Below are 144,179 nucleotides of genomic sequence, written 5' to 3'. Positions count from 1 at the left end.
TGTGGGGGATGGGAGGGGTGGGCAAAACCACCTTAGTCAGAAACGTGGGTGGTGAAGTCAAAGGATTTGATCGAGTTATAATGGTCACTGTGTCCGAAACTTTAGACATTGAAAAAATACAAAACAAAATTGCAGACAACATAGACTTGAAATTTGAGAAGAAGACTGGAGAAGTCAAAGCAGCAGAGTTATGGAGTAGATTGAGTAATGGAAAGTTTCTCGTAATCCTCGATGATCTATGGAAGGAGTGGAATGATGATGGGGATTTGAGAAAGATAGGTATTCCATTGGTTAAAGATGAAAAGGGTTGCAAAATCATCTTGACAACACGCAACTATAATGTTTACCAACATATGGAATGTGAGAAGACAGTTCAAGTGAAGGTTTTGGAAGATGATGAAGCATGGACTCTGTTCGAAATGAATGCAGGTCTCAAGAAAGCTGATTCGCATGTTATTGGGGAGGCTAAGAAAATTGCAAAAGAATGCAAGGGCTTACCTTTAGCCATTGTAACACTAGCAAAGGCTTTAAAAGGTAAAGCTCTTGATAGGTGGAAAGATTCACGAAAAAAACTTGAAAGAAGTGCATTAATGGAGATTCCAAGCATTCAAACAGAGAGAGAGAAAAATGCCTACATTTCTCTTAAGATCAGTTATGAGCATTTGAAGAACAAGATGTCCCAAACATGTTTCTTACTGTGTGCATTATATCTTGAAGATGACTCAATTAATGTGGAAGACTTGGTGCGATATGCTTGGGGTTTGAACTTATATGATAAGACTAACTCTATTGAAGAAATGAGAATTCAAGTATTGGAAGTCATCAATTACCTCAAAGATTCTTGCTTACTAGAAGATGGAGATGTTGGAAGGTATGCTACCTTTTCAAACTATATATGCTTATCCCTTTTCATTAATTGGTATTTGGGTATACCAAGACTTAGAATCCTAAATAGAGTTTTCTTGCTAAGTAGGCAAGCCTAACCAAACTAAAAAAATTTTAAATTACTAATGTACTTTTTTATTACTAAATTGTGACGTGTGATTTTTTTAATATTTTATTATATTTCTATAACTTGTCAACCATTCAATCCTATATGTAAAATCTAAAAACTTCACTAGTTATATACTAAATATTTTTCTTTAAAATATTAACATGTTAAGAAATGGCTTAAAATTGGTAGTGGATTGTTGTTGTTGGTAGTGGGTTGTTGGTGGTAGTGGATTAGTGGATGGTTGTTGGTGTCCATTTTCAACCACAAATCTTTGCCAAAGTTTTGGACAATTATGTCCTTGAACTCTCTTATAAATAGAGAGGTTCATTAGCCATATTCATCATCCCAAACCAAGAGAGAGCAAAGCTTGTTCTTTGAAAGCTAGGATTTTAGCTTTCGGGTTTTCTATAGGGGTTGAGAGTTGTGAGGTTCTCGGGTTGTGTCTTGAGTGTAAAACACTTGTAATCTTCATCTTGTTATAGTGAAATTTCTTTTCGCCTCTGCCCGTGGACGTAGGCATTAAAGCCGAACCACGTAAATCCTTGTGTTCACTTTATTTTTCGTTCCGGTCAATTTACTTGTAGTCATATCGGAGTTCTCGAATCGATCCTTTGCGCAACAAATTGGTATCAGAGCGTAGTTGAAGGAGTGATAATATTTTCTGAATTGCCCTGTGACTGCAGCTTTGTCTGATCTTTCACATCAGGAAGAAAATATTATCATTCATTCAAAGGTTCCAAATTATGGCTACAAGTGTTTCATCGACTAAGTATGATGTCGAGAAATTTACCGGGAAAAATAGTTTCAGTTTATGGCGCATCAAGATGCGGGCAGTGCTGGTTCAACAAGGATTGCTAAAAGCATTGTCTGGTAAAGATAAATTACCAAGCACGCTTTCGGAAGAGCAAAAGGATGACATGCTAGAAAGAGCACATAGTGCTATTCTGCTATGTCTAGGAGATGAAGTGCTACGAGAAGTAGCGGATGAGAAAACCGCGTCCGGTTTGTGGCTCCGGTTAGAGAGCAAGTACATGACGAAGTCATTGACGAACCGGCTCTACCTCAAGCAAAGACTCTATGCCCTGAAGATGGAGGAAGGTACACCTGTTTCCCAGCACCTGGATAAATTCAATTCCATTATCATGGATTTGAATAATATCGATAACAAAATCGATGATGAGGACCAAGCAATAATTGTTTTGTGTTCTTTGCCTCCCTCGTATGAGAATTTTGTTGATACAATGATGTACGGTCGTGATGACCTGACTCTAGAGGAGGTGAAAAATGCCTTAAGTTCCAGTGAGTTGAGGAAGAAAATCACTGGTAAGATGGTCGAAAACAATGAAGGCGAAGGCTTGGTTGCTCGAGGAAGATCCAAGGCAAAGGGTGGAAGTTCAAGTAAAAGCCATCCTAGATCGCAGTCCAAGAAGAGAATACAGTGCTACTACTGTAAGAAGTACGGGCACATGAAGGTAGATTGTCCGAAAAGGAAGGAGAAATCAGAATCACAGGAGCAACAAAATGATCGTGCGAATGTAGCTGATGCAGATTCTTCAAGTGATGCCGAGATCGTTCTTGCAGTATCCGACTCTTACGCTGGTGGGAGATGGATTCTTGATACGGGAGCTACATTTCATATAAGTACTTCGAAAGATGCATTCTCAACATACGAGAAGCATTCTGGTTCAGTACTAATGGGAAATGACCACGCATGTCAAGTCATGGGGATTGGCACAGTTCGTATAAAGATGTTTGACGGTATTGTTAGAACTCTAACTGATGTTCGGCACATTCCAGAAATGAAGAAAAATTTGATCTCTTTGAGTACGTTGGACAAGAAAGGCTTTCGGTACTCTGCTGAAGGTGGAGTTCTCAAGGTATTCTCGGGTGCTTTGACTGTGATACGTGGTAATTTGGAGCGGGGCCTTTACTTCCTCGATGGTTCCTCGGTTACAGGTGTTGCGGGAGTGTCATCATCAGATGATCTAGATTCTGACACCACGAAGTTATGGCATATGCGGCTCGGGCATATGAGCGAGAGAGGCTTATCGGTGCTAAGCAAACGAGGATTATTGTCTGGGCAGTGTACAGGAAAGTTGAATTTCTGTGAGCACTGCGTCTTCGGTAAGCAGACTCGGGTAAAGTTCAGCACTGGGATTCACAAGACAAAAGGCACAGTGGATTACTTCCATTCTGACCTTTGGGGGCCTTCTCCGACAATTTCTAAAGGTGGTTACAGATATCTGCTTACCTTTATCGATGATTACTCGAGAAAGGTTTGGGTGTATTTTCTGAAGAGCAAGTATGAGGTTCTCATCAACTTCAAGCAATTTAAAGCTTTGATCGAAAATCAAACAGGAAAGAAGATCAAGCGATTCCGGACGGATAATGGCTTGGAGTTTTGCTCAGGTGAATTCAATGAGTTCTGCAAAAATGAAGGAATAGTGAGACACCGCACTGTTCGTCGAACACCACAACAAAATGGAGTTGCAGAACGCATGAATAGAACTCTCTTGGAGCGAGCTCGTTGCATGCGATCAAATGCTGGGCTCGGTGAAGAATTTTGGGCTGAAGCTGTTAATACTGCTTGTTATTTGGTTAACAGATCTCCATCAACAGCTATTGAGCTGAAGACTCCTGAGGAAGTATGGTCTGGTTCTCCTGCTGATTACTCTGGTTTAAGAGTGTTTGGCTGCCCTGCGTATGCTCATGTAAATGAGGGAAAACTCAAACCGAGGGCGAAGAAATGCATATTTCTTGGATACGGCCAAGGGGTGAAAGGATACAGGTTGTGGTGTCCTGATCCGGTTTCGTCCAAGTTCATCATCAGCAGAGATGTGACTTTTGATGAGTCATCCATGCTTCGATCCACCACAAATTCCCGGGAAAAGGAGGTGTCAGATAGAATGGGAGATCACGGTGTTGAGAAGCAGGTGGAGTGTCAGGTGGACGCTCCAATTCCTACGGAAGGTACTTCAGTCCAGGATGATCAAGTTGAGGTGCAAGATTCCGATGAAGATGAGTCACCTCAAGAAAAACCATATAGCATTGCCACTGGAAGAACGAAGAGACAAATCAAACCAAATCCGCGTTACGCTAATCTGGTGTCTTTCGCGCTCAGTGTGGCGGAGTCCATTGGTATAGAACCTTCCAGTTATAATGAGGCTGTCACGTGTGATGAGTCGGCACAGTGGGCAATTGCTATGAGTGAGGAGATAGAATCTCTTCACAAGAACCATACTTGGGAGTTGGTTAAGCCGCCAAGTAACCAGAAGATAGTTGGTTGCAAATGGGTCTTCAAGAAAAAGGAAGGCATCCTAGGGGTTGAAGCAACTAGATTCAAGGCACGATTGGTTGCTAAAGGCTTCACTCAGAAAGAGGGGATTGACTACAATGAAGTTTTCTCCCCAGTCGTAAAGCATTCTTCCATTCGTGTATTACTTGCCATGGTGGCCAAGTCTGATCTAGAACTTGAGCAGCTTGACGTAAAAACGGCGTTCTTGCATGGTGAGCTCGAGGAAACAATCTACATGCGTCAACCAGAGGGTTTTACAGTTCCTGGTAAAGAAGACCATGTCTGTCTATTAAAGAAGTCTTTATATGGATTGAAACAATCCCCAAGGCAGTGGTACAAGCGGTTTGATAGCTTCATGATTCAGCATGGTTACACAAGATGTGACTATGATGCTTGTGTCTATCATCGGAAGCTCTCAGATGGTTCGCACATTTATTTGTTGCTGTATGTTGATGACATGTTAATTGCTTCCAAAAACATGTCGGAAATCAACAAGTTAAAGTCGCAGTTGAGTGGTGAGTTCGAGATGAAGGATCTGGGTGCTGCCAAGAAAATTTTGGGCATGGATATTCACAGAGATCGCAAGGCGGGCAAGCTTCGTGTGTCGCAGAAGAACTACATTGAAAAGGTTCTTCAACGCTTCGGCATGGATAAAGCGAAAACTGTGAGTACTCCGTTGGCACCACATTTCAAACTCTCTGCAGAGATGTCACCACAATCTGATGAAGAAAAGCAGCAAATGTCTCACATTCCATACTCGAGTGCAGTTGGAAGCGTGATGTATGCAATGGTTTGCACTCGTCCAGACATTTCACATGCAGTTAGTGTGGTCAGCAGATACATGAGTTGTCCTGGCAAGGAACACTGGCAGGCCGTGAAATGGATTCTCAGGTACTTGAGAGGTTCTGCAGATTTATGCTTGGTATATGATCAGAGTGACTGCACTAGCAGTGTCACGGGCTATGTGGACTCTGATTATGCTGGAGATCTGGACAAAAGAAGATCTCTGACGGGTTATGTTTTCACTTATTCTGGAGGAGCCATTAGTTGGAAAGCTGTGTTACAGTCTACCGTAGCCTTATCTACGACTGAGGCGGAATATATGGCGTTAGCAGAAGCAGTGAAAGAAGCATTGTGGATGAAAGGTCTAGTAAGCAGTTTGGGTTTACAACAGGATTTCACTGTTGTATTTTGCGATAGCCAGAGTGCCATACATCTGACTAAAAATCAGATGTTTCATGAACGGACCAAACACATTGATGTCAGATATCATTCTGTTCGGGAACATGTTACGCAAGGTGACATTGTTATCAGCAAGGTTGCTACCGAGAAGAATCCTGCAGATATGTTAACTAAGGTGATCCCTGCATATAAGTTCAAGCATTGCTTGGACTTGATAGGTATTCGGGATTGATTAGCGCCAGAGAGGCGTTTGGAAGAGGTGATCCAGTTCGAGGAATTCACTATGATGTTCAGCTTGGTAAATTTCAAGCCAAGGTGGAGATTTGTTAAGAAATGGCTTAAAATTGGTAGTGGATTGTTGTTGTTGGTAGTGGGTTGTTGGTGGTAGTGGATTAGTGGATGGTTGTTGGTGTCCATTTTCAACCACAAATCTTTGCCAAAGTTTTGGACAATTATGTCCTTGAACTCTCTTATAAATAGAGAGGTTCATTAGCCATATTCATCATCCCAAACCAAGAGAGAGCAAAGCTTGTTCTTTGAAAGCTAGGATTTTAGCTTTCGGGTTTTCTATAGGGGTTGAGAGTTGTGAGGTTCTCGGGTTGTGTCTTGAGTGTAAAACACTTGTAATCTTCATCTTGTTATAGTGAAATTTCTTTTCGCCTCTGCCCGTGGACGTAGGCATTAAAGCCGAACCACGTAAATCCTTGTGTTCACTTTATTTTTCGTTCCGGTCAATTTACTTGTAGTCATATCGGAGTTCTCGAATCGATCCTTTGCGCAACATAACATATAAGAAGTTTAAATATTTTAATGATAAATAAAACATAAACCTATATGTCTTATTTAACTTTAGCCTTAGATTCAATAAATCTTACTCATAAAGACTAAAACTAAGAAATAGCCTTTGGTATCTTTTGATTAAGATATATATATATTAAAGCTAAATTTCATATTTTTGTTTTATTAGTTCTTTTTGTAGTTTCTTTATATTTTCATCTCCTAAAAATTGTATCATAATAATAAAATGCTATTTACTTTTATTTTGGCTTCATCAGGTTTGTTAAGCGAGATGGAAATTTTAGAAGGTATGATCCTTAAATTCCAAGGCAAAGCTATATATAAATATATGGTCTAAATTATCACTTTCTTGAGTTGGTATTTGCGTATATTAAAAGTTTGTTTTAGGGAAAATATTTTTTTTATACAACGTAAGATTATTTTTATAAAATTGTTTTTATAGAAATATTAAAAATACATATTTGTATTTAAATATTAAGATTTTTTTTTTAAAGAAAATAAGCTAATTTTTATAGAAAATATTTTTTATAAAAATATAAAATTATTAATCTCAAATATTATAATTTTTATTATTAAACATACATATTTATATTCAATCATATAATAAATTATTAATATAATTGATTTTTAGTAAAATTATTTAATATTAAATTTTATTTTTAATGATAAAAATTAACATTAATAATAATTTTAAAATTTAAGTAATGTTCTTAATATTTTATTGAAAATAATAATATTTTGATAATAAATATACTACAATCTATAAATATATAGTAATACATATTTTATATTATAAAATATGATTATTTTAATAAAATAAATATGAATGTTAATTTAAATCCTATTTCATTTCATTCCCCCTTCTCCCAATATATAACTTCAAAATAAGTTTTAATTAGATATTTGTTATTATTAAGTCTTTGTTATTAAAGATGTTTATAGTTTGAGTTAGGCTAAGTTCAAGTTTGGCTTATCTATGATATTAGTAACTTTATATTTGCTCAAGCCAGGCCAAGATTAGCCTAAAGTATAGGTCTAAAATTTTACTCAAATCTATCCATGTTTACAAATATCTAACTAATGCTCATTCTAGGTTACCGATTATTTTTAACATTTAATATTCTAGATTTTTTTATTAGTAAAATTTTAAACATAGACAACTTAACATATTTTAATATTTTCGTAGTATTATATTATTATATATTCTATTTTATGTGATTTACATTACATAATATATATAAACAAAATAAAATTATATTACAAAAGTATAAAATTAGATGGGATCGAGCCTTGAATGTTAAAGTTCAAGCCCAACCTATATTTTATGTAGGTCTATTTTTTGCTCAAGCCTATATATTGGGCGAGCTTTTAGGCTTGTGGATAAAATTGGACGGATATCTCGGCCCTTAAATAGAAAAATGATTACTATAATATATTATTTATTACAAAATATTATCTTATTAAAAATAATTTTTGATTTTAAAAAATGTGTTTCCATAATGTTTTGTATCAAATATTGGATTTATTTCGCTGAAAACAGATTTTAGAAAAAAAAAATTCAAATAAAGAAAACTATTTTACGCAAAATTATTTAAATACTAAAAAATATCAATTTTTTTAGAAAACCAATCCATTTTTCTCAAAGTTGTTTTAAGACAAACACAACTTAAAAGGGAATGATATATACATACTAGATAGAGTTCTCTTGCTAAGTTCACAAGCTTAGTCAAACTCGAGCAATTTTAGACTCTCCATTTCTTGAACTTGAAAAATATCATTTGTTTATAAATGATTGGGTTTGTCACTCCCGTAGGTGAATGAAAATATTTTATTTTAAAAATATATTATAAATTTATTTTAGTAAATAATTATTGGTGGAGGGATATGAGATTTTTATATAAATTTATTCGTCATGTTTGATTCCCAAATGATGTTATTTAGTTATTATACTTTCATTTTGAAGGGTATATAAAAATATAACAAGATAAAAAATATGTTTATGATAATATTAATTATCCATTAAAATATTAACATATAAAAATATTCGAAATATTTTAATGATAAATAAAACATAAATCCAGAAGTGTACTTTAACTTTAGTCTTACATTCAGTAAATGTTACTCATAAACATTGAAGCTAAAAAGTAGCTTTTTATATCTTTAAATCCCTTATATATTCCATGATTTAATAATTTATAGGCTTAATTTTGGTATTTGAACTTGACATTTTTTTTTTAATTTAGTACTTTTTTTTTGTCAAATTTGGTACCTGAACTTGACATTTTTCTCTTAATTTGGCACCTAGACTTAACATTTTTTCTTAATTTGGTACTTAATCTTTTTTGGGGGTCCAATTTGAACTTTACTCTTTTTCCTAATTTGGTACCTAATCTTTTTTTTGTTTGTTTCAGTACCTGAACTTATCAAATATTTTACAAATTACTTCGATATACTAATAATTTTTTTTATGAGGTAGCAAAAACAATCAAAGTATAGTCGACATGTGACAAATGATATCATATTTCTTTTTTATATTTTAAATGTTCAATTACTTTTAGTTTAACATATTTATTTTATTTTATTAATTTAAAATAATGAATTTCTTTGATTTTGGGTTTTTAAAACTATCGTTTTCTTATTCAATATTAATTTGTTAAGTATAGCTCAATACATAATTTTTAACACAAATTTCCTAATACCGACAATATTTTTGTAGTTTAAGGGTAATTTGTATATCATTTAACAAGTTAGGATGCTAAATTGAACCTAAAAAAAGCTTAGGTACTAAACTAAAAAAAGTGTCAAGTTCAAGTTCTAAATTGGATCAAAAAATGCCTAAGTACCAAATTAAGAAAAATTGTAAAGTTTAAATACCAAATTGGGCCAAAAATAAGGTTTAGGTACTAAATTAGGAAATTTTTTTGGAAAAAATGTCAAGGTTAAATACCAAATATTATATTAAGTCTAATTTATATAATGTAAAATTTGATTAAGATGTATACTATAGTTAAATTTGATAGTTTCCTCCACCTCTTTGTTTTATTAAATTTTTTTCTTCCTATTGTTCCTTTTTCTAGAATTTCTTTTATCTTTTATTCTTCTAAAAATTGTAAAATAATAAATATTATTCAATGTATCCTCTTTTATTTTGGCTTGGTTAGGTACGTTAAGTTACATGATATAGTTCGTGATGTTGCTCTATGGATTGCATCAGAAGAAGGAAGTAGTTTTATGATCAAATCTAGAATGGAGATACTAAATAAAAGCTCAGAATCTAGTAAAGCAATCTCATTGTTGGGCAGTGGAAGGAAAAAATTTCCTGATAGACTGATGCATTCGAAGCTTGAGATCCTGTTGCTCAATAACTGCGATATACAAGGTACATGTTTTCTAGGAATGAGAGAACTAAAAGTTTTAAATCTTACAGCTGTATATGGTACGGGGGTTATTTCCTTGTATGCTCTTACATTCCTACCAAAACTTCGTGCTCTGCATTTGGACAGTTTTGAGTACTTTTCGTTTCTTGGAAACCTAACAACACTTGAGATTTTGAGTTTAAGTGGTTGGGTGTTCAAGGGTTTTGCAGATGAATTAGAGATGTTAGAAAATCTAAAGATATTGGATCTAATCAATTGTGCGTTTCCTGGGGGATTTCAATCTAAAGTCATTCAAAGGTTGTCTCAGTTAGAGGAGTTGTATCCACCAAGATTGCATATAAATAACGATATCTTTCTCGAGATAAAATTTTTTACCAGATTAAGGAGACTATTTGTTGAGGTACCTTCTCTACATTGTCCACTAGACTTCAAGTTTCCTGAATTAGAAAAATACAAAATTGGCATAAACGGTTATAGTATACATTTTGGTTACAGAGAAATGTCCGGTTTTGGTTATACTTTTGACACAGCAAGATCCTTGAAAATTGAGGAAGTGTTTCCTTACAATGCATTTTCCCAATTAGTTGGGAATTTAGAGTCTCTTGAAGTGTCAAAAATCAAGGATTAGTATGTAGAATACTTGACTAATAAAACACAACAAAAGGTGTCGGTATCAATGATCTTACGAAATCTAAAACAAGTGAGAATTGATTACTGCAAGAATCTAAAAGTGGTATTTCAAATGGAGGAGATGGAGGAAAATAAAGCTCCACTCCTTTCAAATTTAAAGATTTTACGTCTTCAAAGGTTGCCAGATTTGAGTTGCATATGGGAATTGCCAACCCAACATGTAAGACTTGAAAGCTTAGTTGAATTGACCATACTACACTGCCCACGTTTGAAATCACTCTTTTCACTTTCTCTTGCTCAAAGTCTCATACTCTTGGAAAAACTTGAGATAATCCATTGTCCTGAATTGAAGCAAATAGTGACAGAATTAGAAGGTGACGAGGGAGAAATATCATCGACTAGCAATTCTCATACTTCTTTGTCCTTCCCAAAGTTAACAAAGCTCTACATATCTACTTGTGATGGTTGGGAGTATATTTTTCCGACCCAACATGTAAGACTTGAAAGTTTAGTTGTTTTGACTATAAAAAAGTGCCCACGTTTGAAATCACTCTTTTCACTTTCTCTTGCTCAAAGTCTAGTACAATTGAAACGTCTTGACATAAGTTACTGTGATGAAATGAAGCAAATAGTGACAGAATTGGAAGGCGACGAGGGAGAAATATCACCAACCATCAATTCTCATAATTCTTTGTGCTTCCCAGAGTTAGGAGATGTCAGCATATCTAATTGTTATGGTTTGGAGTATATTTTTCCAACGTCGATGTCACCACAAGGGCTTCAGGATTTGACTCTTAACGTAGAGGCTTGCTCTCAATTAAAACAAGTGTTCAGAGTTGCCAAAGACAAGGTGGGAAATAACAGTATGCTCCAACACCAGCAGTTCTTGGGATCGTTATCGTCCTTTTCAGTGAAAAGATGCCCTCTATTAACTGATTTGGTTGTTCATTTAGAAGCTAAGAAAGCTTCCATAAAGGTACATTCTTTTTCTCCCTTACAAATTACATTATTGAATTTTATTTATTTATAACTATTCATAACTCAGTTTTCGTATTGATTTTACAGCAAAATGTTTAAGATATTTTAGCCATGCTACAATTGGCACTGCTATGTGTATGGAAGTAAATAATATAAAAATAATATTTATTGGTGGTTCAAAAATATCATTACTTTTTTTTTTAACATAAAAACAATTAGGACATCAACAACTTTGATAATATATATTATTTTACAACTTTATTATAATTTTACTAAGTTTTTTCTTCATTATAAAATATCTTTCTTTTCTTTTTTCAATCTCATTCTTTTAACTTTTGCTAAAAGCAGAGTTAAAATATAAAACAGAATTAATCATATCCATATGCAGAGTGGAGCAGCCGAATTTTTTTTAGTAGAATTAAATTATATATTTTTATGATAATAAAAATAAAATTTTATCATTTTAATAGTTTATATTTTTATAATTTTTAAAGGGTTAAATCAAATTTTTATTATTTTTAGAGCCAAAGTATAATTTTACCATTAATAATTTAAAATTTTATAAATATAATGATTCTAAATTAAAATTTTACCATTTTAGGGGGTCATGGCACCGAATCTCTACTACACTATGCCATTGATTTGCAAAATTATAGGTTTATTTGTAATCAACAAATGCATTTTTTTATTACACAAATGAATTGTTTTCTAGTTTCTTACTTAATACAAATTAAAGAAACCAGCCATGTGGATGTAACATTTTCATTAACTGTCTTTTTTTTTTTCCAGCATTCCAAGTAATTAAAGTAGGTAATTTATGAGTTTGATTACTTTGAGTTGTTTGCCCTTTGTTTAATTCTGCATTAATGGTATCTACCGTAGATAACAATACGATTTAAAAGAAAATTTAACTATTTACGTTTGTATGTCAATTATTGATTGCTAATTGATATATAAAATGTGTTTTTAATGATGATGTGAATTACAATTAGGGTGTTCGACTATCAGCATTCAAGGAATCATTCAAAACTTCAAAACAACTTGAACTAAGAGAAATTCAGGATCTTGAATGCTTGGTTGATACAACAAAGAATGGGCCAACTTCAGCATTCACTCATTTGGAGACATCATTTATAGAAGATATGGATGGTGTTGCGCGGAAGCGTGTGAAAGAGTAAAATTATTGTACTGAAAAATCACACTAAGTTCAATTCCCAGGAAAGAGAGGTGGATCACGAGGATCGCTTACATACCAGATCTTTCCTAGCCAGAATATCCCTCTATCGTAATTTAATAGCACAATAAATCACTACAATGACACTTGCAAAATATGCAGAACAAAAATAAAGAACACTAGAATTTTAACGAGGTTCAGCAAATTTTGCCTACGTCCTCGGGCACTACCAAATATATTTCACTCCAAAAATACAAGTGAAAGTTTACAAATAGGGAGAGAGAACAATTGCCTTAAGTAGAGAATGGCAAGTGTGGGATGAAGAAAGTAAGAAATGGTTAGGCCTATTTATAGTTGAGGTTCAAGGATCAACTTGCAATGTCCCTATACAATTAGGGACCAAAATTGCAATTATCCCATGCCAACTTTTAACCCAACTTGCCAACCAATTTTACTTTCTACTTTCGGTGCCCACCCTTTTTGACTTTTCAAACAATGGGTGGGTTCCAATAATCTCCACCTTGAAGATTTGATTAGGATAATCTTATCTTCACACAATTCTTTCTGCCTTTGACAACAATACTTGATAGTGCCTTCTTCAACTGTTAAACTTGCAGGATATTAATCAAGTTCAAACAATGTTCGAACTTGGTTGCTGTTACCACCTTGGTCATCATATCTGCGGGATTATTTGCAGTCTTGATCTTCTGAAGACAAATTTTCCCCTCTTCAATAATTTCCCGCACAAAATGGAATCGTACGTCGATATGTTTTGTACGTGCATGATAGACTTGATTCTTTGCTAAATGAATAGCACTTTGACTATCACAATACACGTTAATATGCTCCTGAACCAACCCCAAGGTTTTAGCCATACCTTGTAACCAAATAGCCTCCTTTACAGCCTCTGTTACAGCCATGTACTCGGCTTCTGTGGTTGACAATGCAACTGTAGACTGTAGTGTAGACTTCCAACTTATTGGTCCTCCAGCAAGTGTAAACACATAACCGGTAGTTGATCTTCGCTTGTCCAAATCACCGGCATAGTCAGAATCAACGTACCCAATAACACCTTTACCAAGTGTATTATCCTGCTTGAACAGTAATCCAACATCCACGGTCTTCTGAATATACCGTAGAATCCATTTCACAGCTTGCCAATGTCCTTTTCCAGGATTATGCATATACCTGCTCACTATACTAACTGCCTGTGAAATGTCGGGTCTTGTACACACCATTGCATACATCAAGCTACCCACTGCATTAGAATACGGAACTTGCAACATGTATTCTCGTTCTGTATTCGTCGAAGGAGATAGTTGTGCAGAAAGCTTGAAATGAGAAGCCAACGGGGTACTTACAGGTTTGGTCTGCTCGTTCATGCCAAACTGCTGTAGTACTTTCTTCAAATACTGCTTCTGAGACAAGCTAACTCTGCCATGAGCTCTATCTCTACATATTTCCATGCCAAGAATCTTCTTAGCTTCACCTAGATCTTTCATCTCAAACTCGAGATTGAGTTGAGTCTTCAATCTCTCAATCTCAACTTTGCTCTTAGATGCTATTAGCATATCATCAACATATAAGAGCAAGTATATGAAAGTTCCTTCTTGTAGCTTCTGAAAATATACGCAATGATCAAATTTACTTCTTGTGTACCTTTGCCCTTTCATGAACTGATCAAATCGCTTGTACCACTGCCTCGGAGATTGTTTCAATCCATAAAGCGACTTTGTCAGTTTGCAAACCCAATTTTCTTTATCAGCAACATTGAATCCATCAGGCTGAGTCATATAGATTTCCTCTTCCAAATCACCGTGTAAAAATGCTGTCTTCACATCAAGCTGAACTAGTTCAAGATCATATTGCGCAACCAAGGCTAGCAAAATTCGAATAGACGAATGCTTCACAACTGGAGAAAACACTTCATTGTAGTCTATTCCTTCTTTCTGAGCGTAACCCTTTGCTACCAATCTAGCCTTGTATCGAATTTCATTTTTACCAGGAAATCCTTCCTTCTTTGCATATACCCATTTGCATCCAATTGCCTTCTTTCCCTTGGGCAGTCTCACCAACTCCCAAGTCCTATTTTTATGAAGAGACTGCATTTCTTCATTCATAGCTTGCTTCCACTTTACACCATCAGAGTTACTTATTGCTTCTGTGTAAGTGGAAGGAACATCATCATCTGCAATTGGAAGTGCATAGGCCACCATATCGTCAAAGCGAGCAGGCTTACGAATCTCTCTTCTTGGCCTCCTATATGCAATTGAATCTTGTTGCTGTAGAAGTTCTTGGGTCGAAACTTCTTCATCATTTGTTCTTTCAATATTAGTTGGATCATCATTAACCTTTTCAAACTCCACCTGCTGCAAAGTACTACTGGTTTTGTCATCCTTTTGTGAATCCTCGTTCTTCATCATGGTTGATTCATCAAAAGTTACATCTCTACTTAAAACAATCTTCCTTGTATCAGGACACCAGAGACGGTATCCTTTTACACCACTAGTTATACCCATGAATAATGCTTTCTTTGCTCTTGGGTCTAACTTAGATTCTTTTACATGATAATATGCAGTGGAACCAAAAACATGTAAAGAATCATAATCAGTAGCAGGTTTACCAGTCCACATCTCCATAGGAGTTTTTCCATTTATTGCAGCTGATGGCAATCGGTTAATTAGATGGCACGCATATGTAACTGCCTCAGCCCAAAATTCCTTGCCCAATCCAGCATTGGACAACATACATCGAACTTTCTCCAGTATAGTCCGATTCATGCGTTCTGCCACCCCATTCTGCTGTGGTGTATCTCGAACAGTGAAGTGTCGCACAATGCCCTCATCTTGACATACTTGTAGAAATGGATCATTTTTGTACTCAGTACCATTATCTGATCGAAGTCGTTTGACCTTTCGACCTGTCTGAGTCTCCACCATCTTCTTCCACTTCAGAAATGCATCCAAAACTTCATTTTTTCTTTTCATTAGATACACCCATACTTTTCTTGAATAATCATCAAGAAAAGTGACAAAATAGTGCATACCTCCCAAAGAAGCCACTTTGGTAGGTCCCCACACATCACTGTGAACATAGTCCAGAATTCCTTTCGTATTGTGAATTGCTGAACCAAATTTTACCCTCGTCTGCTTGCCCAGAACACAATGTTCACAGAATTCCAATTTGCAAGAATTTGCACCTTTCAACAAGCCTTGCTTCGCCAAAGTCTGCAAAGCTTTTTCACCAGCATGTCCCAATCGCCTATGCCATAACCTGGTAGCCTCTGAATCTGCATCTTTCGCAGAAGCTGTTGATGTTGATCCAATAACTGTACTTCCATTTAAGTAGTACAAGTTATTTCTTCTAGTGCCTTTCATCACCGTCAATACCCCAGCTACTACCTTTAGTAATCCATCTCTCAAAGTGATTGTGAGCCCTTTAGATTCTAGGGCCCCTAATGAGATGAGATTTTTCTTCAAGCTGGGTACATAGCGAACATCTGTCAGAACTTGGATTGAGCCGTCATGGTTCTTCAATTTGATTGTACCTACACCCATTGTCTTACAGGCACTATCATTGCCCATAAAAACAACTCCACCTTCTAGTTCTTCAAGACTAGAAAACCAGTCCTTATTAGGACACATATGGTAAGTACATCCCGAATCCAATATCCACTCATCCGTTTGACATGCCATTGCCATGCCAACCAAGCTAAAGTCTGACTCCTCATCATGCTCCGCTACACATGCATTAGAAATAGACTTGCCCTTTTGTAACTTAGGACAATTCTTTTTCCAATGCCCTTTCTCACGACAAAAGGCACATTCATCTTTGGCGGGTCTCCCTTTGGACTTACCCCTTCTACCAGGTTTGCTGCTGTGTGAACGACCTCTTACTGTTAAGACTTCTGCAGTTGTATCTCTGTGATCTCTTTTATCTTTCTTTCGAGTCTCAGATCTATACAACGCACTACAGACTGCATCAAATGTGATTGAATCTTTCCCATGAAGCAATGTGGTGGTAAGATGATCATATTCATCAGGAAGGGAATTCAACAACAATAATGCCTTGTCTTCATCTTCAAATTTCTCATCCAAATTTAGCAAGTCTGCTAAAATTTTATTGAATGAGTTCACATGGTCATTCATCGACATACCGGGTGCATACGTGAACCGAAAAAGTTTCTTTTTCATATAAAGCCTATTTTCAAGACTTTTCGTTAGAAACTTTTCTTCCAATGTATCCCACAGCTTCTTCGCTGATGTCTCCCTCATGACGGAGTACTTCTGCTCTTTGGCCAAACATAGGCGGATTGTACCACACGCTTGTCTATTGATCTTGGCCCACTCCTTGTCATCCATCTTGTCAGGTTTTTCTTCAATGGCTATATCCAGCTCTTGCTGACATAAGACATCCAGGATCTCACACTGCCACATACCAAAATTATTGGTACCGTCAAATTTCTCTACTTCAAATTTTGCATTTGTCACAGTAGTCCTTGCTGATGACGATGCTGCTGCCATTTTTCTCCTCAATCCCAACTACTGTATACGTGAACAGTACCGTATACGTGAATAGTGTCGTATACGTGAATAGTACTGTATATGTGAATAGTGCCGTATACGTGAATAGTACCGTAAACGGTCGTATTCCCCAAGTACGAACCTGGCTCTGATACCAATTGTTGCGCGGAAGCGTGTGAAAGAGTAAAATTATTGTACTGAAAAATCACACTAAGTTCAATTCCCAGGAAAGAGAGGTGGATCACGAGGATCGCTTACATACCAGATCTTTCCTAGCCAGAATATCCCTCTATCATAATTTAATAGCACAATAAATCACTACAATGACACTTGCAAAATATGCAGAACAAAAATAAAGAACACTAGAATTTTAACGAGGTTCAGCAAATTTTGCCTACGTCCTCGGGCACTACCAAATATATTTCACTCCAAAAATACAAGTGAAAGTTTACAAATAGGGAGAGAGAACAATTGCCTTAAGTAGAGAATGGCAAGTGTGGGATGAAGAAAGTAAGAAATGGTTAGGCCTATTTATAGTTGAGGTTCAAGGATCAACTTGCAATGTCCCTATACAATTAGGGACCAAAATTGCAATTATCCCATGCCAACTTTTAACCCAACTTGCCAACCAATTTTACTTTCTACTTTCGGTGCCCACCCTTTTTGACTTTTCAAACAATGGGTGGGTTCCAATAGATGGGTTGGAAGCCTTATGCAAGGGTCAGCCTCCACAAGGTTTCCTCAAAAACTTGAAACATCTGGAAGTTGGAGAATGTTGTAAGTTGCAAGTGGTGGGTGAGCTCCTTCATTACGGAGAAGAAAATCAAGAGCACCCACTTTCAAATTTACAATCTTTGACGCTCTACCAATTACCAGCATTGAGATGGATATTCAAAGGCTCACCCCATTCTTTCACCCTCCAAAGTCTTAAGGTTGTAGCCATAAATGGATGCGGAAAATTGAAATCCCTTTTTTCAACTTCCCTTATTCAAAGCCTAGTGCTTTTAGAACAACTCATGATACAACACTGCAACGAATTGGAAACTCTTTTCAATGATGGTGAAATAGAATCAAAGACCTCTTCCCTTCCTCTCCGCTTGCCCAAATTGAAGACTCTTTTCATCAGAGCGTGTGCAAAACTGGAATATGTTGTGCCGATCACCTTGGCTCAAGGTCTTCCTGCTCTTGCATCGCTTTCGGTTTCTTCTTGTGGTGCATTAAAGCAAGTATTCGGCATGCCATATGAACAAAATGGAGTTCAACACCATAGTAGCCTGCTCCTTCCAAGTCTACAAGATCTAGAACTTGATCGGTTACGAAACTTGACTAGTTTTGTCCCACAAAACTATATTGTCAAAGCACCATCTTTGAAAAGCGTAAAAGCTAATGTTTGTTCTAAAGTGATAAACTTTCCCATTCAACAAGCCAACAATCAGCTGGAGTTAACGTTAAAGGTACACTTTTCTTAACTCTTTTTTCTTTTCTGGATTTTTTTATTTGATTTTTCTAATTATTAAACTTTTTTATACCAAGCCCCTCCTAACCAGCCTAAAATAGAGCCTGGTGATACTTATAAATGGTATCGTGGTGATAGCATGTATTTTCTGTGTATAATTATCATATATCCTTGTGATAATTGTTATGCCAAATCTGTTATTATATATATTTTCTCTATGATACCAACACGTTAGTACATTAATCTAATACTTTTTTTTCTTGTGATTTTATTAATTAATGATTTGTTTTCACTTACGTGATGAATTACGACCAGGAGACTGGATTATCCGCATTCAAAGAATTGTGATGCAATACAAAAGATCTTATTCTCCACAATATTGGGGATCACAAAAATCTCGTCCGAACATCTAGACGGATTAACTTCCATCTCTATTAACAAATGGAGCAGTGGTGAATGCTTGGTTGATGCATCACAAATAATGATGGATTTCAAATGCAATGGCCAACCTCCCAAGTGTTTCTTGCAGAATCTCAAAATTTTGAGAGTTGTTGATTGTGAAAATATTTCAGAGATATTTCGAATCGATGATGGAATAGAATCAAATGCACGTTACTTGCCAAACTTGAAATTTGTGGAGATTAGAGAATGTCCAAGTTTGGAATATTTCTTCCCACATACTTCAATTGGAGGTTTTCCTCATCTAGAGGAGGTAAAACTTGTTGGATTGAGAACCTTGAGGAGTATTGTAGGAGGAGAAAACAACTTTTTGGAAGCACCAACTTTGAAAATTTTATACATCCGAGGATGTTCAGCGTTTACAAATTTTACCTTTCATGAAGTTAAAAAGTGTGTTTTCTTGAAGGTACGTTCCCTTTCACTTTTTTTTCTTAATTCCTTTGTTTTGTTTTTCAAAAAGAAGTTAACAAGTTTGTAAACTTGTATTTCTTATCCATTTGGATTTCTATTAAAATCCAATTTCCTTAGACAAGTGGAAAGTCTCTCATGCACACTTTTACATTAATTCATGATATTAAAAGTTAAAAAGAAAACCAAATATGAGAGTGCCATACTTACTTGGTTGATATTGAAAGAACTTAAAAGAATAACATTTCCCTTTACTTTTATGCAGGAGTTGTTCTTCTCTATGGAAGATATAGACAGTGAAAATGTCAATTTGTGTGATATGGCAAACACTCAGTTGAGACAAAAATCACCAGATTTATAACTTTGGAGAACTTTGAACAATTGTTTCAGCTTCAGGGTGGCAATATCAACTCAAGTCTAGAGAAAATGGAGCTTTTTAATGTGATTAGGTTGCGAGATATATGGAAGGGTCCCATCCAGGTTGCAACCAATCTTAGAGAAATAAGGGTTCACTGCTGCAATAACTTGACATACATCTTTCCAGAGACGCTCATTCCATATTTACCACAATTAAGCATTCTAAAGATAAAGTCATGTGTGAACTTGAAGAAAATAATTGGAAATGATGACATTTTAGCATCTTCATCATCATTACAAGGTCCTCAGTTGAAGATGAAAATGGTATTCCCTCAGTTAAAGAAAATAGAACTTGAAAATTTGTCAAAGCTCGAGAGCTTCAGCCCTGTGGGTTATCATCTGGAATTCCCATGTTTGCATTCACTTGACATTAAGAAATGTTCCAAGATGATCACAAGTTTCAGTGCAGATTATTTAACAATGACGGTGCATGCTAAAATTGATCAGGTATTTATCCTCCCAACACTCTTTTACTTTGAGTTTTTCCACTATTGTTTCTAATATATATGAAATTGAGTAATTTTCATTTTATTTTTATGTTATTCTCAACGAAATTTAATTTGTTATGAAATGAAGGCATCTCAGCTAAATGATACCAGTCCCTCACGGGAAGATATAATCTGGGAAAGGAGAAGATTTACCTTACTACCTCAGTATAAAGAAGAAGCTGAAGAAATTTCACCCTTTCAGTGAAAAATGTTGCAGAAATCATTCTTGAGCCTAAACCACGTCGATTGTACCAACAGTCTACACTAGTTAATTAACTAGGTAAATATGGCATGACCATTTACTTTTCTTCTAGCCCTAGTGTTTTTTTTTTCTTTTTATTTTTTTTAGTTCTAATTATTACTTATTTATTATAGACAATGTATACTTATATGTTAATTATGTTTTTCAATGCATATGGTGGGATTTGGACCCACACTAATTGAATTAATAAAATCTTATATGTAAGAGATGAGGGTAACACAGTTCGAACCCGTGTCAAACAGGTGCCTGACAAAAGGTTTAATCACCACTACATATTCATTATTTGTATATCTATACTATTATTTAAGCCTTTAATTGAGTTGGTGTCACAAGTCAACCGGGCACCAACTCGATTAGGGAAATGATGAAATTATCTTTTCGTAATTAAAATAAGTTATATTATTTGAGAGTACTTTCGTTTTTTTATTTTATTTTAAATAAAAAAAATTAGATGCATATGATAAGATTTGAACTCTCGCCAATTAAATTAATAAAAATATTAAAGTCACCACTTAACCAAAGCTTCATTTTGATGTTTTTTATATGTTCTTATTTTGATATGCACAATGTACTACCTTTAACAGCTGTATATATTAATATATTGTTAATTGAGTTAGTATCACAAGTTAACTCGATACTAACTCAAGATTGATGATAACACCGTCATAAATAATTTTACCCAATAATGTTGTTGATTAAGTTGGTGTCCCAATTTAAAAATTTAATCAAATGATGACATGTAATCCATGTGGCAATCTACATGTCATTTTAAGGTGATTTGATAAGAAAACTTGTAAATTTAAAAGTTAAATAAAACAAAAATAAATAAATTAACAATTAAAAATAATTTTTTTATAAAGTTGTAACTTCATAATAATCATTATGCCTAAATCTAACTATTCAACAGGAATTAGAAGAAAAAAGGATGAGGGTGTTCACCTCACCCCGTATTTTCAACGTAGCATTGAGAGGAGAGAGACATGAAGACATGAGAAATACAAAGATGGGATGGGATGAGATTGGTGTAGAATCTATTCAGCAAATGGGATGCCTTTCATACACTTTTTTCAATGTAGTTTATTATTGCAGATTCCATCATCTGAACATGCTTGGTCTGGGCTATGGGGACATGAATTTCCGGATATTGTTTCTTGACTTCAATCAATTTTCCACGTCAACATTGCCTCTATTTATCCTCCTAATTCATTTCTCATTTTCTTATCAATTTCTTTTTGTTTCACTTGAAATTTAGTCCCATTTTAACTTTTAAGTTATAATTATATATTAAAAAAGTTAAAATTTATTCTCGTATTCTTCATAAATTTAGAATTTAATTTTTTTTCAAGAATTCGGTCCATATAATTTTTAGAATTTAAATTTTAAATCCAACTGTTAATGCCGCCTTAAAATTCTTATGCCAAATTCATTGGTATGAGATATTAAAATTAAAAAATATTTACTTGGTGACCATGTAGTAAAAAAAACGTTGTTATAAATCTAAATTTAAAAGAATTTTTAATAATGTTAACAATTAGATTGACTTTTTTAAATTAAAAAAATTAAAACTAAACTCCATAAAATAAAAGTAGAAAAATTAAATTTCAGAAGTAAAAAAAGAATAAAAAAATTTAGAGCATATTTTAATCTATACAAAAATACGGAAGGCATAAAGGAGCAATGATTAAACCCTTGTTGTATCCAAAGACCAAGGTTTAAATTCAACTGCTATCATTCCCTCCCTAATTATAATATGTACCAAAAATGGTTTAAAATATTTTTTTAAAATTTCAAATATGTGAAATAAAAAAAAAGTTTTTTTCCCTATTCATCTCATGATTTTTTTTAATTTGTAAAAAGGAAAAAAATCTCTCCTTTTAAGATTTCACCTTAACTTCAGATCATGTGTCCCTTATATTAAAACCAGATCAAACAGGTTTGTTTTTTTCACTTCCTTCTTTCGGTCAGTTTCTCCCTTTTCCTTATTCAAAAGAATTGCGAAATAAACAAAAGAAAACTAAAAACAAAGGAATAGCTAGGTTTTGCCTACCATTATATGCATGCGCATGTATGCATTCAATAATTAGGGACGAGATAAGATTCTTGGGTTTCAACCCAATGCTATAATGTAATTCCACCATTACATTTCAACTTTTTTCCTATCAAATGGATTGTAAGTAAAAAAATAAAGGTATTAAAGGAAAACTTAGAGGTGCGTAGGGAGATTTCCTTGTAGAATAAAGTTACTTGCAATGAATGGAGGTACTAGCAATTTGGGGTAAACATAGAGGAGCACTTGCTATCATTTTGCTTCATTTTTCATCATCAACCCATTTTTTCCCTTCTTTTTGGGGTTGAAATGAATAACTTTTCTGTCCAAAGAATGATGAACTTTGTTGATAATTTACTTTCCTTTTCATCATCTCAAAATCAAGTTGTTGCCTTTTAGCTCTCTTTTGAGGGACAGAGAGGGGATTGGGGAGGGGTTTTCCTACAATTTGCTAGGGGTTAGGTCCCTTAAGTTGCCAATGTACATATTGCACCTCGCATTTTCACTAATGATCGTGGAGTGGAAAAATAAAAAGGAACCTTCAAAAAAAAATCATAAACCCATATAATTTTATTATTATCTTTTTAGTAAATAAATGAGATTATCATTATTGCCGAATATGATAGAGAAATAAAAAAGTGTAGGGGGCTATGTGATAAACTAAAAGTTTAATTATATTATAATCCCTCGAATTTTTTTAAAAAAATCAATTAAATTTTTTCGAAGTTTTTAGATTCAATTGAGCCATGAAATTAAAAAAAAAAAAACTAATCAAATAAACTCATGTGATGATGGGGCAGTTAGGTCTAACTTCTTTATTTTGTTTTTGCCACAGTGAGTGCCACGTGGCTTATTTTTTGTTGACGTCATCAATTTATTTTCTTTTCCTTTATTGAGGTGGAAATTGTCTTGTTATATATTATTAAATAAACTTAATTAAGTTATTACTTTTAAAAATATTCATTCGTTCATATGTCATCTCTTTTCCCTTCCATTTTCTTCCTTTCCACCGTTGTAGCAGATCTTAACTTCAAAAAATGACATGAAACGAAACCTCTCATATTAAAAGGGATTGCATGTATTTGCAAATCTTAGTCGTGTGTTTTTGGATATTGGTTTCAAGTTTTTTTTTTCTTTTTGTTGGATTCAATGTTAGATTTGAGGAATCTGAAACACACATCTGATGAACCCTTATAAAATATGTTCATTTTCTTTTCTTCTTCCCACCATTTTCTTTTTGCTAGAATATGTGTTTTTGTAGATATTTGTTATTTATTTGATTTTTTTTTAAAGTTTTATAGTAAATGATTTGTAATCAAAAAGCCTCGTTTGATGGACCCTTAAAAATTATAGGGTTCTTCCTTTCTCTCAAATATAAGCACACACCTACCAACTTGAAACGAACCACCATCGTGGAGGTTCAACCAAGCTTAGGTTAAGGTTCTTTGAGGGGAGTTTTTGCAAATCCAAATGGTGGAAAGTTGCCTCTAGCCGTGGGTACACCATACTTGGAGTTTTGGTTTCGATCTAACAGTGCAAAGTGGAAATCGAAGAAGGTTGGGCCAAAATTTTGAGAGTAGATCTAGAAAAATTAATGAGTATTTCATGAAAATAAACTCAAATTTGAAAAGAGGATGAAAAAAACGGTTTACAGTTATAGCATATCGTTTGTGATATTTACAGCAATAATTTTTTTTACCAAAAGTATTTATACTTTATGCGAGACGGATTCGAGTCAATTCTAGCTTTCAATCGAATGACCTTCTTCTCTATTCTCGTGCCCCTAAATTGCATCGAGTGTAGGCTCAAGTAAAATGAACTAAACACAACACAAGAAATGATATTATTACTTTAAGTAGGAAAATAATTCTCTCAATAAAAATTGATAAAGATTTTAATTTCTAGAAAAATAAAATTTATTCTAAGTAAATAAATTACCACTATTTTCTAGCAGAGTACCGATGAAGTGTGTTTTTTAGGTCAACTGGTGTCATCTATTTATATGAAAAGATAGAAGAATACTAGTTGAATAAGGTTTAATCAAATAATATTACCTTAATAAAAAACACTACCTTAATAAAAAAAACACACTGCTACTCTCAAAGTAGAGTAGGGGTGGGCGGCACACCCTAGTTAAAAATACTAGAATTGTAGTCCCTTTCATATAATACAAGTGGTTTTGTGTCTCTCATGTATCAAATCCAATTATATGTGCTTATTGTACTTTTGATTCAGTACTTTATAATTTAATTTAATTCAATCCAATATTTGTTTTCTATTTTTCAAAATAAATATTAATTAATTAAATTAACTAAATTAATTTCCCAATTGAAAAATTTTCTCAACCCAATTTTAATTGCGTTAAAGTTATGACAACTTTACCGTAAATGAATTTATGAGAAAATATATTTCATATTACCAACGGATTCACAATGACTAACTAATTTAATTTCACTTTTGAACTTCAATTATTTAATTATAGTTAATTAAATAATAATTTAAAAATATTAAATTAACTCTCAAGTCATTTCTATACTTGGTGAGAAAATACATTCATTTGTGAATGCAACTAATTTCTCTAATTTCATCATTTCCATTCATTTTTTTATTTGATTATACGTCCAATTTATTTCTAATTTCAACGAGTTAAGGGAGGGACCAATTGGACATATATAATTAGAACTTAAATAATTTATAGTTAAGTTGTAACTTTTTACCTATTAATTATAAATTTATTTAGTCACGAAGTCATTCCGCTATAATATTGTGACTAAGTTTTCTCTAACTACATACCATTACAAAAGCTACTTAATAAATGTTCGTCTAATTATCTTTTCATAAATGTGTTACCTTCATAGAATATCTTTAATCTCTTGAAGATAAATTTGTTCTCCCAATATGATCTTATTTTATCTCATGGTAATAATTATATTTTTCGTGAAAATTCAATTACTATTAAAAAGAAATAAAGTCATTTATCACAAAGACAAACAATTCTGTTCATGTTTGCTTTTTATCTATCATGTAATGTTGATGAAAGGATTACATTTACCCATTAGTTGGGTTATGAATTCTACTATTGTAAATGATACTACATATTGCAGAAGTTGTATACTCAACGTACCAACTTTCAGTTCCTTATCTATTCAAATTTAGGCTTACTTACATAAAAATATACGAGTCATGCATACATAGTCCATCATCCATTCAGAATTAAGGTATGTCACACTATAAGCATCACAGTGAATATATCTATAAATGGATATAAGATCTATTCTATTTGGGTCTTGTCAGATATATTGTCAGTCTAATCAATTGTATTTATGTTTTTATCTTTTGAGAGTCGTCTGTCTCGATACTCAAGATAAAACACCTCTCTAATTCAACTTAATAGATGACATATTAGCCTTTTAATCAGTTTGCTCATTTTTTTATTAGACTAAGGACATATTTAGGTTTATCTACAAGTATAAGTTGTCTTTTCATTTATGATACATTCATGCAATATCACTAAGTACTAGCTAGACGTTAGGCTCTTTTTTTTGTTTTATTTATCTTTTTCACATAATATTATATTATCTACGTAGAATTGGTAATTTGAAAAAAAAAATTCACGTGTTCAATTTCCATTTGTTGGTTTACCATTTACTAAAGGTCTCCGCTTCAGGTAGCATAATAATACACAGATTAATAGTTTAGGTACCACATTGAAAATTTTCAATAGGTACCACATTGGACATTTTATGAATGTACAGGTACCAAATAATACACAAATTGATCATTCATGAACTACATTGGACATTCTTAAAGTACAAGTACCATTTTAAATATTTTATAAAAATATAATTACCAAATAATACACAAATTAATAGCTCAGGTATCACATTAGATATTTTTAAAATACAAATACCACATTAAGCATTTTTTTAAATCACAAACACCAAATATCGCATTATCCCTTAATTTCATGATTCAATTTTAATCTAAACAATTACAAAAAAGAAAAAAGAGAAGGTTTCATTACCACTTATTTTAACCACATGTTATAAATGACATGGGTACTAACGAAAACATATCCTCCATTCACTCGATTTTCATGACTTTATGTTGATATGTTTAATCTATATATTCAAAAATGGCTGCTCAACTCTCCGATAATATGCTTCTCCTTCTTATCCATTTCTTGGATATGTTTAATCTATACACTATAATGAAGTCTTTCACTTATTATCTATAATGAGTTAAAGTAGTTGTGTGGTTCATGGTAATAGTTGTCATCGATGAGTGGTAGCCGACGGCTTGCGGTGCTTACCGACCCCAAAATTTGAGTTTGGCCCTTAGCCGGTGGCTGGTGGCCGGTGTGGCGGCAGTCGACCGAGCCCTTGGCCGGATGTGGGAGGGGTTTCAGAGAAAAGAAAAGTCTCTGAAATTTTTTTTCTTTTGCATGGACAAAATGGAAATTTCAAAAAAAAAAAAGCTTAAATAGCCCAGGCTAAACGGCGCCGTTTTGCTCAAAGTGCATTGACGTCAAAACGACGTCGTTTCATTGCCTTTGCCCGCACGCCCGCGACCCGACCCGCCTGGGGGGAGATCTGCGTGTTTTCTGAAAGTGGGAAAATATCCATTTCAATCCTTCCGCCTTTTCTGTTTTATTATTTTGGTTCCATTTTTTTTCTTCTTTTAAATTTGCCCCATGATTTTATTTGTGTGTCATTGTGGCCCTCCGATAAAATGCCACGCAAGTGGCCTGGGACATTTTCTCTTTCGCTCCCCGATATTTTCAACGCGTTGCGAATTAGTCCTTTATGCCTTTTTGCAATTTCTAATTATGCCCATTTAATTTCATTCTGATTTCAATCACGCCCTTGATCTTTTATCCCCATTTCATTCTGATTTTCTGTTATGTATTATTTTATTTTAAACTGTTTTAGATTTGTTATTATTTATTTCAAGTTTTTATATATGTTACTCATTTCGAATATATGTATACACCTACCTTACCCATTTTAAATTTATATGTACTATGTAATTTAAATTGTTTATATTGTTTATTTCTTTATATTGTTTATTTCAAAACTGTTTTATTTTTGTTTATTTTAAGTTTCTATACATTAAGTACTTTATATATTATTTTATCTTATGTTAAAATATATTATATATGCTAATTATTTTAAAATTGTTTTGGACTTTGTTTCAACTCTACTATTTTTTTTAAATGTTTTATTTATTATCCATTTTAAGATTTTTTTCATATATTCCTTATTTTACGCTTTTATATGTACATGTGCATTATTTATTTTGAAATTTTTCATATATATAATATTTTTAAATTGTTTTGTATATAGTTGATTTTAAATTTCGTTTTTACATTATTTATTTAAAACTCATTTATTATCATTTTAAATTTGTTCTACATTTTATTTATTTTAATTTGCTCTATACTACTCATCTTGAAATTTTTATATATGTTATTTAATTTATTCGTCTTTGATTATTAATGCTAGTCTTTAAATAATGTATGTTGTGTGCTTATTTCCATTATGTGTACTATGAATTGTTTATTCGTTTTTTTAATATTATTGTCATTCATCAACGTAACCATTTATTCATATATCAAATTTAACATTACATCAATTTTTACCCAAATTCGTAAAAAAGGAAAATTTTGAAAATAAAGGCAATACTCGATACTTGGGATCTTCAAGAGGATTGAGCCCAAACGTGTTGGGTTCCAATTTTCTTCGTTGAACCTAAATAATCGAGAATGCTCTTTAATAAAATAAAAATAAAAATAAAAAGCTCATTGTCGGGAATTTAATACGTTGTGTCCTAACGCATTGGATATGACACGTTGTTTTCTCGAGACGAGGAATTTTTCTAAAAAATAATAAAGACAATATTCAATGTTTCGAATTTTGATAAATTGTGCCCTAACGTATTGGGTTGCGATTTTTTTTCATCTGACTTAAACAATTGAATATCCTTTTCAATTTTATTTCACGAGTTTTTGGACAAACTCATTTTTGAAGAAGTGAAATAGCATGCCCCAACTTATTGGGTACGGCATTTTCTCTCTCCAAAATGAGAAGGTCTTATCGGCTAATTCGATTTATACAAGTTTTTTTAAGGATCGTATTTTTAAATCTCTTTAAAGTTTCTAATTTTCGACACTAAGACACTAAATAATCAACTAGGCACCAATTTTGGGCGTTACGATGGTGCTAATCCTTCCTCGTACTTAACCGACTCCCGAACCCATTCTAAATTTCGCAGACCAAAATTGTGGTTTTAATAAAGATCAAATCGTTTATTAAAAACAACCACTTTTTGAGGTGACCCGATCACACCTCATCAAAAAAGATTGGTGGCGACTCCCATATTCGTTTTTATTTTCAAAATTCAAGTCGACCCCGTTTTATCAAAAAAATGGTGTCAACAATAGGGATTAAATTGTTTCAATCTTTTTTATAACACCTCATATCTGGCCTAGATGTTATGGAATTTGAAGGGATTACATATGTTGTTTTTGAAACCCAAAATTTAAAGCTCGACAACATATCATAGAACAAAACTTGACTTTGACCTTTTTAAAACTTCGGAAAAATACATTATTAAGTATTTACATCTTATTTCGGAAAACACATATACAATCACTTAATTTTCTTGCAGTGGAAATCTTAAGTTAGCAGAGTTTTGAAAACAGTGATTTGATTTTGAAATCCAACACATTGTAGTTTGAAATAAAATATTCAAAGTATGATAAAACAGTTCCAAAATAAAGAATAAATCTGAAACCAATAACAGCCCCAAAAAGTCCAAATAAAACAGTCCACTTGAAAATAATTCTTAAACTTAACAGAATTTCAAAAAAACAAAAAACACAAAATTTAAAACTGAGCTCCTACTATGCCGATCCATCCTAAGGTTGCTGGGTTACCTGAGAGGGAAATATACAAAAAGTAAGCTTACAAGCTCGATGTGCAATATATCTCAAACAACAAATCAGACACATAAATGTTACGGAAAGAATTTCAGATGTGCAACGAAGGGCTTGGAAATGGCGGTTCTAATGGCAATTAAAGATGATGCAGAGATGGTTATAGAGTTGATTCGGAAGGAATAGATCCCTTTAATAATAGAATGCGATTCAATTACTATTTCGGATTGGTTGAAATATAATTGTTTTCGGCCGTGGTCGTTTAGGAATTTGTTCGCAAATATTGAAGGAAGTTTAAGGCGAATGGCTGAGGTTCGAATTGAAGTCACAAATCGAGGTAAGAATAGAATGGCGAAAGCCTTAGCTAAAGCAGGTTTGTCGAGGAATACATTGTTTAGAGCATATTGGTAATTTGTTTTTATTTTTCTGGTTGTTTGTACTCTGTTTTGGAATAATTTGGTTGGTTTTGATTCCTTGTTCGAACTGGTATGGGTTGGGTGATCCCAATGCCTTTTCCTATAATCAATTGACTGAGTAAAAAAAAAAGAATAGATGCAGAATCAAATTCATAATCATTTTCAAAGGTAGACAAATATTCATATGCATATACCTTTATCCGCTACACATCATCTCTATCCATCACTACACATCAATTAGGGTATCAAGTATCCATCCACCCCCACATACCAATAAGTGAGCGTATCTCACTTTTCAGAAATAGTGCAGTCAAGCTGCTAGATAATAATATACGATAAACTGCCAGAAACATATATACGTGGCTGAGCACCAGAACAGATATATGTGGTTTCAAACCACCAGATAAGACAACTAATTAAATTGTCAACACTTCCTCCATCATATCATATCCGAACCCAATGTACATGAACATACTAACAAATATTCATAATATAGATGTCACGCATGCTTTTCATAACAAATCATTCTTTTATAATTGCCAAAACATAGATCATATATATATACATATATTTCACATGTCTTTTATGTACCACATACAAAAGCATATAATCAAATATCATGTTTTCAGTTTTGAATTACATAGTGTGGTCCCTTTTGAAGGTTTAAATATGAACCACAGATCAAAATGACCCTAGGTGTATATTTTTAGAAAATGAGCCCACACGGTCCAAATGGCCAGACTGTATGGCCCACACACTCTATCTGTCTTGCCCGTGTGATTGCACACTAGCATGCGCGATCGCACGCCCTGCCTGATTTGCCCGTGTAATCGCATACACCCATGTGCTCCACACGGCTTGGCAAACGGCCTGCCAAGCTGTGTGACGAACAACAGTTTCAAAATTTGCTTGGTTTTTTCTAGATTTTTCGAGTTTAACTTAGTGGGTTCGGATTATAAACACACACCTGAATATTTTTTGATGTAGGTTCACGAACAAGTAATCTCGTACCTAAACCAACAACTCACATGAATTAATTAACACAATTTTTACTAAACCCAATTGACCAAATCGATACAACCATCATTAAACGAACCTAATTACAAAATAAAATAGCCCCTACAATGGTGAAATTACTTACCCTTGAATGAAACAACAACTTAAAAAGAGAACTTAGTTTGCTAGAGGATCAACCGTCTCATGATCTTCTCCTAATTGCATCAAAACACATAAACTAAACATTAAAACCACTTCCTTTGTAAAGAACTTAATAAGTACTGATTTGTTTAGCTATATATCTATTCTTGTTAAGTATGACTCCTATTTCCAGTCAAATTTGAAAAATTATCTTTTAGTTAACCTCTGTTTATTTATTTCAATCAAACACTGATTAGTTTAGATTATTTTTTTATTATTTGACATATGAATTTAGCCTATAAATAGGCTCTTTTACAACCTTAGATAAAACACCCATTAGAGATTAGAACTCATAACACATTTAGAGAATTTTGTGTTTACGTTTTGAGAGTTCTTTATTTTTGGGTTTTCAGGGTTTAGTTTTTATCTCCATCTTTTGTACTCTTCGTTCTTTTGCCATTATAATAAAATTATTTTTACCCGTGATTTTTTGTCCTCTTTGGAGGAGTTTTTTCACGTTAAATTTGTGTGTTCAATTTCTCAATTTATTCCGCTATTTTTGTTACTTGTTGCTTAATCGGGACGATCCTAACAAGTGGTATCAAGAGCTAGTTCAAAGATCAACCCATTCAGATATGGCAACAACAAGGTTTGAAATTGAGAAGTTCGATGGTGAGACAAATTTCAATCTGTGGCAAGTTCGGATGATGGCAATTCTAGTTTAATCTGGTTTGAAAAAGGTTGTTACCGAGAAAAAGCCTAAGAATCTAAATAAAACTGAATGGGAAGAGCTTGATGAAAAGGCCTTGTCTGCTATCCAGTTGTGCCTCGCGAATACGATATTGTAGGAGGTATTGATGGAGAAGACCTCATCTGCCTTGTGGAAAAGGTTAGAAACTCTTTATGCGACTAAGTCTCTGGCTAATCGTTTAGTGTTGAAACAACGCCTATTTACGTTTCGTATGAACAAAGATCACATCAGCCAATTCATTACTCTTTTAAATGATTTAAAGAAAGTTGAGGTTCATATTGATGATAAAGATCAAGATATGTTATTATTGTGCTCTTTACCCCCTTCATACAAGTCTTTTAGGGAGACCCTGATTTATGGCAGAGACAAAATCACGTTCGAAGATGTGAAGGGTCATTTGTTGAGTAGAGACAAACTCGACAATGAGCTTCATTTGGATAGCAAGGCAGATAGGCAAGCTTCCGTTTTGGTAGCATCAAAGAAACGAGACAAAATGTGTCGCTATTGTAACAAGTTAGGTCACGTCAAAGCATATTGTTATAAACTACAAAATAAAAAAGCTGCTGAAAGTAACGAGGAAGATGTAGCTGGTGCTAATTTGGCCGATGAAAGCGGTGATGATTTCTTGTTAGTGTCAACGAGCGATAACTCCAAACTCATGTCCAAGTGGATCCTAGATTTGGGATGTTCTTTCCACATGTGTCCCAATAGAAAATGGTTCTCTACATACAGTTCAGTTGAAGGTGGAGTTGTGCGCATGGGAAATGATTCATCTAGTAAGGTAGTTGGTATTGGAACTGTTAAAATCAGGACACACAATAGGACAATTAGGACACTCTCAGATGTCAGGTATGTACCTGATTTACGAAAAAATCTCATCTCCTTGAGTATTTTAGACTTGAAAGGATGCAGAATCAACATCGAGTTGAGCGGTATTAAAGTATCTTATGGAGCTCTCGTTTTGTTAAAAGGTAAAAGAACTGGCAGTCTTTATATTCTGGAAGGTTCTACAGTGACAGGTGAAATCGGACGTCCCTCATCCGTTACAGAGTCGAAGTCAACTCATTTGGAGCGGAGGCAACTTGGTCATAGGAGGGAAAAATGTATGATCGTTTCGTTGAAGAGAGGTTCTCTTTTGGATGCAGGTTTTGAAAAGTTAGGGCACTGTGTTTGTGAAAATCAGACCTGGGTCAGTTTTGGTTTGACAGTGTACAAGTGAAAGGCTAGAATTCTTCCAGTTTCTAAGCACAGATTCGACTTAGTTAATTCCCTGCATAGTTCAAGATAGGCTCGTTGCGGGCTTTGGCAAAGATGGCGTTGTAGAAATATGAGTCAAGGTGGAGATTTGTTAAGTATGACTCCTATTTTCAGTCAAATTTGAAAAATAATCTTTTAGTTAAACTCTGTTTATTTATTTCAGTCAAACACTGATTAGTTTAAATTATTTTTTTATTATTTGACATATGAATTTAGCCTATAAATAGGCTCTTTTACAACCTTAGAAAAAACACCCATTAGAGATTAGAACTCATAACACATTTAGAGAATTTTGTGTTTACGTTTTGAGACTTCTTTGTTTTCGAGTTTTCGGGGTTTAGTTTTTATCTCCATCTTTTGTACTCTTCGTTCTTTTGTCATTATAATAAAATTATCTTTGCCTGTAGTTTTTTATCCTCTTTGGAGGTGTTTTTCGACGTTAAATTTGTGTGTTCAATTTCTCAATTTATTCCGCTATTTTTGTTACTTGTTGCTTAATCGGGACGATCCTAACAATTCTTTTTCATTTATTGGGCAGGATGCTAATTTGAGGGATTACACACTATGCCAGCCCTTAGGGGACTGCCTCATCTCTACAGTAATGGTGGTGTGTTGCTAATTTGCCTGCAATCAAAGAGAAGTATGGTCAGTACATGGTGAGTAGGTGTTCCATCTTTACGGGGCAAGCATGTTTATAACAATGCTACATAGTTCGCTTAAGTTTTTAATAGGAGCTTGATCTGAATTTCAGACCTTGCTTCAAATGGTGAAGAGTGGGAATGGGCAAGTTCCATTACTGACTATTTCAAGCTATTTATTAAAACCATTAATGTCTTCTCTAGTAACAAGAGTCCTACTGCAAATGTATATTTTCCTGAAAGCTATCATGTTTAGATAATGTTGATTGAATTCTGCAAGAGCCCTAATACTTTTCTTAGTTCATTGGTAGCAAAGATGAAAGTTCTATAAATATTGGAGCAATGCAATTTAGCTTAGGTAGTATCATCTATATCTTAGATCCCCCAACCGTCGAAGCTCACTGCATCCTGACACTCGATAGGAATTGATATGCACACAACCTTGGTTGAAGATGCAATCAGATGGTACGTATGTGCATTATCTTTGATTTTTTTCACACAATATCAATTTTGATTCATTATATATCACTAAAAATACATAAATATTAATATAAAATTATTTATATATATTTAAATCTTTAAACATTTAATTAGTTTGGATTGACCCGAAAAATTAAATCCAAACCCAACCAGTAAATATTTTTGGATACGGTACACTAATATGAAACAAATACATAATCTTTTTCCAAAGTTGTATAATTCAAATCATTAATTAAAGCAAAATATACAACATGATATGAAAAAATTGGGCATGAGTACAATAATATAGTAAAAGAATCTAAAAAAAATTAACTAATTAACCAAAAATACTTATTATTTATCATAATTATAATGAATAAGTATTGGTAAGAAAGTTGATTTTTTTTTTGTATAATGTTGTCCTTCACTAACTAAGTGGGTGTCACATAATTTATAATATATAAAATAATTTAATATTAAATATTTAAATAATTAATTATTTCTCTGTAATCAAAATTTGTTAAAATGTGTTATAACTCTTTGTGCTTTTCAAAAATTTGGAATTTAATCAATATATTTTTATTTCAAGGAATTTAGTCCCTCTATTTTTTTAGATTTCAAAATTTGAAAAATATAAAGACTTATAGCATATTCTAACCATCAAATTCGTATAAAATAAATTTACACTACCCAATGTAGCAGGGTGGCACCCATGTATATTTTAAAGATCAAATCTAACAATTAGTCATTATATTATTTGTAAGTTATGGATTCAATTTGCACTCTAATCTGGTTAAGTATATTTCAAAGATTGTCTTCAACTTTAGTCTATTTTCAATCTTTGTACTTCCTTTAGACTCTTAGTAGCACTAGAAAAGTAATTCAAACTCTTATTAAGTACTAACAATTTGGGGTAGAAATGAATGAATTTTCTATCCAAATAATGATGAACTTTCCCTTTCATCATCTTTTAATCAAGTTGTTGCCCTTTAGCTCTTTTTAAGGGATAATAGGGTACTGGGGAGCGTGTGCCCATTCTTTCCTACATGTTGCACTTTGCATCACACAAATGAGAGCGTGTTTGGTTGGGTGTATTGGATTAGCCAATACACCCCTAATCCGTGGGCCCCACTAATCCCCACTTAATCCCGTGTTTGGTTTGATGTATTGCCTATTACAGGCCTAATACAACACAGATGTATTCCTCATTTTCTCTGCTTCAACAACGATTAGCCAATCCTTTTCAAAAGTAAGGATTATCTAATCGTTTCTGTTTTACCCTCCCCAGCCAAAATCTGCTGCTCCACCCCACCCTCTCCCTCCCAACATCAACAGCAATTTTCTTCGAACCAAATCTCCACCGTCTCGCGTTTGGGAAGCGAGAAAGTGCGAGAAAAATGAGCGGACTGGGGAAGAAAGTCGTCGATGTCGTGTTCAAAGCATCAAAGAACATTGATTGGGAAGGGATGGCTAAGCTTTTGGTCTCCGATGAGGCTCGCAAAGAGTTCGCTACTCTTCGTCGCACTTTTGATGAAGTTAACTCTACTTTACAAACCAAATTCAGCCAGGTCTTTTTCTTATATTCTCTCTAATCCCTAGCTCCTTTTTAGCATTTTTATTGATTTTTTTCATAGATTTGTTGGGTTAATCCGTTGATTAGATCTTAGGGTTTTAGTTTTTTAATGATGATTTTAATATTTTATATTGAAATAAATTTTCAATAAGGTTGAATTTTTTTGTTCAAGGTTTGATTTTGGAACCTTTTTTTTTCATTTTTAAGGAAATTTTAGTTTTGTTCAAGGTTTCAGTCCTATCTTGTTAATAATCCGATTTCTTAAGCAGGAACCTGAACCCATTGACTGGGAGTACTATAGAAAAGGAATTGGCTCTCGCCTGGTAGATATGTACAAAGAGGCATATGAGAGTAAGTTAATTTGATAGTTATCATATTTGGCCTACTCTCTATCCAATTTTCCAGTCATCCTATATATGGTTATGCTTAGATCAGTTGCAGGTCTGTAAAATCATAAATTGTTTGGCTTCCACATGTTTGTGTTCCTCATGCGGTGCCACTTCCTGAATTTGTTACTTTGAAGATCATCTATATGGTACAAGGGAACTATTACTTAGTTGGATGCTGATATAGTCACCTTAAGTAGCTAGCTCTTTCCTTTCTTCACTCTCAATTTTTGGGGTTTTGGAAGGGGTATTAGTAAAGTATGGATTTTGCTATTGCTTTATATTTCTTTGACTGTTTTTTACGGAAATATCAATGCCTGACCTATATCTGGACCATAGATATGGGGATATGACCCTTTAAGGACCCTACAAATTCTTGGAAAAAAGTTGAACATACCCATTTTGGACATTTAGCCTGATCTGACACTTGCACTCGAGTTTGCGTAACACAGTTATCAATTATTTTTCAGCTCCAGATCTCCTCGATCTTTCCTTGATCAGTTCTATGCCCCATATTTCACTGAAAGTTAAATGGAAATCAATTGCCAATGAGGACATTGTTTAAATTGGCTGCTATTTTGTTTGCAAATACAATTCTTATTTGTGTGCAATTCACTTGTTGAATGCTATTAGCATTTAACAATTTCAAATTAATGCCGTAGATGTTTCATTTCAATAATGCTATTATGTGATCAGATTCTTCTGGACACCAAACCTTGAGATACTCCTATACTTATGTTCAAAGTAGAATGAAGAAAATATAGACATCTAGCTACTCAATTCTCACTTGTCTGCAATTTCTAGCAGTCGAAGTAATCATATTTATCATGCTTGTTATAAGGTTTGGATGGAGTTTTGAGGGATTCACCGTTACAAATGTTATATACTCTTCCATTGCAGGTGTAGAGATCCCCAAGTTTGTTGACACCGTCACTCCTCAATACAAACCAAAATTTGATGCATTGGTGAGAATCAACAAGATAATTGACTCTCTTTTACCCTGTCTCCAAGTTTTTTCCTCGAATGATGTGCTATTTATTTGTGGTTATAGCTTATAGAATTGAAAGAGGCAGAGGAGAAATCCTTGAAAGAGTCTGAGCGATTGGAGAAAGAAATTGCCGAGGTTCAAGAACTTAAGGTAATAAATAAAACAATGCCGAAATGTGTGTTGTTGTGTTCCAAATCACAATTGCTGAATTTTTTATCTTTTTTTATGAACAGCAAAATATCAGCACCATGACCGCAGACGAGTACTTTGAGAAACATCCAGAGCTTAAAAAGAAATTCGATGATGAGATCCGGAATGACTACTAGGGCTATTGACATCTTTGTGAATTTAATGGCCAAGCTTTTGGTCTCGACTAGAATTTCTGAACCGTTTCTGTTGTTTTAACCCCTTTTTCTCTTGTGCGGTGATCTGGGTTAGAAAGATTGGGCTGTAATGATAAGAAAATAATTGTGTGAGAAAAATTTTATCAAATCATTTGAGAAACAAGGTGGATCTTGTAAGACATGCATTCTATTTAGCAGGCATCCGCAGTCATACTTTCATGGCAAAATTTTTACTGTCTGCCCTCTTCATTCCATTCTGTTTTATGTTTATTATTTGAATATTATCTAGATACAATTGAATTTGGACACCTATTTATCTAGATCCATTCTATATGTATTTTTTAATAAGTGGTTATTTATATTATTAGTATTTTGAAATTTTAAATTATATAAATTAATATAAAAAGGTTTTTACATCAAGAATGAATTTATTGATTCAAGTGCATCTAGACAATCATTTATCCAAATTCATCGGGATGTGCTTTTTAGTTCTTTTTAATATTAATTATTTTAAATTGTATAAATTCATATAAGAAAATTTATTATCAAGAATTTTATGAAATTATATATTATTAAATTATATGTAATAATAATTATTTTAAATTATACAAATTCATAAAATATAATTTATTAGTTATAATTATTTTAAATTTTATTAAATCATATATTTTAATTAAAATATATTTAATATTAATTATTTCAAATTTTCTTTTATAGTATCATATATTATGATTTGAGTAAATTCATATAAGAATATTAATTATTAAGAATTTTATTAAATTATATATTTTAATTATAATATATTTAATAATAATTATGTTAATTTATATTTTACAGTATCATATATTATGATTTGAGTAAATTCATATAAGAATATTAATTATTAAGAATTTTATTAAATTATATATTTTAATTATAATATATTTAATAATAATTATGTTAATTTATATTTTACAGTATCATATATTATGATTTGAGTAAATTCATATAAGAATATTAATTATTAAGAATTTATTAAATTATATATTTTAATTATAATATATTTAATAATAATTATGTTTAAATATGATTAAATTATTTATTATTGATATTAATAATCTTATTAAAATTTAAATAACAATAACAATAATAATTTACCAAAACAAATTTCTGCTAATTATTAAGAATTTTATTAAATTATATATTTTAATTAAAATATATTTAATAATAATTATGTTTAAATATGATTAAATTATTTATTATTGATAATAATAATATTATTAAAATTTAAATAACAATAACAATAATCATTTACCAAAACAAATTTATGCTAAGGGTATTCTAGTCATTTTAGTTTTTTTCCATTATGCTATTACACCTCTATTCCATTCAACCAAACACAAGATTACTATTACGCCTCTATTCCATTACATTCAACCAAACAGTTGATTTGCTATTACACCTCTATTCTATTACGCCTCTATTCCATTACACCTCTAATCCAATACACCTCTAATCCAATACAGCGAACCAAACGTGCCCTGAGTGTTAATAAATTTAACTCTAAATATTTTTTTTGGTTAATTTTACTTTAATTTTTTGAAACATTTTGATTCCCAATCATTAAATTTTAGTTCAATTATTATTTTTCTATGAAAAAGTTGACTACACCATTAAAAATTTAACAAAACTGATATGGTAACTTATATAATAATGCACATGTACTTCATAAAAAAATTAAAAAATACATAAAAATATTACAAATTATTATTTTTTGAATTTGCATAATGGTGAAGTACAAGTGAACTGTCAATCAAGTTACAACATCAACATCATTAAAACTTTAACGACATAGATAATTTTTTCATCCAAAAAATAACAATTAATTAAATTTTAAAGATTAAAAATAATAAAAATTATGATAAAAGTGATATAAAGAATAAACATTAGGGTCATTATATCTATATTTTATTCGCTTCATATTTTTTTGCAGACTAGCTATTGTAATTATCGAATCAAATTCTTGAAATTTGGGAAAAATATTCAAGCATCTTAAAACATGTTAGTCTTAAAATAAATTAACAAAATCAACAAGCGACTCATTTTCCTTCAAAAATTCTTCTGTGATTAAATTCAAGAAAACCATTTATATCTAATTCTCATCCTAGGAATGGTTAGAAATCGGAAATTTAGAAAATTAGAATTGATTCTTGAGGCACGAATATCATTGTCCTTTAATATATTTCACAAATTTGCATATCCCTAAGGATTCAGCAAGGACTTTTATTTACCAGTAGGAAATTAGGAAACAAAAAAAAAAGCAATTAAATACTCAACTAAAATTGTAGAAGGAAGCTTTCAAGAAAACAAAAAGTGTTTGAAAGAGAATGTAAAGAATAATAAACTGGCTGAATGATTTTAAAGGTTTTCATGTATGGTATTTAAAAGAGTTTCCCTAGCTAAATGTAACAAAGTAAGTTTATTGACTTAGCTAAAAATAGTTTGAAAATAGCTTCAATCGATTAAGCTATTTTTAGCTTGGCAAAATATAGGTAAGTTAAGAATTTTATTTTTCTTAAACTCTCAAAAAGTTCAATAAAAAATCATTTTAAAAACAAAAGGACTTAAATGTAAATTGCATTTCCCTTTTAGGTTCAATACCCAAGTCCACCCTTTCAACTTAGTTCCTACTATCTTAACGAAGTATAATAACTTATAAACAAGAGTTTAGTTTTTCTTTAATAATGTGAAATTTATGTAATTATTTAAAATACATAAAATTTCCTATAGAATAAGATTTTTTTTCTTGTTTGTTTGTGTTCTTCTTGCTTAAATGATCTACTTGTTTTGGCTTGTTTCATCTTTCTTTCTTTTTTCTTTGTCATTTATTCTCATATGATAAATTTGGAGTTTGTCTGTTTAATTGGAACATTTTATCACCATTAGGCTACCTTTGTAGTTAAGGTGCTATGCCTCTTTAAGAATTTATGTTTTATAATTTCTTTTATTTATCTATACTATTTTAAACCCAATCTTACTATCTTAAAATTTTATACAATTTTGTGTCCAAAATTTGTTTTATACAATTTTATACAACCATAAAGTACATCAATGGATAAGCATTAAGGTTTCAACAATTTATTTTATATGTGATCTCAGAAAATTAACATGCCAATGAAATCTAGACATTATAGATAAAAAAAAGGTTAAGATTTTAAAAAAATTTAATTAAAAAATATCGAATCTTAAACATTTAAGTTCAAGTTCTACTTTATAAAAAGAATGTATGAATGAATTAATTGATTAATTTAAATTTGATTATATTATTTGTAAAGATTTGATTATGATGAATTACTATCATCACTCTCTTCCATCAATTTTCCACTATTCTTGCTGAACTCTTCATCGTTTTCCCCAGTGAATTCGCTTGATATGATGACAACAATAAAGGAAAGTATAAATGATAATGAAGCCATCAAAGGAAGTAGAAAGACTTCAACAATTGAGAACCGAGAAGAAATGGAATAAAGAAAAGGTATATGAAGACTAATATATAATTTATATTAAAGAAAGACTTCATAGTAATAATTAAAGGATGATCCATTGAGTTGGCGAGCAATTAGAATTGTTGATAATTAAAGAATACAAAAGGTTTGTGGAAGTGGGCGTTTATCATGCCAAAGTAAGGATTAAAGAAATTAAAGAAATTAAAGTGCTAGACCCATTGATTGTTTAACCATATGAAATAAAAGAAATTAATACAATATTTAGAGTAAGTAGAAAGTAAGCCAAACGGTCCCTTAAACGAGGGAAAGTAATTCATGTCTCATGGCAGTGCACGATGGTTCATCATCAACCCAACCCATACACAATTCTTCAAATTAGTTATATGACTCTATTACGTTTATTTACTTCAATAATTATGGTCTAAGAGCATTTAAGAAGGTTTGATTTATTTGGAGCCTAATGATTAAGTAAATACTTCTATAAATTATAATTTATCAAGTTAATTTAAATTATAAGTTATATAATTTAAATCATATGTACTAGGACTCTTCCTTTCATGCGTAGACAATCAAGATCGATTAAGATACTCTATGTTTGCTCATACTTGTGTTTTACGAGAATAAAAGCACTTTTCTATTTGGGGTAAATTACACCATCGTCACTTTTGTTTACTTCAGGTTATATTTTAATCACTTATGTTTGAAATGTTACGTTTTAGTCACTTATGTTATCGTGTTGTAACATTTTAGTCATTGAGCCATTAATTATCGTTAACGGTATACCGGTAAGCTAATGTGGCGCATTAAATCATCATTTCAAACATAAAAAATTAGGTTAAATTATACAATTGGTCCCCATATTTTTTTCATTTTGAGCAATTTAATTTTTTCTTTTATGTTCTTTTAACTTTCTTTCTTTTTTTCATTATTTTCCATTCTCTTCTTCTTCTCCCTCTATTTTCCTACCTTCTCCATTTCTTTCAACATATCAGGAAGTCAAATTGGCAGTGAAGAAAAAAGCATGGTATGAGTTTATGGGTTTTGGTTATAGGCAATGATGGTTTTCGACTTATTTCTTCACTGCCAATTCGGCTTCTTGATATGTTAAAAGAAATGGAGAAGGTAAGAAAATAGAGGGAGAATCAAAAGATAATGGAAAATAAAGAAAAAAAATTAAAGAACATAAAAAAATTTAAATTGCTCAAAATGAAAAAATATGCGGATCGATTGTACAATTTACCCTAAATTTTTGTTTGAAATGATGATTTAACATTCCATGTCAACTTACCGTTACACTGTTAGCGACAATTAATAGCTCAGTGACTAAACGTTACAACAAGATAACATAAGTGACAAAAACGTAACATTTCAAACATAAGTGACTAAAATGTAACCTAAGGTAAACAAAAGTGAGCATGGGTGTAGTTTACCCTTCTATTTGAGATAACCTCATCACATTTTTGTTACCTTATATGATAATTAAAGGATAAAAATAAACTTCCAAGTTATCTTAATAATCTTTCTCTTCGCATTTTTAACAAAACCTTTAAAGTAGAAACCAACACTTCAAGTCTTAGTAGTCACTTATTGTAACATACTAAAAATCGATTTAGAAGAAACTGTGTTTTAAAACCAAAAGAGGTCATCCCTCGATTAGAGTTTAGACTTTGAAATTTTTGACAAGTAAATTGATTTGGTTTAGTGGTTAAGTGTCCTAGGTATGTGTGTGAGGTTTTGGGTACGAATCCTATTTCTGGAAATCTTGTCATTTTGCTTAAACCTTTACCTTTGAATGTTGGTTTATAAGTTAAACTTAGTTAATTGATAACAAGAATGAGTTTGTTGGTTTGATGGTTAAACATATGTCTATGTCTATGGTCTTATGTTCAAATCTTGGTTTGTCTTAGGGAATGTTTATTTTTTGAATTTCGTTAAAAGGTAGTTAGTTTCACTTGGTTATCTAAAACCTTCCAGAAACCTCATGCGCAATTATTTTATTTTTGTTCTTTATTTTTCTGCGACAATTTCTGTCATTCTGTTTGCGCTTCAGTTTTTACATTTTGGTTCCTTATTTTCAAGTGAGTAGTCTTTTTGTTCTGTTACATTACATCGATTCTGTACAGAGTTTGACTTCTCCTTCTAGTTAATTCACTAGCTGGTAAGTTCAATTTAAAGTTTTGGTGTCGAAAGTTCTTTGACATAACTGTGATTTTGGAATGTTAGTCTTTGGCGATTTGACTGCGAATTAATCATTTTGTTAGGCAATTGATTGTCATTTAGGGACGAGAATTCATCCTTGTTGCTCCTATATCGTGTAACACCCCAAACCCGGCCTAGACATTATGGCTGAATCTGGCGATATCACATTGAAGTGTTTTTTGAAAACATAGTTTCATTGAAAAAAAACTCGTTCTATATAAATTCTCGTTTATTAAAAACTCAAGTTGTCATTAGCAGTTTATTGATCATTTTAGTTTGTTACTATATTTAAAACATTGTTTGATGCGGAAGCTTTTACAGTATTTTACGAAAACGTGGTGTCTTGAAAAGCATTCATCTTTTGAAAATCCACGTCCTACTACTATCAGTAAGATTTAAAAAAAATTAAAATCCCAAATTAAAAGTCAACAATTTAAAAAGGCCTTATTACAAAAAATACCCAAATTAAATTATTATCAGTAAAAATCCAGTATAGAAGCAAGTACGGTTGTGTGGCCACCTCCGAGTCTCTCGTAGCACCGATCCCTAAGACTGGGGATTACCTGTAAGATAAACAGAGGGGTTAGTTTACGAAAACTCAGTGTGTAACCCCATATAAGCAAAATGGCCAATAAGACTCTAGGCAAGTACAATTTGGGCCTAAGCCTAATTCAATAACAGTTCAGTGCAGTTGGGCCTTATCCCATTACAGTATTAGTATCAGTGTGGGCCTTAGCCCATTACAGTGACAGTAACAGTTCAGACATGCAATCAGAAACTCTACCCAACCAACCTCTACACTCCACTCCGTCCAGCCCAACACTCTATGTGGGGATAAAATCACCCACCCATCTCTACACTCTAAAATTAGCACTGATTGCGGCACTAAACAGTATTTGCAACAGAGCTGCCAGCACAGTGCACTTCCTCTAATCATAATAATCTCATTCTCATGCAACATATCATACCTGTATGCAACATATATATATCGTGGCATGCTCATATACAGTCATACATAACATAAAGCATACAATCATTTTATAACTTAGGGGCATAACAGTGATTTTACCACGTGAGGGCATAACAGTCATTTTACCATGTAGGGTTGTAACAGTCATTTCATATTAGTTTGGGGTCTAGGTCTACTTACCGACCCATCAATAGGTCCACAGTCGTCTCGAGTGACCCGTGTAACCTTAACAGTCAAACAGTGAAATTGGGCCCAAGGCGCATAATACGGGCCCATGTGGGCCACACGAGTGTGTGGCCCACTAGTGTGGCCAACATAGCCCAGAATTGGTCTCAGTCATGAAATTACACAATTTGACCCAATTTTCTCCACACGCTCGTATGGTTTACCCATGTGAGGTTCATAAGCCTATTAGGCCCACACAGCCTATTTTGGCCTATCGTAGCTCAAAACGGCCTAAGACCACGAAATCGCTCATGGTGGCCGTAACAGTCTAATGCCCATGTTTAATGCATTCGATTTACCACACAAGCGAATGTACGTTCGTGTAGCGTCAATTGCCATAATTTTTGGCTTTTGTCGGTTTACGTTTTGGGTATGGTTTACACACCTTATTTCTATTCGTCACGAACAGTCGCTCAAGCACTCATCAACCTTCAATCGAACCATGGTGATTCCCATGAATCTAGTCTTTAGCGATTGATTAGGAATTCCTTGAATCCTTCCTTAACTGCCATGCAATTGCTATCAGTTATCACTTAAGGCAGAAGAAAAAAAGAAATAATGATTCCTTTATAGAACTAACCGAAAGAGAGCCAGAGAATCAAATAGTGGAAGGATCTAACACTAGCACAGCCCCTCACCCTCGATTTAAAGTTGTCAACAATAGTTAAACAAACCCCACTTTAGTAACTCAAAAGTTAAAACTTCGAGAGTTATACTCACTTACTAAAAAAAAGAGCAAAGTCAATCAGCAGAAGAAGAGGAATGGTTTCGGCAGTGGTCAGAACTAAAAATCGGCAACACAAAACTATAGGAAGAGAAGAAGAGAATCGGTTTAGGGGAGAAGAGGGAAAAGAAATCGAATGAGACAAAAAGGTATAATCGGCAAACACAGTGCCAATCGGGAAAAAGCAATATTCAGCCAACACAGTGAAAGAAGAGAAGAGGAGATGAAAAGAAAAGAAAAGAAAGGTGCATTCAACCAAAGAGAAAGGTTGTTAAAAAGTGAAACGGAAGAATGTGCAACACCCTTACCACATTTGACTTCAAGCAAAAGAGAGGAAAACAACAACACGAAAAACCAAAAAATGGGGAGAAAAGATTTCGACAGAGGGAACAACACAAACAAAGAAAAACTGAAAAAAATGAGAAGCACCCCTCTAGTCGAATTCTTGAGTGCCACAGAGTCCACTTTTGGCATAACATTCCCTCTCTCCCCAACCCTTGATTTTCTCCTAAAATCCCTCCTCAAACCTCTTCATCTGATCACACCTCCCCTCAACCATTCAATTTGAATTCCTCTCAACCACTTTAGTGTTTCAATTAAACCACAACACCTCCCACAGCAGCAAAATAAATACTCCCTTGCCTCCACCAAGCTTCAAACCTCAATCCTCTAGCATAAGTAACACACCACTTACCCCCTAGATCAGCATGCTTTTTGCATCTTATTTTACCTACAATAATTTAAAAGTCTACTAACTATAGATAAGGGTTTTTTTCCCTAAAAACAAAACTTTTTGCACAAGTCCAGGCTTGAACCCAGGACTTCTCAGACACTCCCAAACACACCAAAAACACTTAACCACTAAAATAAACTGATATTTATGCAACAAATATACAAAAATAATTACTTAGATTTTTAGGGCAGTACATATCGAGTTCGTATCAGGTGGGTGGCAAAACCCCTTTTTCTGTGTTTTTAGTCATCGAAAAATAGAACTGTCGATACTATACGGCCAAGGACATAGGCGTGCGCCCAAGCCGTGTGAGCCACATGAGCAAGGACATGGGCATGTGACCAAGCCGTGTAACTTACTGTTTACACTTTATAACCACGCAGTTAAGAACATGGGCGTGTGCCTAGGCCATGTGAGCCACACGGGCAAGGACATGGGCGTGTGAGCCACATGGACAAACACATGGGAGTGTGTCCATGCTATGTAACTCACTATTTGTGAATTAATACCACACGGACAAGTGACACAGGTATGTTTCAAGCCGTGTGGGACATATGAGTAAGCACATGGGCATGTGCCAGATCGTGTAGAGTCACACGGGCTAGTTCTTAGGGCATGTAAAACCACACGGGCACGGGAAGTAATATTTGGAATTTTTCTCTAAGGCCACAAACGTCATCCGAAACGAGTACAGGCCTATTGTAAGGTCCCTATAATCTGAATTAGGCTATATAACTTGGTATCTGATGATTTGATAATGAACAACTTGTGATCTGTATGTATATCTATTATGTTTGAACCTAAGTGAGTAGGATCTATTAGAACTTAATGTGCTATTGTTTATGTGTGTGAATTATCCAGGTACGATCTGCATTCTGTTAAGTTTGTTGGTACGCTTCTGCGCTACTCTGTTGATGAGGATTATACGATACCTGAACATGTTAGACTGATTGTTACTGATTCTGATTTATAACCGTGCATGTGACTTCATGGAAAATTTGATATGGTTTGTTGAGGTTTGACAAGTCCGTTTTACAAAACATGGACTCCAATATTTACTAATTTTATTATTGAAAGATAGCATGACTTACATTCTCATTACTCTGATTCTACATAAGCATGCCATGACACACTGCATGAAACTTGGGTTGATGTAAAAGGAGGAAATTTCTGGCAGTTTAATGATATGCTTTATTTAATGGTTTCTCCACATTTCTATTTTGGCTGTTCGACTGTACTATAATGGCTTAACTACATGTATTCGATCTGGCAGTTTTAACTGCAAAATACTAGTGGCACTGTCCACAGTTATCTGTTGGTGTGATCTAGCTAGACGAGTTCTGGGGAACATTATTTCGGTGTGTAGCGAAGTTGGGTAGGATATTTTGATAAATCTGCATTCTTATCTATTTGAAAATTATTGCATCTACATAAACATACATGCTCTATTCTACTCCATCCCGTTCTGTTTTGTTTAGTATTACTCTGCTCTGTTCCATTCTGTTATGCTCTATTTGGTTCTGTTCTGTTTGAATTGCATTGTTCTACTTTGTTCTGTTTTGCTTTGTTCTATTATACTACCTCTGTCGAAATCTTTGTAATACTCTAGATCTGTCCCGTACTGGTTATACAACTGTTATCAAATGCTTGTGTTACTACGATTTGTATATTACACTATGTTTAATTGTATTTGAGTTTGGTTATATGCGGTGCTTGGTGACTAACCATTTGTCTTACTTTTATCTATCAAGAAAACAATTGATTTAGGATTGGACGGCGTGCGAAAGCTCGAATAGTTTTGTATTGAGATAACTACAATTTAATCCTTTGGATTTGCAATCTGTTTTGGACTTGTCTTATTTTTCTTTTTATAATCTCGTCAGTATCTAACAAGTTTAAAACGAAACTAAAAGATCATCTAAATCGACTAAAATGAATTTTTTATTTTTAAATTTAAAACTTTAAAAAAGAAGTACGTTTTTACTTCATTGGTGTAACTCGTCCAGATTCGGCTTAAACTTCTAGGCCGGGTTTGGAGTGTGACACTTATGTTTGCTTCAAGGTAAATTATCAATTTGTGTAATATTTGGTACTTGTGCTTTCATAAAAATGTCCAATATGGTACTTATACATTAGATGTTCAATGTGGTACCGAATTATCAATATGTATATTACGGTACCTGGAGTCAACACCCATAGTAAATACTAAACCAACCAATGAAAATTAGACACTTGAATTTTTATTTTTCCAAATCATCAATTTCATATGGATAATATAATATTATATGAAGAGATAAATAAACCATAAAAAATGAAATGGTAGTCGAAATCAAGTTATCAACCTCTCATTCAAGTTCAATAAGTCAAGCAAGACATAATTTTTGGAAAATTTTGGCTTGCATAAATTTTGAAAAATTTGGGAAAATTTAGAGTTTTTAAAAAATTGAATAAATTTTAAGTTAAATTGATAGGTTTAGTATTTTTTTTTGTTTTTTTAATTTATCTTTTTCACATCACATTATATTATCCATATAGAATTGATAATTTGAAAATAAAAATTTCATGTGTTCAATTTCCATTTGTTGGTTTAACATTTACTAAGGTTCTTCACTTCAGGTAGCATAATAATACACAAATTGATAGTTTAGGTACAATATTGAATATTTTCAATAAGTACCACATTGGACATTTTATGAATGTACAGGTACCAAATGATACACAAATTAATAATTCATGTACCACATAAGCCAAATGCTCAAGGATCAATGGTGAGACAAAAATAACTAAAATTATAAGGAAGTGGATTCAAATCTAGAATCTCTCACACACAAGCACAACACTTAACCTCTGAACTAGATTAATTCACTTATCAAATTTTAACAATCCAGAAACACAAGATTTGGGGCATTACATTTTTAGAGGGACTAATTTGCTCAAAAGGGACTAAACAGGTAATTTTACCGTAAAAATACACTTTTTTTTGAAACAACCGTAAAAATACACTTAAGTCCAATTCCTAAGGGCTCTTTCCAAACACTAGTTAAAAAAGTTGACAATAACTGTGATCAATCCAGCTATTTGAGGGCCATTTGTATTCCTTGTTTCTTTGCTCTGCATTTTCTTATCTCTGTTTAAGATTCCTACTGCAATCGTTCTCACCATCTTTTTTTCTCTTTAGGAAAAATTAAAATCTTCTCTTTTCTCTGTTTTTCTCTTCTTTAATTTCTCAAATTTCCTTTACTCTGATTTCAGCTCTCCTCCTTCTAACAGGAAAAGGAAGAAGCTACCTCCTATTTTCTTTTTCTTAATCCCTTCTCTTTTGTTTTCTTTTATTTGCCCCCCCCCCAAAAAAAAAAAAAACAACCTGCTTTTACTTTGTGTTTTTGCTTCAGTTGAAGTTCCATTTATTTACAGTAGAAGCAGCAGCAGCTCGTAAACAGTGATGAACTGAGGTAAATTTGGAGACACGAATCTCTTCCTTATTCTCATTAATACTGCTTTTATTTTAGCTATTAAACTCAATTAAAACAGTGTGTTGATAAGAATATAAGTTGAAAAAGAGATTGGTATTCCCAACTCAATTCCTTATTCGTTGGATCCTATTTTGTGTTTCCAGTTTAATCACATTTAGCTTTAATAAATAAAATATAAATAATGTATCAAAGCTTCTCAACCATCCATTACCAAAATAAGATTTATATGCAAACATGATTACGAGATAGTATTAAATTCAAAAAAGGGATAATATCCTAAAAAGCCCTTATACTTTAGGGTTTGTTCTAGTGTGGCTCCTAAACTTTCAAAATGTCCAATTAAGCCCCTGTACTTTATTTTTGTTTATTAAAGTGGTCTTTGAAATGTTCAATATGATACCTGAACTATTAATATGTATATTATTATGATACCTAAAGTCAATACCCATCGTAATTACTAAACCAACCAATGAAAATTCAACACATGAATTCTTTTTCCAAATCATCAATATCACATGGATAATATGTAATATGTGAAGAGATAAATAAATAAAAATGAAATGGTAGTCGAAATCAAGTTATTCAACCCCTCATTCAAGTTCAATAAGTCAAGTAAGAGACATAATTTTTGGAAACTTTTGGTTTGTCTAAATTTCAAAAAAATTCGGGAAAATTTAGGGCTTTTTAAAATTGATGATTTTTTAAAGTTTAACTTATGTTATTTAGATTTAATTATTTACCTTTTGTTTTAATTTTTTCAGGTTATATCATCCACGTAAATTTGGTGATATAGGAAAAAATTCACATGTTGAACTCTCATTGATTGGTTTAGCATTTACTAAGGGTATTAACTTCAGATATCATAATAATACATAGATTGATATAGTAGGTACCATATTAAACATTTCTAAAGTATAAGTATCACATTGTACATTTTATGAATGTATAGGTACTAAATAATACACAAATTGATAGTTCAGATATCACATTGGGGATTGTAAAGTACAAGTACCATATTAAATGTTTTATGGAAATATAGGTTTCAAATAATACACAAATTAATAGTTCAAGTACCATATTAAACATTTTATGAAAGTACAAATATCAAATATGACCTTATCCCTTAATTTCAAGAATTCAAATACTCAAAAAAAGATTAATTACTGCTGATTCTAACCACCTATTATAAATGGCATGGGTCCTAATGAAAACATATTCATGACTTTATGTTCATATCTTTAATCTATAGACTTTGTTCTGCAATATTCTCAACTCTTTCACTTTTTGTCTATAATGAGTTAAGTAGTTGTGTGGTTTATGGTGAGTGTGGCCGACGGCCAGCCCTGCCCACCGACGCCAAAATCTGAGTTTGGTATATTAAGATGTAAAGGCTTTGATTTGAAGGTTTAAATATATAATTTTGTTGTTTAATGAGATAAATAGAGCATATTAAAGTAATTAATTTTAAATTAAATTTATTAATCATAGTAATTAAAATAATTAATTTCTAACCCATATCATTAATTAAAATAATTCAATTTTTATTTAAAATAAAAATTATATAATATATTTGAATTTACCATGTGATGCGCTCTTGTTATAGGTTGCATGTGTGCCACATGATAAGTTGAAGGTGATATTCAAATTTATCTTCAAACAACGATGAGGCTTTGGACTAAATCATGTAAACAACTTTAAGTATTTTATGTATGAAAATGGAAAAGTAATTATGTTTCTTATACTCTTAGAATTTTTCTTCAACTTTATAGTTTTTATTTTATTTTATAAATTTTTAAATTTTAATTTCCAAATAATGGTCCCACATGTTTTATTTTGAGGAGTCATGTGGCGGTATATTATTGCCTATGCCAATGAGTTACCCAAGTATCTAAAAAAAGAAGTGTAAATTATACTAGGATTCACTCAACTCTTAGAATTTTTTTGTCACTTAATTATGAAAAATTATAAAAATAGTAAATTTTTATTTTGGTCATCCAACTATGAAAAGGTATAAAATGATCATCACCAAACTATTCAATTATGTCTTTTTTGGGTCACCAGCTAGTTAATGGTGACAACTTTTAAAATTTTCATAATAGCAACTTGAACTCTCAACATTTATAAAATATGTCAATTCAGTCTTTATCCTAAAAAAATTTAACCCTCAATATTTACACATTCTATTATTTGGTCCTTTTGATTTGTAGTTTTGCTTTTCTTTATGACCCTTTCATATAAAATTCTAAATAAATAAATTTATCAACTACATTTGATTGAAAATATACAAAAAATAGAAACACCAAAAAATCTAAGATAATAATTTTCATCTTTTCTCATTCTTTTAAAATTAGCCCCTAATATCATAAAAAAAAGTAAAATTACAAAAAAGAGAGATCAAATTACACAATGTGTAAATGTTAAGAGTTAAATTTGCTATTATGTCAATTTTAAAAGATGTCCCCATTAGCTAGTTGGTGATTGAAACTACTATTTTATAATTTTTTATAACTTTTCATTGTTAAGTGACTAAAAAAGAAATTTACTAATAGTTAAAAAACTATTTTATAACTTTTCATAGTAGAATCACTACTAATATAATTTTACTCAATTCAATTAAGATATTCTTTTTAGGTACCTGTTAACTCGGTCAATTTTTTTACAATTTTACTTTAAAAGACAATAACACAATGCCACATGGCAGCCTGAAATTACAATATTTGGTAAGCATTATTTAAAAATAATATAAAGTAGAGATAAATTAAATAATAAAATATGAAGAACAAAAGTGTTGTTTTCATTGGTTTCTTTCTATTTTCCAAGTTATTAGCACCTCATAACAAATATCTGTCTTACTTTTCTTTAGGAGTAGTAATATTGGTTCTACTGTTGTTCACAGCTTCAACGACTCTGCTTTCAGATTTAGAGTTGGAGCATTCTCTTTGAAGAAAGGAGCACGCCTTTTGAACCTCACATTATAATCTTAATCTTAAGGGGTAACTCTCAACCTTGTCATAACTTTTCTTTAATTTCATTTATTATTCGCTCAACCGTATTCTCTACCACTTAGCAGATTTGTTATGTGAATTCAGATTAACAACAATGGCTTTGGAGTTCTGTCTCGCTGCTGCTTCTAGTTTCGTGGCACCATTGTTGGTAGACTATTTAGTGAAGCCGATCGAACGTCGTATTCGTTACTTATTTCGTTTTCATAAGATAGTTCAAGAGTTGCACCAAAACAAAGAAGATTTGGCTGCAAAAGAAACTAAAGTGAAAGAAGACGTTGAGGAGGCTAAATTGCAGATTCGAACTCAAGTGATCTACGACCAAGTTGATGAATGGCTGCCAAAGGCAGAAAATGCCCTAAAGGATGTAGAAGATTTGGACTCTAAAATTAAAGAAAATAAGAGATGCTTCCGTCTGTGTCCTAATTGGTGTTGGCGATATCAATTAAGTCAGGAGATTGAGAATAAAACACTGGAAATAATTGATCTCGTAAAAGAGTCCAAATTTGAACGAGACGGCCATCGTGCCAAGCTTCCTAACTTAGATTTGGTCACGTCCAAGAATCATGTGGATTCAAAATCTTCGGATGCTGCTTTCAATAAGATCATGGAGTCATTGAAGGATGATAAAGTAAAAAAATAAGGGTGTGGGGGATGGGAGGGGTGGGCAAAACCACCTTAGTTAGAAACGTGGGTGGTGAAGTCAAAGGATTTGATCGAGTTATAATGGTCACTGTGTCCGAAACTTTAGACATTGAAAAAATGCAAAACAAAATTGCGGACGACATAGACTTGAATTTTGAGAAGAAGACTGGAGAAGTCAAAGCAGCAGAGTTATGGAGTAGATTGAGTAATGGAAAGTTTCTCGTAATCCTCGATGATCTATGGAAGGAGTGGAATGATGATGGGGATTTGAGAAAGATAGGTATTCCATTGGTTAAAGATGAAAAGGGTTGCAAAATCATCTTGACAACACGCAACTATAATGTTTGCCAACATATGGAATGTGAGGAGACAGTTCAAGTGAAGGTTTTGGAAGATGATGAAGCATGGACTTTGTTCGAAATGAATGCAGGTCTCAAGAAAGCTGATTCGCGTGTTATTGGGGAGGCTAAGAAAATTGTAAAAGAATGCAAGGGCCTTCCTTTAGCTATTGTAACACTAGCAAGGGCCCTGAAAAGTAAAGGTCCTAACTCCTAATACGTGGAAAGATGCACGAGAAAAACTTGAAGGAAGTGAATTAATGGAGATTCGAAGCATTCAAAAAGAGACAGACAAAAATGTCTACATGTCTCTTAAGATCAGTTATGAGCATTTGGAGGACAAGATGGCCCAAACATGTTTCTTATTGTGTGCATTATATCCAGAAGATCACTCAATTAACGTAGAAGACTTGGTGCGATATTCTTGAGGTTTAAACTTATATGACAAGGCTAACTCTATTGAGAAAATGAGAAATGAAGTCTTGAGCGTCATCGATCACCTCAAAGATTATTGCTTGTTAGAAAATGTAGATGATGAAAGGTATGATCCCTAAACTCTAGGGCAAAACTAGACATTTTATCCCTTTTTATTAATTGGTATTTGGGTATACTAAGAAGTAGAATTCTAGATAGAGTTTTATTGCTAAATCCACAAACTTACCCAAATTTAAGAATTTTTAGATTCGAACATGAAAATTATTATTTCCTTATAAATAATATATATCTTAAATTTTAATAATAAATATTTTTAGCTATTTTATTTTCTGAAAAATGATTTCTTCTTTTAATAAATATAAGTCATTTTTAAAAAATATTTTTTATTAGTAATTTAATTTTTATATAAAAATTAATTTAAAAATTTCATATATTATTATATTAATAATAAATTTTATTTTATAAAAACATTAAATTATTAATTTCAAATATTATAATTTTTATTATTAAACATACATATTTGTATTTAACCATATAATAAATTATTAATATAATTGAATCTTTTAGTAAAATTATTTAATATTAAAATTTTATTTTAATGATAAAAATATCACTAATAATAATTTTAAAATTTAAGTAATGTTCTTAATATTTTATTGAAAAAATATAATATTTTGACAATAAATATATTACAATCTATAAATATTTAGTAATACACATTTTATATTATAAAATATTGTTATTTTAATAAAAACAAATACAAGTTTTTGTTTGAATCTTATACTTTATTTCATTTAGACATTATCAGGGGCAAAACCAAAAAATTCTTTTAGGGTTACAATTTCACCATTTTAATAGCCTATATCTTTATAATTTTTAAAATATTAAATTAAATTTTTATCATTTTTATGGGGGTAAAAGTGTAATTTTATATTTATTAATTTAAATTTTTTTAAAAATTTAAATTGGCCAAATAGAAAATTTTTCATTCTAGGGAAGATCGGGTCCTTGCTAGCCCCTAGTTATGTCCCTAGCCATTATATGTTTTGTTCTCTCTCCCCCCTCCCCCAATATATAACTTCAAAATAAGTTTTAATTAGATATTTGTTATTATCAAGTCTTTATTATTAGAGATGTTTATAGTTTGAGCCAAGATTAGCTTGAAATATAAGTATAAAATTTTGCTCAAATCTACCCGTGTTTACAAATAGCTAACTTACTCATTCTATGTTGCCGATAATATTTAGATTTTTTTTTAGTAAAATTTTAAACATAGACAATTTAACATATTTTTAATCTTTTCATAGTATTAAATTATTATATATTCTATTTTATGCTATTTACCTTACATAATATATCAAAATAAAATAAAATAATATTACAAAAATATAAAATTAGATGGGATAGAGCTTTGAATGTTGAAGCTCAAGCCCAACCTATATTTTAAACAGGCTTATTTTTTGCCCAAGCCTATATTTTGAGGGAGTTTTTAGTCTTGTGGAATAAAATTGGACAGGTATCTTGGCCCTTAAACAGATAAATACTTATATTATTTACTACAAAATATTATTGTACAGCCCAAATTTACCCAATTTGCACAGGCCCACTACCCAAAAATTTCAAAACCAAACAAATACAACCCAACAGGCACAATCTACCTAACCCTAGCCCATTTGCAGAAAAGAAAAAAAAAACAGCAGCAACCCTAGGGGCGCCGCACCTAGGGCCTTCAGCCACCTGCCCTCTGAGCGCCGCAGCCACCGACCCCAACTGCCACTAACTCTGCCACAGCACGGCCTCCTCACCTGACACCACCTGCTCTACCCATTTGCACCTGCAAAAAGGAGAAAAGAAGCACAGACACGCAAGCAAAATAATAGAAAAATGTAATGTTGGCTATAAAAGCCGAAACACAATGTAATAGCTTTTTTTACGAAAAAAAAGAGAAGTTAAAAAAAGGTTGTGGTTTTCTCTGATCTTTCTATTTTATTTCATTTTATTTTTTTTATCAATCCTTTTTTTCAAAAAAAATAAACGTTTTGAACACTTAAAAAAAGAAATAAAAAAGAGAAAAGGAGGAGTTTTTTTTTTTACTTTTTTGACCACACCGGACTACTCGGGGTGGTTGAGGGACGATTCGGCGAAAGAAGGAGAAACTTTTCAGCTTCCTGCCACTATGTGCGGCGGCGCCAACACCGGTGGCCGGCGATCAGTGAGGTGGCCAACAGCCGGGCCCTTGGCCAGAGAAGAAGGGGAAAAGAGAGATGCATTTTCGGTTTTTTTTTAGAAAGAGAGAAATGAATTTTTTTTGAAAATTTTTTGGCTTAAATAGCCCAAACAAAACGACGTCGTTTTGGTCGGCGTCCTTAAGCCCCAAAACGGCGCCGTTTTGTCCTTAACCCGAATTTCAACCCGACCCGCCTGGAGGATCCGCGTGTTTTCAACCAATGGTATATTTGGGCGCGCAGTCCTTCCGCGTTTATTTTCTTTTAAATTTACTCCTTTTTGTTATTTTTGTTTTCTTTTAATTTAGCCCCAAAATTTTGTTGGTTTTTTTATTTCGTCCCTAACCCTCCAGCACACTGGAAAACGGACACGTGTCCTGGTTTGGGTTTTATTACCCATTTGGTCCTTGACCTTTGCGCGCATTTTGTTTTCAGTCCTTTTTTGTTTATTTTATTGCGGATTTTACCCTATAATTTCTTTTTTGCTCCCGATTTCATCCGTAAGTTTTGTTTATTTGTTATTTTAGTCCTTTTCCATTATGATTTTTATTATTATTGAACTAATTAATTTATTATTATTATTATTATTATTAGTTTTATTTTTCTTTCATTTATTCGTTACTATTTTGTTAATATATTAATTAGTTTTATATTAATTTTTAGTTTTATTTCTATTCTATATATATATACATATATGTATTATGCGTACATACATATTTTTTTTATTTTTTTTATTTTTTATAACTTATTTTTAATTACATAAATATATATATACATTTGTTTATATTATATAATTTTTATACACATATATTTGCACATCTATATATATCTAATATCTATACGCATTTCATAAATACATGTATACAAAAACATACTTTTGTACACCTTTTATAATATATATATATACCCGCATATGTGTATGCATTTGCTTGTTTACATTTTTATATATAACAATTTTAAAATGTATACATATGTATGTATCTTTTTACATTTACATCATCTTAATCATTTTTTTATTTCTTTATTTGTATTCACATTATTTAGAATGAATGCTTTAATATTATTGTTTGTATGTTTGCCATGGTGTACTATATTAGTTTATCTTTTTATTTATTTTATAGTCTTCGCTTGTATTATTTTACTGACATTATCATCATTGTTGTTTCGTCGCATCTTTTTACTCGGATTTGTAAAAAAAAAAAAACAAAAATTTCAAAATAAAGCAATACTCGGTATTTGGGATCTTCAAGAGAATTGAGCCCTAATGTATTGGGCTCTAATTTTCTTCGTTGAATCTAAATAATCGAGAGTGCTCTTTAAAACAAAAACATAAATAAATAGCTCATTATCGGGAATTCAATACGTTGTGTCCTAACGCATTGGATATGACACGTTGTTTTCCCGAGATGAGGATTTTTTCTAAAAAATAATAAAGGCAGTATTTTGTATTTGGAAATTCAAGAAGGTCGTACCCTAACTTACTGGGTTTCGACTTTCACGATAAATCTAAGTACACAAGTTTTTTTTTTCAAACCTAAGCTTTAAACGACCTCGGAAATTAAGAAAAGATCGCGTCCTAACTTACTAGTCATGATCCTTTTCTTAAATCCGAGATAGCTAAATATTTTTTAAATAAGTAAATTTTCGGTTTTCATTTGCGTATCGAGAATTCGAGACATTGTGTCCTAACTTATTGGATATGATTCTTTTTCTCAATTAATGTGAAATATGCACATTTTCTCAAATTTTCAACATTTTAATACAAGGATCGTATTTTTAAAATTCTTCAAAGTTCTCAATTTTCGACATCAAGACATTAGCTAATCAACTAGGTACCAATTTTTGGGCGTTACGAGGGTGCTAATCCTTCCTCATACGTAACCGACTCCCGAACCCGTTTTCTGAATTTTGTGAACCAAAATCGTTATTTTAATAAAATTAAATCATTTATTAAAAACAACCACTTTTCGAGGTGATCCAATTACACCTCATTAAAAAGGATTGGTGGCGACTCCCGTTTTTTGTTTCATTTTTTAAAACCCAAGTCGACCCCATTTTTCATCAAAAAAATGGTGTCAACAATTATCTTATTAAAAAAGTAAATTTTGATTTTTAAAATAATACACTTCTATAATATTTTGTATCAAATATAATTTATGTTGTGTTTATTTCACTGAAAACAAGTTTTAAAAATGATTTTAGAAAAAAAATATATAGAAAAATATTTTATGCAAGAATATTGAAGTACTTAAAAAATATAATTTTTTCTAGAAAACCAATCCATTTTTCAAAAGTTCTCTTCGCAAGTTCACAAACTTATCCAAACTTGAGCAATTTTAGACTTTTCATTTCTTGAATTTAAAAAATATCATTTGTTTATAAATTATTGGATTTTGTCATTCCTACAATGTGGGTGAAAGAAAATATTTTATTTTAAAAATATATTATAAATTTATTTTAGTAAATGATTATTGGTGGAGGGTTAAGAGATTTTTATATAAATTTATTAGTTGTGTTGGATTCCCAAATGATGTTATTTACATAAATTACCAAGAGATCTACTTTTAACTCTAGGCTCACATTCAGTAAATCTTACTCGGAAACATTGAAGTTAAAAAGTTGCTTTTTTATCTTTTAATCCCTTATATATCCCATGATTTAATAATTTATAGGTTTAATTTTGGTACTTAAATTTGATATTTTTTTTAAAAATTTGGTACTTAAATTTTATTTTCCATTTTGGTACTTGAAATTAACATTTTTCCCCTAATTTGGCACCTAGACTTAACACTTTCTCTTAATTTGGTACTTAATCTTTTCTTGGGGTCCAATTTGATACTTTACTCTTTTTTCCTAATTTGGTACTTAATATTTTTTTTGTCTGATTCAATACCTTTACTTGTCAAATATTATACAAATTACTTCAATATACTAATAATGTTTTTTTTATGAGGTGGTAAAAACAATCAATGTATAGCCAACATGTGACAAATAACATCGTATTTCTTTTTTATATTTTAAATATTCAATTACTTTTAGTTTAACATATTTATTTTAATTTATTAATTTAAAATAATGAACTTATTTTATTTTGGGTTTTTAGAACTCTCGTTTTCTTATTCAATATTAATTTGTTAGGTATAGCTCAATGCATCATTTTAACACAAGTTTCCTCTAATACTAATAATATTTTTGTAGCTTAAAGGTAATTTGTATATCATTTAACAAGTTAGGGTGCCAAATTGAACCTAAAAAAAACTTAGGTACCAAATTAGAAAAAAGTGCAAGTTCACGTACTAAATTGAACCCAAAAAATGCCTAGGTATCAAATTAAGAAAACTTGAAAAGTTTAAATACCAAATTGGGCAAAAAAAAGTTTAGGCACTAAATTAGAAAAAAAGTGTTAGAAAAATATGTTACCAAATATTATATTAAGTCTAATTTATATAATGTAAAATTTAGTTAAGATGTATACTATAGTTAAATTTGATAGTTTCCTCCACCTTTTGTTTTATTAAAATTTTTCTTCCTATTGTTCCTTTTTCTACATTCTTTTATCTTTTAATCTTTTAAAAATTGTATAATAGAAAAATATTATTCAATGTATTCTCTTTTATTTTGGCTTGACTAGGTACGTTAAGTTACATGACATAGTTCATGATGTTGCTCTATGGATTGTATCAGAAGAAAAAAGTGGTTTTGTGATCAAATCTAGATTGGAGTTACTAAATAAAAATTCCGAATCTTGTAAAGCAATCTCATTGTTAGACAGTGAAGAGAAAAATCTTCCTGATAGATTGGCTCTTTCGAAGCTTGAGATCCTATTGCTTAAAAACTGCTATGTACAAGGTACATGTTTTCTAGGCATGACAGAACTAAAAGTGTTAAGTCTTACAATTGCAAATGGTTCTTCAAGGGTTATTTCCTTGTATGCTCTTAGGTTCTTGCCAAAACTTCGTGCTCTGCATTTGGAGAACTTTGAAGACTTTATGTTCCTTGGCAACCTAATGACACTTGAGATTCTGAGTTTGCGTGGTTCAAACTCTGAGGGTTTGGCAAAACAATTAGGGAGATTGGAAAATTTAAAGATGTTGGATCTAATGAGGTTGGAAAATTTGAGTTGTCCTCCTAGTGTCATTCAAAGGTTGTCTCAACTAAAGGAGCTGTACCTACCAGGATTAGAGTATAGAAAGATAAGTAATGATATCTTTCTCGAGACAATTTTTTTGAAAAGATTAACGAGACTATCTCTTGAGGTATCTTCTCTACATTTTCCACCAGACTTTGAGTTTCCTGAATTAGAAAGTTACACTATATGCATAAACCATAGCAGCAGCAGGCTTGATTATCGTTTTGAGGAAGCAAGATCCTTGATTGTTGAGAAAGTGTTTCCTTACATTGCAGTTTCCCAATTACTTGGGAATTTAGAGTCTCTTGTAGTGTCAGGTATCAAGGATGAGTATGTAGAATGCTTGACTAATAAAACACAACAAAAGGTGTCGGTATCAATGATCTTACGAAACCTAAAACAAGTGACAATTGAAGAGTGCAGCAATCTAAAAGTGGTATTTCAAATGGAGGAGGTGGAAGAAAATGGAGCTCCGCTCCTTTCAAATTTAAAGATTTTATGTCTTGAAGACTTGCCAGATTTGAGTTGCATATGGGAATTGCCAACCCAACATGTAAGACTTGAAAGCTTGGTTTATTTGACTATTAGAAAGTGCCCTCGTTTGAAATCACTCTTTTCACTTTCTCTTGCTCAAAGTCTCGTACTCTTGGAAGAACTTGACATGCGTTTCTGTGATGAGTTGAAGCAAATAGTGACAGAATTGGAAGGTGACGAGGGAGAAATATCATCAGCCATCAATTCTCATACTTCTTTGTGTTTCCCAAAGTTAACAAAGCTCAATATATCTTCTTGTCCTCGTTTGGAGTATATTTTTCCGACATCATTGGCATCACATGGGCTTCAGGGTTTGACTCGTAACATCTGTTGTTGCCCTAAATTAAAGCAAGTGTTTAGAGTTGCCAAGGTTAGTATGCTCAAATATCAGCAGTCCTTGAGATCGTTATCGTCCTTTTCAATGTCTGGTTGTCCTCTATTAACTGATTCAGTTGTTCATTTAGAAGCTGAGAAAGCTTCCATAAAGGTACATTCATTTAGGGAAAATATTTTTTTTATACAAAGTAAGATTATTTTTATAAAAATGTTTTTATAAAAATATTAAACCATACATATTTGTATTTAAATATTAAGAAAATATTTTTTATAGAAAATATTTTTATAAAAATATTAAATTATTAATCTCAAATATTATAATTTTATTATTAAACATACATATTTATATTTAATCATATAATAAATTATTAATATAATTAATTTTTAGTAAAATTATTTAATATTAAATTTTATTTTAATGATAAAAATTAACATTAATAATAATTTTAAAATTTAAGTAATGTTCTTAATATTTTATTGAAAAATAATAATATTTTGAGAATAAATATATTATAATCTATAAATATTTAGTAATACATATTTTATATTATAAAATATGATTATTTTAATAAAATAAATATGAATGTTAATTTAAATCCTATTTCATTTCATTTAGCCATTGTTGTCTCCCCCTTCCCCCAATATATAACTTCAAAATAAGTTTTAATTAGATCTTTGTTATTATTAAGTCTTTATTATTAAAGGTGTTTATAGTTTGAGTTAGGCTAAGTTCGGGTTTGGCTTATCTATGATATTAGTAACTTTATATTTGCCCAAACCAATCCAAGATTAGCCTAAAATATAGGTCTAAAATTTTACTCAAATCTATCCATGTTTACAAATATCTAACTAATGCTCATTCTAGGTTATCGATAATATTTAATATTTAATATTCTAAAAATTTTTTAGTAAAATTTTAAATATAGACAACTTAACATATCTTAATATTTTCGTAGTATTATATTATTATATATTTTATTTTATGTGATTTACATTACATAATATATAAAAACAAAATAAAATTATATTACAAAAGTATACAATTAGAAGGGATCGAGCCTTGAATGTTGAAGTTCAAGCCCAACCTATATTTTAAATAGGTCTATTTTTTGCTCAAGCCTATATATTGGGCGAGCTTTTAGGCTTGTGGGATAAAATTGGACGGGTATCTCGGCCCTTAAACAGAAAAATGCTTATTATAATATATTATTTATTACAAAATATTACCTTATTAAAAATGATTTTTGATTTTAAAAAAATGTGTTTCCATAATGTTTTGTATCAAATATAATTTATATTGGGTTTATTTCACTGAAAACAAATTTTAGAAAAATGATTTTAGAAAAAAAAATCAAATAAAGAAAAATATTTTATGCAAAATTATTTACATACTAAAAATATCATTTTTTTTCAAAACCGGTCCATTTTTCTCAAAGATATTTTAAGAGAAACACAACTTAAAAGGATGAATGATATATACATACTAGATAGAGTTCTCTTGCTAAGTTCACAAGCTTAGCCAAACTCAAGCAATTTTAGATTCTCCATTTCTTGAGCTTGAAAAATATCATTTGTTTATAAATGATTGGGATTTTGTCACTCCCGTAGGTGAATGAAAATATGTTATTTTAAAAAGATATTATAAATTTATTTTAGTAAATAATTATTGGTGGAGGGATATGAGATTTTTATATAAATTTATTGATCGTGTTTGAATCTCAAATGATGTTACTTAGTTATTATACTTTCATATTGAAGAGTATATAAAAGTATAACAAGATAAAAATATTAATTATCCATTAAAATATAAAAATATTCGAAATATTTTAATGATAAATAAAACATAAATCCAGAAGTGTGCTTTAACTTTAGTCTTACATTCCGTAAATGTTACTCATAAACATTGAAGCTAAAAAGTAGCTGTTTAAATCTTTAAATCCCTTATATATTCCATGATTTAATAATTTATAGCAGTAGAATTGTCCTTAGAAGTCCGCCAGCTCAGCCAAACAAAACCATCTTTAGACTCAGTTGGAGAATTATTATTTGTTTATAAATAATATAAGTGTGAACTTCAAATTAACAACTGCAAGTCATCGATGAAAATACTTTTAAGTTCTTTAAATAAAAAATATGAATAGAATATTGACAAGTAAATTGATATAAAAGTCATGTTGACAATGAATTATTGATGATGGATCAAATCTTAATAAAATTTTAAACATACACAACTTGACTTATTTTTTAATCTTTTCATACTACTATATTATTATTTATTTTATGTGATATAAAAATAAAATAAAATTATAATACAATTGTATTCTCTTTTATTTTGGCTTGACTAGGTACGTTAAGTTACATGACATAGTTCGTGATGTTGCTCTATGGATCGCATCAGAAGAAAAAAGTGGTTTTATGATCAAATCTAGATTGGAGTTGCTCAATAGAAGCTCTGAATCTTGTAAAGCAATCTCATTGTTGGATAGTGAAGAGAAAAATTTTCCTGATAGATTGATTCTTTCGAAGCTTGAGATCCTATTGCTTAAGAATTGTAAGGTACAAGGTACATGTTTTCTAGGAATGACAGAACTAAAAGTTTTAAGTTTAGAAGGTTCTACGGGGGTTATTTCCTTGTATGCTCTTAGGTTCTTGCCAAAACTTCGTGCTCTGCATTTGGAGAATTTTGAGGACTTTATGTTCCTTGGAAACCTAATAACACTTGAGATTCTGAGTTTGCGTGGTTCAAAATTTGAGGGTTTGGCAAATGAATTAGGGAGGTTGAAAGATCTAAAGATGTTGGATCTAACCAATTGTAAACTTTTCTCAAGCTCTTCCCCTAATGTCATTCAAAGGTTATCTCAGCTAGAGGAGTTGTACCTATCAAACACGACAAATGATATCTATCTCGTGATAAAATCTTTGACCAGATTAACGAGACTAAATCTTTGGGTATCTTCTCTACATTTTCCTCCAGACTTTGAGTTTCCTGAATTAGAAAAATTCAATATCTGCATAGGCTATGACGGGATCCTTTTTCTTCATAGTTTTGATGGAAGGATGAGTCTTATTTTTAGTGCAGCAAGATCCTTGGATATTAATCAGGAAGTGTTTCCTTACAATGCAGTTTCCCAATTACTTGGGAATTTAGAGTCTCTTGTAGTGTCAGGTATCAAGGATGAGTATGTAGAATGCTTGACTAATAAAACACAACAAAAGGTGTCGGTATCAATGATCTTACGAAACCTAAAACAAGTGTCAATTGGTTACTGCAGCAATCTAAAAGTGGTATTTCAAATGGAGGAGGTGGAAGAAAATGAAGCTCCTCTCCTTTCAAATTTAAAGATTTTAAATCTTGAAGGCTTGCCAGATTTGAGTTGCATATGGGAATTGCCAACCCAACATGTAAGACTTGAAAGCTTAGTTGAATTGACCATAAAACACTGCCCACGTTTGAAATCACTCTTTTCACTTTCTCTTGCTCAAAGTCTCGTACTCTTGGAAAAACTTAAGATATTCTATTGTTTTGAATTGAAGCAAATAGTGACAGAATTAGAAGGTGACGAGGGAGAAATATCATCGGCCATCAATTCTCATACTTCTTTGTGTTTCCCAAAGTTAACAAAGCTCTACATATCTATTTGTGATGGTTTGGAGTATATTTTTCCGACATCACTGGCATCACATGGGCTTCAGGGTTTGACTCTTGGCATACATTGGTGCCCTAAATTAAAGCAAGTGTTTAGAGTTGCCAATGATAGTATGCTCCAATATCAGCAGTCCTTGAGATCGTTATCGTCCTTTTCAATAACTGATTGCCCTCTATTAACTGATTCAGTTGTTCATTTAGAAGCTGAGAAAGCTTCCATAAAGGTACATTCTTTTCTCCCTTTCTAATTACATTATTGAAAATTTTTTTGCATAAAGGATTCATAACTCATATTGATTTTACAGCAAAATGTTTAAGATATTTTAACCATACTACAATTGGCACTGTTATGTATGTGGAAGTAAATAATACAAAATTAATAATTATTGGTGGTTCAAAAATATCATTACTTCTTTTTTATATAAAAAATACGACATCAACAACCTTGTTAATATATATTATTTTACACTATTTTTTATAATTTTACTGAGTTTTACTCTTTTTTTTTTGTTGGGAACAATAAAGTAGAATGAATCTCATTCTTTTAACTTCCACTGAAAACAGAGTTAAGCATACCCATATGCACAAATATATATTTATTTGTATTCCACAAATGCATTATTTTATTACACAAATAACATTTTTTATGAGTTTGATTACTTTAGCTTTTCATTTTTAAGAAAGCTACATTTTTTACGTTTTCATTAAATGTACATTACTCTAATTGATATATATATATATAATTTGTGTTTTAATGATGATGATTTACGTGAATTACAATCAGGGTGTTCGATTGTCAGCATTCAAGGATTCTTTCAAAACTTCAAAAGAACTTCGATTATCAGATATTAAGGATCATAATCTGGTTCCAGAAGCTAATGAAGATGGACTAAATGGAGTAACTTCACTTCAACTTGAGAATTGCGAGGATCTTGAATGCTTGGTTGATACCACCGCTACTGCAACAAAGAATGGGCCAACTTCAGCATTCACTCATTTGGAGACATTATTTATAGAAGATATGGATGGGTTGGAAGCCTTATGCAAGGGTCAGCCTCCACAAGGTTTCCTCAAAAACTTGAAACATCTGGAAGTTAGAGAATGTTGTAAGTTGCAAGTGTTGGGTGAGCTTCTTCATGACGGAGAACAAAATCAAGAGCACCCACTTTCAAATTTACAATCTTTGAAGCTCTATCAATTACCAGCATTGAGATGGATATTCAAAGGTTCACCCCATTCTTTCACCCTCCAAATTCTTAAGGTTGTATACATAAATGGATGCGGAAAATTGAAATCCCTTTTGTCACCTTCCCTTATTCAAAGCCTAGTGCTTTTAGAACAATTCGAGATACAACACTGCAACGAATTGGAAACTCTTTTCGCTGATCCGGAAATTGATGGTGAAATAGAATCAAAGCCTTCTTCCCTTCCTCTCTGCTTGCCCAAATTGAAAACTCTTTCCATCGAAGGCTGTGCAAAACTGGAATATGTTGTGCCAAAGCCTTCTTCCCTTCCTCTCCGCTTGCCCAAATTGAATACTCTTTCCATCGAAGACTGTGCAAAACTGGAATATGTTGTGCCAATCACCTTGGCTCAAGGTCTTCCTGCTCTTGAATCGCTTTCGGTTTCTTGTTGTGATGAGTTAAAGCAAGTATTCGGCATGCCAAATGAACAAGATGGAGTTCAACACCATGGTAGCCTCCTCCTTCCAAGTCTACAATATCTAGAACTTGATGGGTTACGAAACTTGACTAGTTTTGTCCCACAAAACTATATTGTCAAAGCACCATCTTTGAAAAGATTGGGAGCTAATGATTGTCCTAAAGTGATAAACATTCCCATTCAACAAGCCAACAATCAGCTGGAGTTAACGATACAGGTACACTTTTCTTACTCTTTTTTCCTTTTCTGGATTTTTTATTTGATTTTTCTAATTATTAAACTTTTTCATGCCATGCCCCTCCCAACCTTAAAATTGAGCTTAAAAAATATATAAAAATAGTTGTATTCGCTGTGTATAATTATCATATATCTTGTTGGTAATTATTATGCCAATCTGTGTTATATATATATTTTTATGATACCAATATGTTATTATATTAATCTAATATTTAATTTATTCTTTCCTTAATTAATTAATGATTTATTTTCATTTATGTGATGAATTACAATTAGAAAACTGGATTATCGGTATTCAAGGAATTGTTATGCAATACAAACGATCTTAGTCTCTACAATATTGGAGATCACAAAAATCTCGTCCCAGATCTTATAGATTTGGAACATTTAGACGGATTAACTTCCCTCTGTATTTACGGCTGGCAAGATGGTGAATGCTTGGTTGATATATCCCAAGCAATGATGGATTTCAAGTACAATGACCAATCTCCCAAGTGTTTCTTGCAAAATCTCAAAATTTTGAGAGTTTCTGATTGTAAAGATTTGTCAAAGATATTTCGAATGGATGATGGAATAGAATCAAACGCATATTACTTGTCAAACTTGGAAATTTTGGGGGTTTATGGATGCTCGAGTTTAGAATATGTCTTCCCACATGCTTCAGTTGGAGTTTTTTCTTCTCTACGGGAGGTTTACCTTTTTGGATTGAGAAACTTGAGGAGTATTGTTGGAGGAAACAACTTTTTGGAAGCACCAATTTTGGAAATTTTACATATCTGGAAATGTTCAGTGTTTGCAAATTTTACTTTTCCTAAAGAAGTTAAGAAGTGTGGTTCTTTAAAGGTACTTTCCTTTTCGGTTTTGTTTTCTTAATTCCTTTGTTTTATTTATTTATTTCTTTTAAAAAGAAGTTTTGTATTTCATTTTTATTAAAATCTAATTTCCTTAGAAAAGTGGAAAGTCTCTAATGCACAATTTGTCAATTCATGTGATTAAAAGTTAAAAAGAAAACCAAATATGAGAGTGCCATACTTACTTGGTTGATATTGAAAGAACTTAAAAGAATAACACTTCCATTTACTTTTATGCAGGCGTTGACCTTCCTTATGGAAGATATAGACAGTGAAGATGTCAATTTGAGTGATACGGTAAACACTCAGTTGATACAAAAATCACCAGATTTCGAATATATAACTTTGGGGAACTTTGAACAATTGTTTCAGCTTCAGGGTGGCAATATCATCTCAAGTCTAGAGAAAATGGAGCTTTTTAATGTGATTAGGTTGCGAGATATATGGAAGGGTCCCATCCAGGTTGCAACCAATCTTAGAGAAATAAGGGTTCACTGCTGCAATAACTTGACATACATCTTTCCAGAGACGCTCATTCCATATTTACCACAATTAAGCATTCTAAAGATAAAGTCATGTGTGAACTTGAAGAAAATAATTGGAAATGATGACATTTTAGAATCTTCATCATCATCACAAGGTCCTCAGTTGGAGATGAAAATGGTATTCCCTCAGTTAAAGGAAATAGAACTTGAAAATTTGTCAAAGCTCGAGAGCTTCAGCCCTATGGGTTATCATCTGGAATTCCCATGTTTACATTCGCTTGACATTAAGGAATGTTCCAAGATGATCACAAGTTTCAGTGCAGATTATTTAACATTGACTGTGCATGCTAAAACTGATCAGGTATTTATCCTCCCAATTACACTCTTTTATGTTATTCTAATATATATGAAATTGAGTAATTTTTATTTTATTTTTATGTTATTCTCAACGAAGTTTAATTTGTTATGAAATGAAGGCATCTCAGCTAAATGATACCAGTCCCTCACGGGAAGATATAATTTGGAAAAGGAGAAGACCTACCTCACTACCTCAGTATAAAGAAGAAGCTGAAGAAATTTCACCCTTTCAGTGAAAAATGTTGCAAAAATCATTCTTGTGCCTAAATCACGTCGATTGTACCAACAGTCAACACTAGTTAATTAACTAGGTAAATATGGCATGACCATTTACCCTTCTTCTCGCCTTGGTTTTTTGGTTCTTTTTATTCTTCTTTTTAGTTCTAATTGTTACTTATTTGTTGACTATGTTTTTCGAAGTCTGATCGATCGAGTTGCTTCTTTTATGGAATATCTACTCGTTCTTTATTTTTTGTACAGAGTTTGATGCATTTGCTACCTTGAAAAGCATTTTAAAACACCCATTGGTTAATTTTTGTTGCAATGAATAAATTAATTTGTTGATTTTGTTTGACAGAAATAAATGAGCATTTAAAAGCTAAAATCTTGACAGAAATATTTGGTACGTCCAAGGCATAGTTTATTTACTAAGTACTGATTTGTTCAGCTATATATCTATTCCTTTTCATTGTATTGGGCAGGATTCTATATTGACGGATTACACACTATGCCAGCCCTCTAATTTAGGGGACTGCCTCATCTCTACCGTAATGGTGGTGTTGCTAATTTGCCTGCAATCAAAGAGAAGTATAGTCAGTACAAGGTGAGTAGGTGCTCCATCGTTACGGGGCAAACATGTTTACAACAATGCTACATAATTCGCTTAAGTTTTTAATAAGAGCTTGATCTGAAGTTCAGACCTTGCTTCAAGTGATGATTGGGAATGGGCAAGTTCCATTACTGGCTATTTCAAGCTATTTACTGAAAGCATTTTAAAACATACGTTGGACAATTTACCCATTGGTTGATTTTTGTAGAAATGAATAAATTAATATGTTGATTTTTTTTGACAAAAATAAATGAGCTATATGTCTTGACAGTAATATTTGGTACGTCCCAGGCATAGTTTATTTACTAAGTACTGATTTGTTCAGCTATATGTCTGTTCTTTTTCATTGTATTGGGCAGGATTCTATATTGAGGGATTACACACTATGCCAGCCCTCTAATTTAGGGGACTGCATCATCTCTACCGTAATGTTGGTGTTGCTAATTTGCCTGCAATCAAAGAGAAATATGGTCAGTACATGGTGAGTAGGTGCTCCATCTTTACTGGGCAAACATGTTTACAACAATGCTACATAGTTCGCTTAAGTTTTTCATAAGAACTTTTCAGACCTTGCTTCAAGTGGTGAAGAGTGGGAATGGGCAAGTTCCATTACTGGCTATTTCAAGCTATTTATTGAAACCATTAATGTCTTCTCTAGTTACAAAAGTCCTACTGCAAATGTATATTTTCCTGAAATCTGTCATGTTTACATACTGTTGATTGAATTGTGCAAGATCCCAAATACTTTTCTTAGTTCATTGGCAGCAAAGATGAAAGCAAGGTTCTATCAATATTGGAGCAATGCAATTTAGCTTTGGCAGTATCATTATCTTAGGTCCCCCACCCGTAGCTCACTGAATCCCGATATTCGACAGGAATTGATTTGACACAAGATTGGTTGCAGATGCAATCAGATGGTATGTATGTGCATTATCTTTGATTTTTTTTTCACACAATATCAATTTTGATTCATTATATATCACTAAAAACAACTCGTTGGTTGAGCTTTAAGTATTATGTGGAGTCTTTGGTTCCATAGGAACCTTTTTGCATGGCAATCGAAAAATGCTTCAACCGCTCATATCCTAGCTTTTTCTGTCTCTTTTATGCAAGATTGGAATGATGTTTGACGAACTATTGATAAAGTTCAAGAGGCTGGAGCAGTTTCTGGTGTTGTCGGTTCATGCTGGTCAAAGCCGCCTATGGAATGGGTGAAGTGCAATATCAATGCCACGTTATTTAGGGAGGCTAATGCTGCAGGCTGGTCTGCTGTAGTCCGTGATGCAAAAGGGTCATGTTAATCCAATGATGGCTCCTAAAGTTGCTGAAATATACGCAGTCAAGGAGGCCTTAATTTGGGCACAGTCGAAACAATGATGTGTGTAAATTTGGAACGCTGGTTTAAAGATTATCTCCAACTTTAGTCTCATTTTCTATCTTTATATATACTTCATTTAGAGTCTTAAAAGCACTAAAAAGGTAACTCATATAATGTGAATTATTGTGAATGGAAGATTTCCATGTTATGGATCAATTAAAGAGATAGGACTTAGAATTAGGTGTATGGATTGAGATTTTAGTTATCGTTTTTCTTTTTTCTTTTAATCATTCGTTATATGTGTATTTAAGTTATTAGTGAAATATTTCCTTTCAAAAATATATATACCTATATATCAAATCTATTTATTATTTATCATCATTATAATGAATAAGAAAGTTGATTTTATAATTTTTTATATAATTTTGTCATTCACTAATTAAGTGGACTTACCTGATTTATAATATATAAATTAATTTAATATTAAATATTTAAATAATTCCATTTTTAAAGATTAATTCATACTATACTTTCAAAAAAACAAAATATTATTAGTATATTTTTATATTAAACATTTTATTTATATTTCGAATAAAATTTAATTTACTAAAATTTGATGTAAGAAAATGTTATACAACATCTAATTTAATTTATTATTGTTCAATCCATAGAAAACACCTACATCTATCGTTTATAAAAAGAATTAAAATTATATTTATAATGTTATTTAAGCTACAGATGGAAATAGAAAGATGGGATGGGATGAGAGACATGCAGACATGCATGTAGGGTTTTCACCAGGAATTAGAAGAAAAAAGGATGAGGGTTTTCACCTCACCCCGTATTTTCAACGTAGCATTGAAAGGAGAGAGACATGAAGACACAAGAAATAGAAAGATGGGATGGGATGGGATGGGATTGGTGTAGAATCTATTCAGCAAAAGGGGTGCCTTTCATACACTCTTTTCAATGTAGTTTATTATTGCAGATTCCATCATCTGAACATGTTTGGTATGGGGACATGAATTTCCGGATATTGTTTCTTGACTTCAATCAATTTTCCACGTCAATTTTGTTTCACTTTTATAATTATATATTAAAAAGTTAAAAATTTATTCTCCTACTCTTCATAAAATTAGAATTTATTTTTTTTCAAGAATTCGGTCCATATAATTTTTAGAATTTAAAATTTAAATCTAATTGTTAATGTCGCCTTAAAATTTTCGTGTCAAATTCATTAGTATGAGATATTAAAATTAAAAATACTCATTTGATGACCATGCAGTAAAAAAAATGTTGTTATAAATTTAAATTTAAAAGAATTTTTAATAATGTTAACAATTAAATTGACATTTTTAAATTAAAAAAATAAAACTAAGCTCCATAAAATAAAATTAGAAAAATTAAATTTCAAAGGTAAAAAGAGAATATAAAGATTTAGAGCATATTTTAGTCTATACAAAAATACTAAAGGCATAAAGGAGCGATGATTAAACCCTTGTTGTATCCACAGACCAAGGTTTAATTTGATTGTTATCATCTCCTCCCTAATTATAAAATGTACCAAAAATGGTTTTAAACAATTTTTTTTAGATTTCAAATATGTGAGATAAAAAAAAAGTTTTTTTTCCTATTCATCTCATGATTTTCTTTTTAATTTGTAAAAAAAAGAACTCTCTCCTTTAATTTCGGATCATGTGTCCCTTATATTAAAATCAGATTAAAAAGTTTGTTTTTTTTTTTCACTTCCCTTCTTTCGGTCGGTTTCTCCCTTTTCCTTGTTCAAAAGAAGTGTGAAATAAACAAAAGAAAACTAAAAACAAAGGCATAGCTAGGTTTTGCCTACCATTTTCTGCATGCGCATATATGCATTCAATAATTAGGGAAGAGATAAGGATTCTTGGGCTTCAACCCAATGTTATAATGTAATTCCACCATTACATTTCAACTTTTTCCTACCAAATGTATTGTAAGTAAAAAAAAAAAAGTATCAAGGGAAAACTTAGAGGTGTAGGGAGATTTACTTGTAGAATCAAGGTACTTGCAATAAATAGAGCTGGTACTAGCAATTTGGGTTTAACATAGAAGAGCACTTGCTATCATTTTGCTTCCTTTTTCATTATCAGCCCCTTTTTTCCCTTTCTTTTTGGGGTTGAAATGATTAAATTTTCTGTCCAAAGAATGATGAACTTTGTTGCCTTTTTTGAGGGACAGAAAGGTGGTTGGGGAGGGTGTTTCCTACAATTTGCTAGGGGTTAGGTCCCTTAATTTGCCAATCTACATATTGCACGTAGCATTTTCACCAATGATGGAGGAGTGGAAAAATATAAAGGAAACCCCGAAAATATCATATACCCATATCAATATTGAAGATGAGTAAGGTATGATAAACTGAAGGCTTAATAGTATTATAAGCGTTAGAACCTTTTAAAAAACTCAATTAAGTCCTTTTGACCCACTTGAAACATTTAACTAAAAAAATTAGTCAAATAAATCTTTTAACCAATATTAACCGTTAAAAATTAACTACGGTTATAATGTGACAAGTAAATCTAACTTCTGTATAATGTTTTTGCCACATAGGGTACCACGTGGTTTATTTTTTGTTGACTGTCACTAATTTCTTTCCTTTACTTTGTTGAGATGGAAATTACTTTGTTATATATTATTAAATAAACTTAATTAAGTTATTATATTTAAAAATATTCATTTGTTCACCTTCAGACAAGAAGGTGGTTCCGCTAGCAGATCCTCCGAGTGCTGAAGACGTAAACCACTTGTATCAACTCATTGACCAAGGGTTATGTTGACACCATTTTTTGGATGAAAACGGGGTCAACTTGGGTTTTGAAAACGAAAACGGGAGTCGCCACCAATCCTTTTTATGAGGTGTGATTGGGTCACCTAGAAAAAGAGTTGTTTTTAATAAATAATTTGATTTTATTAGACAACGATTTTGGTCCACGAAATTTAGAAAACGGGTTCGGGAGTCGGTTACGTACGAGGAAGGATTAGCACCCTCGTAACGCCCAGAAATTGGTACCTAGTTGATTAACTAATGTCTTGATGTCGAACATTGAAAACTTGGAAAAATTAAAAATACGATCCTTGTATTAAAATGAAATTTTTTTAAAAGGGGTATATTCCACGTTAATCGAGAAAGAAAGCATCATATCCAGTAAGTTAGGACACAATGTCTCGAATTCCCGACACGTAAAAATGCCAAAATTTTACTCATTTAAAAGACATTTTAGCCATCTCGGGTTTAAAAATGAGTTCACGACCAGTAAGTTAGGACGTATTTCCTTTTTTAAATCCCGAGATCGTTTTGAAATTTGAGTTCGAAAAATTCGTGTATTTAGATTTATCGTAAAAATCGAAACCCAGTAAGTTAGGGTACGATCCTCTCGAATCTAAACACAAAATGCCATTTATTTAAAACAAGTTTTGACATATTGAGTAAAACGAAACACGAAGTCGTAATAAGAGAATGTGAAAACAAATTACATTGTTGATATGCATGGCAAAACCATAATAAATACAAAAGTATATAAAAAAATAATACAAGCAATAGCAATCAAAATAAAATAAATAAAAGAACAAACCAACAATTCACAAAATAACAAATGTATAAGCAAATAAAAATAAAATATTCTCTTAAAATAATCATGAGAACTTAAATAAATAAGTAAATAACAATATGATTAAAATTATAAAAAATATAAAAGTACATATATATAATAAAACAATGTAAATATGTACATATATGTAAGCATATAAAAGAAAATAAAAATAAAAATATGAATACGTATATGGATTTACATATATATGGATTATAAAACATAAAAATTATATAATAATAACTATAATAAGACACCTACACTTTAAACTTAAATAAGTAAACACAAACAATAATATATTAACAATAACAAACTATAATAACAGTCATAATAATATATAATTTATCAATGTTATTAATAAAATAGCTAAAAATAATAAAACAAAGGGCTAAATCGAATTTTGAGACGAAATTTGGAGCTTAAAATGCAAATAAACGAAAAAAAGGGGTCCCGAGGGACCAAAAAATAATGCGCCCGAAGAATGGAGGGCTGATTGAGCAAATATTCCCAACCTTTAGCGCGCCATTTCGTTCAGGACCAAATTAGAATAGGCGCAAAAACCGCGGGGCCAAATTAAAAAAAATGAAAGACTTTATTATAAAACCATTAAAAAGCGGAAGGGCTAAAGGTGCAATTAGCCCTTCCGTCGAAAACACGCGGATCCTCCAGGAGCGGGTCGGGTCGGCCAACGGGTCAGATCAAAACGGCGCCGTTTTGGTGCCTGAGAAGGCTGCCCAAAACGACGTCGTTTTGGAAGCCTATTTAAACCCAGTTTTTTTTCAAAACACTTCACTTTCAGCCCTCTTTTTTAAAAAAAAATTTCCTTCTCTTAAAATCTCTCCCCTTTCCCTTTCTCAGCCCAGAATCCGGCCAGAGGACGGGCCGACCCCCGCCTTGCCGGCCGCCGGTCACCTGTCACCGGTGACGGCGCCGCCGTCCACGGTGGCCGGAAAGTTGAAAAGGTGCGTTTTTTTCCCTTTTTTTTCTTTTTTTAAACTTTTTTCAATATATATGTATAATAGTTAAAAAAAGAAAAACTAAAGAAATATATGTATGTATATAAACAGTTTGAGAATGAAGGAAAATAAAGAAAAATAAATAAATAAATAAAAGAGGAATAGATCTTATACCGAAAGCAAAGTCCTTGAATCTGTTTTTTTTTTTTACTTCTTATTTCTTGAAATCCTCTCTTTTACAATTGTTTTTTAATCGGTTTTACACCGAAAATCCCCCTTTTACATTTTACAACACATTCGGCTTTATAGCCGAAAAAAAAATCCAAGAAAATCTCTCATTGCTACTGCTTTCTTCTGCTTTGCGTGCTCCTTTTCACTTTGCAGAGACTGATGGTGGAGCAGGTGCGCGGCGATGGGACGGTGGCAGGTGGTGGCAGAGGTTAGGTGCGGCGCAACAGGGGCTAGGGTTTCTGCTGAAAAGTTTAGGTTTTGGGCCAATCGGGCCTATAGGTTTTTTTATATTATTATTGGGTTTTGTTATTTTGTTAAGTTATTTGGGTTTGGGGCGAAATGGGCTTGTACAGGTTATTCTTGTCCTTGGCTTTGCATATTGTTCCTGTTGTAATTGTAGCCACACAATAAAGGATGTAAATGTATTCCAATGGGTTAAATATTTGACTGCTATTTGTATGTTGCAGCACCAAGGTTGCGGTATTGACAGGAGCGGAAATTAGCACTGGATGTGGAATTCCTGATTATGGAAGGTTCTATCTCTTGTTTGCTTTGTTTTCAATCGGACCCAAAAATGTTATTCAACCTTTTTGTTCTTGCAATGGCAGTATTTGAAGAAATCTAGCCTCAGGCTACTTTGCCATAGGTTACAGCCTTCCATATTTTATATTTATTACAGATTAATTTAGTTTTTTTTTTTTAAATAGCAAGTAAAGAATTGTAGATCATCAAGTATTTACTCTTAAGCTATTCTTCCTTTGTGCAAATTCTCTTCATCAAGGTGACATTACTGTTGACTGCTCGTTGTCTACATGGATTATGTCGTGTTCGGGTTTAGCATATATAATTTAGATTGGGTCTAGACAAAAATTTAAACTTATTTTTTAGGTTGAATTGAGCTTGTAACTGTTTATCAAGCCTAAGATTTTAGTTAGACCTCACTCATGAATATCTCTACACGGTGTGATACTCATAAAAGAATTACTTTTTATATTTTTTAAATGTATATTCGAAAATACGAATATTTTCTCAGGTCAGAAAAATTGTATGAATAATATAATATTCCCACGTTATAAAGTTTCTTATAATAAATCAAAGTTTCTTATAATAAATCTCATAATTTTATGAGATTAATGATTATAAAACTTAGTGGGAAATCCCATAATCAGAGGAAACCATGTGATTAGCAGAATAGAATAAAAGGATTAAAATGCCATTCATATGAAAATATTTGTCGAAGGAAAGCTCCTACAAATTTCACATAGAAGACAGCCCTTCATGCTCTGTATTCCTTTTTAGTCAACTCTAACCCTAACTCATAAAATATTTTCAGGAATCTTGAGATAATTTTTAGATATCTCTGAATAATTTTCAGACATCACATGATATATATATATATATTACAATTTGAATCCTGGTATTTGAGGGCCCTTTGTATTCCTTGTTTCTTTGCTCTGCATTTTCTCATCTCTGTTTAAGATTCCCATTGCAACCGTTCTCACCATCATTTTTTCTTTTCACGAAAAATTAAAATCTGGTCTTTCCTCTGTTTTCATCTTCTTTAGTTTGATTTCCAGTCTCCTCCTTTTAACAGGAAAAGGAAGAAGCTACCTCCTATTTTCCTTTTCTCCACTCCCACTCCCAGTCTCTTTTCTTTTCTTTTCTTTTATTTGCCCCACCCCCCCCCCAAAAAAAAAGACCAGCTTTTAGTTGAAGTAGCAGCAGCTCATGAAGACTGATGATTGAACGTAATGGAGGTAAGTTTGGAGACACGAATCTCTTCCTTATTCTCATTAGTACTGCTTTTGTTTTAGCCATTAAACTCAATTCCTTATTTGTTGGATCCTATTTCCAGTTTAATCACATTTAGCTTTAATAAATAAAATATAAATAATCTATCAAAGCCTCACTTGAGATCCCTTAAACGACCCATTACCAAAATAAGAATTAGTATTAAATTCAAAAAAGGGATAATTCATCAAAGGCCCTTATACTTTAGGGTTTGTTCTAATGTGACCCCTAAACTTTCAAAATGTCCAATTAAGCCTCTGTACTTTATTTTCGTTTACTATAGTGGTCTTTGAAATGTTCAATATGGTATCTGAACTATTGATTTGTATATTATTATGATACATAGAGTCAACACCCGTGGTAATTACTAAACCAACACATGAATTTTTTTTTTCAAATCATCAATTTCACATGGATAATATAATATTATATGAAGAGATAAATAATAAATAAAAAATGGTAGTCGAAATGAAGTTATTCAACCTCTCATTCAAGTTCAATAAGAAGTAAGGGACATAATTTTTGAAAAATTTTGGCTTGTATAAATTTTGAAAATATTTGGAAAATTCTAGGGTATTTAAAAAGTTGAAGAAATTTTAAGTTAAAGTTCGATGGTTTTTGTAAAGTTGAACTCATGTTGTTTAGGTTTAGTTATTTACTTTTTGTTTTATTTATTTTTGTCACATAATGTTGTATCATCTACATAGAATCGGAGATTTAGAACAAAATTTACATATTGAATTCTCATTAGTTAGTTTAGCATTTGCTAAGGTCTAAAGGTTTTAATTTTAGGTACCATAATAATACACAGATTGATATATTAGGTACTATGTTAAACACTTCCAAAGTATAAGTACCACATTGTATATTTTATGAATGTACAGGTACCAAATGATACACAAATTGATAGTTCGAATACCACATTAGACATTTTAAAGTGTGGCCGACAGCCAGCTATGCCCACCGACGAAGTCTTTCACTTATTGTCTATAATTTTGATGTTTAATGAAATTATTTAATGAGACAAATAGATAAATTTAAAATAAATATATTAAACTAATTAATTTTAAATTAAAATTATTAATCATAGTAATTAAAGTAGTTAATTTATAACCCATATCATTAATTAAAGTAATTTAAAATAAATAAATAATTAATCATAGTAATTAAAATAAATAAAAGCAATTTAAATTAATCATAGATAAATTTAAAATAAATATATTAAAGTAATTAATTTTAAATTAAAATTTTTAATCATAGTAATTAAAGTAGTTAATTTATAACCCATATCATTAATTAAAGTAATTTAAAATTTTATTTAAATAAAAATAAAAATTTTAAAATTTTAATTTAAAATAATTTATTTTAATTTTAAAATTATATAATATATCTGAATTAGCCACGTGAGGCTTAGGACTAAAATGTTTAAGTACTAAGAATGTTTGATGTATCAAAATGAGAAAAAGTAGTAGTTTAGACATTAAAATAAATATTAAATCATTTATCTTCAATTATATATATTTTTCCCTCAGAATAACTCAGTTAAGGTCAGATATGGAGCAATTGACTACTAAGACAGACGTAGAAAGGAAACATCTAAAGTATTGGAGTAGTGGGAAGTCTGTATTTACTTTCAAAGGGCTAAAACATAATTAATTTATCATTTTTCAAACGAATTAATTATGGATTTATCCCTTTGCTTAGCCAATTAATACTACGCACCCAATTCTTCGTAAATTTATTTTTGATCACTTAACTATGAAAAGTTATAAAAATAGTATTTTTTTTGTTCACCTAACTATGAAAAGTTACAAAATGGTTACCTAACTATTCAATTATGTCTTTTTTAGGTCACCAGTTGGTTAACGGTGACAGCTTTTAAAATTGGCATAATAGCAACTTGAATCCTCAACATATATAAATTATGTGAATTCAGTCTTGATTCTAAAAAAAAAGTTAATCCTCAATATTTATACATTATGTAAATTAGTCTTTTTTTTTACAGTTTTGCTTTTCTTTGTGACCCTTTCACCTAAAATGTTAAAAAAACAAATTTATCAACTATACAAAAAATAAAAACACCCAAAAATCTAAGATAATAATTTTCATATTTTCTCATTCTTTTAAAATTAACCCTCAATATCATAAAGAAAAACAAAATTGAAAAAAAAAGACCAAATTACATAATGTGTAAATGTTGAGGGTTCAATTATTTAGTATCAAAACTAAATTGACATAATTTATAAATGTTAAAGATTAAATTTGCTATTATGTCAAATTTAAAATATACTACCATTAACTAATTGGTGATTGAAAAACTGTTTTGCAACTTTTCATAGTTGGGTGACAAAAAAAATTACTAATAGTTGGATAATGTAATTTAGTAAAAAAAAAAACCAAATTGATTAATAATTTCAATTAGGATATTGTTTTTAGGTACTTTATTAACTTGGACAAATTTTTATGATTTTGTTCTAAAAGCCAATAACACAATGTGACATGGCAGCCCGAAATTACAATATATGGCAAACATTATTTAAAAATGTAAATTTTTAAGAATCCTATAAAGTATTGTTAAATTAAATAATAAAATATGATCATCAATATATATCTGTCACACTTTTTTTTTTTTTTGGGAGTAAATACTTTTGTTCACAGCTTCAACGACTCTGCTTTCAGATTTAGAATTGGAGCATTTTCTTTGAAGCAAGGAGCGCGCCTTCTAAACATCACATTATAGTATATCTTCATCATAATCTTAAGGGGTAACTCTCAACCTTTTCATAATTATTCTCAACTGTATTCTCTACCATTTTGCTTAGGCTTAGCAGATTTGTTATGTGAATTCAGATTAACAGCAATGGGTTCGGAGTGGGGTCTCAGTGCTGCTTCTGGTTTGGTGGCACCATTGTTCGTAGACTATTTAGTGAAGCCAATCGAACGTCGTATTCGTTACTTATTTCGTTTTCATAAGATAGTTCAAGAGCTGCACCAAAACCAACAAGATTTGGCTGCAAAAGAAACTCAAGTGAAAGACGACGTTGAGGAGGCTAAATTGCAGATTCGAACTCAAGTGATCTACGACCAAGTTGATGAATGGCCGACAAAGGCAGAAAATGCCCTAAAGGATGTAAAAGTTTTGGACTCTGAAATTGAAGAAAATAAGAGATGCTTCTGTCTGTGTCCTAATTGGTGTTGGCGATATCAATTAAGTCAGGAGATTGAGAATAAAACATTGGAAATAGCTGATCTCGTAAAAAAATCCGAATTTAAACGAGTCGGCCATCGTGCAAAGCTTCCTAGCTTAGATTTGGTCACATCTAAGGATAATGTGGATTTAAAATCTTCAGGTGCTGCTTTCAATAAGATCATGGAGGCATTGAAGGATGATATAGTAAAAAAAATAGGGGTGTGGGGGATGGGAGGAGTGGGCAAAACCACCTTAGTCAGAAACGTGAGTGGTAAAGTCAGAGGATTTGATCGAGTTATAATGGTCACTGTGTCCGAAACTGTAGACATTGAAAAAATACAAAACAAAATTGCAGATGACTTAGACTTGAAATTTGGCAAGAACACTGAAGGCGGCAAAGCAACAGAGTTGTGGAGTAGATTGAGTAATGGAAAGTTTCTCGTAATCATCGATGATCTATGGAAGGAGTGGAATGATGATGGGGATTTGAGAAAGATAGGTATTCCATTGGTTAAAGATGAAAAGGGTTGCAAAATCATCTTGACAACACGCAACTATAATGTTTGTCAACATATGGAATGTGAGGAGACAATTCAACTGAAGGTTTTGGAAGATGGTGAAGCATGGACTCTGTTCGAAATGAATGCAGGTATCAAGAAAGCTGATTCGCGTGTTATTGGGGAGGCTAAGAAAATTGCAAAAGAATGCAAGGGCTTACCTTTAGCCATTGTAACACTAGCAAAGGCTTTAAAAGGTAAAGCTCTTGATAGGTGGAAAGATGCACGAAAAAAACTTGAAAGAAGTGGATTAATGGAGATTCCAAGCATTCAAACAGAGAGAGAGAAAAATGCCTACATTTCTCTTAAGATCAGTTATGAGCATTTGAAGGACAAGATGTCCCAAACATGTTTCTTACTCTGTGCATTATATCCTGAAGATGACTTAATTAATGTGGAAGACTTGATGCGATATGCTTAGGGTTTGAACTTATATGATAAGGTTAACTCTATTGAATAAATGAGAATTCAAGTCTTGAAAGTCATCGATTACCTCAAAGATTCTTGCTTGCTAGAAGATGGAGATGTTGGAAGGTATGATACATTTTCAAACTATACATGCTTATCCCTTTTCATTAATTGGTATTTGGGTATACCAAGACTTAGAATTCTAAATAGAGTTTTCTTGCTAAGTAGGCAAGCTTAACCAAACTAAAAAAATTTTAAATTACTAATGTACTTTTTTATTACTAAATTGTCACATGTAATTTTTTTAAATATTTTATTATATTTTTATAAGACACTTGTTAACCACTCGATTCTATTTGTAAAATCTAAAAACTTCACCTGCCGCTTACCAAATAATTTTCTTTATAATATTAACATATAAGAAATTTAAATATTTTAATGATATATAAAACATAAACCTACATGTCTTATTTAACTTTAAAGACTAAAACTAAGAAATAGCCTTTTGTATCTTTTGATTAAGATATATATATATAAAAAAAAGCTAAATTTCATATTTTTGTTTTATTAGTTCTTTTTGTAGTTTCTTTATATTTTCATCTCCTAAAAATTGTATTATAATAATAAAATGCTATTTACTTTTATTTTGGCTTCATCAGGTTTGTTAAGCAAGCTGAAGGTTTTAGAAGGTATGATGCTTAAATTCCAAGGCAAAGCTATATATATATCTCGTTTAAACTATCACTTTCTTGAGTTGGTATTTGCGTATATTAAAAGTTTGTTTTAGGGAAAATATGTTTTTTATACAAAGTAAGATTATTTTTATAAAAATGTTTTTATAAAAATATTAAAAATACTTATTTGTATTTAAATATTAAGCAAATATATTTTATTATTAGGAAAATATAAAATATTTTTTATAAAAATACTAAATTATTAATCTCAAATAATATAATTTTTATTATTAAACATACATATTTATATTTAATCATATAATAAATTATTAATATAATTGATTTTAGTAAAATTATTTAATACTAAGTTTTATTTTAATGATAAAAATTAGCATTAATAATAATTTTAAAATTTAAGTAATGTTCTTAATATTTTATTGAAAAATAATAATATTTTGATAATAAATATATTACAATCTATAAATATTTAGTAATACATATTTTATATTATAAAATATGATTATTTTAATAAAATAAATATGAATGTTAATTTAAATCCTATTTCATTTCATTTAATCATTGTTGTCTCCCCCTTCCCCCAATATATAACTTCAAAATAAGTTTTAATTAGATATTTGTTATTATTAAATCTTTATTATTAAAAGTGTTTATAGTTTGAGTTAGGCTAAGTTCGGATTTGGTTTATCTATGATATTAGTAGTTTTATATTTGCCCAAGCCAAGCTAAGATTAGCCTAAAATATAGGTCTAAAATTTTACTCAAATCTATCCATGTTTACAAATATCTAACTAATGCTCATTCTAGGTTACCGATAATATTTAATATTTAATATTCTAGATCTTTTTATTAGTAAAATTTTAAACATAGATAACTTAACATATTTTAATATTTTCGTAGTATTATATTATTATATATTCTATTTTATGTGATTTACATTATATAATATATAAAAATAAAATAAAATTATATTACAAAAGTATAAAATTAGATGGGATCGAGCCTTGAATGATGAAGTTCAGGCCCAACCTATATTTTAAATAGGTCTATTTGTTTCTCAAACCTATATATTGGGCGAGCTTTTAGGCTTGTGGAATAAAATTGGATAGGTATCCCGGCCCTTAAATAGTAAAATGCTTATTATAATATATTATTTATTACAAAATATTATCTTATTAAAAATAATTTTTGATTTTAAAAAAATGTGTTTCCATAATGTTTTGTATCAAATATAATTTATCTTGGGTTTATTTCACTGAAAAATGATTTTAGAAAGAAAATTCAAATAAAAAATATTTTATGCAAAATTATTTAAATACTAAAAAATATCAATTTTTTCAGAAAATCAATCCATTTTTCTCAAAGTTGTTTTAAGACAAACACAACTTAAAAGGATGAATGATATATACATACTAGATAGAGTTCTCTTGCTAAGTTCACAAGCTTAGCCAAACTCGAGCAATTTTAGACTCTCCATTTCTTGAACTTGAAAAATATCATTTGTTTATAAATAATTGGGATTTTGTCACTCCCGTAGGTGAAAGAAAATATTTTATTTTAAAAATATATTATAAATTTATTTTAGTAAATAATTATTGGTGGATGGATATGAGATTTTTATATAAATTTATTCGTCGTGTTTGATTCCCAAATGATGTTATTTAGCTATTATACTTTCATTTTGAAGAGTATATAAAAGTATAACAAGATAAAAATATTTTTATAAAAATATTAATTATCTATTAAAATATTAACATATAAAAATATTCGAAATATTTTAATGATAAATAAAACATAAATCCAGAAGTCTACTTTAACTTTAGTCTTACATTCAGTAAATCTTACTCATAAACATACAAAAAAGAAAAAGAAAAAGGTTTAGGTATTAAATTATGAAAAGTGTTTGGAAAAAATGACAAGTTAAATACCAAATATTATATTAAGTCTAATTCATATAATGTAAAATTTGATTAAGATGTATACTATAGTTAAATTTGATAGTTTCCTCCACCTCTTTGTTTTATTAAAATTTTTCTTCCTATTGTTCCTTTTTCTACATTCTTTTTTATCTTTTATTCTTCTTAAAATTGTATAATAATAAAATATTATTCAATGCATCCTCTTTTATTTTGGCTTGATTAGGTACGTTAAGTTACATGATATAGTTCGTGATGTTACTCTATGGATTGCTTCAGAAGAAGAAAGTAGTTTTATGATCAATTCTAGATTGGAAACACTAAATAAAAGCTCAGAATCTAGTAAAGCAATCTCATTATTGGGCAGTGAAAAGAAAAAATTTCCTGATAGATTGATGCATTCAAAGCTTGAGATCCTATTGCTCAATAACTGCGATATACAAGGTACATGTTTTTTAGGAATGACAGAACTAAAAGTTTTAAATCTTACAGCTGTATATGGTACGGGGGTTATTTCCTTGTATGCTCTTACGTTCCTACCAAAACTCCGTGCTCTGCATTTGGACAATTTTGCGCACTATTCGTTTCTTGGAAACCTAACAACACTTGAGATCCTGAGTTTACATGGTTGGGTGTACGAGGATCTTGCAGATGAATTAGAGATGTTAGAAAATCTAAAGATATTGGATCTAATCAATTGTGCGTGTTCTGGGAGATTTCAATCTAAAGTTATTCGAAGGTTGTCTCAGTTAGAGGAGTTGTATCTACCAAGATCGGGTATAAGTAATGATATCTTTCTCGAGATAAAATTTTTGACCAAATTAAGGAGACTATCAGTTGAGGTACATTCTCTACATTGTCCACTAGACTTCGAGTTTCCTGAATTAGAAAATTACAAAATTCGCATAAACTGTTTTAGTATAAATTTTGGTTACTGAGAAATGTCCGGTTTTGGTTATACTATTGACACAACAAGATCCTTGAAAATTGAGGAAGTGTTTCCTTACAATGCATTTTCCCAAGTACTTGGGAATTTAGAGTCTCTTGAAGTGTCAAAAATCAAGGATGAGTATGTAGAATGCTTGACTAATAAAACACTACCAAAGGTGTCGGTATCAATGATCTTACGAAATCTAAAACTAGTGAGAATCGATTACTGCAAGAATCTAAAAGTGGTATTTCAAATGGAGGAGGTGGAGGAAAATGAAGCTCCACTCCTTTCAAATTTGAAGATTTTACGTCTTCAAAGGTTGCCAGATTTGAGTTGCATATGGGAATTGCCAACCCAACATGTAAGACTTGAAAGCTTAGTTGAATTGACTATACTACACTGCCCACGTTTGAAATCACTCTTTTCACTTTCTCTTGCTCAAAGTCTCGTACTCTTGGAAAAACTTGAGATAATCTATTGTCCTGAGTTGAAGCAAACAGTGACAGAATTAGAAGGTGACAAGGGAGAAATATCACATACTATCAATTCTCATACTTCTTTGTCCTTCCCAAAGTTAACAAAACTCTACATATCTACTTGTGATGGTTTGGAGTATATTTTTCCGACCCAACATGTAAGACTTGAAAGCTTAGTTGTTTTGACTATAAAAAAGTTCCCACGTTTGAAATCACTCTTTTCACTTTCTCTTGCTCAAAGTCTAGTACAATTGAAACGTCTTGACATAAGCTACTGTGATGAAATGAAGCAAATAGTGACAGAATTGGAAGGCGACGAGGGAGAAATATCACCAACCATCAATTCTCATAATTCTTTGTGCTTCCCAGAGTTAGGAGACGTCAGCATATCAAATTGTTATGGTTTGGAGTATATTTTTCCAACGTCGATGTCACCACAAGGGCTTCAGGGTTTGACTCTTAACGTAGAGGCTTGCTCTCAATTAAAACAAGTGTTTAGAGTTGCCAAAGACAGGGTGGGAAATGACAGTATGCTCCAACACCAGCAATTCTTGAGATCGTTATCGTCCTTTTCAGTGAAAAGATGCCCTCTATTAACTGATTTGGTTGTTCATTTAGAAGCTAAGAAAGCTTCCATAAAGGTACGTTCTTTTTCTCCCTTACAAATTATACATTATTGAATTTTATTTATTTATAACTTTTCATAACTCAGTTTTCATATTGATTTTACAGCAAAATGTTTAAGATATTTTAACCATACTACAATTGGCACTGCTATGTGTATGGAAGTAAATAATATAAAAATAATATTTATTGGTGGTTCAAAAATATCATTAGCTCTTTTTTTTTCTTTTCTTTTTTTACATAAAAACAATTAGGACATTAACAACTTTGATAATATATATTAATTTACAACTTTATTATAATTTTACTGAGTTTTTCTTCATTATAAAATATCTTTCTTTTCTTTTTCAATCTCATTCTTTTAACTTTTGCTAAAAGCAGGGTTAAAATATAAAACAAAATTAATCATATCCATATGCAGAGTGGAGCAGCCTGAAATTTTTTAGTAGAATTAATTATATATTTTTATGATAATAAAAGTAAAATTTTATTAATTTAGTAGTTTATATCTTTATAATTTTTAAAGAATTAAATCAAATTTTATTATTTTTGGAGTTAAAGTATAATTTTACCGTTAATAATTTAAAATTTTATAAATTATAATGACTCTAAATTAAAAAATTACTATTTTAGAGGGTCATGGCACCGAATCTCTACTACACTATGCCATTGATATGCACAATTATAGGTTTATTTGTAATCAACAAATGCATTTTTTTTACTACACAAATGAATTGTTTTCTAGTTTCTTACTTAATACAAATTAAAGAAACCATGTAGATGTAACATTTTCATTAACTGTCTATTTTTTTTTTTATTTCCAGCCTTCCAAGTAATTAAAGTAGGTAATTTATGAGTTTGATTACTTTGAGTTGTTTGCCATTTGTTTAATTCTGCATTAATGGTATTTACCGTAGATAACAATATTGATTTAAAAGAAATTTTAACTATTTATGTTTGTATGTCAATTATTGATTGCTAATTGATATATAAAATGTGTTTTAATGATGATGTGAATTACAATTAGGGTGTTCGACTATCAGCATTCAAGGAATCATTCAAAACTTCAAAACAACTTGAACTTAGAGAAATTCAGGATCTTGAATGCTTGGTTGATACAACAAAGAATGGGCCAACTTCAGCATTCACTCATTTGGAGACATTATTTATGGAAGATATGGATGGGTTGGAAGCCTTATGCAAGGGTCAGCCTCCACAAGGTTTCCTCAAAAACTTGAAACATCTGGAAGTTGGAGAATGTTGTAAGTTGCAAGTGGTGGGTGAGCTCCTTCATGACGGAGAAGAAAATCAAGACACCCACTTTCAAATTTACAATCTTTGACGCTGTACCAATTACCAGCATTGAGATGGATATTCAAAGGCTCACCCCATTCTTTCACCCTCCAAAGTCTTAAGGTTGTAGCCATAAATGGATGCGGAAAATTGAAATCCCTTTTTTCACCTTCCCTTATTCAAAGCCTAGTGCTTTTAGAACAACTCAAGATACAACACTGCAACGAATTGGAAACTCTTTTCAATGATGGTGAAATAGAACCGAAGACTTCTTCCCTTCCTCTCCGCTTGCCCAAATTGAGGACTCTTTTCATCAGAGCGTGTTCAAAACTGGAATATGTAGTGCCAATCCCTTTGGCTCAAGGTCTTCCTGCTCTTGCATCGCTTTCGGTTTCTTCTTGTGGTGCATTAAAGCAAGTATTCGGCATGCCATATGAACAAAATGGAGTTGAACACCATAGTAGTCTGCTTCTTCCAAGTCTACAAGATCTAGAACTTGATTGGTTACGAAACTTGACTAGTTTTGTCCCACAAAACTATATTGTCAAAGCACCATCTTTGAAAAGCGTAAAAGCTAATGTTTGTTCTAAAGTGATAAACTTTCCCATTCAACAAGCCAACAATCAGCTGGAGTTAACGTTAAAGGTACACTTTTCTTACTCTTTTTTCTTTTCTGGATTTTTTATTTGATTTTTCTAATTATTAAACTTTTTTATACCATGCCCCTCCTAACCAGCCTAAAATAGAGCCTGGTGATAGTTATAAATGGTATCGTGGTGATAGTTGTATTTTCTGTGTATAATTATCATATATCCTTGTGATAATTGTTATGCCAAATCTGTTATTATATATATTTTCTCTATGATACCAACACGTTAGTATATTAATTTAATATTTAATTTTTTTTCTTGTGATTTTATTAATAATTGATTTGTTTTCATTTATGTGATTAATTACGACTAGGAGACTGGATTATCCGCATTCAAAGAATTATTATGCAATACAAAAGATCTTGTTCTCCACAATATTGGAGATCACAAAAATCTCGTCCCAGATCTTGTAGATCTGGAACATCTAGACGGATTAACTTCCATCTCTATTAACAAATGGAGCAGTGGTGAATGCTTGGTTGATGCATCACAAATAATGATGAATTTCAAATGCAATGGCCAACCTCCCAAGTGTTTCTTGCAGAATCTCAAAATTTTGAGAGTTGTTGACTGTGAAAAAATTTCAGAGATATTTCGAATCGATGATGGAATAGAATCAAATGCACGTTACTTGCCAAACTTGAAATTTGTGGAGATTAGAGAATGTCCAAGTTTGGAATATTTCTTCCCACATACTTCAATTGGAGGTTTTTCTCATCTAGAGGAGATAAAACTTGTTGGATTGAGAACCTTGAAGAGTATTGTAGGAGAAAACAACTTTTTGGAAGCACCAACTTTGAAAATTTTATACATCCGAGGATGTTCAGCGTTTACAAATTTTACCTTTCATAAAGAATTTAAAAAGTGTGTTTTCTTGAAGGTACGTCCCCTTTCACTTTTTTTTTCTTAATTCCTTTGTTTTGTTCTTCAAAAAGAAGTTAACAAGTTTCTAAACTTGTATTTCTTATCCATTTGGATTTTTATTAAAATCCAATTTCCTTAGAAAAGTGGAAAGTCTCTCATGCACACTTTTACATCAGTTCATGTAATTAAAAGTTAAAAAGAAAACCAAATATGAGAGTGCCATACTTGGTTGATTTTGAAAGAACTTAAAAGAATAACACTTCCCTTTACTTTTATGCAGGAGTTGTTCTTCTCTATGGAAGATACAGGCAGTGAAGATGTCAATTTGTGTGATATGGTAAACACTCAGTTGAGACAAAAATCACCAGATTTCGAATATGTAACTTTGGGGAACTTTGAACAATTGTTTCAGCTTCAGGGTGGCAATATCATCTCAAGTCTAGAGAAAATGGAGCTTTTTAATGTAATTAGGTTGCAAGATATATGGAAGGGTCCCATCCATGTTGCTACCAATCTTAGAGAACTAAGGGTTCGCCACTGCAATAATTTGACAGACATCTTTCCAGTTATGTTCATTCCACATTTACCACAATTAAGCATCCTAAACATAGCGTCATGTGAGAACTTGAAGCAAATAATTGGAAATGATGACATTTTAGCATCTTCATCATCATCACAAGGTCCTCAGTTGGAGATGAAAATGGTATTCCCTCAGTTAAAGAAAATAGAACTTGAAAATTTGTCAAAGCTCGAGAGCTTCAACCCTGTAGGTTATCATCTGGAAATCCCATGTTTGCATTCGCTTGACATTAAGAAATGTTCCAAGATGATCACAAGTTTCAGTGCAGATTATTTAACATTGACTGTGCATGCTAAAACTGATCAGGTATTTATCGTCCCAACACTCTTTTACTTGAGTTTTTCCACTATTGTTTCTAATATATATGAAATTGAGTAATTTTCATTTTATTTTTATGTTATTCTCAACGAAGTTTAATTTGTTATGAAATGAAGGCATCTCAGCTAAATGATATTAGTCCCTCACGGGAAGATATAATCTGGGAAAGGAGAAGACCTACCTTACTACCTCAGTATAAAGAAGCTAAAGAAATTTCACCCTTTCAGTGAAAAATGTTGCAGAAATCATTCTTGAGCCTAAACCACGTCGACTGTACCAACAGTCTACACTAGTTAATTAACTAGGTAAATATGGCATGACCATTTACTAGCCTTAGTTTTTTTTTTTAGTTCTAATTATTACTTATTTATTATAGACAATGTATACTTATATGTTGATTATGTTTTCCAATGCATATTATGGGATTTGGACCCGCACTAATTGAATTAATAAAATCTTATATGTAGGAGATGAGGGTAACACAGTTCGGTCTCGTGCCGAACAGGTGTCTGACAAAAGGTTTAATCACCACTACATATTCATTATTTGTATATCTATACTATTATTTAAGCGTTTGATTGAGTTGGTGTCATAAGTCACCCCGGCACCAACTCGATTAGGGAAATTATGAAATTATATTTTCGTAATTAAAATAAGCTATATTATTTGAGGGTACTTTTATTTATTTTATTTTATTTTAAATAAAAAGAATTAAATGCATATAATAAGATTTGAACTCTCGCCAATTAAATTAATAAAATATTAAAGCCACCACTTAACCAAAGCTTCATTTTGATGTTTTTATATTTTCTTATTTTGATATGCACAATGTACTACTTTTAACAGCTGTATATATTAATATGTTGTTAATTGAGTTAGTATCACAAGTTAACTCGATACCAACACAAGATTGATGATAACACCGTGACAAACAATTTTACTCAATAATATTGTTGATTAAGTTAGTGTCCCAATTTAAAAATTTAATCAAATGGTGACATATAATTCATGTGGCAATCTACATGTATGTCATGTTAGTAAAGTTAAAAAAACTTTAACTTTTTTATCATTTTAAGGTGATTTGACAAAAAAATTGTAAATTTAAAAGTTAAATAAAACAAAAATAAATTAATTAACAATTAAAATAATCTTTTTATAAAGTTGTAACTTCATAATAATCATTATGCCTAAATCTAACTATTCAACAGGAATTAGACGAAAAAAGGATGAGGGTTTTCACCTCACCCCGTATTTTCAACGTAGCATTGACAGGAGAGAGACATGCAGACATGAGAAATAGAAAAATGGGATGGGATGAGATTGGTGTAGAATCTATTCAGCAAAAGGGGTGCCTTTCATACACTCTTTTCAATGTAGCTTATTATTGCAGATTCCATCAACTGAACATGGTTGGTATGGGGACATGAATTTCCGGATATTGTTTCTCGACTTCAATCAATTTTCCACGTCAACATTGCCTCAATTTATCCTCCCAATTCATTTCTCATTTTCTTGTCAATTTCTTTTTGTTTCATTTGAAATTTAGTCCCATTTTAACTTTTAAGTTATAATTATATATTAAAAAAGTTAAAATTTATTCTCGTATTCTTCATAAATTTGGAATTTAATTTTTTTTCAAGAATTCGGTCCATATAATTTTTAGAATTTAAAATTTAAATCCAATTGTTAATGCCGCCTTAAAATTTTCATGTTAAATTCATTGGTATGAGATATTAAAATTAAAAAATACTCACTTAGTGACCGTGTAGTAAAAAAGGATTGTTATAAATCTAAATTTAAAAGAATTTTTAATAATGTTAACAATTAGATTAATATTTTTAAACTAAAAAAAATAAAACTAAACTCCATGAAATAAAAATAAGAAGATTAAATTTCAAAGGTAAAAAAAGAATATAAAGATTTAGAGCATATTTTAGTCTATGCCAAAATACTAAAAGGCATAAAGGAGCAATGATTAAACCCTTGTTGTATCCACAGACCAAGGTTTAAATTCAATCGTTACCATTCCCTCCCTAATTATAATATGTACTAAAAATGGTTTAAAATATTTTTCAAAATTTTCAAATATGTGAAATAAAAAAAAAGTTTTTTTCCCTATTCATCTCATGATTTTTTTTTTAATTTGTAAAAAGGAAATCCTTTTAAGATTTCACCTTAACTTCGGATCATGTCCCTTATATTAAAACCAGATTAAACAGGTTTGTTTTTTTCACTTCCTTCTTTCGGTCAGTTTCTCCCTTTTCCTTATTCAAAAGAATTGCGAAATAAACAAAAGAAAACTAAAAACAAAGGAATAGCTAGGTTTTGCCTACCATTATATGCATGCGCATGTAGGCATTCAATAATTAGGGACGGGATAAGATTCTTGGGTTTCAACCCAATGCTATAATGTAATTCCACCATTACATTTCAACTTTTTCCTATCTAATGGATTGTCAGTAAGAAAATAAAGGTATTAAAGGAAAACTTAGAGGTGTAGGGAGATTTCCTTGTAGAATAAAGTTACCTGCAATGAATAGAGGTACTAGCAATTTGGGGTAGACATAGAGGAGCACTTGCTATCATTTTGCTTCATTTTTCATCATCAACCCATTTTTTTCCCTTCTTTTTGGGGTTGAAATGAATAACTTTTCTGTCCAAAGAATGATGAACTTTGTTGATAATTTTACTTTCCTTTTCATCATCTCAAATCAAGTTGTTGCCTTTTAGCTCTCTTTTGAGGGACAGAGAGGGGATTGGGGAGGGGTTCTCCTACAATTTGCTAGGGGTTAGGTCCCTTAAGTTGCCAATGTACATATTGCACCTCGCATTTTCACTAATGATCGTGGAGTGGAAAAATACAAAGGAACCTTCAAAAAATATCATAAACCCATATAATTTTTTTATTATCTTTTTAGTAAATAAATGAGATTATCATTATTGCCGAATATGATAGAGAAATAAAAAAGAGCAGGGGGCTATGTGATAAACTAAAAGTTTAATTATATTATAATCCCTCGAATTTAAAAAAAAAATCAATTAATTTTTTTTTGAAGTTTTTAGATTCAATTGAGCCATTAAATTTAAAAAAAAAAACTAATCAAATAAACTCATGTGATGATGGGGCAGTTAGGTTTAACTTCTTTATTTTGTTTTTGCCACGTTGAGTGCCACGTGGTTTATCTTTTGTTGACGTCATCAATTTATTTTCTTTTCCTTTATTGAGGTGGAAATTGTCTTGTTATATATTATTAAATAAACTTAATTAAGTTATTACTTTTGTTGCGGAAAGGATCGATTCGAGAACTCCGATATGACTACAAGTAAATTGACCGGAACGAAAAATAAAGTGAACACAAGGATTTACGTGGTTCGGCTTTAATGCCTACGTCCACGGGCAGAGGCGAAAAGAAATTTCACTATAACAAGATGAAGATTACAAGTGTTTTACACTCAAGACACAACCCGAGAACCTCACAACTCTCAACCCCTATAGAAAACCCGAAAGCTAAAATCCTAGCTTTCAAAGAACAAGCTTTGCTCTCTCTTGGTTTGGGATGATCAATATGGCTAATGAACCTCTCTATTTATAAGAGAGTTCAAGGACATAATTGTCCAAAACTTTGGCAAAGATTTGTGGTTGAAAATGGACACCAACAACCATCCACTAATCCACTACCACCAACAACCCACTACCAACAACAACAATCCACTACCAATTTTAAGCCATTTCTTAACAAATCTCCACCTTGGCTTGAAATTTACCAAGCTGAACATCATAGTGAATTCCTCGAACTGGATCACCTCTTCCAAACGCCTCTCTGGCGCTAATCAATCCCGAATACCTATCAAGTCCAAGCAATGCTTGAACTTATATGCAGGGATCACCTTAGTTAACATATCTGCAGGATTCTTTTCGGTAGCAACCTTGCTGATAACAATGTCACCTTGCGTAACATGTTCCCGAACAAAATGATATCTGACATCAATGTGTTTGGTCCGTTCATGAAACATCTGATTTTTAGTCAGATGTATGGCACTCTGGCTATCGCAAAATACAACAGTGAAATCCTGTTGTAAACCCAAACTGCTTACTAGACCTTTCATCCACAATGCTTCTTTCACTGCTTCTGCTAACGCCATATATTCCGCCTCAGTCGTAGATAAGGCTACGGTAGACTGTAACACAGCTTTCCAACTAATGGCTCCTCCAGAATAAGTGAAAACATAACCCGTCAGAGATCTTCTTTTGTCCAGATCTCCAGCATAATCAGAGTCCACATAGCCCGTGACACTGCTAGTGCAGTCACTCTGATCATATACCAAGCATAAATCTGCAGAACCTCTCAAGTACCTGAGAATCCATTTCACGGCCTGCCAGTGTTCCTTGCCAGGACAACTCATGTATCTGCTGACCACACTAACTGCATGTGAAATGTCTGGACGAGTGCAAACCATTGCATACATCACGCTTCCAACTGCACTCGAGTATGGAATGTGAGACATTTGCTGCTTTTCTTCATCAGATTGTGGTGACAACTCTGCAGAGAGTTTGAAATGTGGTGCCAACGGAGTACTCACAGTTTTCGCTTTATCCATGCCGAAGCGTTGAAGAACCTTTTCAATGTAGTTCTTCTGCGACACACGAAGCTTGCCCGCCTTGCGATCTCTGTGAATATCCATGCCCAAAATTTTCTTGGCAGCACCCAGATCCTTCATCTCGAACTCACCACTCAACTGCGACTTTAACTTGTTGATTTCCGACATGTTTTTGGAAGCAATTAACATGTCATCAACATACAGCAACAAATAAATGTGCGAACCATCTGAGAGCTTCCGATGATAGACACAAGCATCATAGTCACATCTTGTGTAACCATGCTGAATCATGAAGCTATCAAACCGCTTGTACCACTGCCTTGGGGATTGTTTCAATCCATATAAAGACTTCTTTAATAGACAGACATGGTCTTCTTTACCAGGAACTGTAAAACCCTCTGGTTGACGCATGTAGATTGTTTCCTCGAGCTCACCATGCAAGAACGCCGTTTTTACGTCAAGCTGCTCAAGTTCTAGATCAGACTTGGCCACCATGGCAAGTAATACACGAATGGAAGAATGCTTTACGACTGGGGAGAAAACTTCATTGTAGTCAATCCCCTCTTTCTGAGTGAAGCCTTTAGCAACCAATCGTGCCTTGAATCTAGTTGCTTCAACCCCTAGGATGCCTTCCTTTTTCTTGAAGACCCATTTGCAACCAACTATCTTCTGGTTACTTGGCGGCTTAACCAACTCCCAAGTATGGTTCTTGTGAAGAGATTCTATCTCCTCACTCATAGCAATTGCCCACTGTGCCGACTCATCACACGTGACAGCCTCATTATAACTGGAAGGTTCTATACCAATGGACTCCGCCACACTGAGCGCGAAAGACACCAGATTAGCGTAACGCGGATTTGGTTTGATTTGTCTCTTCGTTCTTTCAGTGGCAATGCTATATGGTTTTTCTTGAGGTGACTCATCTTCATCGGAATCTTGCACCTCAACTTGATCATCCTGGACTGAAGTACCTTCCGTAGGAATTGGAGCGTCCACCTGACACTCCACCTGCTTCTCAACACCGTGATCTCCCATTCTATCTGACTCCTCCTTTTCCCGGGAATTTGTGGTGGATCGAAGCATGGATGACTCATCAAAAGTCACATCTCTGCTGATGATGAACTTGGACGAAACCGGATCAGGACACCACAACCTGTATCCTTTCACCCCTTGGCCGTATCCAAGAAATATGCATTTCTTCGCCCTCGGTTTGAGTTTTCCCTCATTTACATGAGCATACGCAGGGCAGCCAAACACTCTTAAACCAGAGTAATCAGCAGGAGAACCAGACCATACTTCCTCAGGAGTCTTCAGCTCAATAGCTGTTGACGGAGATCTGTTAACCAAATAACAAGCAGTATTAACAGCTTCAGCCCAAAATTCTTCACCGAGCCCAGCATTTGATCGCATGCAACGAGCTCGCTCCAAGAGAGTTCTATTCATGCGTTCTGCAACTCCATTTTGTTGTGGTGTTCGACGAACAGTGCGGTGTCTCACTATTCCTTCATTTTTGCAGAACTCATTGAATTCACCTGAGCAAAACTCCAAGCCATTATCCGTCCGGAATCGCTTGATCTTCTTTCCTGTTTGATTTTCGATCAAAGCTTTAAATTGCTTGAAGTTGATGAGAACCTCATACTTGCTCTTCAGAAAATACACCCAAACCTTTCTCGAGTAATCATCGATAAAGGTAAGCAGATATCTGTAACCACCTTTAGAAATTGTCGGAGAAGGCCCCCAAAGGTCAGAATGGAAGTAATCCACTGTGCCTTTTGTCTTGTGAATCCCAGTGCTGAACTTTACCCGAGTCTGCTTACCGAAGACGCAGTGCTCACAGAAATTCAACTTTCCTGTACACTGCCCAGACAATAATCCTCGTTTGCTTAGCACCGATAAGCCTCTCTCGCTCATATGCCCGAGCCGCATATGCCATAACTTCATGGTGTCAGAATCTATATCATCTGATGATGACACTCCCGCAACACCTGTAACCGAGGAACCATCGAGGAAGTAAAGGCCCCGCTCCAAATTACCACGTATCACAGTCAAAGCACCCGAGAATACCTTGAGAACTCCACCTTCAGCAGAGTACCGAAAGCCTTTCTTGTCCAACGTACTCAAAGAGATCAAATTTTTCTTCATTTCTGGAATGTGCCGAACATCAGTTAGAGTTCTAACAATACCGTCAAACATCTTTATACGAACTGTGCCAATCCCCATGACTTGACATGCGTGGTCATTTCCCATTAGTACTGAACCAGAATGCTTCTCGTATGTTGAGAATGCATCTTTCGAAGTACTTATATGAAATGTAGCTCCCGTATCAAGAATCCATCTCCCACCAGCGTAAGAGTCGGATACTGCAAGAACGATCTCGGCATCACTTGAAGAATCTGCATCAGCTACATTCGCACGATCATTTTGTTGCTCCTGTGATTCTGATTTCTCCTTCCTTTTCGGACAATCTACCTTCATGTGCCCGTACTTCTTACAGTAGTAGCACTGTATTCTCTTCTTGGACTGCGATCTAGGATGGCTTTTACTTGAACTTCCACCCTTTGCCTTGGATCTTCCTCGAGCAACCAAGCCTTCGCCTTCATTGTTTTCGACCACCTTACCAGTGATTTTCTTCCTCAACTCACTGGAACTTAAGGCATTTTTCACCTCCTCTAGAGTCAGGTCATCACGACCGTACATCATTGTATCAACAAAATTCTCATACGAGGGAGGCAAAGAACACAAAACAATTATTGCTTGGTCCTCATCATCGATTTTGTTATCGATATTATTCAAATCCATGATAATGGAATTGAATTTATCCAGGTGCTGGGAAACAGGTGTACCTTCCTCCATCTTCAGGGCATAGAGTCTTTGCTTGAGGTAGAGCCGGTTCGTCAATGACTTCGTCATGTACTTGCTCTCTAACCGGAGCCACAAACCGGACGCGGTTTTCTCATCCGCTACTTCTCGTAGCACTTCATCTCCTAGACATAGCAGAATAGCACTATGTGCTCTTTCTAGCATGTCATCCTTTTGCTCTTCCGAAAGCGTGCTTGGTAATTTATCTTTACCAGACAATGCTTTTAGCAATCCTTGTTGAACCAGCACTGCCCGCATCTTGATGCGCCATAAACTGAAACTATTTTTCCCGGTAAATTTCTCGACATCATACTTAGTCGATGAAACACTTGTAGCCATAATTTGGAACCTTTGAATGAATGATAATATTTTCTTCCTGATGTGAAAGATCAGACAAAGCTGCAGTCACAGGGCAATTCAGAAAATATTATCACTCCTTCAACTACGCTCTGGTACCAATTTGTTGCTGAAAGGGTCGATTCGAGAACTCCGATATGACTACAAGTAAATTGACCGGAACAAAAAATAAAGTGAACACAAGGATTTACGTGGTTCGGCTTTAATGCCTACGTCCACGGGCAGAGGCGAAAAGAAATTTCACTATAACAAGATGAAGATTACAAGTGTTTTACACTCAAGACACAACCCGAGAACCTCACAACTCTCAACCCCTATAGAAAACCCGAAAGCTAAAATCCTAGCTTTCAAAGAACAAGCTTTGCTCTCTCTTGGTTTGGGATGATCAATATGGCTAATGAACCTCTCTATTTATAAGAGAGTTCAAGGACATAATTGTCCAAAACTTTGGCAAAGATTTGTGGTTGAAAATGGACACCAACAACCATCCACTAATCCACTACCACCAACAACCCACTACCAACAACAACAATCCACTACCAATTTTAAGCCATTTCTTAACAACTTTTAAAAATATTCATTCGTTCATATGTTATCTCTTTTCCCTACCATTTTCTTCCTTTTCACCGTTGCAGCAGATCCTAACTTCAAAAAATGACATGAAAACGAAACCTCTCATATTAAAAGGGACTGCATGTATTTACAAATCTTAGTCGTGTGTTTTTGGATATTGTTTTCAAGTTCTTTTTTTCTTTTTTTCTTTTTGTTGGATTCAATGTTAGATTTGAGGAATTTGAAATACACATCTGATGAACCCATATAAAATATGTTCATTTTCTTTTCTTCTTCCCACCATTTTCTTTTTGCTAGAATATGTGTTTTTGTAGATATTTGTTATTTATTTGATTTTTTTTTAAGGTTTAAAGTAAATGATTTGTAATCAACAAGCCTCGTTTGATGGACCCTTAAAAATTATAGGGTTCTTCCTTTCTCTCAAATGTAAGCACACACCTACCAACTCGAAACGAACCATCATCGTGGAGGTTCAACCAAGCTTAGGTTAAGGTTCTTTATGGGGAGTTTTTGCAAATCCAAATGGTGGAAAGTTGCCTCTAGACGTGGGTACACCATACTTGGAGTTTTGGTTTCGATCTAACAGTGCAAAGTGGAAATCGAAGAAGGTTGGGCCAAAATTTTGAGAGTAGATCTAGAAAAATTAATGAGTATTTCATGAAAATAAACTCAAATTTGAAAAGAGGATGAAAAAAACGGTTTACAGTTATAGCAGATCGGTTTGTGATATTTACAGCAATAAATTTTTTATCAAAAGTATTATACTTTATGCGAGATAGATTCGAGTCAATTCTGGCTTTCAATCGAATGACCTTCTTCACTACTCTCGTGCCCCTAATTTGCGTCGCTAAACGCAACACAAGAAATGATATTATTACTTTCAGTAGGAAAGTAATTTTCTCAATAAAAATTGATAAAGATTGTAATTTCTAGAAAAATAAAATCTATTCTAAGTAAATAAATTACCACTATTTTCTAGCATAGTAACGATGAAGTGTATTTTTTAAGTCAACTCACGTCATCTATTTATATGGAAAGATAGAAGAATACTAGTTGAATAAGGTTTAATCAAATAATATTACCTTAATAGAAAACACACTCCTACCCTCTAAGTAGAGTAGGGGTGGGCGGCACACCCTAGTTAAAAATACTAGAATTGTAGTCCCTTTCATATATTATAAGTGGTTTTGTATCTCTCGTGTATCAAATCCAATTATATGTACTTATTGTACTTTTGATTCAGTACTTTATAATTTAATTCAATCTAATATTTATTTTCTATTTTTCAAAATAAATATTAATTAAATTAAATTAACTAAATTAATTTTCTCAATTAAATAATTTTTTGTAAATTTTCTCAATTAAATAATTTTCTCAACACAATTTTAATTGCATTAAAGTTATGACAACTTTACTGTAAATGAATTTATGAGAAAATATATTTCATATTTTCAACGGATTCACAATGACTAACTAATTTAATTTCACTTTTGAACTTCAATTATTTAATTATAATTAATTAAATTAAATTAATTCTCAAGTCATTTCTACACTTAGTGAGAAAATACATTCATTTGTGAATGCAACTAATTTCTCTAATTTCATCATTTCCATTCATTTTTTTATTTGATTCTATGTCCAATTTATTTCTAATTTCAACGAGCTAAGAGAGGGACCAATTGGACATATATAATTAGAACTTAAATAATTTATAATTAAGTTGTTTTATACTTTTTAATTATAAACTTATTTAGTCACGAAGTCATTCCACTATAATATTGTGACTAAGTTTTCTCTGATTACATACCATTACGAAAGCTGCTTAATAAATGTTCGTCCAATGATATTTTCATAAATGTGTTACCTTCATAGAATATATTTAATCTCTTTAAGATAAATTTGTTCTCCCAATATGATCTTATTTTATCTCATGGTAATAATTATATTTTTCGTGAAAATTCAATTACTATTAAAAAGAAATAAAGTCATTTATCACAAAGACAAACGAATCCTATTCATGTTTGCTTTCATCTATCATGTAATGTCAATGAAAGAATATCATTTACCCATTAGTTGGGTTATGAATTCCACTATTGTAAATGATACTACATATTGCAGAAGTCGTATACTCAACGCACCAGCTTTCAGTTCCTTATCTATTCGAATTTAGGCTTACTTACATAAAAATATACGAGTCATGCATACATAGTCCATCATCCATAGTCCATCATCCATTCAGAATTAAGGTATGCCATACTGTGAACATCACAATGAATATATCCATAAACGGATATAAGATCTATTCTACTTGGGTCTTGTTAGATGTATTGTCAATCTAATCAATCGTATTTATGTTTTTATCTTTTAAAAGTCATCTGTCTCGATACTCAAGACAAAACATCTTTCCAATTCAACTTGATAGACGACATATTAGTCTTTTAATCAGTTTTCTCATTTTTTTATTAGACTAAGGACATATTTAGGTTTATCTACAAGTATAAGTTGTCTTTTCATTTATGATCCATTTATGCAATATCGCTTAGTACTAGTTAGACGTTAGATAATTAGTGAACCAACATTTTGTTCCATTTTTCTTTGTGTGCAAAATATTGAGAACAATATAAAAAGGGTATTACTGTAATTAATGAATATTTTATCAAACCAATTTTTTCGAAAAATACAAGAATACTCAGATGAAAATACTATACTAAAAGCACTAGATCCCAACAAACAAATATGGTGAAAGCAAGTCTCCGTGTCTAACACCCCATATAGGTTTAAACTCCTCAATCAATCCACCATTCTATATCACCTGTATAGATGAAATGGTGACATAATGCATAATTAAGCATATAAGCTTAGCTGGCATTCCAATATCCACACAGAGGTATCCTCTATATAATCCTAACAGACACAGTTGTTAGAGTATGCCCAAAGATCAATCATGAGATGGTTGTAATAACATACTTGATTTATCATGTTTATTAATATAAGACATTACATTTATTATTTCAGTTTCTTTTCTGTGTGTATAAATAAATTGTTTTATAATAATATCCTGAGAATAATATGATTATTCTTAAAGTTCCTTAGTCAAGTATTATTGTTGGATAGGACAACGATAATGCATTAAGACTAACATGTAGTTGATTGATGATAAAGAGTTGTCATTGATATGGAATGTCAGAATCGATGCATGAATATGTGTGTTAGAGAACAACATATTGGACTGACCCGTTATGAGTATGTTTCTTGGATTATTATGTAATTGTCACAACATTACTCATAATGATTAATATGTGATGCGGTCGTTGAAAGCACCAAAAATATCCTATCCCTAATAAATAATGAAAAGAATAGTAAAAGGGAAGTAGGGTCAAATCCTCAGGGACTGGACTTGCAAAATATCTTGTTCCGTGATATCCCAGGCAGAGTCTTGCCCAAGACAACCTGCGTTCCTGAAAAAATAAAAACAATAGCAGAATTAAATTGTTGGATCTAGAAACGAAAAATAAAATAAAAACAGAATTAAGAATATTGAATTGAAAATTCGAGAAATTAAAAATAAAGTTAAGAGAAAGAAAATTCTTATGGGAGATTCCAGCCTCCAGTTGTCTCGTTCCGCCTTGGGTTCAATCCTCGGCTTTTAGATGATCCTTCCCAAACCAAATAAGCCAGTTATAGTGGAAGAGGACGCCTACGACCACCAGCTCCAATGATTTAGACTTACGATTTGATGGAACTTGACTCTAGCTAACAATCGCTTCTGTGAGATCGTCTTATGCTAAATCAACGCTTCTCAATGGCGAATCCCACGCCATTTTGTCTCTTGGGCTCGCCAACCTCTGACGCAGTAAGATAACGAACCGACTGTGCAACCTTCTCAAAACATACAAAGCGGCCGCCTTTGCATATGTTGAAAAACTTACTTCTTAAGGGACTTGGACGAAAGCGTCAGCCCCGTAGTGCGGAGAAACGATGAATACTCAGCAAGAAGGCTAAGTACGGATTCTAAGCCTCAAGAACCTTTTTGGGGATTTTTGACAACCTTCGGCTAGATGGGTTTAGTGGCTCATGGTTGTGGTAGAAAAGAAAATAAATAAAATAAAATAAAGATTTTATTGAAAGGAAATATGAAAAGAACAAAAGCCTAGACTTTTGGGGAGAGAGTGTTTACAGAAAAAGAAAAAGATGAGATCCCCTTTTGAGTCATTTCACCCCCTATTTATAGTGCTAGGGGAGATATTCTAATTCTACTTAAATTCCTAAAAGATAAATACATTTAATTGAAGATAAATAAAGATAAAATAAAATCCTAAAAATAATCCTTAATAATTATCTCAATATTAATTATCCTAATATAATTAAAATAGAGTTTAATAAAATAAAATCTCTTCTTTTTTCATTTCAACCCTTGTGTCCTCCATGCTTGCACTTTTGGCACCAACTTTTCCTTGTGTCGCACATTGGCCCATTTTATCTCTAAATTCACGCTTTTGGCCCTTAATTTCACTTTTGCCTCAAACTTAGTCCCTATGAGATAAAAGATCATAAATAGCTCAAATTAGCAGGATCATACTCAGAATAAATACATAATTAATACATAAAAATACGTTATTCTAGAGTGTTATCAAATCCCCCTACTTAGCCCATGCTTGCCCTCAAGTATGGTTCCTATGTACTGTGAAAGTTAGATTCTGCCATAAAAGAAATACAACTCCAAAGTTTTATAAAAATCAGTCAAAAATGCATATGAAAAATAAAGAGAACCCTAAGCTTGCTTTAAGTAAAACAGAAAAAGATTTCCAATTAATACACGCAAAAATTAGAATCAACTTGAATTATTTAATGAAAATTAGGTAAATTACCAAACCTACCAAGACACCCTATTTGTTTCCTCCCTTAGTCCCCAAATTATTATTTTTTCTTTTTTTTTTACTTTAGGAATATATTGAACCTTTTGACGCGAAGAGAGATGACAGCCAAGCACCCCACCCCGGTTACTCAGCCCAGCAGACTCCTAATTTATTATAATTTTTTCTTAAGAACACATCGAACCTTTTGACACGAAGAGAGATGACAGCCAAGCACCCCACCCCGGTTACTCAGCCCAACATGTTCTTAAAGATTAATTCCGGTTAGCGGAGTTTTATCTAACACGTCACACAACCTTTTGACGCGAAATAGGATGACAACCCAAGCACCCTACCCCGGTTACTCAGTCAGTCACGTTTTTAAGCTGCACTCATAACCACGGAAACATTAAATGACATTAATAATAACTTTTTTTTGAGGACTTTAGAGAAAAAATAATAATAATCAAGTGTCAAAAATAAGTTTTAGTAATTACCTTAATAGTCATCAACATATTTTACCATGCAAACATATTAAGTGTCTACTTTGTATTTAAACTTGATCAATTTTACGAAAAGCAAGATAAAGTTAACTTTATGAATCAAAATTATTTTTACTCTAATAAAAATAAAACAGTGGAGATGGCATCAATTATGAAAAATTCGTAATTTTCTCAGAAAACAAGAATCATGCTTGTAGATCAAACAGCAGGCAATTCTTGGTAAAAATCTTGGGCATGAAAAGAGGCAGGAGATTCCAAAAAAATAAATATGGACAAAATAAAGCCTCAAGCAGCAACACCAGCCAAAAATAATCACAGCAACAACAACAATAACCAAAATCACAGCAGAAAATGATAGTAATAACGAAGAGTACCTCCCCCCTACTGAAAGCACATTGTCCTCAATGTGGACGAAAAGAAATAAATAGGTAGAAAAGTTTAGAAAAACTCCTCATGTGATCACAAATGATGGCAATGAGCTTGGTCAGTTGCTGGCCAAAGGTTTCAAGTCAGGCATTAATGCGCTTTAAGTGTTGCTTAACGGTTTGCTTCATTTTTTTCTAAGCAAAAGAAGAAAAATTGATTAATATCTAAATAAGTAATAAATAATAAAATAAAGTAATAAATAAAGTAAAGAAAAATAATAATAAATAAAATAAAAATTAGGTTGCCTCCCAACAAGCGCTTGTTTAACGTCGTTAGCTCGACGCCGTTATTGGTTCTATGGTGGTTCCAAATAGATTTTCTTAACCGTGTAGGCTTGAAAATTCTCATAAAATGGCTTCAACCGCTGGCCATTGACTACGAACCGCTTTCCAGATTCTTCACTCTCTATTTCAATCGCTCCATGTGTGAACACTTTAGTAACAATAAAATGTCCTTGCCATCGTGATCGAACCTTACCCGAGAATAACTTTAACACGGAGTTATAAAGTAAAACTTTTTGTCCTACCGAAAAATGCTTCTGAGCTATTCTCTTATCGTGAAACAACTTTGTCTTGTCTTTATAAATGCGAGCATTCTCGTAGGCATCATTGCGAATTTCTTTTAACTCTTGAATGTCTAATTTCCTTGCCTTTCCTGTGGGTTCTAACTCCAACTCTGGTTCCTGTATAATAGAAGGTAACAGTTTAGTATTTGGAGATAATAACTCATTAACAAATTCAATTTCATCAAGTTCAGAATTATCTCCATAAATTGAATGAAAATTTTCTTCCACCAAAGAGTCAATTATATCGATACGATTTACGCTCAAGATTTCGCTTGGATGGCTAATGGCGTCGTAGACATTAAACTTTACGATCTCCCCATCAAACTCCATCGTGAGAGTTCCACTTCGAACATCAATTTTAGTACTAGCTGTACTAAGGAACGGTCGACCCAGCAGGAAATCTGAAGATCCAGGAGTGCTATCCTCCTCCTTTTTGATCACATAAAAATCTGCAGGGAAAATAAGCTCGTTAACTTTTACCAGAACATCCTCAAGGACTCCTTCTGGATGAACAACAGACCTGTCCGCCAATTGAATGATAACACATGTTTTTGTCAAAAAACCCGCGTTAAGTGATTCATAAATAGAATATGGCATTACATTTATCGAAGCCCCTAGATCACACATAGCCTTCTTAATTCCTAGATGGCCTATTTTGCATGGTATTGCAAACATGCCTCTATCCTTGCATTTTGCCGGCATTTTTCGTTGTAACACTGCGGATACATTCTTACCAACATTCACCCTTTCATTACCTGTTAATTTTCGCTTGTTGGTGCAAAGGTCTTTAAGAAATTTAGCATACCGTGGTATTTTCTTGATGGCGTCCAACAGCGGAATATTGATCTCGACATTCCTAAATGTTTCAAGGATTTCCTTGTCCTCTTTACCTCTTCGACACTGGTTGAATCGTTCGGGAAATGGAGGTTGAATTTTAGGCAATGGAGGCTTCGGTCGGACCTGTTCGTCTTTCTTGGGTTTTTCCTGGGCAATTTCTTGGGCAAGATTCCTGTCAGGAATCGATTCCAGTACCTTTTCGCTTCGTAACGTCACTACATTTGCATTTTGTCTAGGGTTTGGTTCTGTTTATGACGGCAGCTTCCCTTGAGAGTTTAATTTCTCGATCGATGTGGTCAACTCTTTGATAGACGCCTCGGTTTTCTATTGGAAATCCTTCATCTCCTTTTAGAAATTAAGATTTTGCTGCTGAAAATCAAGAACATTAGCTGCTAACTTATTGACCATGGTTTCTAGAAAATTACCTGAACCTTGCGACTGTTGCGGAAACCGATTTTGGTATGGCTGGTTATTTCGTAGATTAGCCCCATAACTTAAGTTAGGATGGTCCCTCCACCCTGGGTTGTAGGTATTAGCGTAGGGGTCATATTGCCTTTGTGGCGGCCCAGGGAAATTTCCCACAGCATCCAGATGGGTTGTGGTATCATCATACAAACTAGGACAAGCATCAGTTGCATGATCAGGTGTAGCACATATTCCGCATAACCGAGCTGTCTTTGCTTTTTCTGCAATAAGAGAGTTCATCATATTAGTAAGTTTATCAACTTTATCCTCTAAGGTTGAATTACTTAGCTGGTGAACCCTTCTAGGAGGTTCAGTATTGGCTCGGAACTGCTGAGAATTTGCAGCCATCGTGGAGATCAAGTCTCTCGCTTGTTGGGGAGTCATGTTGACCAATGCTCCTCCACTAGCAGCGTCTACCATATTCATATCTATAGGCTTCAAACCTTCATAAAAGTATTGGAGGAGAGATTGCTCCGTTATACCATGTTGTGGACAGCTTGCACACAACTTCTTAAACTGCTCCCAATAATCATAAAAGGACTCAGCTTCTTTTTGCCTTATTCCAACGATCTCTCTTCTTAGCTCAGCTGCTCGAGATGCTGGAAAAAACCTGTTCAGAAACAAACGAGATAGATCAGCCCAAGTTGTAATAGATCCAGGGGGTAAATAAAATAACCATTCCTTAGCAGAATCTGCTAGGGAGAAAGGGAAAGCACGTAATTTAATCTGATCCTCAGTTACCCCCTCAGGTTTCATACTAAGACAAACCATATGAAATTCTTTCAGATGCTTGTGGGGATTTTCATTTTGTAACCCACGAAAAGTTGGCAATAACTGGATTAAACCTGACTTCAACTCAAAATCAGTATCCATAGTAGGATACGCGATGCACAATGGTGGTTGTTCTGTCGGAGCTTCGGCCAGTTGCCGAATTGTTTGAGCCATTGGTTCGTGTGCTAAATTTGGGTTTTCGTTAACCCTAGCGTTAAGCACTTCTTCTGGTGAGTCGACTTCTACTTTTTCACTTTCAAGTGTTCGAGTAGGATTTTCGTTAACCCTAGACTTAGCTTCGTCGTCGACTTCAATTTCTGGCAGTGGATTACTTTGAGTTCCAACCACCGCTGACTGCTTTTTTCGTAACTTTGTCTCCTTGCGATTGGCTCTAGCAGTCTTCTCAATTTCTGAATCGAACGCAAGAGTACCTGGAGCAGATCTGGTCATAAGAAACAAAAAACAAGATTAGTACGTTGCCAGTCCCCGGCAACGGCGCCAAAATTTGATGCGGTCGTTGAAAGCACCAAAAATATCCTATCCCTAATAAATAATGAAAAGAATAGTAAAAAGGAAGTAGGGTCAAATCCTCAGGGACTGGACTTGCAAAATATCTTGTTCCGTGATATCCCAGGCAGAGTCTTGCCCAAGACAACCTGCGTTCCTAAAAAAATAAAAACAATAGCAGAATTAAATTGTTGGATCTAGAAACGAAAAATAAAATAAAAACAGAATTAAGAATATTGAATTGAAAATTCGAGAAATTAAAAATAAAGTTAGAGAAAGAAAATTCTTATGGGAGATTCCAGCCTCCAGTTGTCTCGTTCCGCCTTGGGTTCAATCCTCGGCTTTTAGATGATCCTTCCCAAACCAAATAAGCCAGTTATAGTGGAAGAGGAAGCCTACGACCACCAGCTCCAATGATTTAGACTTACGATTTGATGGAACCTGACTCTAGCTAACAATCGCTTCTGTGAGATAGTCTTATGCTAGATCAACGCTTCTCAATGGCGAATCCCACGCCATTTTGTCTCTTGGGCTCGCCAACCTCTGACGCAGTAAGCTAACGAACCGACTGTGCAACCTTCTCAAAACATACAAAGCGGCCGCCTTTGCATATGTTGAAAAACTTACTTCTTAAGGGACTTGGACGGAAGCGTCAGCCCCGTAGTGCGGAGAAACGATGAATACTCAGCAAGAAGGCTAAGTACGGATTCTAAGCCTCAAGAACCTTTTTGGGGATTTTTGACAACCTTCGGCTAGATGGGTTTAGTGGCTCATGGTTGTGGTAGAAAAGAAAATAAATAAAATAAAAATAAAGATTTTATTGAAAGGAAATATGAAAAGAACAAAAGCCTAGACTTTTGGGGAGAGAGTGTTTACAGAAAAAGAAAAAGATGAGATCCCCTTTTGAGTCACTTCACCCCCTATTTATAGTGCTAGGGGAGATATTTTAATTCTACTTAAATTCCTAAAAGATAAATACATTTAATTGAAGATAAATAAAGATAAAATAAAATCCTAAAAATAATCCTTAATAATTATCTCAATATTAATTATCCTAATATAATTAAAATAGAGTTTAATAAAATAAAATCTCTTCTTTTTGCATTTCAACCCTTGTGTCCTCCATGCTTGCACTTTTGGCACCAACTTTTCCTTGTGTCGCACATTGGCCCATTTTATCTCTAAATTCACGCTTTTGGCCCTTAATTTCACTTTTGCCTCAAATTTAGTCCCTATGAGATAAAAGATCATAAATAGCTCAAATTAGCAGGATCATACTCAGAATAAATACATAATTAATACATAAAAATACGTTATTCTAGAGTGTTATCAATATGTGTATGATCCTCAGACTTGAGATCATCATAATCCCAACATCGTGAGTTGTATATTTTGATACAGTCAAACGTACACCGTAACTGGTTGTTCTATAAAGGCTGATGTTGGATATACCACGATCTATGTAGAGGGATATGGTTGATCGAGATAGGATAAGCCCCTCCTACATAATAGAAGTAATATCTTAGGCCACTTGATTGAGTGAGACTAGAAATGCATGGCCATGCTCAAATAAGTTGATATGAGATGTCATACTTATTTGTATATCGTAGTCTGCTTAAGATATCAAGGAACATGGAATGGACTATGCAAGTGTGACTATTCCATGACTATGCATAAAAGGTTAATCATAAAAAGGTTATGTCGAACCATGATTTCTTGTGACTTAGGTAGCAATGATGCATTGCTAGATGCCACTCATTGTTTGTAACATTGGAATCGTTCTAGTATTACTGCTAACGTTATAGGAACCTACAGGGTCACACTTTATAGTCGAAATGAACGGAATAAAACATAGTTGGTATTGTGTTTGGTTGTCTCTTGAATTAAATTAATTATAGAATTAATTTAATTGCGTAATCAAATATCGAACACATTATGTACAAGGTTGTTGTACGCATAATGAGAACATGTATTTGGTTAGTATATAAATTAAATAAATATATGGTTTACCGAAATTATATTATAATTAATGTAATTATAATTTTTGGTTTAAAATATTATTATATTTATATTTATTTAATTTTTAAAAAACCTAAAAAATATATATAAGAATCCCGTTTTTCTTTGCTGTGGTCTAGCAGCCTTCAAAGAAAAATTCTTTTCAAAACTGTTTTAGGGATTCCTTCCGTTCATAGTCAACTGGGTGGATTACGTAGAGGCTGGGATCACGATAGATTGCAGCTGGGTTTGATAGTAGATCAGACTACTCGTTGCTGAGGCGTTGCTGTCTACTTTGAATAAACATTCGGTAATTTCATAACCTTTATCACCCCGATTCGTTCCCCACACATGGATTCGTAGTTAGGATCGCCGATTTTATTTTTTTTCCGCTACGTCGTAGGGGTGTCGGCGATCCAACAATAGTCATATGTCTTTTACAAATCCACCTTAATGGTCATCCAACCTTTCTTTCTTTTTCCATCGTGCATAAAGTAAACAATCTCCTATGTAATAATAATGTTATATGTAATACATCGATTAGCAATAAAGCTTATTTGATTAGGCCCAATCGACATCATAGAATTTAATCAATTGACTATTACCTTGGTGAGAATTTTATAAGGCATGGTTTACAAGCTTATTAGGCGAAATTGAGATAGAACCTCAGGATACTCCACTTTCAATATCAAAACTAGCATTGTTTTATTAACGAATTCATTTAGGTTCCCTCTATTGAAAATTGCATGTATCATGGCAAAAAAAAAAATGCACCCACTACATCCCACTCCTTTTGGTAAAACTGTACATGAAGCCTACTGATATTCGGTGCTTTGAGAATAGCCATTTCAAAGAGTGCAACCTTGACTTCCTTCCATTGTCACCCTTGCATGTAGCTGAACAAGGTCACCACTATTTAGGAATAGAAAGAAATCCCGACAGTGGCGGAGTCAGGATATTAATCTTAGGGGGCAAGTTAAAATTAAAAGTGCTATGTAACAGTTGATTTAAATATATAAACAATCAATTCAAAAGAAGCAGTATTCCAACATGACAATCGATTTAAACATATAAAAAAATATATTCAAAAGAAACAATATTCCAACAATTAAGACGAAATAGCTATCATTTGACTCGGTTAACCATTTTTTATTTCGTTTGTTTCACAAGCTATCATTTGACATAATTTTAAACAAGGTGACCAAGGTTTTCTTCCTCCCCTTCACTTTGGCCAAAACTTACTATAACATTATATAACTATTTTTGTTTCATTTTTACACTTCTAACAAGTTAGAAACCGTCTCCTAATCATTTTTCATCCAAAAACATACACATTTCACTTAATTTTATAAGCTTCCAAGTTCCACAAATATCCTTTAATGGCAAATTTTAATATACTTGATAAAACAAAAAAACTATTGGTACATATATGTAAAACATGTTTCAAATATCCAAAATCTATGAAAAGTTTGAAGAAAAACATACCTTGTGCTTCAAATTTAAAGATAAAATGATAGAGAATATTTTTTCTTCTTTTCTTGCTAAACACCTGTAAGGGCCCTATTTTGTCTGGGCCCTAAAGAGAAACCAAAAATAAAAATAAAAATAAAAATATAATTTAACAATCCGAGTCTAATTTTACAAGCCCAAAAAAACCTTAAGCCCAATTAACAAGCCCACAACCTAAACCTCTATTTAGTAAAATAAAAACCCTAATTCCCATTCGCGCCTCTCTTTGCCACGTCAACAGGCACTTCCCCCGAAGATGCCCATGCCTCGAAGACTGCTCCTCTACCACCCTTGCACCAAAACAGCAAAGACGAGGGTCTCCTTCGTTGTAGACCCTCTACCGTCACCTGCAAAAAGAAAATGAAAAGACAGAAACAAGGACAACAAAAATGAAAGCAAATAGTAGCAAAAAATAGTAAATATAACATGTAAATAGACTATAAAAGCCATAATAATCCATGTAATTTTTTTAGACAGAGAAGAGTAATTAAAATCAAAAGGTGATTTTTTTTTATTTTTCCTTTTCGAATCTATTATAACATATATATAAATATAAAAAGAATCTTACCTAAGATACATCGATGCCGCCGCTGAATCGGCCCTTTCCACCAATTCGAGGAGCCTAAGAACCTTTTAGGGTTCTGACAAAAGGCAAAACCTTTCATTTTCTTTTCCCTCGGCTAAACGTTAGTTAGATTTTTGGGGTTTAAACTCTTGATTTGGGTTCTATTCAAAAACGGGGCAAAAATAGGGTTTTTTTGCATTTTTCGACCACTGTGGACGGTGGAGCCATCACCAGTGACCTGTAACACCCCAAACTCGACCCAGACGTTATGGCCAGATCTAGTGATGTCACATGATAGGGTGTTTGAAAACCCTGTCGTCGCATTAAAACCACTTCTATTGAATTCCTTATTTTAATATTTTATTAGTTCTAAAATTGTGTTGCTCATTTTATTAATAGTTTCAAAACATGATTCGTTGCAGAAGCTTTTAAGACAGATTAAACAATCGTGCGTTTAGGAAAAACATATGTTTCTTTTGAAAAAAACTGAGGTTTCCTACTACTAGCAGTTGCAATCCATAAAGTAAAGATAATTAAAGCCCAATACCAAAGTCCGAAAGTCCAATTACAAACCAAAAACTTAGCCAGTAAAAATAGAATAGTAATATAACCAATTATCGTAAATATGGGTTAAAAACCTTGACAGTCCAAAACATTGGTCACCACCAGATCCTTCACCGCACTGATCCATCTAGATCTGGGGATTTCTTGTGCATATTTAAACAAAATGGGTGAGTTTACGAAAAACTCAATGTGTGATCCCACAGAAAATAAACAATAGCAAATCACAGTCCACAGTTTAATCAGTCTTGGGCCAAGCCCTTTTTCAGTATCAGTAACAATTTGGGCCTTAATTTATCTCAGTATAGTATCAAATAAGCAATAGGGCCTTAGCCCATCACAGTATCAGTAGCAGTCATGCAGTATTCAGTAACAAAGTCTTACCCAACCAGCCTCTACACACCATCTCCGTCCAACCCAACACTCCATGTGGAGAATAAATCAACCCACCCATCCCTACACTCTAGGTAGTACCAGAAGCGGCACAAAACAGTAATTTGTAGTTGAGCTGCCAGTATGTTAGGCTTAAAAGTCTTTCAATACACTTCCTCTAAATATAGTCAACCCACCCCATGCAATGCAACATACAAGTCATGACATGCTATCTCAGGACATCAGTACATATAACCAGTTCAGTATACAAGCATACTATCATCATGCTCAACACATATATAAATCAAACAATCAGTTCATACAATTAGGGGTCTAAGTAATGGTTACCGACCCTACAGTAGGTTCACAGTCGACTTGGGAGACCCGTGCAACCTTAGCAATCAATTTAGTGAAAATGAGCTCACACGCCCATGTGGTCTGCCCGTATGGGCCTACACGCTTGTGTGGCCCACTCGACCCAAATTGTCTTTGGCCGCGTGGTCCATTTTTAATGTAACCCGTGCTAGCTAAATATTTATATATATATTTCACTATTTACTTATATGTTCCTTCAAAGCTGTCTACTTGAGTCACTGTTACTAAATTATTTATATCTTGAGCTACAGAATTCCACATTAAGATCCGCTTGATTTTTTTTAAACTAGACTCAAATATCTTTCTACCATAAAATTTTTAGAATTTTTTGTTCAGCCAATAAGTACAGTAAAATCTTAAAACTTACCCCTATTCTGCTGTTTGACAGCTTCGACCTTTCCTTGATAAAAATTAATTATCTCTTAGTACAAAACTTGAATGATGTTTCCATTTGTTTATATTGAAAATTGACTCATTATTAATTTAAACATGTAAATTTTAACCCCTAATTATTTTTCTCCAATTTTTTATGATTTTTCAAAGTCATAACAGGGGAACCTGAATTCATTCTGACCTTGTCTCACAAAATTTATTGTATCTCATGATTTACAATTTCATTACTTACACGTTTCTTTTATGAGAAACTAGACTCAATAATATTTAATTCCATAATTTTTTCATCCTCTAATTCGATTTCCACAATTTATGGTGATTTTTCAAAGTTAGCCTACTGCTGCTGTCCAAACAGCAAGCAATTTTGGCTTTTCGCCAAATCCCATTTTCTACGTTTCGGGTACACACCTAGTTTCGTTTGATGCTAAAACAGTCCCCGAGCACTCCAAAGCCTATAATTGAACAAATAACACTAATTTAATCTCACATAACGTGATCCCAATTCGAGCCCGTATTGAGGTTTTAACCCATAAGCGACTAAACCTTATCTTCAACCGATGAACAGTAATTCCCGCACAAACTAAGACTCCGATTGGTGATTATAAGCCCTAGCTTGAATCCTCCCCTAATTGGCATAAACAAAACACTTCAAAACAAAGTTAACAAACAGAGACAAATCACTTATCTAAAACTTACCGAACGATCGCAGACAAATCACTTATCTAAAATTTACTGAATGATCGCAGACAAACGTGGAGTGACATGAGGCAGAGTGGGAAATGAAAAATCAAGAAGATGAAGGGTGAAAGAGAGCAGAAATTTGGCAGCAGTGAAGAGAAAAATGGCAAGAGGGTGGAGGGATTTTGGGGAAAGTAAAAAAAGGAAACAAAAAAAAGATGAAAAGAATATTTGATAACCACCCCAATCCCTTATTTCTCTCCATCGAACTCCCTACTAAATCCACCACTTAGATTTTTAGTTCATCTCAAACTCTCCTGGATGCACGAGCAAAAATAATGCCCACGCCAAGATTTAAACACAAGACCTTCTTCACACCTACAGTCCACTTATCCACTAGACCAGTAAGCCCATTCTACAATTATTTGCCAACATTTACTTAAAAGCCTACTGACCAAAGATAGGGCTTATTTATAAAGGTACCAAAATTTTCCCAAGTCCTAGCTTGAACTTGGGACCTTCCAAACACACCCAGAACACATAACCACTAAAACAAATAGATATTTTGTGTCACACATTCACAATAACCAAAATTAAAATTTTGGGGAATTACATGATCGGTGGCCGATGCAGCGGTGATTCGTCGGAGCCATGGCCGACCAGAAGAGACTTTGAGAGAAAAAAAAGGGGTTCGGTTTTTTTAAAACGGAAGAGAGAAGTGTTTTTTTTTAAAAAAAAATTCAGCTTAAATAAGTGGTGCTAAACGGCACCATTTTGGGCCGATTTTTAGACGTCAAAACGACGTCATTTTGACTCAAACTCGAGACTTGACCCGAAAGTGGGTAAGATTTGCGTGTTTTCGCAAAAACTGGGTTATTTGCGGTCCCGAACCTTCCTCCTTTTATTTATTTTTCAATCTAGTCCTATCTATATTTTATATATTTAAAATTTTACCATACAATTTTATTTTTGTTTTATTTTAGTCCCCCTGAGAAATGGTGCGCATAAGGACAAGGGATATTTTTAGCGTGTTACATTTTAATCCTTATTAGCCTATATTATTATTTACAATTTATACCCTTAATTTCATTTAAATTTCAATTTAATCATTTGTTTATTTAATTCCAACCCTTCTATAATTTTTTTGTTATTTTATTTATTTATTTCTTACTTCTTTATTTTTTTTAGATTGTTTATACTCTTTGATTTGGGCATTTTTATTATCGTCATTTTTATTTTATTTTATTTTATTTGTACTTGTTATTTTATTATTTCTTTATTTATTTTTAATATATTCATGTTATGTTTATTTATCTTTTTTTAAATTATGCATTTTTCATTTTCATTTTTATTTTAAGTTACCTTATTTATTTTGATCTTATTATTAATATTGTTATCACTATTATAATTATATCATTATTATTATAGTATTCTATTATTTATAATTTATTATTATCATTTTAATATTTTACCCGTATAGTTATTTTTCGTTATTATTGTACTATACGTTACGTTTAAAAATATTTGTTCATTTTTCATACTATGCCTGAATAAATTAAACATATACCCTTTTAAAATGTTACATTAATTTCTACTCGATGCATAAAAAGGAAATTTTTAAAATCAAAGCAATGTTCTGCATTTGGAGATTCAAGAAGTCGAGCCCTAACTTACGGGGATCGACTTTCTCTTTGAACCTAGATAGTCGAACATCCCTTTCAAAATTAAATCACATGAGATTTAAATAATAATTAAATAAAGAGCAAGCTTATTTTCGAGGATTCGAAATGGTGTGTCCTAACTTACGGGATATGACATTTTTGCTACCTCAAGATAAGAGGGCCTTTTACACACGTTTTGACTTATTCAAGGGATTTTACTTAAAAAATACATTAATACAAAGAGAGATCGTATTTTGAACTCTTTTCGAGTTTCCAACTTTTGACATTAAGACACCAATTAATTAACTAGGTACCAGTTTTAGGCGTTACGAGGGTGCTAACCCTTCCTCGTGCATAACCGACTCCCAAACTCATTTCTTTGATTTTGTAGACAAGAAAAAAAAACATTGTTTTAGTAAATCAAACCTTTTATTAAAACAATTAAATTACGAGGTGAACCGATGACACCTCATAAAAAAAGATTGGTGGCGACTCCATCTTCGTTTTTAAAATATAAGTCAATTTCAAAAAAAAGGATTTCGACAACACCAATATGGAGAAGAAAGATGATAAAAGTCTTTTCATTTTTTCTTTTCTTTTTATATATGTTATTATATTTCTTATAAAATATTATTATGTTAAGTAAACTATTAAATAAATATTAATTTATTATTTAACAAAGATATCATTCAAAAGTCATAAAAAGCAATTTAGCTTCTTCAAAAAAACTCTTTGTTTTTATCAAGAGTAATTTTTTAATATTAGTTTTAATCCTATAAAAATATTGGAGGGGCCTACTTATATTTTTAGAAGGGCTATAATATATATATAAATGGGAAAATTGCAAAAATCTTAAATCTTAGGGTTCTACTTATATTTTTGAGAAGACCATAGTGAAAATTTACAAAGGACTAAATTGAAAAAAAATTAAACTTTGGGAGTCCATACCCCTGGGCCTCAACGTGGCTCCTCCACTGAACCCCGAACAAGATATTGTCTCATGCATGGGTTGTCCACCGTATATAACTATTGGAAGAAGGAAACTACTAACCCCTTTAACTATTCCTCATCAAAGCGCCAATCACCATTCGACAGCTCAAGGGCTTTAGTTTGATTATGTCGACGTCTCGAGGAAGCACGACCATGGAAATATTTCATGTTCCTCTTGATCTAAGGTAATCTCTATTTCCCCCCGTAAGTCTCGTTCAAGATGAGTGAGTCGTTCCAATTTCTGGAACTCCAACGCCGTTTGTATCCAAGCAATTCGCCGCATCAACTTCTCTTTCCTCTGCGTAATTTGCGCATAGACGTTTCTATTCCATTTCCTCGCAGCCTGAGTAAATCGCTCAATTGATTCCCTAAGCATACCATTAGTCAACCAATTATCCTTAACAAGTGACGGAAAGGCATCATGCGCAAGCCATCCTGAAAAGAACCGAAACAGGCCCGACGGCGCTGCCTATTTCCAGGATTGGCGTTAAAATATCAATTTTAATTGAAGAAAAAAAAAAGGTTTTAATAAGGGTCAAATTTTGATCTGTTCGGGATGCGCTTTCAAACAAAAAGAATATATATCACATGATCGAGAAGAATTTCTTGTGAGAGCTTTTATACAAAGAGATTTAAGTTAGTACACAGGAATTTTTATGCAGGCTGTTATATTTAAATTTTTAATGTATATTTTCAATATTTTGGTAAAAGAATAGTTATTCTTTTTGAAATGTTGGTGATTAAATTTGAATTTTTTAAAAGATTGAGAATCAAATTTAACTCAAAAAATAAAGGATTAAATTGATAAAATATATAAATATTGAAAACTAAATTTGACATTATGCCTTTTATTTATATTTATTTGTTTAACCTACTCATGTTTTCTTCACTTGTTTTTTGTTTTGAAGTTATAACTTCAATTCTAAAGGACCACCTGGTGAAGGTGGCCATCTCCACCCATTACTCAAAAGTAGAGTTTGCAAATAATTCTTCACTTGGTTTTGTTTCCTTCTACTTTCATACTTATAAAAGCTAAACTATTAATTATAAATTAAAACCAAAATTCAATTGTGATCTCTACAAGGCATATTCCCCAATTGTCGTAATAAAAAATGAGGGAAGATTGAAATTCCTTGGAACTTAATGTTGATATATTATGTATTTATTTTATATTCCCTAGTGGTTGAAAATTTGTGATGTCATAATCAATGAGATGGATGAAGAAAATGGTCCCAATTTTATCCCATCATTCTTTAATGGGGTAATATAATTTTCGGTCTTGAATTTGGTAATTAGGTTGGTTGTGGTATCTATACTAATTTTTTAGTCTATTTTGGTCTTTGAACTTGACATCGAGATTAATTTTAGCTCTTGAATTTCAATTTTGTCAAGATTTGATGATGTGACCAATATATGCACTGGAACACAACCAAATCGATCCTCCCAAAAATTAATCAATATAATAGTCCAAACAAAGGGGTTGAATCGATTAACTTGGAAACCACTTGAAATTGGCAAAGATTAAAAATCAAGACAAAAATCGACAGGATAGGTTGAACCAGTTTAATAAATTTTTAATATTTTAGATTTTTATTAATATTTAATTCTTGTTGGTCCGACGATCGAATTGGTCGAACTGGTTGAATTGAGAATTAGTAATCTAACATGTTCAACCATCAATGTAGTTATTAAAACACCAAACATGACATTAATTCTAAGATTGTATCACATCAACATCTAAAAAATTATATAAATTTTTAATTTTCAAGTGATGATGGGGCACTATCTCAAAGTGGCACATCATCAAACCTTTATATTTTTAAAGTTCATGGATCAAAATAGACCTAAGTGTCTAATTCAAGTATCAAAGTGACCTAACTGCTAAATTTAAGAGTTAAAAATTATATCCATTCTCTAATTAATTAGTTTCCATTTTTCACTAAAATGAAATGGAATATAGGCTTCTTAGAGGAATCTCGTAAGGTGTTGTGTCACCAAGATAAAAGGTACATTTTCCCTTCATTTCTATCCTTTGTTTGTGGCTTAGAACAAAAAACATTTTAGAATAAGGAATTAATAATGAGAATTAGAATATTATATATTATTTATATATATACACACACAAAGCATGTTTATAGGATTATTCTATATGTTTCTTTCATAATCATGTAAAATTTATTAGTTTTTGGTACAAAAAGTTTCAACTTTGCAATAGGATAGAAGGGATTGTGTATACTGAGATTTAGAAATTTTTAGTAAATACCACCATCTTTTATAGTTTTTGCATAGCTAAATTTCGATTTTAACTTAAGACTTTTTTTAATATTATTATAATTACATGTATTTTTTGTATATCTAATAAATTTATTTCTGGGATTTCAAAACTTTTTTAAGGGAGAAATCAAGAAATTATTTTAAGAGATAAAATTAAATTATAAATTTCAAAGTGTCAAAAATGTAATTTTATCATTTTATTAACTTGAAATTTTACAAATTTTAAAGAGAAAAAATAAAATACCAATTATTATATCCATAGAGATAATTGAAATACCAAACTAATTCTAAGAAAAAAATAAAATTCTTGTAAATATCATATAAATTATTATTTTTGAATTTAGATTTCAAATTTTACATAGAAATCGTCCATTGTCTCTAAGATTACTTAGCATTATTACTATCGCATCAATAAAGAAGACGTGAATTTAAATATACTTAATCACGTTTTTCTTCAATTTAAAAATTCGGGTTATGAGTGAAAATAAACCAAAATCTCTCATAAATCTAAAATTGTGAAATAAAAATACAATAATGTTAATGAAATAATTTTGAAACACTTATTAGATATATGACATCATCGAATGACATTAAAATATTGCAAAAGTTACAAAATCTTGAGTAGGCAAAGGGAATCCCAAAAAGCCGATATAAGATTGCTACGTGCATGAAAATTTTCACTTTAAAATATATGTTCAATCAAGCCCCTTTATAATGTGTAGGGGTCCCCTTCGGGTTCCTTTGTCGCTGGACACCTCTTTTTTACTTTCTCAATAAAATGATTCGATAAACTATTTTTGTGGTTCACAACCAAAAAGTATCTTTCTTTCAACTTTTTTTCCTATTCACTAATTTTTATTCTTTTTCAAAAGATAGGTAATCATTAATGTGTTGATTAAATTTACTTTTTTATTGAATTTCAAACTATTGATAGCCTCTGCAGATAGGATAACCTACACCTTGCTCCAATCTACTTGATTTTCTTTCATATCTTGGAAACTTATGTGTTTGGTTCTGCCCCTTCTGGAAAAAGTTTTAACAGTCTCTGCACTAGCTGTGTTATTTATAAGGGTGTAAATCTTCTAATAATATTCTGAAATAAAAGCTTAATAAAAGCTCTTTATGCAGTTCAATAGTCACATTTACCTATGCAAGTTTTGTCTAATTATTAAGTTTACTAATTAAAACTTTTTTATATAAATAATTTAAAAATATTAATTAATTATAAAAGTAGTCTAAGGAAATATTATATATGAAAATGACTCATTTGTTATAGTAGCCTGACCAATTGAGATCACCATCCACTTTTTCTCTCTAATCATAACTCTATCATCAATGTTTAAAAAAAAATTTAGTGATGCCGTCTGACATAGCTGTAATACCTGATTAAAGTGTGATTATATAAATTGTTCAGAGACTTGACGAAGCAATTACCTCTTTTAGAGTGGCTGAAAAAAGGGTGCCCTTGTGGCAGCTAAAATTAAATTATTTTCAACTTTTGGTCTATTTGCATGTTAGGTTTGTTCCCTTTTGAAATTAAATTTAAATAGTCCTTAAACTATATAAGAATAAGAAAAATAAACCCTTCATATTTTTTTAATTTTTTTAAAAACAATAAAATTAAAAAACTATATAAAATTCTTAATATAATTATCCAAATATATCCCTCAAAAAATTTTCTCAAGTTTATCTAAATTCAGATATGCTAGGAAATGAATTGAAAATATTTAAATTTAGATAAACTAAAAAAAAATTAAACATTAATAATTGGGTCATGATTAAAGGAAAAAGGGGAGTGGTGCCACCGATTGCTTAGGTGACACGAATAGGTACGATAGTAAACAGATCATTTTTGTATATATTTTTTCTTCTAAATTATTTTCGTAATTAATTAATAATTTTAAGTTATTTATATAAAAAACCATTTAATTATTTTAAGATTTCCTAAGATCAGGAAGGAAGACAAGGGGTTAGGATGTAGTCTTCATCCCAAAATGGTAAATTTACCAATTAGACCTTTTAAAAATTCAAAAAATTTATAATTCATATTTGTTGATCTCTTAAATAATTTTCTGACTTTGTTCTTACCTAAAATTATTCTACCCTCGTTGTCATAGGCTTTTATGGATGCTTAGCAAGATTCCTTTGTCTTTAGATGTCTTTGTCCCAGAAGTTACAATCAACAAATCTCAGAATGCATCAATGAATTCCTTTTAACAAATGAATTTGATGCCCAAAGTTGATATATTTCTTGCAGGGCAACCTTTTTTTTTTTTTAGAAAAAATAAAGAAATTACATTAAATTAAAAAAGATCAAAAGCACCCGGATTTGCTCTTTATTTAGCACTTCCAAGATTTTATTAGATTTCATTAGGTTGTCTTCATAAGCTTATAGTTCTGGTTTTCACTCTAAGTTCAACTTAGTCAAACTATCAACAACAAAATTATTCTCTTTAGAAATATACCTGCCATCAATTTTCATAATTCATTAAACTGCATGATGAGGTAGTCAAATTGCCAAAGTTTCATCCTCGGGATTTCAAGGCAGAGTTAATAATAGACAATTCCTAAAATTATCACCTTAATATATCCTTAATGAGAAAAGCTTAGAATCCCACAATCTTAGAACTTATAATTATCTACTTTCCATACAGACATATAGAATCCCTATATTTATTGCAGCTAAATCCCATAAAAACGTAATTACTAGTACAAAATTTCAATCTACAACACCACACACGCTTGCATCGCTCCAAGTGTTGTGACATTCAATGTGTCACTTGCGATGTTGCAACACAAATCACGTCTATTAGAAGGTATTATCCATTTTAGAACTGAGACGATTATCGGGTAATTTACCAATAAAAGCCTTTTTTTTAAAAAAAATTTATCGAAATGGGCCAACTATTTAATTATTTACCGGAATGGTCCATTTTCCGCAAAATCGCGTCCACGTCAGCGCGATGCCAAGGTACGCGCCAGGAAATCACATCCACGTCAACGCGATTTGCTGACGTGGACGGAAATCGCGCCCTAGAGGACGCGATTTGCTGACGTGGCATGAACAGTTTATGTTTTTTAGCTTGAAAAACTTTGAAAGGCCATAACTTTTGGCTCGGTTGTCCAATTGAGACGATTTTTTTTATTTCGAATAACTTTTTGAGATCTACGCGCTGACAAACTTATTAGAGATGAATAGGGACTAATTTGTAAAGTATAATTTGTTAGTTACGAGTATAGGGACTAAAGTGTAATTATTTCAAAATTAGCATGAAATTTTTGTATTTAAGAATATTTGAATGTTATGGAAGGATGAAATTGAATTTGAATTGAAAAAAAGAAGCTTAGATTTGAAAATATGACTATTTAGGTTTTAGGGACTAAATTGAATCAAAATGGACAATTTTAGGGAACTTCTCAAAAGTGGAATGAGCTGACTTATACCTATAACAAGATGATACAAGACAATTCTGTAAAAAAATATCTGGTGTTTACTTCAAATAAATAAGGAAAATAATGATTTGAATGTTTCAAAATTCAATTTTAAACCGAAAAAATCAAAATTTAGGGACAAAAAAGGATAATTTTTTATGAAAACTTTGGCAAACCACCTTCGGCCATTTTCCAGCGCGTAGATCTCGAAAAGTTATTCGAAATAAAAAAAACCGTCTCAATCGGACAACCGAGCGAAAAGTTATGACCTTTCAAAGTTTTCCAAGCTTAAAAACATAAACTGTTCATCCACGTTAGCAAATCGCGTCCTCGTAGGCGCGATTTGTGTCCACGTAAGCAAATCGCGCTGACGTGGACGCGATGTCCTGACGCGTACCCTGACATCGCGCTGACGTGGATGCGATTTCGCGGAAAATGGTCCATTCCGGTAAATAATCAAAAAATCGGCCCATTTCGGTAAATTTTGAAAAAAATGGCTTTTATTAGTAATTTGCCCACGATTATCACTATTTTGTGTTTTTGAGAAAAAAAATTATGTTTTTCTTTTAGTACAAATCTAAAATGGATTTCACGTGTAAAAGTATTATGGAAATCTTTATATTTAAGGATGGATTACATTTCATTTCATTTTACTAAAATATAAATAAATTAACCTTTATACATTTTGAAAGGTGTAATTTTTTTTTCTATTAAATGATGACGTAAATATGCTGAAAATTATTTTTTTATGGATAAACTATAAAAATGGTCACCCAATGATGCCTTTCGTTCTATTTTGGTCACCCAACAATTATTTTTTTTCAATTTAATCACTAAACTTTTCAAAATTAAATATTTTAGTCACTTTGAGCTTATGTGGGTTTTTTTATTGGTTTAGTAGCAAAATTAGCCCTCTAATGCTTACATATTCTATCAATTTGATCCAAAATATAAAAAAAATTCAACAAATTTAGCCTTCATATTTACAAATTTTCATCTTAGTTCTAATTCTATAAAAATCCAGTAAATTTAACCCTCAACATTTACAAAATCTGTCAGTTAGTCCTAACTCTAAAAATTAATTCTTAACATCATTATTTTTCGAATAGGTTAGTTAAATAAAATTCCATATTTAACATTATTATTTTTGTATGTTTGTCCTCAATGATTTTTTAATGAAAAGAAAAGAATAATAAGCAAATATTAGCTCATCAATTACCTAAAGTTTAACTAATATTAAGTTGCATCATATGGATGGAATATGATGTGGGAAGACAAATTATATTAGTAGGTAATCTAAACCGTCCATAGTCTGAGGAATCAAAATGAACATTTAATTCAAGGGACTATTATGTCAACTGTTAAGTTCAATGGAGGAGATATCTTGTCTTGGTTATCAAAGGAGATGACTCCCAAAAAATAGAAGCATAGGTGTGATTGTCTGAATTGATGGTATATTAGACAAGGCCCAAGTTGAATTTATCTTGGATTCGTTTATGGATTTATTCACTTGTGATGTTCACGACATGACTTACTTCAATATTAAGTAAGTGATTGACCATGTGTACCTAACTCATATACTTTAGTATATCGAAAACTTGTGTTCCATTGACCTCAAAACTGAAAGTTTGTGTGTTGAGTATGTGACTTATGTATGGAATGACTTCACTTACAATAGTAGAATTCATAGCTCGGATAAAGAGTAAATAATATCATCTCACTGGCATTATATGGATTATGGAAAATAAATCGTGGCCACAAGTCATTCATCAGGGACGAATAATTGTTATTACTATTTGTTAGTAATCACCCCTAACACAATAGGGTAGAAAATCACCATTGTCAGGAGGTAGCCAGTGAAGTAGATAGCCTAGCATATATTCAAAAACTACTTCATTGAAAGTTTTTATAATATATATTTTAAAATATTTATTCATAATACATTTTAAAGAAAGAGATATAAGTTCAACATATATGACAAATTTAATAGGATGGAGAGAGTAATAATTTTTCATAATAATAGTTCTCTTGGGCTTATCCTAGTGTTGAACCTTAGCCATATATCATATAATACAACAATTCTAAACTTCTAACTCACAATATTAAGGCCAATGAAGCATTCGCTCAATAGCAAGATTAGACTCCGACAATTTTAATGTCCTAAGTTCGAATGTGTGGATTCCCTTAGTTATAGTCAATTCAATTATTGAGTTAATTATTCAACTTGCATTAGTTGATTGTATTGAAATTAGACATTTATAATATAAAAAAATTTAAATTTAAATTTAATTTAATTTATTAATATATTTTACTTATTGAAATAAAAAAAAAATATTCATATAATAATTTCCAAAATTTAAATAAATATTCGATTCATATATCATCTTCCAACATTGCGAAGTAGCCGCTACCTGAGGGATATATGTGGGTCTCATTTTTGCTGCAGAATCCACTAAAAGAATAAGAAACACAAAGCATCTTTTGTTTTTCCCCCTTTAATTTGTTAAGTGGGTTAATGTTATTGGAATCTCAGCCATTTTAACAAAGTTAGTGCTTAGGTGGTGACTAAAGTGCAAATTACTGAAATTCACAAAAGCTTTTCCTCAAAGGCAACCAAACCCTATTTATATTTTAGTGGTCAAAGGAAAATCCCAAAAAAAAGAAGTAATTAATTGATTAATTAAAAAAGTGGCTTTGCTCACGTGACAGCCGGAAATGCATAAAGATGTTGAATAGAAAATAAAAAGAGACACATGAGGCATAAAGTTACCATTATGCTGCCGCTATCACCATGCATATTTGTTTAGGGGACAAAATCCATAGTCAGTGCTATCAGAATTTTTATCTTTTTATATAAAATAATAATATTTTTTTTTATAAAAAGTTATAGAAGCACATAGCTTTTTCAACATTTTTTTATGTTAAAGATCGGTTAAAGATGGTTAAAAAATGAATTTGGGTTTAAATATTAAAATATTGTTTTTAAAATATTTATATTTAATATAATATTATTTAATCAATTTGAAAAATAGTACATTAATTATAATTTTCTTTTTAAAAAAATATCTACATTAGTGTCACAAAACATGGATTAATCGTTTCTCTTTTATTTTTGTTTTCTTTGTGGCTCAGTAAAAGTAGTGGTTCATGACTTTGTGATCAACTTTGTGTAAAGATATAAAGTTGGCTATTGGTCAGCTAAACTTTTTGTGTGGAGGGACATGAAGTTCATGAAGAGAAATGGGTATTTGATTTTCGACCTCACCTTTTCATTTAGAAAGTATTATAATAGTTAAAATTTTATAATTATTAAACTATTAGTAAATTTACGTTTTGTTCACTCAACTTCAAAACGTTACAAAATGGTCAGTAAATTATACAAATGTTTTCATTTATGTCACTGGCTGTTAAAATCACTATTGTATGGTCTTCCCTGTTCGCACTCCCTACACCAATGTTCGCACTCCCTACACCAATCAAAAGCTCTCATTCTTCTTCTCTTCTACAATTTAGTTTTTTTTTCATAAAACATCTTTGAATGTCACAATTCTATGAACCAAAATCTAAACATCTTTCTTCTCTGATCTCCAACATTGATCGTCAAATCGACTTAGATCTAAGGTATGTTTTTCTACTTGTTGATGTGTACTAATCAACCGTACTGATATTTGAATTATTGCTTAGAGCTCGCTAGCCAGACTTTAGAAAAAAATATTAACAACCTAGTGACTTAAATAAAAACTTTCGAATAATTTAATGACTTATATAAAAATTTTCAAATACTCTAATGATTATTTTGTAACTTTTTGAAATTGAGTAAACAATGACGTTGGGTGTAATTTACTATTATGAATTGTCAATCTCTTAATGCTTTTTTAAGCATGAAAGGTTTGGTGGAACATAGAAAATTTATGAGAAACAAGCAGAGGAATTTAATAGTTCTAACTTGTAAGTTCAAACATTTTCTTTTATTTGTAAAAAGCTCATTCAAAGATTTAGATCAATTTACTTGTTACATGGTTTGTTTTATCTAAATGAATAGTTAAAATTTTAGGAGTTGTAATTGCTAATATAGATGAAGTCTTTGTTTATATGCATGCTTATGAAATTATAAGAAATGCTAAATTTGTTGCTTTATTCCCCTTTTAAGGGGAGGAATCTATTTGCACCTGTGTAAAATTAAAGAGTTTTACACATTTACAAATGATAAATTCATTTGAATGCTAGTTTGAGGTTCATTAATAGAATTTTTGAAGGAGAGGTTGACTGAAGCGAACATGGCTATTCAAAGACCTATTCAAATAGAGGCTAGAATATAATAGACATAGGGTGCCTTTTGGCCTTTTTAACAAAAAGGAGGAGATAAATTGATACTAGTTTGTTTTGATGTATTGGATAACATCTATTATGAGTTACTTATATTGATTTGTTTTTGGTATCTCATATGTTTATATGGCATGGTGATAGGGGGAGTTTTGATCAGTTGCTTATGTTTTGTCAAAAGGGGAGATTGTTGGGACTTTAGCTATCTCGTTGCTAATGTTTCAACTCATGTTCAACACGTTCATGTTTAAATAGATGTTCAGATAAACCTTTAGACAGTAATTTAGACATGAATCTTAAACAACTCAAGTAAAGTTGGATGTTGGCATTTTTTACTTTCACCTCCATATTGGTTTCTCTATAAGCAAATGATTCCCAAAACATGTTTTATCTCGTCATTAAAAATGATGATCAAATTTGGCTGATTGAAGAATCTTGGAAATCAAACTTGCCTTATCCAATAAGAAGTATCCTTATCCTTTAAGCTATTTTTAGTAATTAAGTTGTCGATTTTTCTTGGCTGATAAGGCTGTATTTTGGAATAGATATTGGAGTATATTATCCACGACTATTATGCATTAAATCGATAATTTTATCTCCACAAAATTTGTTAAGGGAAGCTATTAATATGCTTGGTTTGACAAGCCCTTTAGAGGGTGTTGATACTACATTATTTTGTATTTGTTGTTAGGCTTTTGTTCGTATTTGGCACTCAGTTTATAGTTTTGTAAGTGAGGTTATTTGGGTGAATGATTTTAACAAGTCAGGTTATCTATTAGGTTGCAATTACTTCTTGTGTAAGGATAGATTAGGCTAGTCAATAGGTTACTAGAATGAATCATTTACTAAGTAAGGCTCCGCAGAGTAGGATTATTTCCGAATTGAATTAACAAATTTGTGTTCCTATATCTCTCCGTCTCTTATTTGTTTACTGCCTTTGTAGTATCCACATTTCTAGTCAAACATCTATCTAAACATCAAACTAGACAAACAGCAAAAGAGTATTCTCCTTGGTAAGGATCTTTGCATCAAGGGGTTTTGGAACTGCACTCATCATATAATATTTATAATCATTTTACTTTTGGTCAAAGGACAACATGATCATGAAATTCCCCTAGGACTCAACAATGGCATACATTGGAGATATCCCCCGATCTCAATGGATATTCAGTCTCTTATTACACTGATGAATCACATCATCATAACCAAATAACATCACCAAAACCAAAAGGAGGTGGAATAGTTTGAGGGGCATGCAATCAAGGGTTTCTCAACAATTGCTTATGCATCGACATCAACTTCGTTTTTGCTTGATTTATTTTATTTTGTTGCATGTTTCATGTGTGTTAAATTCCACGATCTCTTTCTTTCCTCCATGAACTGTTTCTATCTCAACACTTACTTTGTCATTTAAAAGAAGATGAAGTTAATTTAATCTGACTTTTTAAAATTTAGTAATTTAAATTGAATACATTTGACATTGTGCAAACAAATGAAAAACTGTATAAATGCTGACATAAATTTTTATATGATTGTTTGCACCAATATCAAAGGAATAATAAATAAATTCTTTGTTTATTTTATACATAAACTAAATTGCATTCTTTTAGTATATAAGTATTGCATCCATACTTCAGCCATATTAAGGATGAGGTTTTAAAATTTTAATAATAGATGGTTAAGTCTTATATGCTTAATTTCAAATTCTATTAATAATAAAAATAAAATTGAAGTTTCATTGAAAATGCATAATAATTCATTTATACATATTTACTTTTATATATATATTTCCTAATCAACCCTTAACCTTTTAAACCTCTAACTAATTACATTCATTTAAGGTAGATGTTACATAATTAATGTCAATTAAATTAATATCCAATCAATTATAAGTTAATAATAATTATTTTTATTTAACTGAAAAAAATAAACCTCCAAATGTGAGAGGTATAAAGGTAAAATTGATAAAAAAGAGAGATAGATAAAAAAAATAAAACATTAATAATAATTTGTTTGATAAATAGAAGGGGAAATAATTGAATTTAGAAAAACAAGATATGATGGCCTAAAATAGAAGAAAAAAATAGAAGCTTAAGGGGTAAACTATTAAAATAGTCATATTTGTTTGCTTCAGGTTATACTTTAATTACTTATGTTTGAAATATTATATTTTAGTCACTTACGTTATTGTATTGTAATATTTTTATCACTGAGTCGTAAATTGTCGTTAACGGTGTAATGCTAAGCTGATGTGGTATGTTAAATCATCATTTCAAAATAAAATTTTAGGCCAATTTATACAACTGGTCCCCATATTTTTTCGTTTTGAGCAATTTAATTTTTTTTAGGTTCTTTTAACCCTTTTTTTTCTGTTTCTCCCTCTGTTTTCCTTCCTTCTTCATTTCTTTTAACGTAGTTTTTTTTCTATATTTTCCATTTGTTAAAACTAGTCTTTATACTTTTATTTTTTGGAACAACATAATTTTTTTGATTGAGGCGAGCTTGTGGATTAATTTTATCAAATGGAAAACATAGAAAAACTACATTAAAATAAATGAATAAGGGATGAAAACAGAGGGTGAAGCAAAAGAGAATGGAAAATAAAGAAAAAAAAAGGAAAGTTAAAAGAACATAAAAGAAAAAAATTAAATTGTTCAAAACGAAAAAATATGGGGACCGATTGTATAAATTAACCTAAAATTTTTATTTGAAATGATGATTTAACATGCCACATCAGCTTACCTTTACACCGTTAACGACAATTAACGACGTAGTAACTAAAATATTACAATGCGATAACGTAAGTGACTAAAACGTAACATTTCAAACATAAGTGACTAAAAAATATAATATAAGGTAAACAAAAGTAACTATTTTAATAATTTACCCAATATTAAAGGTTATGTAAAAGCATATGCACAATCAATGATATTTAATTTGGCAAATATCTATTTATGGCATAATTTTGTCACACCAAAAATATGTGATCAGATGGATAATTGCTTCCTTATTATGAGTGGGAGTGGGTTACTAGTAGTTGCTAAAATTACAAATAAGTTTTGATTGATTTTGAAAATTTTGGATATAATATGACAATATAAGGGAAAATAATTAAAATATAATATTCTATAAAATGTGACGTCAAAATTGCATAATCACGACATGCATGAAATTTAAATATGTTAAAATTTATATAATATTTTAAATATTATTATAATATGTGAAAATACATAAACATCATACAAAGCATTCTTTTAATAGTTGGAATTTGAAAATAAACATATATTTAAAAATAATTGTAACTAAGAATTGCTTTTTATTGCCTTTTAATATTTTTTATTTTATACTATTTGTTGAAAATATTATAATTTTTATTTTGAAAAACACAAAATTTTGAAAAAAAAAATTCTTGAATTACCTTCGTGTCACCTTAAATTACATAAAAGCTAAGCTTGCATTAAAAAATGAAATAAATTAGGAGCTCCTTGATTGAATTTTAACTTAATTGGTATCGTTATCATTACAATAATTAGGAGGATGTGCATTTAGGTATATTTTCTCCAAAAATTGGGTTCTATGGATAGGTATAATCATTGTATAAAAAGAAGACTTCTTAATAATAATAAGGAAAAAAGGTCTCTCCAATCCTTCTCAATTTCAATATTGAGCAGAGTGGTTCTTCTAAAAAAATTAGAGTAATTTAATCACGACATTAATATTTTGTTGTCAATTTTACATAAATTTAATTGGTATAATAACAAATTTAATTTTTATTATTTAAACATTCTACCAATTTGGTCACAATTAAACAAATTTAACCTGTAATATTTTCGTAAATGTGTAAATGTTGAGGCTAAATTCGTTGACTTTTTTAGAATCAATACCAAATTAACAAAATATGTAAACATTGATAGCTAAAATTGTTATTATACCTATCAAAATTATGCACAATTAACTAAAGACGTTAATGCAATAATTAATTGTTCTTAATTGTTCATTATCAAAATTAATAGGAATTAAATTACTTTAATTTTTTTATAGAAACTATTTTACTCAAATTAAAAATTAAAAGTGGTTGAAAAAAAATACCGAAAAAGAAATTCTGTGTGTGAGATTCTCCAATAATATTAAGCTTCAAATACCTTACCACCAAATCTAACAAATGTAAATGATGTTAAAAAATATTTTAAAATCTTAATCTTAAATTTTTTTTTAGCTCAAACAAAATATTATCAAAGACAAAAATAACAACAAAGCAATAAATAAATTAAAATAAATAAATAAGTAAGGCATGCATTCACTAAATAGAATTCAAAAGTTTAAAGACTACACTTAAATCGAAAGACTCAATCACTATAAAACTCTTGGTACGTCGTAATGCCATACATTGGTTTGTTCAATCTGAGAACTCATATCCTTCGCATTCATAATCAACGCTTAAATGTTTAATTCTTATTTCATAAGTTGTTTTAAATTTAATGAGATTTTTAAGTCACGAATTCACAAAAGAAAAGATAAAAAAAAAAAAAAACTACAGAAACAACTTAAACATAAAGAATAAGAAAGACTTGAAATCAGTTTGTAACGTAAAACTTAAAGACCTTGTTTTTTTCGATAGATGCTTAAAGAAGGAAAAGAGAAAGAAAGCGTAGAAAAAATGTGAACATATGTGAAATCATTTTATGTTATCGTTAAAATATTGTGTAACGTACGAATCAAATTTATTATTTATTTCATAAATTATTTAAAATTTATTAATGCGATTAAAGTGACAATTTTTATTTTATTTTATTTTATTGAAATTTACAAATATCAAAAAGAAAAAAATATAGTTTTTGAAAAGAAAGAAGAACAAATTCCCTCCAAATGATTGGGCACAACCAAAGCGAAGCCAACAGTCTCCCAGCCATAGCCATTACTCTCTCTCTCTCTCTCTCCCCCGCCAAAAGAAAAAGCCTCTTTGATTCTCTCCTATAAATACCCTCCTCTCTTCCGTTCCTTCGTTTTCTCTCCAGAAAATTCCCTCACTAAGTTTTTCTTTTTGTTCTCTTAATCGCGCTTCGACTTTGATCTCCATTAATTTTTAGCTTTGTTCTTTTGAAATTCCTTAGCATTTGAGCTCTTTGCTCAAACATCAGATCTACTTCTACATTTTATCAAGGTTAGTTCCTCTTCTTTTTAAATCTTTTTTTCGTTCATTTTTTCTCTGTTTTTCTTATTTGTTCTGGTTTTTTTTTTTAGCTTAAATTTCGAAAATCATTGATTGTTCTTCTTCTTATTGTTGCTGTTGTTGTTTTGTTTAGTATTTCGAAAATTAGAGGTCCGTCTGATTTTCGTCGTTGTTTTCTTTAAATCTTTTTTAGAATTTTCATTGAGAAATGATGTTCATTCTTTCGAGGCTGCTCTGTTTGGTTGCTGTGAAACGAGAGAGTAAATTTTGGAGTATATAGAAAGAAACTTTTGTTTCTTTTGTTTCCAATATCGAGATTTTCTTTGTTTTCGAATAATGGTAATTGCTTTATTATTTATTTTTCTAAAAGATTCGGTCTATTTCTGGATTTCTTTGAACTGTAAATAATACCCTTTTTTTTGTTTATATAAAAGGCTAATTTACTCTTTCTAAGCAAATTTCTGCTGTGTTGTAACTTGAAACGGTTATCAGTATCGTTTACTTATTTGATAGTTTGGATGAAATATAGTTATAGGAAAGCTGTTAGATTCATATGGTGGTATTGAAAATTATATTATGTAAACATTTTAGTTTTCAGGAAAGACAAGTCTCTAATTATACTGCTTTATTTTTCTACAAGCGTAGGTTAATTATAAAGTCTGGTATTATAAGTTGAGTGATACTTATTTTGTTAAAATTATACTGATAAATCTATCAAAAACATTACTGATAAAATAAATTTAAATATTTAAGTCATTAATTTTTAAAAATAATTTTTTTAAGAAGGTATTTTTTTTAATCTAGTATGGTTGAAATATTTTATTTAAAATTTTTTTATACAAAAGAGAACTATTCATGATCTCATCCTACTTTAAACATTTAAATTTTAATAATAATTTCGATACCAATCGAGTTAAAACTCAATTAACTTACTTAATTTTTTTAAAGTGCTTTAAATTCAAGTTTATATACTATTACTCGAGTAAAGTATATTAACTACCGTTAGTACTTAATCTTGGCTTGGCGCATCACTGAAGTTGTCTAGTCTCAATTTTGTCACGATAGTGATTGAGTGGAACTTAAGTATATCCCTGGAATCTGAGTTTAGTGGCTAGCACTTAGCAGAACTGCATAGACTTTCTTTTATTGTTAGACTGCGGAAAAGCACTAAACAGGTTCATTTAATGAGGCACTGTAGATTAGCAAAAACTTTTATAGCCAATGCGGCCTTGGAGGGGCTAGCATTTTCGAGCAGTTAAATCATATAGCTGGCTTTGCAGCCAATTGAATCTGGATTTTCCAAATACAAAAAATTGCCAGAGGATATTTCTTTGAGACCCAGGGGACTGTGACGTTAAGTCTTAACTACCCCTGTAGCTTTTACGGTGTAATTTTTAACTTTGGGAAACAAGCTCAATAATTGGAGTTTTAAGGATTATACACTAGAAGGAAAAGAGCCAAAATCATTAGTGAAGAAAATGACAACTCTTTTGGCTAACTGGCCAAATTGCTGTCATCTTGCTATTCTGAGAGTGTGGATAAAATGACACTAATTTTAGTTGGTCTGGTTGCAAAAGAGGGAGTAAGAACTCCATTGGAATTAAGGCATTTATGTGTCTTCACTTCGTATGCACAGATTCTCTGATTCGTTAGACAAGAATAGTATATATCTCCACTTCACAACAACCAGAACTTGAAAAACAGATTCATCTGTAGACTGAAAACAGAGTTCATTCTTTCTCTTTTCAAATCGTAATTGAGGTAAGCTGTATTTCTCTTAGTACGATGCATGTAATTTGAGTTCCTTCTATGTTTCACTCTGTTTTTCTCTTCATTTTCATATAAAACTTAGTAGTCGATGCTTTGGTATCTTTAAACATTTTAACTAAGAAAAAAGATTGTTAATTCCCCCCCCCCTTTTTTTGAAATTTTGCTCAATGACTTGCAGCATTGATGGTAAAGCCTTTGTAACTTACCTTCTTATTAGTGGGTTGAATGTTTTTGTATGGTGTTATGTTAGATCAACAGATCTTATCCAGAGAAGAAGAAATCATGAAGATTTCAGAAGCAGAGTAGTGTTTTTTCCATTTTTCATAAAAAAAACTCTGAAATTTTATAGTACCTTGCATAGTGGCCTTATTTGGCTTGAGCTGAAAGCTCATTTTAACGTTTTGCGAGGCAGTTCCTGGACATTGAATATTTTCTTAGGCTCAACATATATTTCAGAGATCTTTTTAAGTATTTTGACATGGGTATGGCCTATGAGGTCATTTTTGCTCCACGAAAGTGTTTGCCAGACTGGATGGTTAGTATCATCTATCAGGCGATTCGGCCAGCCAAGGTCCCAACCCCATCCCAGGCAAGAAATCTGTGACTTAAATTTTTACGGGACCCACAAATTGTGGTACCAACCTTTCGTGAACGAGTAACAAATTTATGCCTTCACTGAAATTCCCTGGCGAGTGGCTACTAGTGTATCTTTTCACGGGCACTCACGCTCTAGGATCCCCAATATCTTTCTTTTTATCTCTGACCACAAGCATAATACCACCGCCCACTTGCCTTCGTTTAGCACAGAAAAAGAACAAACCAGCATGCAAGTCCTTTCTGTCAATTTCTGGTCTTCGCTCATTTCCCTTTCCTCCCTTTCATCGATTTAGTCACTTGTATTATGGTTCTTTTCCGGTATCTGTCTTTCCTTTCTTCGCTTTTTTATTTGGACGATAGTCATAATTCAAATTATATTTAAAAAGTATATTTCTGTTTGCTCATTATTTCTTTTTTGAAGTCCAAAAGTTGCAACCTTCCCCTGTAGCAAGTCCATGCAGTTCTTCCTCATTTCCTCTTAGACCGTAGTAGCGGCATTTACTTACCTATCTGTACCATTAATTTCCGACATTTTCTAGCACCGATTGCTTATGTTTTCCATTTTACTGATTTCATTGACGCACGTCTTTACTGTCTCAGTTTATCTTTTTCTTTTCTTTGATTGCTATTGCTTAACTCTGGTAATCAACGAATTATTGAATTGCTTTTGGTGATTGTAATCTAGCTGAGCAACAATTTTATGCTTTGGAATCTTTCATTGTTTGACTTTTAGAAAGTTTGCTTGCAATATGCAGAGCGTGTAACCGGGTTAGGTATATAGTCTTTCTAATCATACTATACAAGTGGTGGCAAATCATTTTCGATCATCAGGTTAGGTACCAAGGAGATTCCTAATATGTACTATCTGTTAATATGGCTAAAGCCATTGTCATTCAAGTTTTCTTTCAAGGAATCGGATTAGGAATACGTGTAGACCAAGCATTTTGGCTTATCTCTTCGGTGCTTTACGTAAAAAAACATGTCCGTTCTTGAGTTGCGTCAATGTCCCAAGGTGGAAAATGTCTGTTCATTCAGAATTCCCCACTAGGAAAATAGGGAAATGGTTGCCCCATTTGGTTGTTCTCCCACAGGCAAAAATTTGCCTTTTCTTGTGCCAGCAGTTAAAGGTTGCTGGCTGCACCACTCAAAGAGTACAAGTAGCCCCACCCCCCCCACTCAACAGAGCAGGGGTTGACATGTCATCGCAATCGACATTGCTTAGTGCTTTTATTCTTTGGTCTACTCAAAATTACCCAAAAATTAATCAAGGAGATTGATTTAGGTTTAGTTTAGTTGGTATTATTACTATTAAAACATATAAGAGAATATAAATTAGAGTGCATTTAGTCGCATAATATTTTCTATAAATTAGTGAATAGGAATTGCATTGAAGAAAACACTAAAGAAGATTATTGTCGCACTTCTAGTTGCTTATTTCCATGCTGATGTTTTTCAGTTCGAAATAGAGAGGAAAATAGAGGGGAAAACATGTTATTAAATGCGCTTTTGAGTTGCCAGGTCTAGTGGCTCTGTCTGTGCATTTATTTAATTCACCTATTAAAGATTGTCACAAATTTCTTTAATTTATTATTACAATATAAGGATATACGTGATTCTATTAATTCTGTTTGTAAAAGTTGACAATTTTACTGTCAACGAATGAGATAACTGGTCTCATAAGTAACAGAAATGTTACTAGAAAAAAGTGTAAAATGTATATTCCCCTAAAAACTACTTTTATCTGGACTAGTTATAAAATGCGCATGCTAGCGTGGTCCAGTTGCTGGTCTCTCTATGCGCATTTACTTATTATCCTTTGCACGATAAAGGTACAAAGGACTAAATTATATTATATAATCAGTAGAATTCTAAATTTGTACAGGGCACTAAAAATACAATATATGTTAAAATATAAAGTAGAAACCTTATAATAAAATGCTAAAGATAATATTCTCCAAAACAAAAGGTAAAGTAATTCAAGAAAACGGGTAGAAATTAGACTAGAAAAGTTGGTGAAATGAATTTTTAATAAAGTTAAAAGTAATAGGAAATTTTAGCTAAAACACATTTGGAGATTCCTAGTACGGGCCCTAAATTGTTTATAGATCTAATGTGAAAAGCATTATTAAATTATATGCAGAAACGTTTATGTGTTTTTTTTAAGGTGAAGAGGGATTTGATGTGTTGAATATAATGAAGACAATAAGTTTGTCAAAATTGAAACAAATCATGATTGTCATGTATGACCCCTTTTTCATGCCTAGAATGCTGCTCGAGCCATACATGCTTTCTTCTTTTGGTTTTAACGAGGGAAGGAAGTATATGGGGATTGAACTGGTCAATGTTTTTGTCACTATTTAGTGGCTTAAACCACGTCGTATATGCCTCTTAAGTATATTAGAATTCATCAGTCATTTTGTGGATAAAATAAAAGAAGGTTTTTTTTAAAGTAATAATATTTATTAAAAATGTTATATTTAAAAATAAATTAAAATAGAAAGTAAATTTTTAAAGGAAATGAGAGGAGTAGGAGATAAGATGGGTAGTTATGAAAGATATTTATAAAAATACAGAAAGATAAGTTGTTTTTGAAAAAGTTAATTTGTTAGTCTTTTCTCTGAGTTATGTGACTAATTCAATCAAATATTTTATTATTAGCATAAATAATTTTATGAAATGCTTTTCCATTAGAGTTTGTAGTTCATCCTCCGATTCCACACTGTGAGGTTCACACACTACACTATCAGTGGTCACCTCTTCTATTGGAATCTCTCTTTCTCGTATTTAAACTACAAGAAGGGACTCAAGTATCCTCCAAGATGTCTTCTTTCTAACTTGTATGATCATTTAAGTTAATCCTAATTTTATTGTTTATTTTGTATTCCTTTATATGTAAATTAGGAGATAAAAAAAACATTTTTAAAAATAACAGTCCTCGTTAATTATAACATTGATTTATCTTCTTTTCCTTTTAAATATTAATAAATTGAAATCTTTCCGCGTGTACATATTCGTATTGTTGACACTATTACAAGATTTTACACCTATTTTAGTAAGAGTATACCTAATTTTACTAAGATTTTGATTTACTGGTTTCTTTTCTTAGAGCAAAAGTTGGACCTTAGCAGTTACCACGCCCCTTAGATTTTCTCCCATAGATGTAAAGAAAAAAAAGATATTTGACTTGTCTCTAAATGTTGATTAATTGTTGCATTGCACAGCATTTTGCATTTTGTTTATTATTACTTCTTTCTTTGGTCAATTAAAATGGATTAAGGGACAACTTGATATCAACCATTTGTTTCTTTATAATCAGTTTCATTGAAAATTAATAATAGAGATTAGTTGATTTGTGGAAAAATATTTGATAGGGAGTTTTTTAAACACTAAACAAATATCTTTATAGGGAAATGGTAAATTAGTTTTTTTTAAAATACACATCAATTTTTTTATATTGTTTGTGAAATAAAAAAATTTATGTCCTAGTGTGCCAAATACATACTCTACTAATAATAGCTCGTACAAAAAAGCCAAATTTTTGGGTTGGAAACGAGCTGTAATGATAGGACTTTTGGCACACTTCATGTTTATTTTGCATGCAACTTCTGAAAAATTAAGTGTCCATATTATTACTTCATCTATTTTCTTATCAGCTTTATTAGTTTTTAAACTATTGTTTAGTCACTTTCTTCCATTTCACAGCTTCTCCAAACAGTTACGTACTTGTCACATTAGTGTGTATATATAATGGTGACGGCTCTTGTTTTCTCTCTATTTTACGTTCTAGAGAATGCCATAGTTTCAAGGTAGTACATTGATATCTGGAACCTTTTGACAAATCAGCAGAGGACTTAATACAAACTTTTGTTTCCTTTTTTGAAGGGTAAAACATTGGTTTTACTTTTTTTCGTTGTTGTTTTAGAATAGACAGCTTAATTATTAATATAATAAGTAAAAGATTTGATTGTTTTATTTTATTAAAAAAAAAAATACCTTCATGGGAATAAAAGAACAATATTTTTTACTAAAAAAACCAAAATAATTAAATTATATTGAAGCGTTCAGATTTCTTTAGCAATCTGTTCAAATACCCGATAAACCTGGAAAATGCTCATGTGCCTTCCTGAGTCGACCCACGGAGAACGTGTAGAAAGCAATCTTTCCTAAGTGCTTTCGTATAGATTTTTTAGTAAATGATCATTTAACACTATTAATTACTTGACTAATGTCCCAATTCTTGAGTCTTCCAGTTTGATTATATTTTACTAAACTACGTATTTTCTGGTTTTTTGTTGGTAAAACTTTTTCTTTCCCTTTTCTACACGATCTTATGTTCTTTCTTGTGTCACCTGCAGCTGCATGGCGGGCTTTAAGTGCCATATAAAGATTTCACAAGAATGTGTTCCTTCCTTACTTTTTGTCCTGCTATGATAACTCTCTCCCACCCACAACTAGACTCTGGAATTTCTTTCTGTTTCATTTCTTTACCTTTCTTATCTAATCCTTTGGTGCTTCAGTTTTAGTACAGAAGTTCATGTATTGTAGCAAAGCGTAAGCAGGTTAACTTTTCTTATAGGAAATATTGGGTTGTTTGGTTTTTAGGATTTGGTCTCAAAGGTGGGAATTTTTTTTTCTTTTTTTTTTCACTACTTTTTGCTATTTTAAACTGGTTAAGACTTAAGATAGATTCTTCGAGTTTAATAAGCTTCCAATGTTTTAACTAAAAAAGATTCTTTTAATTTTTTGCGTGCAATGGTTGGATTTTTAACCTGGATGATAGGTTGTTGCGGAATCTTGAAAAATGAAGGGAACTACATACCGCGTGATTTTATATTCTCTATAGTTCGGCTCTGCTAAATGTGTCATTCTTGCTTCTTTTTCCTATGCGATTTTTATACATAGTGGATTTTGGTTCCGAAAGAAATCTTGGGCTTGAATTATTATAAAAATTCATGGGTAGATCCCCATTTTTTTCATCAAATTCAGTGGATCCCATTTTATTTGTTATCTTTTCATATTTTCTGTCCTTTTGTTTGATTCTTTTTGGGAAGAAATTTAGGCAGTAACAAGTTTTTAAAGACAATGGAAATCTTAAGTAACTATTTGTACAAAATCATTGACCGTCGTCGTGTTTTTACAGTACGTAATCTTAGTAAGATGCCAGAGCTTTCTCAGAATTATGCTGCTGAATATAATACGCTTAATTTACTAAAACAAAAATGCAGGACATAAAATTATTCTGAGAAGCTTATAAAATTGGTATTGGTGGTTGGTTTCTAGATTGAGCGTATGCCTGGAAACAAGTACAACGGTAATTCGCCGCATATACCAACTCGCACGGAACGCCTTTTGCTGATAGAGAGCTAAGGGAGCAAAGGAAAAGCAACAAATTCCCATTTAGATGAAGTGATTGATATTCGTAAGGGGCTGAAGTATCTGAAATGGCCACGTTTAGAGAAGGTGACAACTTAGGGCTGCTTTTGTGAAAATACTTGAAGACGCTGCAGTTGCAAGGGCACGACTGAGGGATGCGAAAGACAAGTGGAGGCCAGACGATTTGTAGTGTAGGCCGCTGGTAATAAGATCATGGCAAAAAGGCAAACTCCTCAAGACTAGTGGCCAATAATACAAAAAGATACAGTTGGGGCAGTGGATGGGCTGGTGTGATGTTCGGATGAGATTGGACAGAAGGCACTTACTAAAGCTTTAGCTGAAAAAGGTATTTAGGCTGCTTTTGAAACACTCCTTTCTGGAATGCAATCTGATTATATGTTATATAGGCAATTTAGATTGAAGGCACTTATCATGCCAGTGGTGTAATCCCAGTATTCCTTGGATGAAGAGATTGTTCCATCAGTACTACAATGGTTATTGCAATAATATATTGTGGCCTCTATTTCACTACCTTGGACTTCCTCAAGAAGACCGCCTTGCTACTACAAGAAAGTTTCCAGTCCCAGTTTGCTGCATACAAGAAAGCCAATCAAATGTTTGCTGATGTCGTAAATATGCAACTATGAAGAGGGGGATGTTGTCTGTGCCATGATTAACCACCTAATGTATCTTCCCCGAATGCCTTGAAGAACCACAACAATAATATGAAAGTTGGTTGGTTTCTACATACACCATTCTTCTTCTGAAATTCATAGGACACTGCCATCCAGATCTGAGCTTTTGCGTTCAGTTCTTGCTGCTGACTTGGTTGGGTAGGTTTCTGCTGGCATTTTTGCTGACTTATTGCACTTCATCTTTAACATGATTGATATATTTTTCTTTTCAAACATAAGTTATCAGTCTATCTCAATTGGTGAAATCTGGGATATGCATAGTATAGCTAGTTAAACTTTTCCTCTTAGCCTATTTACCCCTCTAATTTTTGCTGTTGGTATTCTTGTACTTATGCAAGGTTCATTGTTTTACAATTTGGTTGTGAATGGTGGACATTTCTATTGGCAATTATCACACTGACATTTTCTCTGCCTTGTTAATTTAATTATTTTAATCTGCAGATTATTGAAGTTTAGCTGGTCCAGAAATTTGTTTAATTTCACTTATCGTAACTAACATGTGCTAGTTTAAACAAGCAGGATTATGTGGTTTTAGGAATTGCATGACCTCTTGCAGTTAAGCTTTCTGAAAAATCTACAGGGAAGTGATGCTTATTAGTGAAGAAAAGTCGGCAAAATAAAAACAAAAAAAATCGTTATTGTGTATATGTTTGTATTTAAGATGTGTTGCATTTGATTCTAATAGGTCTCATGATTTTATCACACCTATTATTAGATCAGCTCTGAGAGTGTGTTTCCTCAAATTTTTATAAAGCTTACTATTAAGCAAAGTTGGCAAAATAAAAACAAAAATCCTTATTTGTATAGATGTTTTGTATTAAAGATGGATTGCATTTGATTCTAATAGGTCTCATGGTTTTATCACTTTGAAGTGGTTCATTCCCTATGATTGGATCACCTCTGAGAGTGTGTTTCTTAGACTTCTATAACTATTTGCCTAATGTGCAGATAAACCATTGGTTTTCATTTTGTTGTATGCGTTCCAGTTTTCATACCTATGACTATGCAGACATTTTTGTTAGTGCTGTACTTCGAATTCTTGGAATTGAGGGGACACCTGAAGGAGTCGAGGATCAAGGGAGGCTGACCCGTGTTGCGCGGTATGTTTGATTCCTTTATTTCCTTTTTTTTCACTTGACTTCTCCTATGCCTTTATTCTTCTAGCTTGTTGTTTATATGCTGCACTAGGAATATTAGTTTAAACATTTTTCCTCAAACTAATTGCAAATTATGCTTATACTCGTCTTTTGGTTCTTTAATTGCTTGAGACATCAGTTTCCTATTGGGATAGACTCTCTACGGTTCCAAAACGCACTTCTGGTTCCTCAGGTCCAGGAACACATCAAAGAATTGAAAGAAAGGTTTTCTGGCCGAAAGGTAGATGCTTTATTTACCTTATGACATTCTTATAACTTTAATTTCTTTATCTGCTTGTTTGTTGCTAAATTTGAAATCTGTGATTTCTGGTTTTGTAAGTGTGATCAACATATTGTGCAATTGTTTTGACCAAAACTATTTTCAGTGTTAATAAAAAAATTCTACCCTGATTTCTAGTCATGCCATGTTTGAATTACTATGGAATATATATACACAAACTGATTATATAGACATGTAGATATGTATGCATAGTTTATAATATTTTAATGTTAATACTAGGATGTATACTTGTTAAGCATCTAACGTAAAAACAGTTGGCATTAAGTGGAGAGACTTTATAAGACTAGGAAACCCAATATTTAACAGATGGGGTATAGCACCTTAACAGCCAGCTCAATTTCAGCTATTTATCCCTTTTAGATTGAAATTTTCTTTTTCCTTTTTTCCTTTTTATTTCTATTTCACCTTTCAAAGCAGTATAATGTAGAAGTGTTTGCCAGTTTATTATACATGTTTGTAAATCCATGTAGAAAGAATATTTCTCTCTTCTATATCTTCTCTTTTTGGTTTTCTAATATAATTTTTGTGGCCTTATATTGCTGTGGTATTATTTTATTTGTTGCTCTGTGTGCTTATTATTAACTGTCCTAACTTGGCAGGTAATGCTTGGTGTTGATCGTCTTGATATGATTAAAGGAATTCCCCAAAAGATACTGGCATTTGAAAAGTTCCTTGAGGAAAATCCTAACTGGCGTGATAAAGTGGTTTTGCTTCAAATTGCAGTGCCAACAAGAACTGATGTTCCTGAATGTATGCTTCTTTGTTTCTCTTGTTTGTAGATATGTGCTCTAATACTGTTTATGTGTTTGCCAGGTATAGCATATTTCTGGAGTTAGTTTTCCTTTACAAGAAAGATGTGTTATTGTTAGTTTTTAATATACTTGAGTTCCATCTTGGGCAGCAATTGTGTAGATTTTTTAACCTTAAATCTGTTTTGGTATTGGCAATGGTGTATTTACTGTCGTTGGGCATAAAGAGCCTCTAGATGTTGTGACTGAGCAAGTTAGATCAGGCTATCAATTAGCAATTAGAAGCTTTAAAGAGGAAAGTGCAGGATACAACATGAGCTTGAAATTTTAGTTCACTTGCTATACTCAATATGTATTATCAATTGCATGCCCAAATATGTTAAAAATATCAATTAGTTTATAAAGGATTTTGTTTTCTGAATAACAAACCAACCTGACTTGAAGTCTGAACCAGGAAATGGTGTAAGAGTTGAGGTTTGACTATAAATATGCTATTCTAATTCCTCAATTGCTCTCCTGAAATATGTTTTGCTTCCTGACCAAAGTTGAAGATAATTAACATTCTTCTTTTTACAGTTACCACGCCCTCAGAAACCTTTCTTGAGTTTCTTTTGTCCAATGAAAAGGAATTTGATATGTTTTATTACCGACTCTGGTAGTAAATGCAAAGGCAGGATGATAATGTTGTCAACTTTTCTTACAGATTCCTTGGTTCATCATGCATGCTCAATTTGGTCATATTATTTTTAACTTTAGTATAGTTATTTTTATAAATAATGAAATTATGTGAAAAATCCTGATTAATGTGTTTGGCTGAATGTAATTCTTAATTTTACTTATTATTGTTCACAGACCAGAACTTACAAGCCAAGTTCATGAAATTGTTGGGCGAATTAATGGTCGATTTGGATCACTGACTGCAGTACCAATACATCACCTGGTTTGTCTTTGGCATCCTAATAATTTCATGCCTGTGTTTTTTTTCTTTACTTGTATTTATCTGCTAGCTCATGAAACTTTGGTTTGAACTCTTTGCCTGCAGGATTTCTGTTGCCTGTCATCTTGGCATTCTAGCATTTATCTTTTTATCTTTTATCTTATTATCATTCTTTTAGTCTGGTGGGAGATAAATATGGAACATCTTGCAGAAAAATGTTAAAAGAGTAGCCATTTCTGTTGGACATTGAATGGAAGAGAGAGTAGAGTAGAAGAAACAATTATCCTTTTCTTGTTTTGAAATTAAGTAGAGTTGAAATTTATCATAATGGTTTTTCCCCAGAATTAACAGTATGCCCAAATTCAAACCATTACTAAAATGGATTTTTGGGTGGTATTTCACATCTGAATCCTCTACTGAAGAACTCAGAAACACTGAGTTTTTTTCTCTATTTCTCTCTACTCTTCCCTCGCAAAGTTTGTAAAAGTTTACCATGAGGTAGTGTGCCTTAGGAAGATAGATACCCTAAATTGACTGAAGTTTTAAATGAAAAGGAAGTACTCACCTTTTTGTGGAGACTCTGAGATATTAAAAACTTTTACTTTCATGAACTTGCTAGACTAGGATGAGAAATATTCATGTATGGAGAGTGATATATTGTCTAAAATGAATTATAATAGGTCGAATTTCAGGTTGTGTATTATTTGTCTTATCCTGAATGTTCCTTAATTTGTTATAATTGAACCGTTTATAATCATAGGTTTCTTGGTTTCATCTTTGGTTCTACCAGCATTTGAAGTTTGGACTTTGGACTGTGCAAGGAAGAGAGATCATTATTTTAAGTTTTTGTTTGCTTTCATGGATTTTAATAACGGGAATTTTTCTATGTACTTTTTTCACTTTACAGGATCGTTCACTTGACTTTCACGCACTATGTGCATTATATGCTGTTACCGGTACTTGTTGAATTGTTTTTCTTTTTATCTTCAATTTATTTTCTTCTTCAGTTTATTACTTTATTTGGTTGATTCGTAATTGTTTTACCACTAAACAATTTTAAATTAGTATTTATCTTCTACTTTTGCTTTTCGATTTGTTCTCTATGGATTCAGATGTTGATTGATTTGGTCGTCTGTTGTAGTTGCAATTACAGTTAGTACTTAGACACAAACAAAGGCCCTGGTTCACTTCTTGCAAGTAAATATTCTAGGGAAAGCATAACTGGTTCATTGGTTTTTTCTGTGCATCACAATCAACTTTTTTATTGTGTTTTGGCACATTGAAGAATCATATGACATCTGCAACTTTTTTGGAACTTGAAACTAATTTGGATAGTTCTGAGGAAAGGCTGACGTTGTTCTCTAAAGAATAATATCTGGAGAAGTCCAATAAGCTGTACAATAGAGACTTTATTATGAAGTTGCATCGTTGTAACCTGGAATGTCAATTGATTGTTATCACAGAATTAGCAATCTTGATGAATTGTATCCTCAATGTCTTTTAAATATTTATCAGTCTTAGGGAATTAGTGAAATCCACTTTAGAATATTGCTTTTCGCTTCTCGCAAGGCCCATATGACAATAGCTTTTTGGTTATGATTGATTCCAGGATATGGTTCTTAGCACCAAAATTTTATTATACTGTTTTTAGTTGTGGATTGTGTATTTAATAATGATGACCTTTTCTCTTCAGATG

At 32.0% G+C, this 144,179-nt stretch overlaps 9 protein-coding genes, 2 long non-coding RNA genes and 1 other non-coding gene across 14 annotated transcripts in view; 11 read left to right on the top strand and 1 right to left on the bottom strand.

The window, feature by feature from the left end:
• LOC107928069 (disease resistance protein At4g27190) overlaps window positions 1-10,274 on the top strand; it is a 10,975-nt gene extending 701 nt beyond the window's left edge. Inside the window, exons 2-3 of the mRNA XM_016859221.2 lie at window positions 1-871; window positions 9,431-10,274. The exon at window positions 1-871 is cut by the window's left edge and continues 560 nt beyond it. Coding sequence (XP_016714710.2) covers window positions 1-871; window positions 9,431-10,274 — 1,715 coding nt within the window. The remainder of the gene's footprint in view (window positions 872-9,430) is intronic.
• A 9,268-nt stretch (window positions 10,275-19,542) lies between these two features.
• On the top strand, window positions 19,543-20,544 carry LOC107928102 (uncharacterized). Its single transcript, XM_016859273.2, has 2 exons — window positions 19,543-20,138; window positions 20,268-20,544. Exons 1-2 carry the CDS (start codon window positions 19,701-19,703, stop codon window positions 20,382-20,384), a joined length of 555 nt encoding a protein of 184 aa, XP_016714762.1. The 5' UTR covers window positions 19,543-19,700; the 3' UTR covers window positions 20,385-20,544.
• A 14,836-nt stretch (window positions 20,545-35,380) lies between these two features.
• Window positions 35,381-37,694, top strand: LOC107944975 (ATP synthase subunit d, mitochondrial). 2 transcript variants are annotated; one of them, XM_041086833.1, is made up of 5 exons: window positions 35,381-35,651; window positions 35,926-36,007; window positions 36,943-37,007; window positions 37,094-37,180; window positions 37,264-37,694. In XM_041086833.1, the coding sequence occupies exons 1-5, from the start codon at window positions 35,481-35,483 to the stop codon at window positions 37,354-37,356; spliced, it is 498 nt and encodes a 165-aa protein (XP_040942767.1). In that variant the 5' UTR covers window positions 35,381-35,480; the 3' UTR covers window positions 37,357-37,694. The 2 variants fall into 2 exon arrangements, with proteins under 2 accessions (XP_040942767.1, XP_040942766.1); XM_041086832.1 differs by having other exon boundaries at window positions 35,466-35,651; window positions 37,094-37,464.
• An 11,098-nt stretch (window positions 37,695-48,792) lies between these two features.
• LOC121213773 (probable disease resistance protein At5g43740) lies at window positions 48,793-53,855 on the top strand. 2 transcript variants are annotated; one of them, XR_005909193.1, is made up of 3 exons: window positions 48,793-49,162; window positions 52,080-52,176; window positions 52,273-53,855. XR_005909193.1 is itself a non-coding variant. In XM_041086831.1 (3 exons), the coding sequence occupies exon 3, from the start codon at window positions 52,840-52,842 to the stop codon at window positions 53,383-53,385; it is 546 nt and encodes a 181-aa protein (XP_040942765.1). In that variant the 5' UTR covers window positions 48,793-49,162; window positions 52,080-52,176; window positions 52,254-52,839; the 3' UTR covers window positions 53,386-53,855. The 2 variants fall into 2 exon arrangements, 1 of the variants encoding a protein (XP_040942765.1); XM_041086831.1 differs by having other exon boundaries at window positions 52,254-53,855.
• A 5,839-nt stretch (window positions 53,856-59,694) lies between these two features.
• On the top strand, window positions 59,695-63,181 carry LOC121214095 (disease resistance protein At4g27190-like). The gene is made up of 2 exons (XM_041087849.1): window positions 59,695-60,978; window positions 63,173-63,181. The coding sequence occupies exons 1-2, from the start codon at window positions 59,695-59,697 to the stop codon at window positions 63,179-63,181; spliced, it is 1,293 nt and encodes a 430-aa protein (XP_040943783.1).
• LOC107928070 (uncharacterized) lies at window positions 63,152-68,376 on the top strand. The gene is made up of 5 exons (XM_041086830.1): window positions 63,152-64,697; window positions 65,258-66,352; window positions 66,649-67,215; window positions 67,464-68,069; window positions 68,185-68,376. Exons 1-5 carry the CDS (start codon window positions 63,243-63,245, stop codon window positions 68,299-68,301), a joined length of 3,840 nt encoding a protein of 1,279 aa, XP_040942764.1. The 5' UTR covers window positions 63,152-63,242; the 3' UTR covers window positions 68,302-68,376.
• A 30-nt stretch (window positions 68,377-68,406) lies between these two features.
• LOC107928033 (uncharacterized) lies at window positions 68,407-70,499 on the top strand. The gene is made up of 5 exons (XR_001692547.2): window positions 68,407-68,687; window positions 68,767-68,888; window positions 69,254-69,375; window positions 69,649-69,811; window positions 70,008-70,499. It is a non-coding gene; the product is annotated as an uncharacterized lncRNA (long non-coding RNA).
• Window positions 70,500-74,622: 4,123 nt separating this feature from the next.
• Window positions 74,623-75,830, top strand: LOC107928081 (uncharacterized). Its single transcript, XR_001692552.2, has 2 exons — window positions 74,623-74,794; window positions 75,173-75,830. It is a non-coding gene; the product is annotated as an uncharacterized lncRNA (long non-coding RNA).
• Window positions 75,831-79,471: 3,641 nt separating this feature from the next.
• On the top strand, window positions 79,472-81,093 carry LOC107928083 (disease resistance protein At4g27190-like). Its single transcript, XM_016859233.2, has 2 exons — window positions 79,472-79,575; window positions 79,661-81,093. Exon 2 carries the CDS (start codon window positions 79,671-79,673, stop codon window positions 80,976-80,978), a length of 1,308 nt encoding a protein of 435 aa, XP_016714722.1. The 5' UTR covers window positions 79,472-79,575; window positions 79,661-79,670; the 3' UTR covers window positions 80,979-81,093.
• A 2,706-nt stretch (window positions 81,094-83,799) lies between these two features.
• On the top strand, window positions 83,800-89,861 carry LOC107928071 (uncharacterized). Its single transcript, XM_016859223.2, has 5 exons — window positions 83,800-85,621; window positions 86,632-87,542; window positions 87,861-88,427; window positions 88,692-89,297; window positions 89,426-89,861. The coding sequence occupies exons 2-5, from the start codon at window positions 87,324-87,326 to the stop codon at window positions 89,537-89,539; spliced, it is 1,506 nt and encodes a 501-aa protein (XP_016714712.2). The 5' UTR covers window positions 83,800-85,621; window positions 86,632-87,323; the 3' UTR covers window positions 89,540-89,861.
• Window positions 89,862-103,774: 13,913 nt separating this feature from the next.
• Window positions 103,775-106,291, bottom strand: LOC107890091 (uncharacterized). The gene is made up of 3 exons (XM_041087848.1): window positions 105,307-106,291; window positions 104,261-105,126; window positions 103,775-104,161 (listed from the first exon to the last, which is right to left on the bottom strand). Exons 1-3 carry the CDS (start codon window positions 106,289-106,291, stop codon window positions 103,775-103,777), a joined length of 2,238 nt encoding a protein of 745 aa, XP_040943782.1.
• LOC121214331 (small nucleolar RNA R71) lies at window positions 105,825-105,931 on the top strand. The gene has a single exon (XR_005909914.1). It is a non-coding gene; the product is annotated as a small nucleolar RNA R71 (small nucleolar RNA).
• Window positions 106,292-144,179: the final 37,888 nt, after the last annotated feature.

This window comes from Gossypium hirsutum, chromosome D01 (assembly GCF_007990345.1).
Source record: "Gossypium hirsutum isolate 1008001.06 chromosome D01, Gossypium_hirsutum_v2.1, whole genome shotgun sequence".
Taxonomy (NCBI): domain Eukaryota; kingdom Viridiplantae; phylum Streptophyta; class Magnoliopsida; order Malvales; family Malvaceae; genus Gossypium; species Gossypium hirsutum.
Note: the sequence above shows the minus strand (reverse complement) of the source record. Positions and strands in the feature narration are given on the sequence as shown.

Excerpts from the sequence above, each read along its gene's own strand:
- LOC107928102 (XM_016859273.2), top strand. The coding sequence starts at position 19,701 with ATGGAGCTTTTTAATGTGATTAGGTTGCGAGATATATGGAAGGGTCCC. Across the intron at positions 20,139-20,267 it reads TGCATGCTAAAATTGATCAG|GCATCTCAGCTAAATGATAC; the intron begins GTATTTATCCTC and ends TATGAAATGAAG.
- LOC107944975 (XM_041086832.1), top strand. The coding sequence starts at position 35,481 with ATGAGCGGACTGGGGAAGAAAGTCGTCGATGTCGTGTTCAAAGCATCA. Across the intron at positions 35,652-35,925 it reads TACAAACCAAATTCAGCCAG|GAACCTGAACCCATTGACTG; the intron begins GTCTTTTTCTTA and ends TTTCTTAAGCAG. Across the intron at positions 36,008-36,942 it reads GTACAAAGAGGCATATGAGA|GTGTAGAGATCCCCAAGTTT; the intron begins GTAAGTTAATTT and ends CTTCCATTGCAG.
- LOC121213773 (XM_041086831.1), top strand. The coding sequence starts at position 52,840 with ATGGGAGGGGTGGGCAAAACCACCTTAGTTAGAAACGTGGGTGGTGAA.
- LOC121214095 (XM_041087849.1), top strand. The coding sequence starts at position 59,695 with ATGACAGAACTAAAAGTGTTAAGTCTTACAATTGCAAATGGTTCTTCA.
- LOC107928070 (XM_041086830.1), top strand. The coding sequence starts at position 63,243 with ATGATCAAATCTAGATTGGAGTTGCTCAATAGAAGCTCTGAATCTTGT. Across the intron at positions 66,353-66,648 it reads AGCTGGAGTTAACGATACAG|AAAACTGGATTATCGGTATT; the intron begins GTACACTTTTCT and ends AATTACAATTAG. Across the intron at positions 68,070-68,184 it reads TGCATGCTAAAACTGATCAG|GCATCTCAGCTAAATGATAC; the intron begins GTATTTATCCTC and ends TATGAAATGAAG.
- LOC107928083 (XM_016859233.2), top strand. The coding sequence starts at position 79,671 with ATGGGTTCGGAGTGGGGTCTCAGTGCTGCTTCTGGTTTGGTGGCACCA.
- LOC107928071 (XM_016859223.2), top strand. The coding sequence starts at position 87,324 with ATGCCATATGAACAAAATGGAGTTGAACACCATAGTAGTCTGCTTCTT. Across the intron at positions 87,543-87,860 it reads AGCTGGAGTTAACGTTAAAG|GAGACTGGATTATCCGCATT; the intron begins GTACACTTTTCT and ends AATTACGACTAG. Across the intron at positions 89,298-89,425 it reads TGCATGCTAAAACTGATCAG|GCATCTCAGCTAAATGATAT; the intron begins GTATTTATCGTC and ends TATGAAATGAAG.
- LOC107890091 (XM_041087848.1), bottom strand. The coding sequence starts at position 106,291 with ATGGCTCAAACAATTCGGCAACTGGCCGAAGCTCCGACAGAACAACCA. Across the intron at positions 105,127-105,306 it reads GCAACAGTCGCAAGGTTCAG|AACCAAACCCTAGACAAAAT; the intron begins GTAATTTTCTAG and ends CGTCATAAACAG. Across the intron at positions 104,162-104,260 it reads ACTCTTTGGTGGAAGAAAAT|GAACCAGAGTTGGAGTTAGA; the intron begins TTTCATTCAATT and ends TCTATTATACAG.